This window comes from Clinocottus analis, unplaced genomic scaffold, assembly GCF_023055335.1.
Source record: "Clinocottus analis isolate CAN_PGR_092001 unplaced genomic scaffold, fCliAna1.0.p SCAF_15, whole genome shotgun sequence".
NCBI classification, from domain to species: domain Eukaryota; kingdom Metazoa; phylum Chordata; class Actinopteri; order Perciformes; family Cottidae; genus Clinocottus; species Clinocottus analis.
In genome coordinates, this window is record NW_027175876.1 from 4,818,770 (window position 1) to 4,962,948 (window position 144,179).

At 41.9% G+C, this 144,179-nt stretch overlaps 5 protein-coding genes across 17 annotated transcripts in view; 4 read left to right on the plus strand and 1 right to left on the minus strand.

The window, feature by feature from the left end:
* LOC137786038 (bcl-2-modifying factor-like) overlaps nucleotides 1-7,757 on the plus strand; it is an 11,016-nt gene extending 3,259 nt beyond the window's left edge. For all 6 annotated transcript variants that reach the window (XM_068577645.1, XM_068577647.1, XM_068577644.1 and 3 more), the window contains exons 2-4: nucleotides 1-203; nucleotides 1,590-1,807; nucleotides 4,981-7,757. The exon at nucleotides 1-203 is cut by the window's left edge and continues 49 nt beyond it. In XM_068577645.1, coding sequence (XP_068433746.1) covers nucleotides 1-203; nucleotides 1,590-1,807; nucleotides 4,981-5,097 — 538 coding nt within the window. In that variant the 3' untranslated portion in view covers nucleotides 5,098-7,757. The remainder of the gene's footprint in view (nucleotides 204-1,589; nucleotides 1,808-4,980) is intronic.
* A 35,317-nt stretch (nucleotides 7,758-43,074) lies between these two features.
* On the plus strand, nucleotides 43,075-47,943 carry zc3h14 (zinc finger CCCH-type containing 14). 4 transcript variants are annotated; one of them, XM_068576801.1, is made up of 17 exons: nucleotides 43,075-43,202; nucleotides 43,549-43,591; nucleotides 43,703-43,817; nucleotides 43,995-44,035; nucleotides 44,149-44,323; nucleotides 44,455-44,776; nucleotides 44,868-45,034; nucleotides 45,301-45,401; nucleotides 45,490-45,648; nucleotides 45,817-45,894; nucleotides 46,093-46,249; nucleotides 46,342-46,547; nucleotides 46,644-46,782; nucleotides 46,887-47,026; nucleotides 47,178-47,260; nucleotides 47,432-47,538; nucleotides 47,746-47,943. In XM_068576801.1, exons 1-17 carry the CDS (start codon nucleotides 43,167-43,169, stop codon nucleotides 47,750-47,752), a joined length of 2,076 nt encoding a protein of 691 aa, XP_068432902.1. In that variant the 5' UTR covers nucleotides 43,075-43,166; the 3' UTR covers nucleotides 47,753-47,943. The 4 variants fall into 4 exon arrangements, with proteins under 4 accessions (XP_068432902.1, XP_068432904.1, XP_068432905.1 ...); XM_068576803.1 differs by having other exon boundaries at nucleotides 47,181-47,260; XM_068576804.1 differs by having other exon boundaries at nucleotides 46,150-46,249.
* Nucleotides 47,944-52,618: 4,675 nt separating this feature from the next.
* Nucleotides 52,619-57,461, plus strand: batf (basic leucine zipper transcription factor, ATF-like). Its single transcript, XM_068577421.1, has 3 exons — nucleotides 52,619-52,976; nucleotides 53,976-54,080; nucleotides 56,634-57,461. The coding sequence occupies exons 1-3, from the start codon at nucleotides 52,914-52,916 to the stop codon at nucleotides 56,838-56,840; spliced, it is 375 nt and encodes a 124-aa protein (XP_068433522.1). The 5' UTR covers nucleotides 52,619-52,913; the 3' UTR covers nucleotides 56,841-57,461.
* Nucleotides 57,462-58,088: 627 nt separating this feature from the next.
* On the plus strand, nucleotides 58,089-75,832 carry flvcr2b (FLVCR choline and putative heme transporter 2b). 4 transcript variants are annotated; one of them, XR_011077510.1, is made up of 11 exons: nucleotides 58,089-59,124; nucleotides 63,244-63,385; nucleotides 66,078-66,218; nucleotides 67,908-67,975; nucleotides 68,105-68,208; nucleotides 68,695-68,805; nucleotides 70,635-70,740; nucleotides 71,301-71,412; nucleotides 72,618-72,673; nucleotides 74,100-74,259; nucleotides 75,219-75,832. XR_011077510.1 is itself a non-coding variant. In XM_068576751.1 (10 exons), exons 1-10 carry the CDS (start codon nucleotides 58,531-58,533, stop codon nucleotides 74,187-74,189), a joined length of 1,524 nt encoding a protein of 507 aa, XP_068432852.1. In that variant the 5' UTR covers nucleotides 58,089-58,530; the 3' UTR covers nucleotides 74,190-75,832. The 4 variants fall into 4 exon arrangements, 3 of the variants coding, with proteins under 3 accessions (XP_068432852.1, XP_068432854.1, XP_068432855.1); XM_068576751.1 differs by having other exon boundaries at nucleotides 74,100-75,832; XM_068576753.1 differs by lacking the exon at nucleotides 74,100-74,259.
* Nucleotides 70,671-118,773, minus strand: LOC137785481 (transforming growth factor beta-3 proprotein-like). Of its 2 annotated transcripts, XM_068576756.1 has the most exons (8): nucleotides 118,428-118,773; nucleotides 114,127-114,290; nucleotides 111,657-111,786; nucleotides 111,400-111,507; nucleotides 110,858-111,023; nucleotides 110,467-110,620; nucleotides 109,603-109,779; nucleotides 70,671-70,766 (listed from the first exon to the last, which is right to left on the minus strand). In XM_068576756.1, exons 1-7 carry the CDS (start codon nucleotides 118,771-118,773, stop codon nucleotides 109,621-109,623), a joined length of 1,227 nt encoding a protein of 408 aa, XP_068432857.1. In that variant the 3' UTR covers nucleotides 70,671-70,766; nucleotides 109,603-109,620. The 2 variants fall into 2 exon arrangements, with proteins under 2 accessions (XP_068432857.1, XP_068432856.1); XM_068576755.1 differs by lacking the exon at nucleotides 70,671-70,766 and having other exon boundaries at nucleotides 108,414-109,779.
* Between the last annotated feature and the right edge of the window lie 25,406 nt (nucleotides 118,774-144,179).

Genomic DNA, 144,179 nt, shown 5'->3' on the forward strand with positions numbered 1-144,179 from the left:
ACGGCCCATCTCGCAGCTCTGGGGAACGCCCTTCAGGGACGTCAAATACGAAGAACGCGCCACACAGATCGCGGCCGGACCGGCCCTCGCCGCTGTCACTGCTGCCGTGCCCACGTCGCAGAGCCACAACAACAACAACAACAGCATGGGTATCAACACGCTGCCCTGCAGCTTGCACCGGCAGCCTCGCATACCCTTTCACGGTAAGGAGGGGTGGGGGGATGATGTGATGATGGGCTCACGGATTTAGACACAGCGTGTTCTAGTGCAACCGTACGTTATTAGTCGTTCCTTTTATCTGGCAGATTACTCATTGGGAACCTTCCTCTAAGACCCGAGTGATAAAAAAACTGTCGGAGAGCGGGAGGCGGGTGTTTTCTTTTGTCTGGGGATGTTAGATAAATTGAATTCCGTTTTGAATTATCACTACAAAACAGACAAGCTTGGAAAATAATTGTCCTTGTAACCCGGAGATCCCCGTGCCCTTTTATATGCATGCTGAGAACTTAAGAAACATTCCATTCTAAGAAACGTTTTGTTTGCTGTGTAGATTCTAATTTATCTTTTCCAATAACAGAAAATATACTGTTAACTTAAATCTGATAAATGATCTGCATTCCAGCAAGTTTCTTTGATGGATTTTAAATGAACATTTCTTGAAAAAAATTAAAACGGACAACACTAACGTCATACATACATACATAAAGGAACATACCAGCACTAATATGACCATCACTTTTAATCCAATATGGTTTTCGTATCTCTAATCAAATCAGTGTGACGTCACCCTAATTTAATTGAACAAATGTTGAAGTAGAATGTTGCTTGTTGACTCAGTGTCAGTGTAGTGTGTAAGACGTACATATTGCTCTGGGTTCAAAGTTATCAGTACATAGACGTCACTGACTGTTATTACCTTGTCGTATATTGTAATCTACCCACTAATAGATGGTGTGCACTTGGCCCAGGGCCATTTGTTTTTCAAAATAAAGTCCAGGGCGCTCAGCTTCTCAAAAGTATTATGGTCGACTGTGAGGCAGAATAGCAAGGTCATTCTGCACACATGATAACATAAAAAAAAATGCGTTGCATGACTGCAGAAGCGCATGCTCCAGGCTCTGAGTAAACTCAGTGACATAAGAGAGAGGCAGCAGTTCACTGAGGTCGTTGTTGATTTAATAAGGTGTTTGAATTTCTCCCCTAACAACACTCTCCCTCTTCCTTGTTTGTGGACTCTTCTTCAGTTGTACTTTGAGAGCCAACCTTGTTATTTGTCCATCTGAGAATATCTGATAAGATCTGTTTATTTCATAAAAGCAATACAAAATAGATTATTTGTGTTAATTTGTGATAGTAATCAAGATGCAGTTATGGGATTATTTTTAAGACTGTCTGCAGAGTGTTTTCTGAGGTTTTACACTGTGTCATCTGAAAACCAAAAATGAAAACACAACTGGTTTCACTGAACTGCTATCAGTAATGTCTCTTAGCCCTACATTTAACTCGGCTCTGACACTCACAATTTATATTGGTATTTTAGAGATCCAACAGCGACACAAGTTTTAAGAAGCTTGATGTTTTCCTTTTAGGCAACGCTGGATTACGCTCACATTTCCCCGCTCAGTTTGAGCCCATGGAGGACCGGGGAGAGAGGCAGATTGAAGAGGAGGAGGAAGAGGGCGCAGGGGAGGAAGATGACAGGATGGCAGAGAGGCCCGAGGAGCAGGCAGGGGTGAGCGTCGAGGCTCAAATCGGTCGTAAACTTCGAGAGATTGGAGACAAGTTCCAACAGGATCACGTTGAACTGGTAAGCCTCACTCCCAAGCAGCGAAGTGGATCGTTAAATGACTCCCCACCTCAAACAGCAGGCTGCGGCGCCTGTATGCACTTTGTTAGTGTCAAAGTGTAAACAATATGAACACGAGTGGACTAACATTACCTCAAAGAAGAAATGGATATTACACACACGTCTGCTTGTGCTTGATCACGATATACGTCAGCAGCAGCAGGCCAGGACTTAATCTATATCTAAAAAGATTGTGTTTGAATCTTATGTGAACTATGTATGCGCGTCAGCTTTTACTTGATTAGAGGCGCAAGTCCAAACTACGTTCCGCCAATTTGTGGCTCACTTTTGGATGGAAGGGGGCAGAACATTTTGCCGGCTGAATTGGCCACAACCCACTGCGAATAAAAATAACTTGTGCTTGGTGATTCAACCACTTTCTTGGAAACACCAAAGGAAAAGTCCTCAATCGCTGATACAAGATGATATAGTTACTTAGTAATGAATTCTAAAACAATAAAAACTCATATGTATTCAGTCAGTATCCTGGCTGCCAGAAATACGTTGTGACAGGAGGCGGTCATGCAAACATATGTCATCCCTGTCAAGATCTAAATTCTTATTTTCGGCCCTTTAGTCAAGGTCATGTTTGTTTTCTATTCTAGGAAAACTTCAGTCGGAGCAGAGGGTTATAAACTTTGTTGATACCATATCATTACGGCCGATAGGAATATCATTATGGTTCATGAGTTACAAAGGCAGAAGAAGAAAAAAAAAAAAACGACAACAAATGGGTGAAATTCATTCCCTCATCTGTTTGTATGCTCCAGATGTTTTTCTTAGAAGCACCACATTAATTGACACCCTCCCACTTTGGACCAATTTTCCTTGTCGCCGCTTTGTAATTGAACAGATAACACCAAGTATGTGTTAGTCACGTGTGTCCTTCGTTATACTGAACGTACCTCATGAAACAATTTGGGACTTTGGAGATGATGAAGGCAATTGAGCGTGGAGGCTCACTGTTTGCAAAGCTCCTGAGGGAATAGTTCAGCACACACACACACACACACACACACACACACACACACACACACACACATGTCTAGTTCCTAATATGTGATTAATTGTGTGTATCGAGAAATAAAATCCGCGTGGAAACATTGCAGGAATTGTGTCACAATCGTACAGATGACGACACACTCCGCTCACGCGTTTCTGTTCTGCTTTTGGCGAGTGTCAATTGTGTGTTTGATAACAGGTCCTGGGGGTTACTTGTATAAGTGTTTGCGAAGCAGCCACTGCCCTGACGTAGAGTCCACACAAGTCACATGAACGGGAACGTAGTTAATAAGTACAAATATGCTGGGAGTGGTGTCGCGCTTCTCTTCTGCTCCTGTGACCGTTTTGCCAACGGGGGTCTGTCTGTGTGTCGACAGCGAGGCGTGGCCGATAAGTTTTGGAAAGCACTTAACTGGGGCGGATGAAGAAAAAGAAAGAGACAAACAAAAGGAAATAGAGAGTGAAGGAAAGAAAGTCCAGAAAGTCGGCGAGAGGTTTTGAGGAAGAGCAGGTGAGATCGACGTGACTGTCACGAACAGGAGTGAGCAGTGTGTCTGTGTCTGGGTAGACTTGGCCGGCTGTTTATATGGTGTCTAAAAATAGACTCTGACTCACGGCTACCCACAATACCTCAGTTGTCCCGCTAACTGCCTGGGTGCGTGCGTCTTTGTGTGTGTTTTGGTTTGTGTGTGCAACTCTGTGACAGAGAGATAAGAGAGAAACTTGTTCTTTTTTGTTTTGCTGTCTGCACTCAAGTTAGTTTTTTATCCTGCAGGATCTGATGCTGCTGCTGTAGGAATATTCCAAAGGGAGAATAATCACAAATGATATCCAATCACTTCTTCTCCATTGTGTCTGCAGCTATTGTTAGACTTCTTCACTCGCCTCTCCAAGCAGAAGTAGCCGTTGTGTGCTAATGTGAAGTAGATTGCGCTTGTGGTTTTGCGTCCTAAACATTAGTTTTGACTACTTTCTTTGTCCAATAAAATGCTCATACTGGCAGGGACATGTTTATAAAAAAAAGTGAATCCATTCTAGTATCAAGTAGACATGGATGTTTTGAGTTTTCTTTATGGTTTGGAGGGCATTAGCTGAAAAAAGGAAACAAAATGTACAATATTCGCTGCTACCCACGCGGATGACAGCAGAAAGAGGAGCCTCGCGTGGAACAAACCAGGGTACTGTTTAAATAAGCTCAGCAGTGTAGAATTAAGGCAATTAAGGACAATTAGGGTTACATTTAGCCGTGCTGGTTCAATTCAGTTCAGTCTGCCAGTTTTGCATCAAATAGCCTGTGGCGGGCTCTGATTGCTAGGCTTGTAGAGACCTCGATGGAGATCGTAACGGGGATGCTTATGCAACAGGCTGCAATAACGGAGCGCGGCTGTTCAGAAAGCCACTGGGAGCTGTGCAGGATCAGAGATGGGGGGGAGGGGGAGAGATTGCAGGCTGCAGCAGGAACCCCTTCATCTGTCTGTAGGCCATGCGGGCTGCACAGCCCCAAAAGAATAGAAAAAAAAATGACAGAGCTGGGAGAAGGCAGCTCAAAAAGGAGGGAGCAGTTTCATTTTCCTTTGCCTTTGTTTTGATAATTATTCGTCTGACTCCTCTATTACAAGAGAGCTGTGATGAAATAGGCAGCGCGTTCTCTGAAAGCATTTCACTTTGAGGTTCTTGTTTGGAAGTCAACAGTGCGACATTTAATCAGAGGGACTGTCTCAAACCCGAGGGAGGACGATCGGGGGACATTATGATGATAAGCGGCAGCTCCCGGGGGCTTGTTTTGCAGTTTTTTTAAAGCCTGGTCATTTTCAATCCTTTCATCCAAACGACTAAATCAACTATTACAATTAACTCGCGTCTGGGGAACTAGAGGCCCGAAGAAATCCTGATGCTGCAGGATGTGCATGTGACGGACATGTTTGCTAGACACAAGCCGATGTTGTGGAAACATCCGACCTACTTGGTCATATGGTTGGAGCTCACAGGGTTTACCACAGTTCACGAGGCTTCACCATAAAGGCCTGTTGTGACGACTTGCGAGACTGATGGGCGTAGTAGTTGTGATTTAACATGCCCCTCCCCCGATGCCAACAAGCTAACGTGTGTTTTTCTTTTCTGTATCCTTGCAGTTCATGAGGCATCAGAGACAAAACCTGCCCGCCTGGATGCGCCTTACGGTGGCCCTGTTTGGCTTTCTGTTTCCGAGAGAGGCTCTCTTGCCCCGCCTGAGAGGGGAGCAGAGATGAAGGGGCTTCCTGCCGGCCCTCCGCCTCAGCCCTTGTTTTCACCCAAACAGGGACAAGGGACCAGACTTTTAAGAGATGGCACTGTAAGATGGAACACGGGTTTGGATTTTGTTTTCTAATTGAACACGAAGATGAGATGAAGAAAACACTGGTCACCGCTGGACGGAGACCGATTACAATTTTTCTTTTTCGCTTTTTGTTTTGTAGTTTTGTTTTTTCGCCTCTCCAAGAAGAAGCCATTGCGTTTTGAAGAGATATTTTCGAAATATTTGTAAGATTACCTATTTTGTACAGTAAACTGCTCTTTTTATTTGGTATTTCACATCTTGAAGGACCTCCATCAGTCCAGGGAATGCCTTATTCTCTCCTGCCACAGTACTTTTGCATCAAGGACATCATAAAATACAGAGATTCATTTTAAGATTAGGCCACTTTTCTCTTTTTTGGCTACGAACTGTGGACGTGGACATTTCTGTGCTGAAAGTTACTGACTTTAAACCTTGAGGACTCGAGGCACATTTCTAATTTATTCTCAGACAAACAATAAGCCCTGTACTTATCCTTTAGTGTTCCACACTGGCTAATTTCATGACGTTGTGGCGGTGCTACACACCGTCGGTCAGTTTAGATGTTTTACCAGCTCCTACTGTAGACGTAAGGGTCTTTACATCAAACCTGTGTCATCCATCAGCCTCTCCATCTTCAGCACCGCTCACAACGCTGTGAGAAGTGGCCTAAAGACCCACTGTGTAGATTCAGATCCTGTCGATTTTAAAGGAGAATCACATGTATACTTGAATGTAAGTGTACTGAAGATATTCTAATCGAGTGACTTCAATGCCTGACGTGGTCGTGATTGCTCTTTGAATTTGTGATTATGTGTATGTAGGAGTGCGTGCTTACTGTTTCCAAAATCTGCAGTCATTTTGAAACCAAATAAGCACAAACAAATCTCCTTTGTGGGATCACGATCAGGGAACTGGAAAACAATCACACGGCTGAAAATCTTCGGATAAATGTCACCGTATTCGAAAGCTTTTCAGTATTTCTTTCTCTGGCTGGTTTGACAATCGCAATTTTGCCCTTTGCTGTATTGTGTGGGCCGCCTGCGGGAGCGGTGACATTCATCCGCGTCTTTAGGGGCGAGCAATATTCAAGCCAGTGGAGGGAAGTCAAAATCTTAGGGATCTGTTGCATTTGCAATCAAAATGATATCCACAGAAGGACGTTTCCCAAAATATGGCTGTGTTCTCAATGAAATACACTTCTTAAATATCTTTGTTGCAGAAAACCTTTGGGTTAAAGTCACTGGGATGCATTTTTATTTTATTTCACTCCAGGTGTAAATGTCTCCAGCACTGATTCAATCCCGATGTGCTGATGATACATGTATGAGTCAACCTTTCATTCAAGTGCTTTCTTTCACCAAACTGCCAGTGGTGTATCCAGCTTCACTGATATCTCAGTAAGAAGAGCTCCTGTACAGTTCAAAAACACATTTTTACCAACACACGGACACATTTTGGGTATCGGAGAGAGTTCATTAACCCCTTTGTGACAACTGCTACGTCAGCATTTTGCAACGACACAGCCACAGTTTCTCAATATAAGGTTTATAAAGTAAAAAGTCTTGAAAGGACTTTAAATATGATGTTAAAAAAAAATCCTAATTTGATTTTTTTCAGTCTGTTGTAGATTCATAATATGAACATTTGAAGACACTGATGGTTTTTTTCCGCTTTTATGTTTTCTTCAGGGAGTAGTTAAGAACTATGGTAATTACCAGATGCTTTTTATGTGCAAATTATCTGCCTTTGAACGATGACGTCATGTTTGTAGACGATGCTACAGAAGCAAAAAGATGTTCCGTTCAACTTGTTATGTTTTCCAAAGCGCATTCACTCAACATGGAGGTTTTCCTTTTCCTGTAACGACAAATGCTGAACCAAAAGTTTGTTTCCTGCAAACACTGAACGCTGAGCCAATTCACATCGACAAACTCTGGTCCAAAGCTTCGCCATCGAAACGTCGCGTTTAACTACTCCCTGTCTTTATTGAGAACAAGATTCATTTAGTTTTGTTCCTTTTTTTTGGTAATTTATTCTAATTTATTTTCTGTATATTTGCTCAGTGCTACTGTATAGATGCGATCTCAGTGTGTACAGTCCCTTTCTTCTCATTGTTGATGCGCATTCAGTTGTGTGTTTGGTGCCTGTGTGTGGGGAGGTTGGACTAAAGCCATGTGCCTCGTGCGCTCTCACAGGAATGGTGTGAGTCTTTACAAATCACGTGAACAACAGACAATCAAATGTACAAAACGTGCCTTGTGAGTAAGAGTCCTGCCACATCATCATCGACACTTGGCATCATTACCCAAAGTCACTGGTCACAGCTCTTGTTTCACTCGGGCTCTGTGAGAGAACAGCGTGCTCTGCCGCAGTAGAGTTGGCATGAGCAGTACGGCGTGTTCGTTGTGCCTTGATACAAAAAAAACAAAAAAAACACAAAAAAAATCTGTTTTTCACGAGGCACAGGCTCAACCTTTGACATCTCTCAGCACGAACGGCGAGTTTCACCAAGCGAAACCTTCTTAATATCAGAAACGACTGTTTGCAATCAATGTGCACTGTAAAAAATACAACGTTTTTTTTTTACCTGTATACTGTATTTTGCGCCTCTCTTTCTACTCCTGTGCTGAACTTCCCTTCTAGAATCTCTTTAAGATCTGTACTATGCTGGATCGGCCTAGCTCGTCTGGGTATTTATGCTTTATTATCTACGACCTAGGAGGGCTGCGGGTTTACGTTTGAAGGAGGAATGAGCCACCATTGGTGCCCAGTATTATCTGTATGTGAGGCGGGTTGAACAGCGACCCAGTCAGTCTGGTGCTGATCGGAGCCTGTCGTTACCAACCACTGTTGCAACCCCGACTCAAGTGAAACATTTGTTATTCATTCAACCTTCAGTGTCTTTAATATCAAATTTCTTCGATCAGTTTTTTTTTAAATATCCAAGAAAGAGTGCATCTTTACTGTCAAGTGCTGTGATTTGGTGTTTTTTTTATACATTTGACATGAATTTGACACAGCTATTGTTGCTATCTTTATAAAACATTTTTGGGCTACGATTTTTCCACATCTTTTTGTAAGAAGACGAAGAACGAACTACAACAACTCAACTTTTGTTTTGCTATGATTGCTATATTTTTTAACGTTGTGGCATTTTTTTAATTTGGGATTTTGCCAAGTCTGCTGTGTCACTCTCAGTTCAAGGGCTTTTTTCGATATATGTAAATGGAGTAAAAATGCATGTCCAACATTCCTGGAAAAAAAAACGGTATCTTAAAGGTTTGAATGTAATTTAATGGAGTGAAAACCACGATATCTCTTTTAATACACGAACTGAACAGTGGAACTTAATTCAGACTCCTGCGCTGTGCGCGTGGGGAGTTTGCATTGTCTTCACATTTCTTTCTTTACGTTCAGAGTGGTCTCAAGGATTTCACATTCATGTGTCCTAATGAAGTGAGACCCAGTCCAAATGTAGCAGTTTTTGTTCAAGCATTGTCTGTGTTATCTTTGGGACTGCTCTGTGTCGACTGCACAGTTTTCAAACAGCGCAGGAAATGAAGCGATGGAGGGAACGAAGGAGGACGGGGATGTTTGTTCTTTTTCTAGTGCAATATGCTGTACATAAGAGCTTGACTCTCGAAATCTTACAATTTCTCTTAATTTCTTCTGTTGTTGAATGGGTACATTGCTGTTTTTTTTTTCATTAAAACTTTACGGACAATTGAAATGGCTTGTGCTTTGTTTCTTTTACTAAACAAAACCTGAAGGCATGTACACAGTTGACTTTACATAACAGCAAGAACATCCCATTGGTCATTCAGAGAGCACTCTGATACAGACCGGGAGGCATAGAAATATATGCATTCACTGTGAGGTCAGCCATTGGTTTTGCATGTCGCCATCTTGGGTTTTTGGAACCGAAAGTGACAAGAGAGGGTAGCGCTAAAAACAAACTAACACTGAATAAGATATTTTTAGGTGACCAACATGTTACAATAAACATGAAAACACAAAGTGAAAGGGTTAAAGATTTAAAACTAAAATGTAGACAACTCTCAGAGCGGACAATGTCAGTGTGTTTCCCATGTCTCAAAGACTTCTACACAAGAAATGAGTCAGCATTTTTTTCACTTAACGCTCCCTGGTCTCAAAGTCAATTTTTTTTTATTGCGTTTTTGGTTTGATGCCGGAAGTGAGGTCTGTGGCTGACACAAAGTGAAGAGATTTTAACATTTTGTTCCATGATATAAAATAAGTCAGTGGGTGACACTCTTTATAATTTTGAAGCTTTTGCATGTTCAAGTTGGCGGTTGCTAACAAGTGAAAAGACTATGAAATCATCACAGCAACTATCTGCCTCCTGGCCCTGGTTGTGTAAACTCACACTCATGTGACAGTGGTGTAATTTGTTTATGGGCTAATGTTAGCTATTTAATTCTGGTGGCTGCAGTCCCGGTTATAAAAGTGGAGTTCATTTTTGAAGATTATCTTGCCAAACAAATAATGTATAAACTTGTGTTTCCCACCGAGTTTATTTTCTGATATAATCCAAAGGAAAAATCCCATCGGCCTTCTGTCACTTGTGCTACAATAACTAGTGCTATGCTAACTGCAAAAAAGGTCGCCGCCTGGTCTGACAGTGGTGCTCCAGAGATCATAACTTATTAAAATTCCTCCTGAGGTGAGTAGGAAGATTTTATGGCAACCCGTCTTTTAGTGGGACGTAAATCCAAACGACAGCTGCCAACTCCATCGTAGCACTAAAGGAAAAGTCAAGTGTTCACCAAAGCCATTAGGGTTCGCTCTCTGGGGACCATGCATGTCTGTGTAAGCTTTTTTTCTCAATGCGTTTAGCAGTTGTTTGGATATCTCGTGGTGGACTAAAGTGGTAAACATGGCCATTCATAGAGCCATGCTGCTTCATGCCGCTGGTAGAGCTCAAATGGGATGGTTTTAATGAGTCATCATCACCTCACATGCTTCTGGTGCCACACAAACAGCAACAATCACAAAAAGTCTCACTGAATAAAAACATCTTCTATGACTAAACACCAGTGATTTAAACCCACTGAAACCCCAGAAAAGGTTAATTTAGCATGAACAATAGAAGCATTTCCTGAGCCCTGGAAGAAATGATGGAGCTCAGCACATCTTCTTTTTTCACACACTCTATACCCTCTGGGGGAAAGGTGCAACCTGAGTTAAACTGTGATTCACTTTTCTGTCACTACAGCAATCTGCTCCAGGCAGCTGCTTAGGGGCAGCAAGGAAGGTTAAAGGAGTGTATACATATGTGTGTGTCATGTGGGATAGTGCCGAAACAAATGGCCTCAGGGAAGAAAAATAAAAGGCCACGTTTTAAAGGTCTGACCTGAACCTCATTAAGATTAACACAACACATTGTGTTGTGCTTCAGGACAAACTGAGGCATTTAAATGTTTTTGAGAATTTGCTTCTGCAAACGGCGTGTTAAGGTAAGTGAGAGTCACTGTAAACAGTCACGCGACATTTGCACAAAGACTGCTTGCTCTTTATTTGCACAAAGCAAGTTGTTTCAAGCACACTGTGAGAAAAAGGATGAATTTCGGAATGTCTTTGTTACTTCAAAGAATGATACCATTCTGTTTGTATTTCCAGACGTCCTCAGATTACACCACATTATGGACCTAATGAGATGCTGACATGTTTCCATTTCCATTTCTGGTTTAAAAATGAGTCCTGAATTATGTGAAACATCTTCATTTTGCCCGAACAAAAATACATATATATCTACTTTTGTTGCGCTCTTGGCAAAATATTATTGAAAATTGCTCGCAGACCAGTAAACACAGAGTTTGTTGTGCACAAAACAAAAGTTATTTTGATCTTCATCATAGTTTAGAGATGAAGACCAGACATTGTCAGGCAGGGTGACATTTCTCTCAAAGTAGTTTTGAGTGCAAACACAGACTGTTAGAAACTCTTTGCTGCAGATTATATTAAAGCTTAACGATGCATCCCAGAATGCATTGCTAACATATACAGGCTTTAACCACAAAACAGGCTCTGTATTCCCCTCCTTAACCTCCCACCAGCTGAAGTGAAAGCCTCATCCCCTGGGACTGCTGGTAAATACAGACAAGTGTGTGTATGAGCATTTGTGTGTGTCTTCAGGGATAAAGGGAGAGAAAAAAACGTGGGGGAGGAGGGGTTAGGGGGTGAGGGCCTGCTTGGCTCAGCACTTTTTCGCACACAGCCCTGACAAAGGCCTCTCTGTTCTCCTGGCCAGTCACTCGGGGAGACGCCCTCATGATAGCCCGGTGCCTATCTCAAGGGTCACGCCTCAACTTCAGCAGCCAGAGAAGCTCCAGTCCCCGGCTCTTTTTGTTTACTTCTGCCTCTCTGCCTGGGAGCGCCACCAATTAACCCTTCGGTGTCTGACCTTCTGATTATAGCATGAGTGGTGCCGTGTTGCCAACTTGAACAGATTAAAATGTGTTAGGGGGATTTTCTGTGCAATAATGTAATATTTTTCTATTTTTGGCATCCAGCTGTCGCTAAGCTTCTCTTGTGTCTCTGTGTCAGTTTGATCTGTTTGCTATATAGTGTGGCGTTAACATTATCTTGCTCTTTGTTGAGTTGTTTCACTTTTCCCCATTTGTTTTGTCCTCCACCTGTGAACTAAGGCTAAGTGAGTTTACCATATTTGTCTGGTTTGTGAGTACACACATCAATCTCACGGGATCACAGAAAGTGATGACATTTCAATTATCACCTTCTAAAAGCTTTGTGTCTTGCAGTGGGTGTTGGGGAACGAGGTCAAGGGAGGTAAACCTTCCAGCACCGTGAGTGTCGGAAACATCCATTTACACTGTGAGAAATAATCAATCTCCAATCTCTGTCTACTCATACAAAGCTGTATTGCTCACAGAAAAAACATTTCTAAAGTTCTGGAAGCGTAAAATATTATTATTTTTTGGATTAGAGGGGCATTATTTGATCATACATTTTTAAATTCTATAGGTGTGGCTCCATCCTCTGAGGAAATGAACTTCCTGTCCATGGAGAATAGGTCCTGCCGCTCTGAAAGGGCACACATGTCAGGTGTAGCGCTCGAGCAGGGTGTTGGGTCAAAAACACGTCGGTGCAGCTGCAGCTGAGAAGCGTCTCTGGAGAATAGCAGGACTTCCTCCGTAGAGGAATCTCTGCTCTGTGGACCATGTTTTGATAACTGACTTGTGCTACCTGTGTTTTGGAGGTGAGGACTGCTTTGCAAACATTCAACATAATAGTGTTGCATGTGGATAAAAATTAGTTTTAAAAAAATGGGATTAAATGTGAGTAAGGTAAAAAAAAAAAATCCAATTACTATGACAACATATTAAGTCAAATTGACTTTTTGGCATATGTTTTACTATATTCAACATCACCCCCATAGAATGTTAATGTTTTTTGTTAAAATAGCATGTCAGATTTGCACATCTCCAGGCTCTGGGCCTTGGTGAAGCCAAGCGGTCACACTTTCTGCACTGTGTCACAGCAGAACAGTCAGCTATACAGTTAAAAAAGAGAGCTATATCAAGTTAATGTCAGTTGGCGAGATTAAAAAAAAAGTCGCTCGTATAGATTAAACAATCTACTAAAAAAAATCAGCCATGAGTCTTGGCGTCTCGGAGAGCAGCTTTTTCAAATTGATAGCAGGACTCCTCAGTTACCTGGCTCCACTCAGGCTGAGCCACGCTGCCTTCACTTTACAACCACAGCCCCTCGTATACGCACACCCCGCCACCACATAAGGGTGGGGAGCAGCCAATTCACCTCTTTGGGTAATAAAAGATAAATGCAGACCATGAGGAGAGACATGTCTCCAGGGTGACTTGGTGCAATGGGCATCCACTATTGTCTCTGTCATCTCAGGCCTGTATCAGGGGAGGATAAACTAAGGAGATGATAAGTGGGTATTTATATTGTGGTGACTGCTGTCTAATTCAAGACAGACGAGTGGTAAAGGGCTGCAGGCAGCAGATGGCCAAACAGACTCTTGTGACTGAAGAACAACATAACTTGTTATCTCTGTCTCTCTGGGATAAGGGGAAGATATGATAACAAGTCATGAGAGTAAATGTGAATATATTTTGTAGTACACAATGCAATCACATCATGTGCAGTCACATCCACAACTGCAAAGTATCAGTTCCAGACTTTGAGACGTTCTGGCATGGGGTAAGATACCTGAAACGTTAACCTTTTACCGAGTAGAGAAACTGTGTTAGTATGTTCCAATTTATAATAAGCATTTTACCAAAGAACATCAGTGATACAGAGACAGCTAATGTGTTATTGCTCATGAGAGAGCCACGTCAACATGCTAACAATGACCATGCTAACATGTTCACAATAAACATGCTAACATGTTCACAATGAACATGCTAATATGTTCAAAATGGACACACTGACATGTCCACAGTCAACATGCTACTACGCTCACAATGAACACGCTAACGTGTTAACAATAAACATGCTAATATGTTCACAATGTACACGCTAACATGTTAACAATAAACATGCTAATATGTTCACAATGAACATGCTAATATGTTCAAAATGGGCACACTGACATGTCCACAGTCAACATGCTACTATGCTCACAATGAACACGCTAACGTGTTAACAATAAACATGCTAATATGTTCACAATGTACACGCTAACATGTTAACAATAAATATGCTAATATGTTCACAATGTACACGCTAACATGTTAACAATGTTGTTTTTACATGTTCAACAAGCTTGTTTAGCGTATTAGCATGTTAACCAATATTTATTCCCTATAGTCTTTTAATGTACTACATTTATGACAATACTCTAATCTTTTAAAAATATATATACAGAGCTGCCAACTTTAAAAAAAAAAAAAAAAAGCAAAACTCTTGTGCGTTCCTTCCCAGAACAAACTGTTTATGGCAGTCTGGCTGCTGGATGAGGGTCAAACTGTGATGATCCAGTTTGTTGACTATGCAAATAATAATGAATACTTACAGAAACCTTGGTGGCAGTATCAGTTTACACAGTGACATAATGACTTGGTTACATGATGCTGTGCGTGTCAGGTACATGTGTACGGGGTGAGGAGTTGTGCAAGAACAGAGGAGGAACAATATCCAGCTTGCGCTCAGCTTTTGGACGGCACACCTAATGAATTAACTTCGTAAAAGACATAAATCAATTATGTGTTCATTTCATGAAACACCACATAAGTTTTGCGGTGCTTTGAAGCTATTAATAGGAAGTATAAGCCTCAAGGTAATGATGAATGATGAGGAATAAAGGCACTGCGATTAAAGAGGATCAACAACAATCCACTTATTCCTTTGTTCAATAAAATACTATTGTTTCACTCCAAGGATACTGTATGTGCATTAGTTAAAGAATATGTTATTATTTAGGGTATATGAATGTGTGAACATGTAATGTTATGAACAGTAAAAACATCAGGTTTGAGCTTTTGTTTAAAAAATATGTGTTTATTAGTGGGGCACTTTACACATGAAAACCTGTTTACTTGTAATGGTGAGTACTACCCTGCCAGTGAAAACAGTTGTACAAAATATATTCAAAGTCTGGGTTACAAACTGGAAGTGTGAGTTTTGAAGAGTTGGCAAGGAGGTGCTGGCAACTAACAGTTAGGATATTGTGTTCCCTGCTGCTTTGATTTTGGCAGTCCGTCTGCATCTCACAAGACTACACATTTTATAAAAGAAAAATAAATCACTTAACCACTAGTTACCTTTTTAAGGTATATAATATCATAAAAATATGATACAACTGAACCCCTACAACTAAATGAGGTCAAAATAGCATTAGCACGACTTATTAGTTTCACACTGTTCATATTTCCTGCAGAGCAATTGTCCAACATTACAAAATAAAGGTGTGTTTCTCTGCAGGTATTTCGTGAGTATTAGAAGACATTAACCTCAACCCTGGAGCATGACTGGGACATTCACGGTTCAGGCTAAGGTTAGTCATTATCAGGAGAAACCCAGTGTGGAAGATAAACTCCTTCTGATACTCAGTCATACGATATAAATTAAGAGATTAAAGAGATTCCAGAAGCATTTTCCAACGGCTGCATTTACCATCATGAATGTTTTTACTTTTGTCTGTTTTAAAAAAAAGTTGATTGACGACTTGATTGTTATTTCTTACCGTATACTTCTCCACCAACGCCGCCTGGAACAAAAGAGGTCTATTAATACTGTAATATGATGTGAAGGGAAAACAACGCGAGCAGTCATTATGTCTTCCCTTAAAATACAGATTATTTTACTTCCAGTGTTTTTGTTTCAATTACTCAGCCCAAGTATAATTTCCTCTGAGTGCACTGAAAAAATCTCCGGTCTGCACAATAACTGTGGCCATAAGCAGTCTATTGCAAACTTTAAAAACAATTAATTGGGCACTCTCTTTGTTTAGCGCAATAAACGGATATGAAATGTGATTTCAGGTCTCGTGGGATTACGGAGAAAAAGAGAGCCAAATAGTCTGGGAGGAGCAACTAGGGAACTCTCCTCAAGCCAAGTGATTGTCTATTTGTTTTTATACCAATATGCTTTAATGTAGCATTGAAAGTAAAACTATTCCATTCGTGACATATATGTATTTCCAACATCTTGGTGATCTAAAACTCAGTAGACTATCGTGACATAGTGCAGTGACATTATAGAAAACTTCAACATCATACTGACTAAATGAAGCATAACATATATTCTGAAGTTACATTGAAAAAACTTTTCCTTAGACTGAACGAACTAAGTGAAAACCAGAGGGAGTGTCAGAGGTGAAAAGGTCACACATATATAATTGTTATTTCCAGCAGCTTGCCCCCTGAACACAGGCAGCAAGCGTTGGTTGTTTTCTGCGTTTGCACTCTCGAGCAGTTGCTGCCCTGCTCTGCAGCTGGAGGGCCGGGGGATAGAGGCATTGTTTTGTATGTTAACACAGTCTATCCCGCTGAGGTAAAAATAGTTCCCTGCTCTATTCTCTCGCAGCAGAGTCAGCGATGGCTCAGCCAAAAACAATATTTGGACATGGCAGCAGATGTCCCCAAACAAGCCCGGTAGGACAGGCCTGCGAGGGGAACTTTTGGCATTGCACGACTCCAGGGAGAGGGGAGAATAAGTTGGAAACAATGTGGTTTACGAGGACACTTGAGGGAGAGCATAAGTGCCTGCTTGTATCTCAACTCGAGACACTCAATGGGAGGCTCCGATTTATAGATGATGAAGAACCTACCTATTTAAATGAAATGGGGGATAGGTCGTAGGGTTCGGCAAATTATTTCTGGCTGTATGTTTCTGCGCTCAGTCAGGAGACTTTGTTTCGATTTGGGAGCTGAGGAAGAAGTCTCTTTGTTTTCCTTCTGCGATTTCTTTCATGTCTGTTGCGTGTTATCTACGCACAGAAACGGAACATTACAGGAAATGAGCTGTAATGTTTGCCTTTTGGACGCAGATCGTTAGATCACTGCCAGATTTCCCAGGCAATGGAGTCCTTAACTGACACTGTTTGACGCTCATTTGGTCGCCTTCTTAAGAGCTGCATTTACAACGGTGATACTACCAGAAGGTTATAGTGGAGCTTTATTTACAAGTAATGCTCCACAGACTTAATGAAAAATACTATGTTAAGCAAAGACAGACTCCCCAACTGTGAGTCACTTATGATTCATTACACATATTACAGCTGATACAGCAAAGATAAATACTTTCTCATTCCAGTTAATGCAAACAGCTTACCCAACACAAGATTGGCATATTTTCCCAGGATTATTGGGATGTTGCTCTTGGTGGGTTTTACTTTGCCGAGAAAACTGTAGCTGTTGGATGATTTGTGTGGTGGAAAAAATAACTCATACTGTATCTGATCTGGTTATGATGCGTTTCACTTATAGCTTGAAACAAAGTAGTGAAATCAATTAAATAGCCAATGGGGGAAAAAAGTAATAAAGGCCCTGCTTTGTGTCCACAAAACCATCTAATTTAGCATGTAATGCCAACACATGTTCACTGCTTTGGTTGCACATTCAGCTACTGAAGATAAGAGAAAGTGATATCCAGTGAAACTCAAGATGGATTCAAGTTATGCAGCCAGATCCTTTTATTTTTTTATCACTTCATCCACCATTTGTCACGTCTTTTGTCATGTATTCAGGAGACACTTCAACACCCGTAAGAGCTGCAATGCTGATTTTCCATCTCAATCAGCAGTATCAGCAAGAGAGAACTCTACACCACCTCCAGAGACCCCGAGACAATGGCCCTCACATCAGTTTTTACTCCCCCTCCTCAAAAAACTGTGACCTGGACCTGGCACTCTGACATGGCAGCGAATCAAATCGACAGGCTAAGAGACACGAGTGCTATATGATCCTGTTTTATTCCAGTGAGCTCAATGCCTCCAACACCACTGCCAAAATGCAGCGGGGACTCCAGACGTATTTTGTGAGAGCCTTCATATAACGTCTCGTATTCATGCACCGTGTCAGAGCTTCTGTTATTTAAACAATTAACACCTTGACCACACTACTTTGTTTGCACACCATGTTGATCACAAACCACTCAACCACGCTGTAATCAATGATGTAACATCACTTTGCGTGACACTGTTAGAGTGTCACGCTTTTCAGTCCACTCACCTAACCAGCTGAACCAGTATGTATGTGAGGGTACATGTGTGGTTTCATACTTTGGGCAATATGACACAACGCTGCTCAATGATCTTGTTGCGCAAGACGGTGACAACCGGTGCAACAATGCAGGACAGGTTGTCTTCATAGTAGTTACATTTAATTGTACAGCTTAAAGCAGACAACAAAGGTTGAAACAGTGTAGTGTTGTTCCACAGCTGTGTCCTACGCCGCCATGGGGAGAAAGGGCGGTAAGGAAGGTAAGGAAAAAAGGCGACAGAGGCATTTCATTGTCAGCGAGCCTGGTTATTGTTCACACTCCCTCACATGTAACCCACTGCCTCTGGCTTTTTATCATGCTGTGGCACGTGTGCTTCAGCTGAGAGCTCCTTTCTCTATCTGAGGAAAAGGCCACTTGGCTGCCGCTGAGTGAAGGTGAGGAAGGAAACGGTGATAGGATGGTCATGAGTTATACTTCCTTAAAAGTTGCTTGTGTATTAAAACAATTGAAGGGCAGTAAAACTTTTTCTTTCCTTCTAATTTTTTTTTTTTTTTACATAGACAGTACATTATAGTGTCATTTATCATATGTAGCATTTAATGGAGGAAACAAATATTTAAATATAACTTTGCATGAATGTATTACCTCAAGGTGGGAGAATGCAGATCATGTATGGATGGAGGTCAATGGCTCTATACATTTCCCCTTCTTCCACAGGCCCCTTTATTGCCATTTCCCATCCATCCAAAAGATGCCCACAGACTCTTCCTCTTTCCCCATCACCCTTACCCATCGACACACCTGTTCCCACTTCTCGCTCTGCAGTTGCCGCCTTCCCCGTCCACCTCCTCACCTGTATCTCCTGCACTCGCCAGCCTCTCAGTTTACATACAAGCCCAGTTTCATTCATTCTCAGCCAGTTTGTCAACGTTGCCGTGTAATATGTAGTATGCATGTTCATAATACTGGTAGCCGAGAAGTTCATTCTGATATTTAGACAGCCCATTAATTCAGTAGCAGGAGACTGAAACTGAATCATCGTTCCTGGTGTGACTTTTCTGAAAGAGGCCACATTGCAATGAATATCTTTGGATGATCTCCACAAGTTTGAGCCATTTACTGTGAGCTCCCAGATTTATTCAAAATGGTCCAACGGCTGTCCCTGATGTCATGCAGCACATCCCAGGCTCTGGTTTGTTTCAGACGAGACACAGCAGTTTGGCCTGACACCAGGGGAAACAACTTCTGGACTTTTTTTTTCCCCTCTCTCTCTTAATGGGCTTCGCTGAACGGCGATAGCAACGAGTGTGATGGACTGTCTCCCTGGACACCTTCAGTCAAGTGGACATCAGCCGTGATGACGGTGTAATGTTACAGAGATGTTTAGATGTGGTTATAAAACATTTTTGAAATTGATCAATTGCAGTTTGGAAATTTGAAACTCATGTCTTATTATTGAAACTGCTTTGTTCAAGTCTTGGATTACACTAGATTTAATAGCCAAGATGAGCAGAGTCGTACTGCCACACAGACCTAGTCATGTTGTGAAAGGCTAATGGCAACAGTTTTTATGTTAAACACTTGGCACCGATTCATTTGCATTGTCCTTTCTGTGATCTCTGAATAATATTGTTTAGAGTTTTCCCTATATTTAATAATGCCCTGAGCTCTGTATACCTCATTAAAACACAATTTGTGAGAAACAGAGCAGCTGTCGAGGGAAACATTAGTACAGTATTGCATTGAATTTCACTGATAACACTTAATATCAATCATTTGATATCAACAATACATAAAATCTGTGTTTTAATAGCTCATTGTTTTAGTTTCGTGGCCTACAACTTCACTGTTGTATTTCACGCTCACAAATCATCCCACTGTGCAGCTGCCCAGCACCAAACGGCAGACAGACAAAGTCTTTGAGTAGCTGGTGAAGAACTTAGCAGCTAACGAGCCAAAAGAGTCGGTGGAGACCAAAAACAGAGCAAAAGGGACAGGACTTAAATTCATCAAACAAACACGACTGTTGCTGTGCATCTACTGGATTTATTTTGCTTACATGTTGCTAACAAAGGCAATAATGTGTTGACATTGTGTGTTTGCAGCTCGGACTGCCACCATCTGGCGGAAACACTATTGATGAATGCTGGTTTGAAGCCACAGATAGAAAACGAATGTCGCAAACCACCAAGGCTCATATACTTCTATACTAATGCAGGAGAGCTGTCAGCGAGTGAATGACATGTCTTTTTCAAGCTCATAAAAAGTCACCAGCTTGGAGAGCAGTAAGTGACTTTTATTGCACAAGCGTTTGTTTTTTTTTTAATAATAGGTTGTTCGGTTTCAACTGAACCAGGGACATGTACAGATATTTGTGAACAAAATGAGAAACGATTATTAAATAGGCTGAACGCTCTGACCAACACATGGTATACACACCTTAACAACCTTTTGTGTTTAAATTTGAACTTTGACATTGGCTAACCTTGTCTCATGTCTCATTTTGTCATTTTCTTCACCATGACCATACCACCTCCATAGACACGCTGTTTGATTAGATGTCCTACAGTGAGGATGTTGCCATCTGTCATAATTAGAGTGTGTCTAGCTGTTCCCATCAGATAATTTCCCGCAGCTTGACAGACATGTAGACCTCGTGGCAGACACCAACTGCTGTTGATAATGTTGTGGTTTTAGATATTTGAAGGGATATTCAGATATGCTTGAAATAAACACGCAGTGCAGTGTTGTTGCACACAAGAAGATCTGTTTCACACAGTCAGAGATAAAAACCAACTCATACATGCATTGGTTTCACTACTACTTTAGATTCTCTTTTACAGTATGATCTTTGTTTTTGAGCACATTCAAAGAATTGATTTTCCTGTTGAGTGAATGTTCTCCGTTTGGTTCTGTATCGTCACCGTAACCAACGAGAGCCCTGTCGCTTACAACGTAAAATAATGTTAAAAGGGCTGAATTCATAATTCAGACTCTACACATGTGAAGCCGCATCAGAGGGGAAACTGGCACAACCCATTTGACCAAATACCTTGTTTAAAACTCTGAACATACGGTTTGATGCTAATACCAACACTTGTTGACCTCAGCCTGGCTCACTACCGCAATTGTGACGTTGAGAAGCTTTTACAAGCCGTAAAGAGTTTTCCAGGGTCATAAAGAGAGTGGTCAAAAACTGAACATCTTCCTTTTAACTTAAGTTTGTAAAACGCCCAATGTGTCAGCTGACTTACTCAGAGCTCCTCATTGGGAGGATTTCATTTCAAATCTAAATTACGGCAAAGCAAACTTTTCCCAGTGTAACGCAGGCCTTATTTAAAAAAAAAAAAAAAAATATGCACCGACTGTCACGATGTTGAATGATGGGGAGCTTGTCCATCCTGGCACAGACTTAATTTCGTGTGGAGAACATTAAACTTCTGGTTGCTCAGCAGTGCACAGGCAAACAGCCTTTGGCTCCACAGACACTTACAAAAGGCCAAAAGGGGAGCTGAGCAGAGCACACGCAAACATGAGTAATGGCATCCAGCTGCTGGTGTGCACGCACACGCACACACAAACACACACACACACACACACACACACACACACACACACACACAGACACACACACATATGTGCAGTTAGTGAAACAAAGCAATTCAGTAGTTTGGAGATTCAAGAAACATTATGATAGCTTCTGTGATTAAAACCAGGCAATTTCTCCCTCTGTGTGACGATACTGATGTTTGGCCTGTCCTTTGTTTGCTAAAGTCACATTCGTATCTACATCGAAAACACACAGATACAAAAGACATTACGCCTCTGACTCAGGTTTCAGTGGTTCAGAAAGAGGTGGGTCCACTTAAAAGTATAGAAGCAACATGGGCAAATTCCAATACTTATTTTTGTTGTTGTCTGTGTGTTTATACATCTGTTTGCATTAGAAAGCTGATCTCAAACAGGAGCATGGAGACTGTTCTTGATAAGAGACCTCAGTTAACCAGCTTGCTAAATGAGTTCGGACAGTCACGCACAGGGGACTTTCCAGGCTCTTATCTAACACAAAGAGAGGTGACATCACTGTCCATGGAGACTATCATAACACAGACATGATTGCAGCATGGCATGACATTATAAGAGTCGCAGGTCTTGAAGCTTTCCACACAGAATTGTTTAAATAAAAGCTTGATATTAACCAGCTTTAGCATTTTTTTGTTCAGGGACATTCTGGTATTGTTTAATCTGGAGTTTATTCTCATATTTTTGTCCTTTATGACACCATCTCTGAAAAGATTTGGTAAACACTGCGTCTGCCAACAATGGGATTGATTGAGTCACGCAGTGTGAGTCTTCTACAGCTTTAAAAAAAAAAAAAAAAAAAAAAGAAGAAGAAAAAGGAAGTCAAAACAAATCCTGGAACTCCCTGTCGCTGTGGTTGGAAACAGCATAACATGTCAAATCCACTTCCTGTTTGCTGACATACTTGGAGTACTCGTGCGAGCGTGGACGCATCCTTACCTGGCCAGTCGCCGTATGAAGAGGATGTGAGTGGTGGTTTGGTCAACTTACACAAATCAGATGCTTTCAGAGCTGTTCGAGGTAGTCAACGCAGGATTCGGAGCTTATCTATTGCCCCCACACAGCTTCTCAGCATTAACAAGGCTGAGTCGGTAGATATCAGCGAACCTCGCTAACAGCGCAAACAGTGCAAGCACGGCAACAGCGCTAACCTGGGGGAGGAACCAGAGGGTGGGCGCCATATGAGTGCAGTGCGGAGCGCGGCTATGAGCGCAACAAACACTCACACGCTCGGCTGTATCAACAAAGCACAGAGAAGCTCTGATTGCAACACACACAGAGTGAGCGCGGCTTCATTCTTTGCTCCGGTTGACATTACTTCATTGTATCTTTACACTGCAAACAGTGGTTTGCCGCTGTATTATTGCTCTGAATCCCGTATATGCAGGTCCTTTAACATAAATAATCTTGAACCCTGTTCTTTTTCCTTTTCTTTTTTAAAGCTCGAGGAGGCTTGTGCACTTTTCCCTCGATGGACGTTGTTGTTGTGTGAGTCTGCTTTTCTCACATTTCCTCAGAGCGTGAGGAGAAAATGCGATCATTAACGAAATGATAATGGACAAAAATGACACAATGACCGAGCAAGACTGCTTTTAGTGTTGCAGGCAGGAACCTATCAAGAAATGACCTCGCAGAGGCCAGCAGTACATCACAGGAAACTTCATCCTCTCGGGTGTAAATTAGCTTTAAGTGCAATCGACCAAGGTAAAGCCATAATGTATCTTTATTTGATTGTCCTCGTGCTCTGCTTTCTTGACATTAAGCACGTACAGGACTGTGTTTTGTGTATCTAACAAGATCGCTTGTATCTACCAGTGATAAAATATGGGGATCAGGTAGGAGCAGCTGTCAAATTCTGCATAGCTGAAAATAAATAACTTACTTATAAGACCGTAGCCAAAAGCACTTAAACTTTGATTCTGCACCTTGAATTAAAAAAGGTCTGTGACAGGTTATACTTTTAGTGTCAGCCGAGGAGAACAGGGGAATCACTTTGGGGTTTGGGGGCCACCAGCTGTGTCTCTCGGCCCAGGCCAAAGTCTCAGCTGGGAATTTGTATTTTTTACAAAGCTGACAGGAAAACATAGAGTCGCTGTAACCTGAGCTCAGCCATGGAGGGAGCGGGATGAGGGATCGTAGAAAAACAAATCCTTTCAATGCTGCCAGTGTGTGTTAAAGAGAGAGGGATGGATTAGTGCAGGGCGGGTGGTGGAGCAGCCCTCCCCCTCCTTCACAGATAACTCCACGCTCGCACAGAGAGAGACAAAGGAGGAGGGAGGAGGTGCAAAGAGGAGAGAAGATATACGCCAGGACGATAAAAACACACAGTAACACAGTACATAAACCTCAAAATGGGATGAAACTAAGCAATCAAAGTCATTTCTGATATTGTCATGGATCGTTGTGGTGCCACAGTTGTCTGTCTGCACTATGGGAAAAGTTGAGAACTTCAAGCTTGAAAAACAATGTTTAACTTCAGACCATTGACTTTTATGGAACACACAAGTGTTGAAATACAGGTAATAATAACGAGTTAACAACCTCTGGTTTCGAAAAGGGACTATGGTCCCGATTACAGTAAAATAGAGAATAGATTATGGTACGCTTTAAGGCGTTGTTAGCTGGTGATTGACAGGTCACGACAATGGCTTTGTCCAGTCTGAGAGTGTTTTTGTTTGACAACTTTAACCCTTAACCCACTGTGTATTTTCACTTCATGAAAGTTAAGTTAAACATTTTGGTCGCCTGTTATACTTAGCTCCACCCTCTTGTGTGCTTCTGGTTCCAAATAAAACAAGATGGTGACGACCAAGATGCCGTACTCATGGCTTCAAAACCGCAGTGAACCTCCCTGAGTGACAACACAGTGACGATGACCACTTCAACTGGCTCTGACATCGAGCAACTGATAACCAGCAAGCAACCCCACGACACTGGTCTCATGAAACAAAGTATGTCCCTCAGAAGTTCCTCAAGCTCTCGAAATTGTCTAAAAATGTATTTTATTGCCAATAAGACTTTATATAATGTAACTGATCACAAATGCAGATGTTGACCCTCGAGCCAGCAGTTGAAAGGGACATTTTTTTTGGAAACTTGCCAATATACCACAGGTTTCAGAAAGATCATTCCCTTGAAACTAACACCGGCATGGAGGAAACGACAAGTAACAACAGCATTTAAGTCATTAATTTGCCAAAATCTTTAACAGCATCTTGCAATTTGCCTAAAAAAAACAGATTCCCAAAGTTTCATAAGAGCTTTTTTTGCAGTGAATGTATTCAATACAACCTGTTTTGAGCATTTGTGTTAATTCTATGTTAATTATCATGTGTATCTCTTTCTTTGCGTGAGACTTTACTTTTGGTCTCAAAGGTTCTATAGAAAGAAAGATTTACCTATCAACCGATAACTGCGCTTCAATATTAATATGAATATTGTGTGGCTGTCAGTGGAGGCCTTTCCAAGGACCACTGCGTGGACATGGAGAGCACCAGCTGTAACCCCATGCTTGACCCCTTTGACCCTCTGAACCCTCTGACCCACATACCACTCTGCGGACTGGGTAAAAAATGCGCGGTAAGAAATGTGACTGCATGACACAGCCCGTCAGTATCACTGAGAGAGCTTGCACGCACACACACACACACACACACACGCACACACGCACACAACAACAACTAACACCAACCAAAACAAAGGGGGATATCCTGTTTTTCCCCCTCCACCCAGAATAGCAGCATGGCAGGGAGATTGCTATCGCCCTCATCACAGCCGCCATTATCGTGGTCCGTGTGGCAAGGAAGCATCCCTCATTGTTTACTCGCGGGCTTCCTTTCAGTTCAGGAGCTGAAGTCGCCGAGCGGGCCGCACACTGCTTCTGTCCATCTCCTCCCGCCCTGCCCGCCTCATTAGGACATCGTATCTCCATCGGCGATTTGGACTTGTGTTACACCGCCCCCCGGCCCCCCAACCGTATGTTAAGTTGCCGCAGCATGTTGGAGAAGGGTGTATTGCACAAACATGTACCGACACACACTTCTAACACAATCACACGTTTACTGGTACCGTGGCATGTGTACGATAATATCTGCTACGGTTTTCACGAGCTCTAAGCACTTCGCAAACGCTGTACTTGAGTTGTGTCAGCAGTGTCCCAGAAGCTAAAAGTAGATAGCGCAGTGATACACGAACTAACATGCCCCTTGTGCGCATGCAGTGCATATCTGGCGAAGAATCCCATGCATCTAAGTGCACTGCACATTGCTATGGTTTTTGTATTATAAACACACACTCTTGCGCACACACGAGACACATTCACACATCAGTTACACCCATATCGGTGTCACTCCCCTGAGCGTGCCACATCTCATATCCACACTCACTGATGGTCCGGTATGTGAAAGTATCACAGGCTCATAACAAGAAGCTTTACACGGCAGCTGCTGCTCTCCTTATGTGCGCGCTGCTGGCACGCCTCGCTCCATAAGTAAACCCACGCTCCAGGTATTCACGGCACGCAATCGGGCCCAAGCCAGGGGCATTGTGCACTTGTGCGGGGGTCAAGGCGAGCTTGGGCAGAGGTCGAGAAGTCAGCCATTTGAACAGCAAGGTCAAAACTTTCAGTTGGTCGGGCAGGTTGGGGCAGAGGGGGTGGGATGGTGCGGCAGCTTGATTCCTTCTCGGTGGAGGAGCTTCTTTCCTCAGCAGCGTGTGTGCTGCCAAAGTAAAGATGCGTTTGAGAGTTTGTTGAGCTGTAAAGTTTGTTCTGGAGAGACAATGGAGGCGCTGGTGCTGCACTTGGCTCACGGAGCAACTTTTATCTGTGGTGATACAATATATGCCCTGGTCTAGTACACCTGCTGATGCCAAGTTGGACTCTTTCCAATGTGCGTACGCACATTGGAAAGAGTCCAATGTCCTCTAACCTTACGTATGATCATTTCAAAGTGTCTAACTATCATTTGAATTTGTGTTATTACCGGTTGGCCCCCAACGACAGGATTCTTGTTTACAACCAGAAGCAACAAGTCAAAGTGGCTGAGTCACCAGGTGTAGCTGGACGCTAGGCATGTTCAGTGTTTTATTTTAAATAACAGTCAATGGCGGGTGACGCGGCTTCATTCATCCTCAGAGATAAATACAGAACAACTTAATCTTATTCTTTTATGCCCTTGTATGTCCGCATATGAGGTTATTTTGTTTCATTGTTTTCATTTGATTTATTTGTTAGTTTTCTATTCTATTTGCTCTTCTTAGTTATTTGTTGGGTTTTGTTGTATCCATTGCCTTTTCTTGGTTTAGCGGTATTGACATTATGAATGACAATGCTTTGCCTTTCTGTAGAGCACTGTGTAAACTTTGCTTTTAAAGGTGCTAGATGAATAAAATTATTATCAATAATCCTTTGTCATTTTCATCTCTCAGACCAAAATTAAAGATCGAGACAAAACATACAGAGACAGTGAGTGAACGCCTCCACATGACGACTCTGTACAAACAGTCTAGATGTAGCTAAAGGCTTGCATTAATTCCTGTAATTTTACAATGTACACAGGCCAACGAATGCCAACGCCTGAAAATGCAAACAGAGAGCTCCTCCCCGCTCATTCAAGAGTCAAGGTCACGGAAGTATAGACGCGTCCACAACGAACGCACCGCAAATAGTGAAAGATGTGCACCTGCCTCCCGAAGCGTCAGGGCCAACTGTCGAGGACAGGCGGTCGTGGGAAAACCTCGGAGAGCGCTGCGCTGCGAGGTTTTCTTAGTCCGTCTCAGCTGAGTGACACGAGTTCAATTTGCAGACCAGTGGAGCTCTTGACTTGCCAAATGTGCCGCAGCCCTGCGTGTCGAAGATCAGCAAGAATTACATACTAATCTGCAGAGAGTATTTTTGGAAGCACTAAATCAACATTTGATTATGTTTATAGGGACATATAGAGATTTTATAGAACATGTATGAATGGAGTCAATGCTTGTCAGCATATGTAAGACACCAAAAGGCCAAAAATAACGTAGTTGTATTGTATAAACATGCCTCGCATTAGAGAAACATCTTAATTAGTTTGTTCTATCAGCTATATTTGATGTTGAGTATTGCTTCTGCTGCGGTTCAGTGGAGAGCAGCTGACACGGTTTTCACTCAGCCAGCCTGTATCTCGACCGGGCAGGAGAGACGTCGTTCTCCTTTCTATCTCTTTTCAAGTGAATTGTGTACGCCTCAGCAGCGACGTGTGATGTGAACTCAAGAACTATGAAGGGCCTTCGTAAGCGAGACGTGTCACCACGGCGGTGTGCGACAGTGCTGCGTGTGGAGGGCCGTGCATGGTCATTTTATTTAACATGTGTGCAACATTAGTGAGAAACCATTACAAAAAAAGCGACATATTCCTTCGCCGAAAGCAGATTATGTTACTATAGCAAAACGGATTGTTTGCGAGTTCGTCACCTCTTAACTGTTGCTCATCCCTCTCGCGTGAATGTTGAATTAACAGCTGCAGTTTCTCATTTCTAGTTGCTGCTCACGAAGCTCACTTAGCTTCATAAAGTGGATGAAGACGCAGTTTCTGGCCCAGTGCTTTATGTTTTTAAGCTGAGAGTCATTTAAAAATATTCCTACACATGCACTTTGTACATTTTAAGTTATGACAATGAAGCTGCATGTCAGTCAGCCTCACCAGTTGATGATATATGTAGAAGTTACCAATGCTGGAAGAAATGCTGCAAATTCCAGCATTGTTCTTGCTAGTATGGGACTATGACTCCGAAAAGAAACAAAAAAAAAAGATTACTGTCTGGCGGACTGTTTGGTAGCTTACTTATACTGACTTTTAATGTTACAAAACAAAGGAATAATCTTGTAGTTGCTGGAGCGTTAACTTCCCTAAATCCATTAAATGGCATCTTCAAAGAAAGGAAATAATACATAAATGTGCCCTCGGCATGTTTTATTTTTCTTACTGTTTGTAACGCCACAAACTAATGCAGTTGAAATCATTCCGTTACCATTGTAGGAACTAAGTGATCTAAATGTGTATTGCTTAGATAAACACAACCTGTGATGTATTACTCACGATAGATGCCTCCATAACACCTCACTTACTGCAGCTCCACGCACACACACTCCAGCACGTGGAGAAATACAAAGCTTGGCCGGCCTGCCTTGCCTTACGGCTGCTAAGCTGTGATTGCTAAGGGGACGGGTTCAGTGAACATCTCATTCATTAGTTTGTGAAATGAGAAAGTGAGCTAACGGCTCCGGCAACATACATCCTAGACGAATGTTACGGCAGGTCGCGCAGCCTTTGATGCACTCGTCTCCCCCGTGACTTCAGTGTCACACTCCTGCTTGTTGTCGACCCTCACGCCTTTCTTAATGAATGAATCGGGGGCAAAATGTATTCTCTCATGTTCTCTGATGTCAGGTGTGAGTGTGCATCGGCACACTGGCGCACAATGAGTCAACAAGTTATGTTAGTTTTGGCAGGAGGAAGGCGCGAATTTGAGTCATTTTTGTAAACTTTATTTTTGACAACCGAACGGCGCCGTTAACACCGGGCCTCTCCGTGAATTCGGCTGAACCAAACCAGGGAATCATTAAAAAAAAGAATTTAAAAAAAAAAGGTTTAATTGACAGAACCAAAGGTTATCATCCTGAAGGGGCTTCATACTTATTTTTTGACAGTCTCTCTTAATTGGTGGGAGTGCAGCGCCAAGACTCCTCGTGAGAGAGTGAAGTAGTCAAGCGATGCCAGCAGAATAGGCAGGCCACAGGAGGAAGGAGTATTGTTCTTGGCATGCATCGAAGAGACCAAATCCAAAGCACCCAGATGGACTCCAGCAACAGGCTCCAGCAAAAACACACACAGCGAGAGAGAGAGAGAGAGAGAGAGAGAGAGAGAGAGAGAGAGAGAGAATAGAGGTCACCTGAGGACACACACACACTAAATCCATTGTGACTGGCTGTCTCTTTTCAAATATATTTCAGGTCGTATCCTCTGCACATCGAGGACAACCTGGTCAACAGTCGGCCTCAAACGTAAACAAAGCCCCGGCCCTCAAAAACAGCTTCAAGTGGTTTTAAGATGAATGCAACAATGTGCCGAGCTTCGGCTGGTCCGATTTCTTTTATATGTACGCCGCAAACACAGAATAACCTCGGCTGCCTTCTTTTACTGTGTAAGCATTATTGAGATTCAGTCATTGTTCGGCTCTTGTCCAAGATCTACTTCAGTGCTGAAATTCATTATGTAAGTGCACCAGCACTGCACTGTTAGAATGGGAAACATGCCTCCGCAGTCTGCACTATTAAACTGGTGCATTAGAGAGTCTGTTAAAAAAAAGAAAAAAGAAAAAGGACTCAAAATGCAGTTTCTCACAGTTGTTTGAGTTCATTTTAAATGTATGCTGAGTAGACAATGGAGGACGGGAGCCAGTTCAACGTGCAGGTTGGACGTTCTCCAATGTAAACTGATAAATTAGAAGGCCTAATAATTGCTTTGCAATTGCTGCGGGCGAAAAATTAAAGACGGTTGGCAACTCTGGAAAGTTTGCAGCCTCTAATCTGTGTGCAAGTAGGACGGCGTGCAAACACAAAACCGGTTGCTCTTTGACGTGAGATGACGTGTTTGTCAACACTTTGGCAGACTAATGTGTTCATGATGAGGGATTATCATATCACACAGTATCTACTGACGTGAAACGCAGACATGTAGGCAACAAAAAAGATGTTTAAACCACAAAATAGGAAAACTGTAAACTCAAAGGAAATACATTTATCCATGCGGCATCCTAAAATTAAACTTTCTTATTCATGCAAGCCAACACGGAACCTGCTCGAATTCAGATTTCACTGTACATGTGCAAGCTGTATCTAAAGCGTGAAAGTATTGTAGTGAATACTTATAGGCTTTGCAAGCTTTACTGGACTTTGAATGAGAAACGTGCTCTCTCTCTCTCTCTCTCTCTCTCTCTCTCTCTCTCTCTCTCTCTCTCTCTCTCTCTCTCTCTCTCTCTCTCTCCATCTCTCTGTCACTCTCCTCTCCCTCCATCTCCAGGTTTTTTCTCTCAGGAAAACAAAAAAAAACCCGCAGCAGCCATAGCGACAGAGAGGAAAGGAAGACCTGGCCAGGGCCTGTCACCTTTGAAGCATCCTGATTGGTCGAAGCCCGCTGCGTGAGCTTTGTTGCCGTGTGGACGGCGAGGCAGGCAGTTCTCTGAGCGTTGCCGTGGACGCAGAGCTATCTCAGCAGTCCTGTCAGGGCGGATTTACACTGCAGCCTCAAAGCTGATTCATTTCACTCCTGTGACACATTTTGCGACCGAATGAAAGGAAACCTCAGTATGACACTTTATGTTGGCTTCGGAGGCAGGGAAAACAGATCTGCTGACTGGTTATTGACACAGGAAATTATCGGGGGAAATCATTTATTGTGACACAAGTGAAATGGACTTTCATGGTCTTGGGCATGCAGTTCATGCATGTTGATGAAGAGAGAGAGAAGGACCTGAGAACACCGCAAATCATCACACGTTTCTTTCAACAATCACATTATTGTGAGAGATATTAGCAAGTAAAGCTGCAGTGCCTCTGCAGAAATACCTTGTGTTTCAGCTGATTCGGTGGTCAAGGGGCCTCTTGTAAGACCTCTTGAATTGTTGCATTATCGGAAGTTTTCTTTCAGCAATTCATTGGACAAACAATTGTCCTTATTAGTGCTTTTCAGGCAGGACTAAGACTGGAGTCATCCGTTGTCTTTGTCACATCCAGAAGAAAAGACATTAGCTAGAAAATGGCTAATGCCTGTGCACACAGAGGATTTTCAAATCCTAACAGATTGTAGATAGCAAAGAAAAAACGACCGATTCAACATGTTTTCAGTATTTATTTAGTATAAGAACGCAAACACGCATGTCAGACGTTTCAGTCAAGACAGGAGCATGCATTTAAGTTGTTTTGTGTTGTTTTTTCTCCTCCAGGATAATAATTCATTTGGAATATTTGGTTGAGTTCCTATCCATCTTTTTTTTATCCACCTGATTATCCCATCCAGGGTCACCGAGGGTGTTGGTGCCAATCCCCACATGCACTTTGTCACCAGCTCATCACAGTGCTGTCTTTTTATTCTTCCACTGAAGTTCAGGTAGGAAACGGTGCAGCTGTGAATCTGCTCTCTGTGCCATTGTTCGTCATCCCACCCTCATTTGTTATTGCCCTGTGGCACGTGTTGATAGATGAGGTGAGCGTACAGTGAATAACTACTGACAGTTGTTTCCTCCATGAGACGCAGACGCACAATGAGTTCTCTGATTCTGTTGTTGCCAGACTGGGTCCAGATTGAGATGATGACTTCCTATGACTCCACTGACTCACAAAGTCTGCATCGTGGATCCAGACCCCATATGTCTGCCAACAGTGTGGATAAAGTGAGAAGAAAAAATGTTCACGGAAAGTACGGCTGTTAAACTATCTTAAATTAAACAAATGAGAGTGATCCTTTTAGAAATGAAATAGGTGTGAAATAGGTTGTAGACATAGCACTGGAAGCCGAACACGAGAAGAACTGAGCGTGCAACTTGAGGACAAAATGAAACCACACTTCTCCTCTTATCTCTTTAATAAAATACAAAAAGTTCCATGTACAGCACTTGATAATGTCGCTCATGTAAACATGATTTTTGACTTACACAAGTGCATCTTTTTGTGTTTGTGGATCTGAATGTACACGAGCCAATGAATATGACTTCTCCAGTCACCGTCACTATTCATGGCTCGTACAGGACGCACACAGCATTGTCTCTTTGTGTCTACATGCACAGGCATGTTTCATACAGCTGCAGAGCACGGGGACTGTAATTACCTGCGAATGCGTAATTCACATTAGACAGAGCTGTGACCCCTGATGGCTGTAAAATTCCCCAGAGAACATCCCGGGGCGTTCTCACACTGCAGTCAAGCTGACCTTTCAACTCTCATCAGTGACTGGGAATAATGGCCACATGCATGACCATAAAGAGACACACACACATGTACATGAGAGTCTTATGTAGAGTATGCACATACACAATAAACATGCTGGCCACTTGATGGCCGTACCCTTCACATAAAAACAACTTGCTGACTCGTAATCAGAAGTCTTGAAGTCGTTTTTCACGCTTCATGGCAACACTACGAAATTGTTCAAAGGGACTAAACCAAACTAGGTTGTGTCACAACAGCACACAGTGACACGGGCCATGCTTTGGGATGTTGCTTTCTGCACGCGTCTTTCACTGAAATCCTGCATCGGTCAGTCACCGTATACATAAACTATACAAAAGAGCGTTGCAGGGAGGCTACGGCCGAGGCGACCCCTCCCCGAAGGTTCCCCCTCATCCCCAAACATGTCCAGATATTTAGCACGTTGGGTATTTGCAATCTGTGAGGCACCAGCTGGACTCTCGGCTTGCGTCTCAGGACAGTCCACACATTGCGACTCAAGTGGCTATGTGTGAGCGCCGCGCCAACGCTAACTAGCGTCTGAGCGAGCAGAAAATAAGGGCTGAAGTTGTGTCATCTGAACGAGTCGTTAGCTGCTAAATGCTCCACTTGGTTCACTATCCACTTACTGTGTCGGTCTGTGTCTTGGTAGCGTGCGGCGGGTTTATTTTTCTGAAAACAGCCGCCTGCTGCCCTGAATGCGATGCTATGAGAGCGGTGAGAGTGAACCGAAGCGGTCGCGCTGTGGACCGGACAGCTCAACAATGAGCTGAAACTCTGTAAAGCGCTGTAAACCAGCAGGGTGCTTCAGATTTACTTGACGATTCTCTGTAAGTTCATCACTTCGAATGACTTCTGTTAACATTGTTATTATAAAAACATTGATCATAGCTGCTTTAAAGAGCTTTTTCAGCATTAAGTGACATTTACAACCAAGTCGCTCCTCTGTAATTGCAGTTAAAAAATAACTTATATATTTTTGTTTGGATCCCCGATGCTGGGCCCGGCAGGGGGTCAACTTTGGGCTGGCGGGCTGCAGGTCTGCTGCCATTCACTGGTGGAAACCTTGCCTTATAAAATGTTCGTGCTTTGACACCTATTAAACCTGGGAATAGCATCGCTTAATAAACACAAATAAATAAATGATGACTTTAATATCGTAATGGGCTTTTAATGGGCATGTTATTTTCCTTCAGCAGAGCAGGGATTTAGCCTTGATTTATTTACGGATCAGCCGATGAAGGAATTCCCCACTGAAGTCCCTTCAAATTGATTAAGCTGAAGCAGATTCCCGGGACCGTGTGGGGGAATTTCTTTCAGAACACTTGACCTTCAAGCGAGGAAATAGGCGGACGTTCGGCTCGCCTCCTGTTGTTTCGAAGTGACCTTTGCAAGAAGTTAGAGGAAATATGAAAGAATTATTATTAAAAATGATCATATTTATTAAATAAAATGTGTTACCAAAAATAGACAAGACCAAGAGCAAAGAGCTGGATTATTTAAAGACAAACGCTGACAGATGTAAAGTTCATTTTGCTGCAAAAAAAAAGAAGAGAAATACCACTTTCATTTAAAAGAGAAAATTCTTTAATCACAACAGCAAGTTATTAAATCATCTTTCCCAATGTTCTTCTCCGTGACAATGATGTGGGAAAAAGAAAACGACTTTGTCTTCGGACTCTGTTCCTCATCATTTAGCACCCATAATCTCCCACGGCTTGTCTAACCCTCCGAGATAAGTCCGGCTCCTCAGTGTTTGCCTTCGCTCTCCCAGCCGTCAGGTGTAGTGTGTCCGACAGCTTTATTCAAGCAGCAACGCCAGCAGTGAAGTTCACGCGAAGGTAATTAATCTGGAAACCTAAGGCTGCTACCCATTCACAGCGCAGTCAGATAATTATAGCTACAGGCCGTTGGGGGTACGGAGGGCAATGAAAAGTGCTGAAAGACAGACTTAAATGAGAGCCTGAAAAGTTATATCTAAAGTTTTTTTTTTTTTTGGTTTTACCCTCCAGAGTTTCATTTGCACTTTTAACCAGCTGCCCGTTGTGGAATGGAGAATTGTACCGTGAGGACAGAATGTAATGAAGCGAATAAAGGTTTTGAATTGCACTTTATTCAAAACCAAATGAAACCTATTTAAAAATCATTACGGAGAAGTTAATCTCCGTTGATATACCCTTTGCGAACGAGACGATGTGAGTGGTGGTGAAAGTGTGGCGTTGTGTAAATGGCGGTACTGAGAGATGAGTTTCGAGAACAAGGTCGCAGTTCAAACCCGGAGGCTACGACCGCACAATTACCATTTTGAGAAACTTGTTGTTCGGACAGTTCACAACATCTGAGGGATTCCAGACCAGCTTAGAGCCATCTGCCAGGCATCAGACAGAGAAAAATCCAGACCTCTTCAAATTGCTAATTGCTAAACTGACCTGTCTTGTCATCACAACCATTTCTCCAACAACACTTTTTGTGTGTTCGCCTTCATGTTATTGACACACAGCCATCGCAGCCCAAAGGCACTTCCTGTACTTCAGCTATCGATTCGCCTACACCTGTTGGACGCTGCATTTTTGGATCTATCACTAGTCAGCTTTATTTAGTTCCCTTTTTTAAATAAAACAGAAGAAAAATAGAAACAAAGGACTATGAAAACAATAAGACGGTCACAGTGTATAAGCAGCCTGACTTTGTGAAAACATAGGATTCTTTGTTCAAAGGCCTGGATCAATAGAAAAGCATATTGTTAAGAATAAATATGCTTAATTGGTAGAATTTTGACATGGAGCTTCTTTTTTTTTTTTAACATAAAACACATAGAAAAGGTGGTTATCAGATAGGACTTTGATTTTTTTAATGGTTATAAGAAGAGAAAGATGGCGCAATAGTTGTTTGATCACTTTTTCTGTTCAGTGTGGTACTGGTAACCGTGTCAGTGGTTTTGGAAGTTTGAGGAAATGCCTCAGTGTATTCACACTGAGTCACATACAGTGGAAAACTTTACGCCCACGACCTGTCGACATGAATATATCCGGATGCAGGGAGAAGTCCTTCATGTGGGTGTTTCAACTGCACGGTACGGCAAGGCTCTACTAACATGTCTCTTTTTTGGTTTTCCATCAGCAAAAGTTGTGCATATGGCACCTGGTACCTTTTTGTTGTCCCAAGTGGAGTTAAAACACTGCAATCCACTGATTGGTCACCAGAATCGTCACCAGAATCGTCACCTGCGTGACACACGTCATCCTGCGCAAGCGTGCCATTGATAAAGCTACCGTCAAGACCGAAATGTAGTTATTCGCTTAATGTAGGGCTGTGTTGGGCTTTGGGGGATCTATCAGCCGAAATGGAATATGATATTCATAACTATATTTTCACAAGTTCATCCTAACCTGCTATAAAGAAATGTTAGGTTTTTGCTAGCTTAGAATGCGAGGTGTGACTTACAGAGTCCAAACATACTAGTGTGAGCCTTTTGTGTTTGTATGTTCCCTGAAGGCCACCGTAGTTCTCCAACATGCTTGGAAAAAGGGGTTCTTTTAAGCCATTAGGCAAAGCTGCGATGTACACTATAGCGTACAATTGACAAAGTTTAGACGTTCCTGTTTGGTTGCTGATTGAAGAATTCAATGAGTGGCGTGTTATAAAGATGATGTCACAGCCGTTTCACGTGTCGTCGCGTAAGGCGATGTGAGGCGGCACGATATCTGCTGCGGAAAAAGGAAATAGAGAAAAGGGCCTGGTCTCGAAAAGCTGAGTTGAGTTGCAAATTAAGCATAAGTGCATCTCCAAGTGATTTAGTATTCAGAGTGTTGCAGTGTTTACAGGAAGTGATAAACATGTCACAGGTTGCTCAACCTATTGATTGAAAAGCCGTTGTAATCATAATGAATCATCTGCCAAAGTAGAAACAAGGGTTATGTTGAACTACGATGACAGCCAAGAATCCTCAGACCGCACGAGTCTGGAAAATTATCATCCATCTCGCAGCTTAATAGTGTCTCCTAATGTATTCGAAAGCAACATGTTAATTATTATTAGATTTTATTTGAATATCATATCTCAACATTCACAGAGGAGATTAGTCTTATCAACATCAGTGATAAACTCGCTCTGCAGGGGATCTCATTGTGAAACTTCTCCCTCCTTTGGTGCTCTGATGAAAAGCCCGGCTCGGCACCCTGCTAATACTCTAATTAAAGCCAAACAGCTGCACAGCTTGCTCCACCACACAATCACACCACATCCACCTCAATGGCTCTCCCGTATTTATAATAAGATTATTAGTGAAAATAGACTGAACGTGATGTGCTTCATAAAGTAGAAAAGGGAGTGGGGGGGGGGGGGGTATTGTTCAAGAAGGTCAAAGAAAACCTGTGGCTCAATGTTCAGTGGAAAGAATACAACAGTTCTTGAAAAGCAATCTTGATAGCGACACTTGTTTACGATGTTATTGTAATACATTTTTGGGATCTGGCGAGGACCGGGTTTGGTTATTTGCGAGGATGAAAATAAAATGATTGATATTGATCAAATCATTAACGTATATTAATAATAACGGGGCGCCACCCTGGCATCAAGGACAAATAAAAAAAACTGATAAAGATTTAAAATTGGTGTTCATTTCAAATTGCAACAGTCAAACGAGCGAACAGAAAACTTCCTTTGAAAACAACAAGAAAACACCCAAAACAAGGTAGATCTTCACCGCAGCATTAAAGTAACACAGAAGCCCGACAGGCAAACTCAGATTTTGAACACTGAACCTTTGAATAATAAAGTAGAGTTTACCGACTCGACTCGTCGTGGCGGGTTCAAACACAACAAAGCTCAGTCTAGTGGAACAACACTCTTACAGCGGCAACAAGAACAACAGTTCTGTTACGCAGTACTGCGCGGGGCCCGGTAAATAATACAGTTACGTTGAACAAAACAATACGAGGTGACAAACACGCTGTGGCCAATCTCGGCCCAGACAAAAACCTCTTTGTGGTTTGTGTGTTTCTTTTGCACTTGTTTGGCGGAATTTAACTTTAAGGCATCAGCGTGGTTTCCCCCCCCCCCCCCCTTTTTGCAACGTGAGTCTCATGGACATGCAGGGATGTGCCGGTCTTGGTGAAGTCCTGGCCGTGTCACGGGGACTCCCTGGGGTTCCTGTGGCTCTTCTACACTACTGAGGCACCATTGTTGTGGTCTGAACCAAATCTCACACTCAGGTGAGAGTTTGATGCTTGTTGAGGGGGTTGTTGCATTTTCACAATAGGCATTCAAAATGACATGCAGCCCTCTCTCCTGGTCCTCTTCTTGTTTCAGCCACATGGATAAGTCCCAACAACATATAAGTGAAGTGTTATTTGAGACTTGCTTTGTTTGATTTCATGAAAATAGGAACCTCAAAAACCAAATGTCAGGCCCTGAGACTAATAAACATGTTATAAAAAGCTGCAGTACAAGGAAACATCCAGAGTTAAACCAAACAAAGACACTCCACATATGTTCTCTATTCAAATGAGGAAATGCACTTGTTGAGGCCAAGCAGCTGCAAATGCAATCAGCGCACGCTGTTGCATGACTTGATGAGCCGTGCCAAGCTGTTGAGGTTTTTAGCAGGCCTCATCTGAGAAGTGTCTTGAGTAGCTGCAAACTAAACCTGTCATGGCCATCGGATTCAGACCAACATGTCCTCCCCGAATGCACCCGGTAGCTGTGCACAACAAGTCAGGCTTGTAGTGTCGAGGGCAGGGTCAAAGAATGTCCCAGAAGAAAAAGCATGTGGAAAGTGAATATACTTTTGATATTTTAACACATCAGAAGTGAACGATCAGCCTGTGTATATTGTGTTAAATGTGTGATATTTGACACATTTGCTACGTATGTACTTCGGGGTCACAAAGTTCTTTGAATTCACACCATGCACCGTTCACAATATTATATAGTAGGAAAGGGGATTTTTCCACACAATAAGGTCAGAAAGAATCTTGGCAATGTCTTTGACCTGATAGTAACCAGCTTTAAGTCATTAACCAACCAACATGGCACTTTCTTATTAAATGATTCATAGTGAACTAAGGCATTATTTTGTATGTACTTTGCATTGAATATATATTTGCTTGCCTCTTCCTCTACAAATAAAAGTTGTTATCCATCATACATAATCTCTCAAAACATGGTGATGTAACACGTTTTTATTTAGCTTGCACCGCCAGCTATAAAAGGAAAATTAGATTTATTTGTTAAGAAGATGGTAAAATCCAATGACTAGATTTGTAATTTGATAACAAAGAACCTGTTCTGTGAGCTCAAATGTTAAAGACATTGTTTTTGGGGAAAGTAATCTAGAAGCTTACTATCTACCTTTGGACAGAGCTCACAGTTTTCCCCGTTTCAAGTCTTTACGCTAAGCTAACCGGTTGCAGATTGCAGCTTCATACAAAGCCTCCAAACGCAAGAGTGGTATCAATATTCTCATGAAACAACAAAGTAAATGCATATTTCCTTTTCCCTTGAATAAGTCTTCTCAATAATCAGTCACATAATAGGTTACCACACTCGATTTATGTCCTCATATGATCTAGAAAATCCCTCATAATCCACTCAGCTCATAATGATAGCAATAAAAACCAACAAGAGTGTGGATTTGTTGTGTACAACCAGCTCATATCTCTTGAAGAAGCTACCAAAACATACCCAGTCTGTGTGGGTGGTTGGTGAGTGTAAGAAAACATTGAAAGAAGGTTAAAACAGAAACAAAACAATGCTGTAATTGACCAGTTAATAATACAAGTAGATGCATTGTGGCAATGGTTAAACCTCTCTGCTTAAGAGACGGCTGTTACAGAAATGCACACGTTACAGACTGCAGGGCAGAGTTTGTCAAGTTCCTTGAGAGTGGAGTTATGTCGACCACTTTCCAGGTTGTGTAATTTTCTGAATTTGCTGTTTGACCCTTGACCTGCACTCCTACACAACACAAAGACGAACATTTGAAAACGTTGCCAGTTGCGTAACCCTGACTCATGCAGACTCGGTGCAGCAGTGACCCACCAGTCTCTCCACCGAAGCTCCTGCAGGTTTGGCAACAGCAATTGGACCAGCTGTAAATCTTAATAGGCCTTCACTGTCTTGTCATACTAATGAGTAAAAGCGTCATCACTCAAAGGTTTTGAATCAGAACTGTGTTCACCCTTTTGGCACGTGGGTGTCATCAAAACATGTCTGGACACAATGTACGAATCAAGAAATGAATTGAATTGTTGCACGCTTGCTTGAGAAAAGCCCTTTTAACTGATTGCACAAGGTTTTTGTCTTTTCTCAGCTAACCAACAATTGCAATGGAACTTTTCTGACATCACCTCTGTTTCACTATCTTAGTGTTAAATCTGAGCAGCTGTTCCACCGTGTGACTCTATATGCAGTCTTCCTCTCTCTGTGTGTATCTGTGCAAAATGTAAATGTGACACCCAGCTGCAGCAGCTTCATTCATACAGGTGTCATCTCGTCCAGGAAAGCCCGTCTCAGGTTACTGGACATTGTCAGAGCAGGTGCAATGAATTATCTTCCTGTGCACGTCTTTGTTAAAGGCTTTTTTTCCTGTAATCTACCTTTACATCCTTTCTTTCCCCTCTCTCCGGCCTCAAGGCAGGATCTTGACTTGTACAAACTGCAACATGACACTAAAAGAGTATTACCTTCCTGAATGGTGAAGAGGTTTCAGAGGGATGAGTGTGTCTCTGAGTCAAGGGGAGGTGAGAACAGAACCATGGTAAGTCAAGAGCATGCAGTTGAGGAATTCGCAGAAGTTTATCAGCTGATTCACAACTGAAGTCACTTAGTTTTTATGACAACATTTCACAGAAAAGGGAAGTAATTACCACAGTCCCAGGAGTGGAGGCCAGCCGATAACAGATTTGCGGTCAGGCCTACAGATGGGGACTGAATGCGGTTGTATTAACATAAAACATTGTGTTTTTCACACTGCATTCTTATCTTGAGATACTGGTATGTTGGAATTTCCATGCAAATGCGATATGTGTTACCTGGAACCCCAAAAATAATTGTATTTAAAGAAAAATACAGGAAAAACTCCCTCATGTAGCTTTTGCATTATAATATCTTCCAGTCAGCGGTGACAAATCATATAAAATAACAAATAGTCTTTGAAAAGGTCACATCAGGGTCTCCAGATTGAGTTAACAGTAGGATGTGGGGGGCTGTACCACTATCCTGTCTTTCTTTTGTTGTTACATGTTCAGTCTGCCTATTGTCACTGCTAAAGCAAACGATCATTCAATTTACAAAGTCCAAAAATATACCAACAAAACCTCTTGAGCTCACTTGTTAACATGCCATGTCTTGTTCATTTAAATGTGTACTCAAACAGCAATGTTAAAATTACAATACATGGTTTTACTGGGATTTATCCAGATTACCCAGCAGCCCACTACTTCTGTACAGCGTGGGTTGAAAAATATCATCAGTGAGCTGCAGGCTTAAGTCGAGGTTCCTGCAGGCACGTCGAAGCAAATATGGCAATGTCACAGTGACGACAAGGTTAAACCCAGGAATCTGCCAACACTCACTGCACCTAAATAGGTTTTGGTTTATGTTTCACTATTGTAGTGATTAATACAGCATGCACCTGGTGAGTGCTGCACTTACACAGCAATATCGCACAAGAGAGAAAACACATTGGATGATAAAAATACACCATGCCTTCAGAACATGCAGCCGCTCAGACTCGCTGCTGGTGGTGATACAGTACGAGGGCTGTTTGGGTTTTGCTAATGGGTGTTGTTGCAATACTATTGTTCCACGGGTCACTGCAGAGGTCCGACCTCTGCCTTGATCCAATTAAGCGCTCGAGAAATGAGCAACGATGAGATTAAGCTTCTCTCTGCCGTGAGTGGATTTTTTTTCTTCTTCTGTCATACTCCTGGGTTTCTATTGGAGCCATTCAAAGCATCTGTTTCATTCACGTTGAAAAAAAGATAGAAAAGGAAACTGCTCCCGCTTCCCCTTGACATTAATGGAAACCGGAGCAAATTGTAGCGACAAATTATGACGAATTATTTAGTTGATGACTTCCTTGTGATTTATGGGAATGACCTGAAAGTTTTAGACCAATAAACACTTTTGTTTCCACTAATGACTCTGTCATTCTCAAGGGAATCAAAGCTGAATGCATTACCACAGTTGGACTTGTGAAAACGTGAGACCAAACAGCCACACTGTGCCACACTCATAATGGTTCTATCCAAACTGTAAATTATTATGTTCTCGAACTCTGTTGTAGCACAAATGTACTGCACCACCCACATAAAAAAAAACATCATGTTAATGCTAATGAGAATTTGTCAATCAATATGTATAAACAGGAATATTATGAGAGGTCAAAGTCAGTTTCTTACGTAACGTAATTGTGAAAACAGAGCAAAGTTGATCTTTCTACACATTAAACAATGTGTGCAACAGACAGTGTGAACAAAGCGGCAGAGACGGAGCAGACGGCCGTGGCTGAGAGTGTGTTAGACTCTTGTCTAGACGCCGAGCAAGATCCTTCCCGTCATTGTTGGTAGGCATTGAGTGGCTGCAAAACAGGAAATAATATCTGAGGAAAACATACAGCTATGAACATTAGAAAGTCAAAGACACGTGCTACAAAATGCAGCATTTTAGCATCATTTTAAATTAAAGTGAACCTAAATTCTAACACTAACATTAGTTTCACAAACTTTTTCTTTTCTTCACTATAATTGCTGCAACATACATTTCTTGAACTTGCACGCAATATGTTTTTAGGTTGTCCGAAATGAGATACAATGTCTATGATATAATCTGTCAGTTTACAGATAGAAATCTAACGGTAAAACCATAATCTTTTTAATCTGTATTTTTTTCTTCAAACAATGATTACATTTACATTTGAATGGTCCAACTGGGATTTCAGGTTTAGATTTATGAATTGATTTTGATGATTGTTTATTGGAGTAAGTCATCTATTTTTAGAATATGACTTGTTCATGGGGGAAAATCACAGTTTTTTCTTCATGGTCTCTTCCGCCATCTTGTGGTTACAGCTCTGAGGTAGGAAAACGTAATTTCGTTTTCTTTCTTTTCTGCCCATGAAGAAATTCCATTTAATTTAGTATCACTACACAGTACAACTACCAATACAACAAAATGAGTTAGCATCTGATCTCCATATCTTTGTTTAACTAAAATTATCACAGATTGTAATCCTATTGGAATTGTGAGAACTCTGAGAACTTGAAAAACACGGTTAGAAGCTGTTGGTCATTCACATAGAAATCAAACACACAACTTTATACACACATACAACCTTGCTATCACCTGCTATAAAAGAATAAAAACAGCATCACACATTTGCAATATTGTGCACTAGTTGTTATCTGATGTTAATCACGCCCCACCTTCCCTTTACATATACGTATTCATAAATGTGCAGGCGCTTGACATTTTCTTTTTCAATACCTTACTGTAATGTGCTATTCATTTACCCCTCAAGACGATAGCCATGAAAAATATAACTGCCGGAAAAAGAAAACAAGTATCATAGATAGATCATAGACCGTCTTTAATTTTTATTTTTTTAAATAATTGTGTCCTTGTTATGTCCCGAGTCGGCTCCCTTCGTCGGCCACCTGACGTCACAGTTGTCTCCTCTAGTAAGCTAGTTATTGGTTAGCGGTGAAGCTAGAGCAGCAGTCGCTTCTTTTTTTATATAACGTATTTACTTGAGTTAAACAACAACCATGGAGATCGGAGCAGAGATAAGCAAGAAAATAAGAGTGAGTAGCATTATGCGCTGAAAGTGACGTATTTAAACGGACCTACGGCCTGGTTATAGTTTGACTACCGCATATGCTAGCTGGTGTATGCTAGCTAGTTACGCATGTGAGCTTTAACGGACCGGTTTTGTTTCTCAAGGCCGGTGGAGGGGATACTCCGAAATGTAGTAACGTTTCTGGCAGGCTGGTTGGTTGTACAGATATGTTGACTTATTTGTGTTTCAGTGAAAATGCCCTTCTATCTTAAATGATCCGCAGCGCTTCTTTATCGTTTGCTAGCTTTTGTCTATGAATGTATTCAGCTCGCGCTATAATAACACCTCACTTTACTTTTGGTCTGTTTCAGGCGGCTATCAAGGGCAAGCTTCAAGAGCTCGGTGCATATGTTGGTAAGTGAACAGGATTCACGCCGAGTCGTCCCAGACGTGAGCTACGTAACACTCGGATCGCATGCATTTACATGCAGTAATTTACGTGTTTCCTCTCTTTGTTGACTTCAGATGAAGAGCTTCCTGACTATATTATGGTGATGGTTGCAAACAAGAAAACCTCTCAACAGATGTCTGACGATCTCTCCCTTTTCCTTGGACACAACACTTTTAAATTCACAGTGTGGTACGATGAAAACTGTCAAATGTGTATTTGTCCTGTCTTGTTAAATTCCATATGTCTTTGTCTGATAACATGCGAAAAAAACGTGTACCCTCCACCCCGTGACACTTGTTAATTATTCATCTCAACATTACTATCAGTTCTAGCCATAACATGTTTTTTTTTATTATTGATTTCTAGGCTACAGGGTGTCCTTGAGAAGTTAAGATCTGTTGCAGTTGGTAAGTCAGGGAGAGCTGTTTTTATACCGTTTAAATGCACATAGCTTGTAGTTTGAGCTTCATTACACAAAGCTCATCCTTTCTTCCTCCGCTTGCCAACATGATTGTTGCAGAGCCCGCATCCCTAAGTGGAAATCCGATCCAGTCTGACGATGATATTTTGTCTGGGAAGAACCGCTCCTCTTTAAGCGAGGACAGCCGAGCAGAGGAGTTGAAGGTGCTGACGGTGTCCAGTTCCCGCTCTGATAGGACTGAAGCGCGCGTGTCCAGTTCCGCTCATGAAAGCAGGTGCTTAAAACGCTGGAATTCTCTTTTTGTCCTCATGTGCTGACATTCAATGTTTGCCATTATCTTTCTTTGACAGCACACAGGACAGACCTTGCAAATGTACAAACTTGTATACCTCTGTCTGTTATCAGGAGAGGTAGCTTGGAGAAGAGTTCCTCTCGACTTACCTCAACGGTTAAGCCCCTCATGGAGCTGATCCCCTTAGATGCGGTTCTTGACATCAAGCCAGAGATGGATGATGACCTCATCGCCGAGGATCATGTAGAGATGGGCAACCATAGTCGATCCCGAGGCGCATCTGGTAGACCCACAGCGGAAATCTACAGACCGGGTCAGAGCAAGTTTACAACATTAAGCTCTGCAGAAACGTGTCGGTCATCAGAAGGATCCTCTCACTCCAGGCAGCAGGACAGCAGCAGAAGCAGCAGAACCTCCAGAACCGGATCCAGCCGGGTACTGTGACTCGATGAATGTGTTCAGCAACTTTCTGTGAACATGGTGCCAGACAGGATCCATAATGTCAATGATCTTGGTCTTTGTTCAGCAGCAGGAGGAGTTTTCGCGGAAGCGCAAAGCGCCGGTAGCGAGTTCAGTGGTGCGAGTGAACCGAGCGGCAGATGAGGACAGCGACGACATGGAAGAGGAGGATACAGGCTATGGAGGCAGAGGCCTTTCCAGTAGAGTGTCCTTACCCTCGAAACCTGAACGCAAGTCAGTGTCAACACCTCATGGGATATTATATAACATTATGTGTCATACATTATTGAATTGGAGGGCCTGCAAGAACTGTAAATCACTGTTCATAACCACAATTACGTGATTTGTCCATGGTATTGGACAAATCAGTTAGAATCCATATTTTACACTGCAGTAGTTATTATATACGGCCTCCATGACAATCCAGGACTGACTGATCTTTTCAATGACAGCTGAAACTCTTTGCTGAACTTTAATATGACTGGTGTCTATGTTTTCAGGCCTACTCTCCCTCCAGCCAAGCAAGCCAACAGGAATCTGATACTGAAGGCCATCTCTGAGGCTCAAGACTCCATTACCAAAACTACAACCTACCCTTCAAGTATGTTTGAGTTGCCGTGAAAATTGTTTAATTACTGCAGTCATCTTAAGCAGTTGCTGTTATCCCTGACATTGCCCTCTAACCCCAGTACCACAGAGGAAGACAGTTCCTGTTGCCCCTCGTACTCGCATGGCCAACAGTGAGGAGATGACTGCAGCCATCCAGCTGGTCCAGGAGCACCTCCACAGCCTGGCCCCTAGGGTTCAGACCTACACCCCTGCAGACCTGCCTCCTTCCAGAACCCATGGTTGGTGAAGAGTAGAGTTGGTGCAGCACATGGTGTGCCTTTTCCTGAGCACTAATTTAAACAATCTGCCGCCTGAAAGTCAGAATCCCAGGAAGCTTAACTAATAAACAAATGTAAAATAATCAATATGTACTCAAATGATGACTCTACTGACATTTTTCCTGCCAGCTCCGGTGAGATCTTTAGCTTCTCGTCTTCAGTTGGACTTGGTGGAGCGCAATGAAAGAGAAGAGCAGGGTGACTATGGTGAGTCTTTTTTGCTTTTATGGGGCATCTTTAGAAATGTGCAACAATTTTTAAAAGATTCTTCTCGCACATGGCGTTTTTTTTTTTCTTTTACTGCAAACGTGTAGAAGTAGTAACTAATTATAAATATCCCAGAAGATGCCGACTAGATCTTTAGTTATGCATTAGACTGCGATGTTTGCGTTTGGGGTTTTCTAGGTCCCGAGGTCGCTGAAGGCAGTGATACAAAGCCATTTGATACCCGCTCCTTTATAGTGAGCCGACCGCAGCTGGGAGAGTCTTCAACCAAAAGCCAGCATCCTCCTCAGGTCAAAGGGGACGTCCAGTCTGCTGTACCACGCACTGTCCAGGCCAGGTATGCACGCACGCACACACACAAACCCAAATGTTATAAGTATATTCGCCCCTATTTTCATTTATACATGAGACATTTTATTTTCACACCAGTAAGGAGAGGGGCGACTCTGCAAGCCCCAAGTTCATAGTGACACTGGATGGGGTACCGAGCCCGCTGGGGAATCTCGCAGAGTGCGAGATGGAGCTGGATTACGTGAGACCGCCCTCAAAGGTCACCGAGGCGACCGTCCCCGTCAACAGGGAGTCCAAAGTCAGCATCCATCACAGACTGCAGGGGAGACTCGCATCATCGGAAGGTGTGGGGTCTTGTCACAGTAATCCTTTACTGCTTTAATGATTGTATCTCTTACATTTCAAACACAGTTACATGACATCCTGTCATCTTTTGACAGATGATATGATGGAAGTTGAGGAGGCGGAAGAGGGTGCCGTCTCTTTAAAGAAACGGAAGGTGACGGAGCGCTGCAGGTTCTGGCCGGTCTGTAAAAGTGGAGACGAGTGTTTGTACCATCATCCTACCACACAGTGCAAGTGAGTATCTCTGTTCATATACTGATGATGAAGATAATAATGGAGTTTTTACGGCTCGCCAATCACTAAATAATTTTTCATGATTCCCATTTGTTTCTCTTAAGGACTTTTCCCACTTGCAAGTTTGGGGATAAATGCCTTTTTGTGCATCCCAATTGTAAATACGACGCCAGGTGCACCAAGCCAGACTGTCCCTTCACTCACGTCAGCCGAAGAAGCCCAGCTGCTGCTCCGGCCCGGCCAGGTACACTCATGAAATCTTTGACTGTGCATAAACTGTTCCGACGACTATGACACATACTACAACTTGTAAGCGTGTATTTAGATTCCACGACTAAAGCAGCAACATAAAGAAAGGGTGAAGATTTTCTAACTTGAAGTCTTTGCGTTGACAGCAGTGCAGCAGATGCAAACCACCAGTGTGTGCCGCTTCTTCCCAGAGTGCAAGAAGATGGACTGTCCATTTTACCATCCCAAGGTAAATCATTTGAAAGTGTGGATGTGGTGCTCTGGTCTGTAATGGCCATTTTTAATAAATGTAGTTCATGGATAAGTGCTTGTGTGTAAAAGCTGCAGTTCGGTCGAGACATTTTGCACAAATCTGAAGTTGCAGTTAGAGTTTCTAAATTGCGGTTCCTCTCATCCACAGTCTTGTCGCTTCGCGGCTCAGTGTAAGCGAGCTGGATGTACTTTCTACCACCCGACCACAACTGTGCCTCCGAGACACGCCCTGAAGTGGACAAAAACACAAAGCAGGTGAGCAGATGGGGTCATTTTAAATTCCATATGGTTGGAATGTTTAGCTTGTTGATAACAGTATTCCTTGAATATACTAATGACCCAACCAAACATTTTATAAAATATACATTAGTAAAAACATGATTTATGTAATATTAATATCATCTATATAATCCTTTTTTCTTTTTTTTCATGCACTAATTGCTGTTTGTCTCTTGCTCACAGCCAATAAAGTCCAGAGAGTCTGATGGAAGTCTGATCCATTTGAAGCTACGGAGGATGTTCTCCATCTGCGTCTATTGATTTTCATTCTTCAACTGTTGTTTCATTTCATTTTAATGTTTTGTCTGGATTCATTTTTAAATGAATTGTTTTGTAAGATGAAAAGGTTTTTGCTCTCTCGGAATATTAAAATACTCAACAGTGAACTTTAAACTTATGTCATCTTGTCATTTTTCTCATGTTCCTTATATTTGTTTGTCCAGATGTTCACCACTGATTGTTTTCTTTATATGTCTGCGTTGTCCATTGTTAAGACGTTAAAGAGCTGCAGACACTCCTTGACTTCCTTTTCGTATGTGAATAACAGATCATTTAACTCTTTAGCATATATCTTTATTTTATGAAGTAAAGCGTTAACAAAATTAACAAATAATAATTTGTCACCTGATAGAAAAACTATATGCCCTAATGCCTAATGCAGGTCTTTGTTTTGCACCTACTGCCATCATGATGTCATCAACAGAAAGAGGGAAGGTCAATCATTAACATAAATGCCTTTCCATATATTTTACATATCTTAGTTCCTGCCCAATGAGCAGAACTTAAATTATTAATATTCCCAAAATTCCAATTTACAAATATATAAACTTGTAGCTCTTACAAGTCAGGGTAGTTGTTGGATGTTTTGCTCACTGAAGGAATAAGATCTGGTACAAGTCCCTTGCAGTGGCAGACGGTAAATCAGATAACAAAACCAAACTACAATTATTAGTTAAAAGAAAATATTGTACATAGAACTTATTTTCCTCTAAGCTTAAATATGTGATGTTAACATTAACCCTTTTTTAAATTTTGTATCAAATAAAAAATGGTACGATTAATTTGTCAAACTCCGACTCATTGGCCTCGGCTCATTTTATGTAAAGAACATAAATCGGAAGAAATTTTCAATAAACACACACTGTACTTTCATATTCTCACAGACATTTAGTCCTTTGTCTTTACGGGAACCAATCTTTATTTGTTCATATTCTATGCAAGCTGCAAATTGGGGGCGGGACACAACAAATATAGCTTTGCCCGTGTGATTCTTTATCACAACTAATGAAGGTGGTCAATGGATTCTCTGCTCAGAGGGCCTTACAGTTGATTCTGGAACAGAGAGAAGCTTTTGATGATGATAATGATGATGACGATGATGATGATGATGATGATGATGGAGAGGAAGAGGTTTCAGAATGAGAGGATCACATTCATGAAAGTTCAGAGTCTGACAGCGACTTTGAAGAAGAGGATGAGATTGAGCATCAGCTAGTTCCAAAATGAAGACGAGAACCAGGACCAGCCCGTCAACAGCTAGCAAGTGAAGAAATATAGATGATCTCAGGGTTCTATTCTCTTACTTCTGGGTTCTATGTTCTGACCTCAGAGTTCTATGTTCTAACCTCAGGGTTCTGTTCTCTGACCTCAGAGTTCTATGTTCTAACCTCCCTCAGAGTTCTGTTCTCTGACCTCAGAGTTCTATGTTCTGACCTCAGGGTTCTGTATTCTGACCTCAGAGTTCTATGTTCTAACCTCAGAGTTCTATGCTCTGGTCCAAGTGCTGACTACACAGAACAGGGACGTCAACTCTTACAGGTTTGTGCGTCCTATGAGCCAAAGTATAAGAAAACCATCGTATTATAATTCATCTCTGCACCTGTAGTTATATTGTAGTTATATTTTTCCACCACCAGAAGCCGCTGCAGCGTGCTCCGTGATGACGTCACTGTCGTCCAAGTCAAAAGCCCGATGAGCATTTCGTCTCCTCGCCGGGTGCGGTGGCGCGCGCCTGTAATCCAAGTTACTGGGAGGCTAAGTCTGGCGGAGCGTTTGAGCTCAGGAGTTCTGAGCTGCAGCGGACTATGCCGATCGGGTGTCCGCACTAAGTTCGGTATCGATATGGTGCTCCTGGGGGAGCCCGGGACCACCAGGTCGTCTAAGGAGGGGTGCATCGGCCCAGGCCGGAAACGGAGCAGGTTAAAGCCCCCGTGCCGCTCAGTAGTGGGATCGCGCCTGTGAATAGACGCTGTAGTGCAGCCTGAGTAATATAGCGGGACCCAGATTCTTTTACTCCTTTTACAAACTACTGTTTATCTTTTAGAACAAATATTATATGTTCACACCGCACAGCAGCTTTATATGTGTTTCTTTATCTCCTTATTCACACGAACAAGCCTCACAGACCAGCTGTTCTGAGTGTCGTACACTGCCTCCTCCTGGAGGACACCTGCAACTACATCAATACTTTTCATCAGGTAGGTGACGCTAACAAACTACTGAAGGAGGATCTTAATCAAACAGCCAGTTCAATTACACTGTAGTCAGGCGTTCACAATGCTTTAATCTCCTACTAATGCTCTGTAACAGCAATGTGTTCATATTGGCTCTGTATGTTTTTAAAAAGACTGTTTTTTTAATAAGTTTATTAAAATTATCAACAGATAGTGATACAAATGTACCAGTACCCTTGTATTGTGTATACCTGAACAGTGTGCTTGTCCCCGCTGCCTTCCCTCAAACACAGATGTGGACATTCACAATCAGACTGGAATATCAGGTGTTAGTTTTCAGCAGCGTGTCCTATCAAAGTCTTCTTCCTAATCCACAGTTTGTCTTTATTTGTGACAGAGTTACAGATTATAAAATGGATCATGCGTGGACCAAACATGCAGTTGGAGAGGAAGTGTTGCCTCAAACTGATACAACAACATTCTTCCACATCAGAAATGTTCCTGTCGTAAATCATTTTCAAAAACAAAGAGCAACAACCTAAAGTAACCCAAACCCCCAAGGGTGGAAAAGTCCTGCTATACAGAGCCAGGTGACATTTTGGCCACAAACCTTGCCAGTGGCAATATATTCAGAATTAATACAGCATTAGTTTGCAAAGTAACCAAACTATCTGTCTGCAATTGGATAAAAGTTACTTTATGTCAGCATCCTACGTTAGACTGCACGTATATCTCCTGAGTAGAGCATGCAGAAATGCAGATTTAGAAGATAAAAACCGACAACTTTTTTACTGGACTTTTTTGACTCATAAATGACCTTTGCTTTGAAGTGAATACTGTGTTCAGCGTATTTAAACTCACAACATGTGTCGGCTATGACGCTGTTATTTTTACGGTCATCAGTCTCGACACGATTCTTCACTCTCCCTCAATAATTCGGTGCTCATTAGAAACCTCCCACAGTCATTTCCAAAGAAGCGCCACTACAAAGGAGGGCATCTCAGTTTGCTATCTCAATAAATGGCCCTTCAGGGGTTTTTCCAAGTAAGCGGGGGCCTGAAGAAGAAGAGAGACTACTGTTGACAGCAGTGTTGAGCTGTACCCTCTCCTAAATTTTACTCAGGATGGATGTGAGCGGGATGTTTGATAAGCTGCTATCAGCTATGTTGTAAGGTCTCGCTGCCTCTAAGGGCTCGATTGAGCTCTCGATATAAAAAAGAACAAAATCATCCCTTTGTTTGAGTAATCTCCAGATGGTGTAGCTCCCGATAGGTCACTGGAAACCTTCCTCATTCTGATAACACACATGCAATTCATTCTTCTTTCCACTTTTTTTTTTTAATGATCAAAATCCTTTGAACATTTATGAGATTATACGCTTTATTACTTGTAGTTTCTGATGAGCTCAAGACTGTATGGTCCTTTAAGGTTCAGAAATAAACTCCTCCAAAGACATAGATGTGTTTTTGTTTTTCTATATTTGCGCCGTATTGCGTTTGTGCACATGGTTTAAGCAGAATTTGACTAATCAGCTCTTCTCGTCTTTCTTTTTTTCTTTTTACAGCCTCAACTCTTTTGGACAGTGTTAAATGCCAAGTATTAGAAATGTCTGGCCGTGCCCAAGCTCTTCAAAATTCCTGTGATGGTAGAACATGTTTTTGTGTGGGAGGGCTGTTCTGCCAAGCAAAGCTGTTTTGGTCCTGATTCTTTTCTATTTTTTTTTTGTATTGCTCACAAGAAAATCTTGTTCTTGCATGCATCACCAAATGCTACCTCGTGATGGGGGTAAACAAGAAAGTAATACAAGAAATCACATATGCAGCTTTACATGGCTTTTTCACGGCGATGCCGCACCGCCGTGTACACATTCGGTAAATATTTAACCTCCTCAAACTGAACACTTTCTGGAAGATTCCCCACATTTCTTCACTACGTCACGGAGACATTTAGAGTGAAAGGTAAGGTGGATTTTGGGACTCCCCGATCCCTCGACACGGCCTCACCTTATTGCAGCTGGCGAGCAAAATTATGTGATGCACTTCTGGAAACTACCATGAAGTGTAAAGTGTAAATACTCAGTCATCCATGTGGAGTTTTAGGATTTGCTGTCTCTTGAGGATTTGGTCGAAACATAGGTGGCTGCGAGAAAAAAAAAAGAGGAAGAGGGAATGCCCGTGATGTCTAATACACAAATGAAAAACAAGTTTCAGCAAGGTTAATATCAGGTCTTTTAGGTGAAAGTCAATTTTGATTCTCGCTGCTACCAAACATACAATTATTTGTTTTACATTTAGTTGGCTAGGTAGTTGAAGCCTTTTTCTAAACCTGGTAATATACACATTCATATTTAAATTATTACATAAACCCCAAGTAAGTTATTTTTCTGGAGTTTACAAGATTACATTGTGCTCTATAACTTTCCATCAGACATGTGACTTCCAGTCTAATGCAACTTACCCAGATTCTTACCAGAAGCCACATCAGATACAGATAATTAGGCAGACGGCTAGACTCACAGTGTGTGTGCGTGTGTGTGTGTGTGTGTGTGTGTGTGTGTGTGTGTGTCTGTGTGTGCGCGTGTGTCAGAGAACGAGAGAGAGAGCGAAAGGGGGAGAGAGAGCGATAAAGTGAGAGAGCGCGAGCGAGAGAGTGAAAGAGAAGGAGGAGTGACAGAAAGGGAAAGAAAAGAGGGAAGAAAGAGACTCATTAAGCCAAGTTCTTCTTAGCACTCGTTCTGCTACACAGAGTCTCTCTCTCTCTTTCTCTCTCTACCTCACACACACACACACACACACACACACACACACACACACACACACAAAACACACGCACACACATACTAAAGAATACAAAGAAGAAGTGGACTAAGACACACGGTTTCAGTCGCCGCGGTTGGCTATGGCTCAGGGCTCTGACAGCAATGACACAAGTTACAAGTCCCCATCACCTGGAAGCAGGCCGGTAAGTGTGCTCTTCCACCTACTCTCTCAGTCATGTACCCCGTTTACCTGTTTACATCCTATTTTCACTGGAGATCTAAAGGTGGAATACAAATCCTGTGAATTGAACGCTACGTACTTCTTCTAAATGTGTGATTGGATGCAGCGTGTGATGCACGGCTAGTGGGCAGCCACGCAGCCTCTCAAAGAGGCACTAGTTCTTCGGTGTTGGTTGGCTTTTTTTTTCACAGTTCCTCAGAAGTGTTTCACATGCACACATGGGCTGCAGCCATGACTCGCCTCGAGTGTAGGCTTTCGTGAATTGCAAAATGTATCACTTGTCCGAGTTGTGGGACTCTCTTTGTTTCAGCGAGTTACTCAAACTGTGAATGATTGCAGAGCTGTCAGGAACAGGCAGCGTGTTAAACACTGTATTGTTACTGTACGTCTCTGCACGTGAGACCTGCTTCACACCTGCCAGTCTCATGTGCACTGCTGCTCATTCTCTTGCTCTGGCTTTGTGGAAATAAAACATTTAAAAAGGGTTTTATGCAAGTTTCAAGCTGCGAGCCTCACTGGTGAAAATCTCCAGCTGCATCTATTGCGTTCAGGCTTTTTCAGCCAGGCTTTAACGGTCCATTCGGAAGACGTTAGAGAATGAATTTGCAACCTCTTTGATGTACAACTGACTCCGCACATTGGATTTGGATTAGTTATTACGATACCAAGACAATCGAGCGTTCAGGACATGAAACAGGGTGTGCGCTGTACCTCGCCGATGACTCAGCCTCTCCCCGGCCCTGCCCTTCACATTGGGTGTAAAGTTTAGCCATCTTCTGTCAAACTGTCATTGAAACAGACGACGCCTCCGTTTCACACATGAACCCAACACCGAGCAACAGCCAGTGACGCGATCACTCTGCTCTTCACTTTCTCAGGTTCAGGAACATCTCCCTCAGTTTGCCACTCGATGTTTATGTCACCGCACGCGAGTTAACTGTCGACATTTGTGTGTTATCAGAGCTCCTCGGATGATGCAAAGAAGGTGATGAGGAGAGAGAAGAACCGGATCGCTGCTCAGAAGAGCAGGATGAGGCAAACTCAGAAAGCTGACAACCTGCACTTGGTGAGGAGGCTTCTCTTTGTAATATACACCACACTCTTAAACTCTGTCTTACTCAAAAGCAATGCAATGTCAAATGACTGTTCCTCGGCAAAGTGTTGTACATATTTAGCGTAGATGGAAAACAATGCTGGTTGAGCAGCATTAAGAAGGATGTTTCTGCAGCCGTGAGGCTTTTGCCAACTGATCAATTGATCGACAGCCTCTGGGAATGGCTTCGCACTATATTTACGAAACGCTACCTGACCATGTGGCGATGTGTCATGGCTCCTGTCGGGCTGCCCACTTGGACGCCGCTCTGTGTGTTTGCAGGAGCTTAAGGAATAAATTAGCACGTGTGGGCAATCACTCCCTTTTGCAGCAGAATCCAGCACCAGAGACTGCGGCGCTGAATGTGACAACAAAAGGCCACTTTGTCCCCCATTATTCTTTTCATGCTGCTAATTCTGCGTGACGGTTGGTCGTCGGTGTCACTTCAGCTTTCGCTTGTTTGACTCGACACGAGATGAGTCTCTTGCTGAGCTAAAACATCGAAATAGACCACAGGCCTTTCTCAGGTCTTCTTTTGCAACAGGTCCAAGCACACAATGACCCCTCAGCTGATGATGCAATCATCTGACGGATCCGTCACGACCTATAACAACGTAACGTGCACATGAGCACACATTTCAACACGCTGAGGACTTATCCACATAAGTGGGACTTTATTTGTGTTGTATTGCAGTGTTTCTGTGAACTAAATCCGATAATCTTAAGAGAGTTTGACCTTCAGAAAACCCACGCTAGTCGATAAGGCGTTTTTGAATACATGTGAACCCCCACGTGAAGTGTAAAACATCATCTCTTTCAAGTCTGTCAGTCACAGAGAGCACCAGGGCACCACAGTTCTGCGGTTGTTCCGTCATCGTCTCGCTAGATAAACAGGAAGGCAAATTTTCCCTCTCGATGACACCGCGGCTTATTTCCTGTTTCTTCAGTAGTAGTTTTTCTTCTTCTGTGTAAATTGTATGCCGTGGGCAGGAGGGGAGAAAAAGGCAGTCACTTCTTGTAAAGAGCTGATAGCAGTGGGCTGTATTTAGCTAAGTGACGCAAGTACATGGGGTTTGCCCAAAGGTGCTGTGACAGTAAGGACCCACAGCTCAGTGTTAGAATCTGTTGGCCGTGGCGTGATGACCTTTTCATTAACCAAGTGGAAGGTCCCCCCCTCCCTCCCTGCCCTGCTATTCCCACACCAAAAGGTGTTTTTTTTTCTCACAGGCAGTTTGCTCTACTTTTTAAAAAAAAATGTACTTTCGTCATCTAACTTGTAAGATTGTGGTTCTTTGTGCGCAGCAGGCACTTTCTATTTCATTCAGTATTCATAGAGTTGATGTTGGATGACAATGCACTTAAAAAACCTTTTTAAATACTTTTACATTATTGCAATAAAGTAGCTCAGGAACAGTTATACATGATCTGGATGTTTATTGCGTTTGTATTAAGTCACAAAAAAATGTTCTTACTTCATTTAAGTATGGAAAGGCAAACTATTTTAATAGAAAGTTAATAACATATTTCAATAAGGTTCAAAAGGTCCGGGTTGTGTGCGTTCTGTTCTGGCTTACTGGAATGACTGTGATACACTCAGTGGAATAAAACAATAATTACTTAATTTAATCAGTTACTGTGTTTACCCTGCTCTGTAAAAGTGTCTGCTGTGTTAAAGGCTTCAACCTGCTGGTTGTAAGGTAACTGGACATAAATACAATGTTTTAGCCTTTTAACCAATTGAAAAATCCATTTTGACCATTTTTTTGTCCAATATTTCCCAAAGACTACAAAACGCATATTTGCTCTTCAGTCTTCAAGTAGCATGAGCATAACATATTAAAATGTACTTGCAGAATTTGCATGTGATAGACTCATATTGAACATTATAAGTATAGCAGTGAGTCAAGGACTGAAAACAGCACGCAAGCATGCTTACAACGGCAATGCTAATAATGCTTAGCATTCATAGTTTACAAAGTTCACCAGCATGATCGTGTTTGCTAGTGAGCACAAAGTGCTGAAGCTGGTTGGAAAGACATTAGTTTTGCACGTGTTCATCTCATCATGAAGCAACATGTTGCACAGATTCAAACTTTGGCCAGAAGATGGAACCAGACGAAAAGTTAGTGGCGCACCAAAGTAATACGTGTTATGCTAAAGGAAACATGTGTGGACCAAATGTACTGGCACGCCATCCAGAACGTATTGTGGAGAAAAGGAACTCAAAACAACAAATGTCAGCCTCATTATGGTGGTAGATTAAAAGTCAGGGGATCATTCAAGTCTAAAATTCAACCTCTGTTAATCTATGTCAGTGTTTGATCCAACAGACAGACAGATGGAGCCATCCACATAGATAAGGGGGATAAATGTACTTTAATTTGTGGTTAAAGCATTAAAATATGAGCGAATACCTGTATGGAAACAGGATATAATACTGCGTCCATGTCATTAGCCCACCTAACCTCACAGTAACCCTCCCTTACATCACTCCTAAACAAACATGGTGTCCCTGTGTGTTGACAGGAGAGTGAGAACCTGGAGAAGGAGAACGCTGCCCTGAGGAAGGAGGTGAAGCAGCTGACTGAGGAGGCCAAGTATCTGTCCTCCGTGCTGAGCAGCCACGAACCCCAGTGCACCGGCCTGGCTCCGCAGACCCCCGACCTCCTCTACCCTCCTCACCACAGCAGCTACCACCACCAGCACATCACCGTGCCACACTACCAGCACTGACCGGAGCGAGCACCGAGGCGGGCCGAGGGCGTGCTGCGAACTGACGACTGACCTCAATGGAGAGAAAGACTGCTTGGAAATGTGTCTTTTAATGTTAATCCATGTTCTAAAACATTAACATTAACACGACCAGCCAGTGCGTCTGCCAAACGATGACAGCGCGGACCCCGCGCTGTCACAAGCAGTGTTCAAAACTATTTATTTTTGCTTGTGTTCATCTCTTTGCTTTCATCTGTGAACTTAAACGGCTCGATGAGTGGAGTTATCAACCAGTCCATGTTTACATTGGGAGGAAAAGAACAACCTACTGTTTGTTCGGGTGACTCAGGTGGGACAGTATTTTTGTAAATTCTTTTCGTGTCACGGAGAGCCTCTTTTGTCACCGTGTCATGTTTTACTTTCTCGTGTTTATGGATGTGTTTCAGTGTGTAAATGTAGATCGATAATGCTCAGGAGATTTTGACAGATTTGATTGTGGACAAAGAGAATGTAAAGTCGAGATCCTAAAAGAAAAAAGAGGCGTTGATGTGAACCATGAAAGATGCGTCTGTCCTGTGAGGGATGGGCATTCAACGGGTCTCGACTGGTGTACTGCTGACAATGCTGATGTGGGACAAGACCCAAAATATATTTATTAAATGTGAAGCCTTTTAGGTGGTACTTTCTGACCTCCACATGGTTGTTATTCATGCCTTCATGCAGTGTGTGTCTCTGTCTGGCTTGCAGAGTGTGTGAAGTCTGCACTGTTGTTGAAAACAAGGGACACGTGACAACACGTCTTCGTGTGTTATTTCTCTAATTAGGGAATCCCTAGATGGCGCTGTTCACCAGCAGATGAAGTTAAAGTACCCCACGTTAAGCACACAATTAAGCAGGAATTAAGTTCAGTCTTTGAACACAACTGAGACATGTATTTGCATTCACCTTGTTGTAATCATTCCATAATAATTAGGCGAGTATGCAAAATGAATAACCTGAAATGTCTAATGGTTTTCAAACATGGAAAGTAGTTGAATTCATACTCATAATAATAATAAAGGGGGGTGTTTCACATATTCCACGACATAGATTATATCTGAGAAGAATTGTCTGGCGTTTAAGACCGTTACGAGGTGCAAATGAGAGATATCTCAGTGTTGCGGTCGGTTAAGATATCGCCACAAAAACAAAAACAAAAAAACTTATTTTTTTTAAAACTCCGCCCTTATTTGACCGATTTGTTTCAATCCCAAAGCGGTTTCAGTTCGGGGTGGACCGGGCAGGGTCGCAGCAGGCGCTTTGACACGTGTGGACACACGAAAGCCTCGTCGTCAAAGGAGCGTGTATGTAATTTCTCTGTCGCTGGAACGTATTGAACTCTCACAGGAGCCTCAGTCGCCAAAACCCGACTCCGAAACCAACTTGAAACTGTGGAGGAAATGCCGCTCAAACTGGAAGTCGTAAAACGTTTCCTACTTGACTACACACGTATTCTGGAGATTTCAAACAGGCGCTAAGATTTAGTTTCAACTTCTTCTTTTGAATGAAAACATGTCTGTCGTTAGCAAATCGTAACGTGCTGGAAAGTTAACTATTGACACATGAAAACACGGCGAACTTTCAGCCCCTTTCTTTTTGTTGCGAAGTTTCTTTTTGGTTTAACACACTCCCGGTGTATGCTCCATGAGTATATTTAGCACACTGCTTTAATATGAGTGAGAAACTGACGTTGCCGTTCGGAAACACTGCGCCGGACGAGGATCAAACCAAGACAGACCCGGAGGACCGCGTCAATCTGGAGGCGGGAGTCCCGGAGCAGCGCACCGAAGAACCGAGTCCGCAGAGCGGCCACGACGCGCCGCAAACCACCCGCCTGTACAAACGGCGCTGGATGATCGTGCTGCTTTTCAGCTCGTACTCCCTGTGCAACTCCTTCCAATGGATACAGTACGGCATCATCAACAACATTTTCATGAAGTTCTACAACGTGGACGCGTTCACCATAGACTGGATGTCTATGATCTACATGCTGACATACATTCCCTTCATCTTCCCGGTGACCTGGCTGTTGGACAAAAAGGGGCTGCGGGTCATCGCGTTGGTGGCCACGGCGCTCAACTGCGCGGGCACGTGGGTCAAAGTGGCCAGCGTCAAACCCAACCTGTTCGCCGTCACCTTTCTGGGCCAGTTCTGCTGCTCCTTGGCTCAGGTGTTCATCCTCGGGATGCCGTCCAGGATCGCGTCCGTGTGGTTCGGTTCGAAGGAGGTGTCCACCGCCTGCTCCATCGGAGTCTTCGGGAATCAGGTAGGATGAGCCAGTAAATAGGTCACAGGATCGCTGACTGCACTTTAATGATTAGCCCCATTAACCAACCATGCGGACGTTTCCAAATCAATTTGGAACATCCGCGTAATTACGCACGTTGAGGCGCAAGCCACAATGTTGCTTGCTGTGAGAGTGAATGGCAGCAATATACAGTGAAGTAGCATGCAAGAAGTGACCTTTTTTTAATGAATATATCGTACATTTAACACAGAGATGTAGACAACAGTGTCGCTCATGTTATATCCACATTAAACGGTCAATTCACAACCATTTATAATTTACCAGCGACTCAGATCAACCTAAGGCTTGTCCTCAGGTGGTCAAACCTTTGTCTACTTACCCTCAGCCATGGCCATAATAGAAACCACAAATAAATGCAGCTGTAAACAAGATGTCTGAAATAACACATTTGTGTAAATCACCAATATCATAATGGGAGTTAGAAGGCAGCAAAGTAATAATATCTAATGAAACCACATTGGAATGGTCTTTTATTAAAACCATTGGGTCCTCTGGCAAGGCTACTCCACACGTGTTTGATCCTTGCCCAGGGAACGCCTCAACTAGATTTGGAAAAAGGGCAGAATATTGGAGGGTTATCAAATAAGCATTTTTTAATCTCCAAACATGTTTTGTTAGAACAAACTAGGGCTGAATCTTGTGGTTTGTCCAGAAATCAATGTGGCTGAACTTGGAGCAGAGCAGCATTGTGCCGCTGTTAATGTAAGCTCTCGGGCATCAGATGTAACACCAAACAAACAACACTTGAGTCAACTTTCAGTTCATCCATTCACAGTAAAATGTCACTGAGAAGTCACGGCTTAGTGCTGGATAATTAGCGTTGTGAAGAAGTTGGAACAATTTGTGGCCTTTCCAAACTAATGAGCAGGTTGTCAACAACAAATCCTCTGGTTTCTCCTTGTGACTTGTGTTCAACGCTTTGACCTCCACGCAAGTTGAACACCACACGCTCAAAACTGCCTCACAAGACCTTCCTTCATACGAACTCTTGACACTTCCAGACAGCCAGATTACTTGGAGGTATCAGATCTTATTTTCTTCACATCAGAAGCTTTTTCAAGAAGTATTCAAGAATACACTTCAAGACCTGCTTTGCATAAAGTGTCTTGAGACAACAAGACTTGATAAGGACTAGATATCATGCATGTGTTTGAAGGAGTGTCATAGGTTATGACACACATCCTAACTGCCTTTTTTTATCAGCACATCTCATCATGTTATTCCCATGAATGGTCTTCATAAAACAATGAAGTATCAGTGCCTCTTTAACGACATAAAACTCATAGGTATAAATTGATAAACACTGTAAAACTAGTGAATTTGGAAGATTTTCTACATAAACATTACATGGCAGGACTGATAATTATGTGGACATGTGGTATAGAGGGAGATATGTAAAAGCAAAAATGTTGACATATTCCTATCCAAAATTATTATTTTCAATGAAATCAGATAATTAATTTAAAATAAAGATATATATATATATATATATATCATTCACATTTGTAACCCTCTAATATAGTTTTATAAATAATCCTTTTGAAAACCAAGAATTAGTTTACCGTTCTTACATCCATTTTAGCGTTGTTCCACAATTGCACTCCTACATTTTTATCGTTTTCCTGAACAAAAAAAGTTAGTATCATCAACAAAAATAACACATTTTAATAATTTCGTAACATCACAAATATTGCAATGTCAAGTATAAAAAGCATTGGACCAATCACTGATCTCTGTGGTTCTCCACCAGTGACCTTCCTAAATCCTGACACCATGTCATTAACTTGCACACATTGCTGTGGATTTTTCAACTAGCTTTTAAACCAAGAGTGAGCTATCCTTTTTATCCTAAATCCATACTGATGTTCACTCAATAACTTATATTTACTTAAGAGATCTCATTTTAGTACAAATAATCTCACCATTTTACAAACAACTCAGTGATCAATGTAGACACCCTTCTTTTCAATAACAGAAATACGCCTTCCATTCATGGATTCTGTCAGCTTCCTGATATGTTGTCGATCAACTTCTTGTGCAGCAGCAGCGACCACTGCCTCTCTGAGGTGCACTGTTATTCTTCACCGTAAATCTCTCGTTTAAGAAGAGCCCACAAGTTCTGGGCCCGTTCCTGATCCAGCCACGAGGCCATCCAGCCACGGGGCCATCCAGCCACGGGGCCATCCAGCCACGGGGCCATCCATCGAGTCCGGCGTCAAGAGTTGCTCTCCTTGCATCGGTCCAGAAAACCCCTTGAGAAATCTGTCTTCAGATATTTCTCGTCTTGACGTTCCAACTTGCGTGTCTTGTTCCCGTGGGGGTCGGGTTTCAGGCTTTCTGACCATGACTCTGAGCACTGAACACATTGTACTTCTGGAATGTGACAGCTCTGGAAGATAACATGTTCCTGGTAGCTTCACTTTTTCTTCTCAACACGTTTCTTGCGACTCTGCTGACTATTTGCAACAAGACATTTTAGACTTTTTACAATTTCTGAATGTTTTAATCAGTTATGTCTCTTTTTTTTTGCCTAACTGCCAAACAATTATGCATACCTTGACATAGAGTGTTGATCTCCTGAGGCCACACCCTCCCTCATTACATAAATACACATCACCTGATGCTTAAATCAAACAGCGTGTAGACAGTTTGCTTGCACGATAGCAAGCTGTTAGGACACCAGCTCTCACCTCTCACGCTCCCAGGGCCCACTTTTGGACAGCTAAAATGCCACAAGACAATACTTTGAAGGACAACCATGAAAATGCTCTGCTCTGTGGCAAAGAATGGCCGCGGTTCAAGGCTGCAAAGAATGCCGCTCTGGGCCTTGGGTCAATGCAGTGGACTCCAGGACATTTGTACAAAGCCATCTCTATTTGCTCTCAGTTAGATGACAAGACTTTCCAGACAGACCTGACACAGCTGGTCCCCGAGCCTGAGACCAAACTTTACCACCGTCGCTGGCTCATGCTGTTTGTCTTCAGCGTCGTCTCAGGCAGCAACGGCTTCATGTGGCTTCAGTACGGCATCATTAGCAACATATTCATCCACTTCTACAACATTAACTCACTGGCTATCGACTGGCTGTCCATGATCTACCTGCTCACGTACATTCCTCTCATTGGGCCTGTCCTGTGGCTGCTGGAGAACACGGGACTCCGGAAGGTTATCCTCATCGGGTCAGCCTTTAACTGCATTGGTGCTTGGATTAAAGTCGGTAGTGCCAGTCCAATCATGTTCCCAGTCACCATGTTGGGCCAGTTTGTGTGCTCGGTAGCGACCGTGTTTTTCATTGGTATTCCTTCTTATCTTGCCTCAGTGTGGTTTGGAGAGAAAGAGGTTTCCACGGCTTGTTCCATCGGAGTTATGGGAAACCAGGTTTGTCTGACTGTCTCCTCTAAAAGCAGGGTTCACACAGGGAGGCAGCTGTCTGGAGAATGCAGATGCCAGAAGCACATAGGACTGCTAGTGTCTTGGTGTGAGAGTCCAGAGAAAATTGTGTTAACTGTTTGCTGAAACCTCCTCTTTGTGCTTTGTCTCTTTAGCAGTTTAAACATAAAAACAAGTTCCCAATTGAGAAGTTGTGCATTGGATTATTCAGAAAAGAAATATGCTTGTAAAACATAAAGACATATGATTTGGTTGTTATGAGACAACACATATTGAAAGTTGTTTGTTGTTGGTAAAACGTTGCATGCACTATGTTTCATTAACTTGCATAGGACTGACAATTTTAAAAAGATACCAGTTGATAGTAATGAAAAATATAACCACCAATATGTACTGAAGATAATACTGCTCTAAGCTACCTTTCGAGACTAATTGGATCATAGTTATTAAATGTACATTTAAACCAATCAATAATATGACATTACTGAAATATTCACTTCAAGTGTTGTTAAAACAAGCAACAATTGCTCTTGAATATATATTGTGGTACCACTCAGTCAGTATGTAGGGTCTATAGAAAATATTCGATATTAAAATATCTTTGATTTAATTATTACAGAAGAATAATGTGTGGTCACTTCCGAACTGTGTCTTTAATTCATATTGTATGTGTTGGTTGTCTTCTAGCTGGGTATTGCCATCGGGTTCCTTGTGCCTCCCATCCTCGTGCCTAACGTGGACGACCTAGATGAGCTGGCTCACCACATCAGTATTATGTTCTACATCACAGCAGGAGTGGCGACTGTACTCTTACTCCTTGTTATCTTCGGTAAGGTGTGTCATGTTTAACATTATGGCTTAGTCCACTTTACAGACTAGTGTTTTCTTATTTCCATTTTGAATTTACATACAATCTAGAATAACTGGATTTATATGCTGTTTTAAAACTGATTTATCTGGATCCTGTAACCAAGGCGAGATGGTCAGTGATGCAGTTAAGTGAATGAAAGTTGACATCACCTCAGTCCACTTCCCCACATATTATCGTGTCTCTGAAACATACTCTTACACTTCTTCTTCTTCTTGTCCATTGTCTTGGCCTTTTTCACAAAGTCCAGTGGGATTTTCTGATTCAGTGGATCCTCCTGATGATGGCTCTGACAAGAAGCACCATTCAATGAACAAGAAAAGTGCTGACTTGCACAATTAAACCCTCCCTGAAGGGGAAAGTCAGAAAAAGATAATATTGTGGGACAAGTAAGTGCAGGAGAAATGTCACAAACGGGTACAAGAGTGTTATTTTGTCAAGGACATGTTTGTTAGAAATGCATTAGAAATATCGAGAGCAGTGTCGATCGTTTTACACTGCATTTTTTGGACCGTTTGCGGCGCGCCATTTGTGTACTTTCAGTGCACTGAATCCTGCTGGTTTTGTCAGTGTGGCGCCCTAAGCACTAAAAGTTAGTGCTCAAGTGTCCGGTAGTAGACACACCATATATGTTCACAAAAGGACATTTTCTGGTAAACTGGTGTGACTTTACATAAGTGACAAACAGGATGTGAGTTGCTAGTAAATATGCTTAGTTCTCGTCTTCTTTATATTGGCTGACTATGACTTTTGACCCTCTTTGTCTTTTTCCAACGAGTTTATATTTTTAGCAACTCGCATGTAGAACATGTTCCTGTGTGTTATTGAGGGAAAAATGATATATTTCATTTTTATTTAGATACAACCATTATTTAGCCAGATAGCACAGATAACAGAATTTTTTTTTAAAAACTTAAAAATTTAAACCCCATTAAAAACGGACAAATTGCATTAAATAATTTGCATTCAATGTTAGAACAAGTACATCCAGTGCTCAAATGATGCTTGATCCTGTTTTTACAATCTGGCATGCATTGTGACATAGTGAAATGTCTCTGCAGAAAGAAGTTACAAAGGAGGTTGTTAGCATGTAGTAGTCTTCTATAGAGAACAGTGGGCTGCGGAGTTGTAGGAGGAGGAACAAGTTTCATGAAAAAGCTGTTGTCCTGTCAGGACAGGGGGAGGGCAGCTGAGCTTGTAAGCGTTCTGCATTCAGAAACACAAAAGCATGCTTGTGAAGGCATTCCATAGTGGCACCATGTACAGCATTCAGACAAACTGTCAGTGTTTGTTTCAGGAGAAGGAAGGATGAATATTTTTGAATTCACCCATGTTGGAGTCATGTGATGGGATCCTATTGGGCAATGGATGTGACTTCTGCTTCTCTTAGGTAATTCTTACCAGCCAGCCACAGTGGTTTCATGATATGACGCATACACTCGCACACCCTCACTCATGCATGCGAGATGCCATGTGTGAGGGTTGTCCTGCTGGCAGGGCCATCTGTAGCCCTGCAACAAGCCTGTGAGTCAGCAGGGCAGACAAAGTCCCAGGATTCAGTGATTTGCATAAAGTGTGTGCGAAGCGAGGAGAGAGGAGAAGTTTGGCCGCTGCCTTCCTCTAAACAAATTGTCAGCCAAAGTTCACAACAAAGAGTCTGCATTTAGAGACTATATGAGTGGATCTGGTTCATTGAATTAGGGGAATCCCCCGCAGGGTGACAAGGAAAAAAATTGCATGCACAAGTATTTGAATATAATTACATTTCCATGGACTTCCTTTGAATTACAACGACACGCAGTAAAATGTAGCTGATATTATTAATAGCTCAAAGAGCCAGTTTGTCTCACGGGATTAGTGAGACCTGGTTACTGAACACACACCCTCAAGTCTTATTTGGAAACCGCTGGGTCAGCGCCAAGACGCCACAAAGACAGACGTCTACATTTCCCCCTGTTTCCCAGAGGGCAGCTTAAATAGAAAGTGGTCACGCCACAGTTGTCACCAGAAAGGCTGTTGTGCTGAGCGTGTACATGTGTGGACCTGTTCAGCTGCGTCTGAATGTGTCCTGTTCCAAGGCTCACCTTTATGAAGTGTTTTTCATTCCTTGTGTCCAGTTGAGAAACAGGATGTCCAACTGTAACCTTAATGCACCCTTAATATTACCCTTAGAATTTGCTCTTTTAGTGTCTTGAAAGTAAAAAGAAATTGAGTGAGTGAAATATACAGTGTGTATTGTATAGCTCTTTATGCACATTTTCCTTTAATTCCATGAGGCTTCATTTTCATATTTGTAAATGCCACAATGTTGACTTATAACTGGAATTTCAGTTGTTTAGGTTTGAGTTCATCAGGACAACATCAGCCATGACGAAGGTACCAAAGAGGCATTAATAAAACAACAAATTGCTGACACAATATGAAACGTTAAATATGAAGCACATTAGCCAATATATCAGGACATATATAGCTGCCTATATTAATATATATCTTGACATGTATAAATAACACATTATTCTGAACATCAGTTTGTTCATGGCTGATCTCCATGTTCACCTGTGGCCTGCGTTGTATTTTTTGTGTGCAAGTATTGAGTTTGCAGCTGCTGTTCAGTGAGTTCCCTGCATTAAACTTTGATTTCTCCGCATGTCAGTCTTCCAGGAGCGTCCTAATATTCCTCCGACTCAGGCCCAGGCCACAGCTCGTAGCATCCCACCAGAGCAATACTCCTACATGGCCTCCATTCGGCGGCTGCTCCGAAACCGGCCCTTCAACCTCCTGATCATCACTTACGGTCAGTCATCACCCTGCTCCAGTAAAAGCAGAGTACTTTGTTTATGTCGTGGTTTTTATTTTTAGAAAATATTTAGTATATAGTTTCTATAAGTGCATTATCTCTCACTGTAACCACTAAAGTTGCAATAACCAATTTTTTATATATGACATATAACTTTTTTAAGTAGTTATGGCAAACTTGTTCGCAAACAGTTGCGGATTTTCACATCCAGAAGTTACAGATGATCAATATAATTCATTGGTAGTCAATGTTCACTCTCTTTTAGCTCTGCTTTAGGTCTCCACCATCTTCTGAGGGATTTTTTTTCTTCAATTTTTATCCAAAGAAATTAAACTTGTTTATATACCGTAAAAGTCAGGTTACAAGCCACTCCTTACCTTTGGTGGGTGTCCCCGCTGTAGAAAGCTAGCGCTGCTGCTAGCTCCCCGCTGTCCGAGTCAGGTTTCAGGCCATGGCTGGTCCCGCTAGCTCCTTGCTAGCTCCCGCTGTCCGAGTCGGGTTTCGAGCCACGGCTGGTCCGCTAGCTCCTTGCTAGCTCCCTGACAACCATCGAAGGTAGCGGGACCAGCCGTGGCTCGAAACCTGACTCGGACAGCGGGGAGCTAGCAGCAGTGCTAGCTGGCTACAGCGGGGAGCTAGCAGGGACACCCACCGAAGGTAGTAGTGGCTTGTAACCCGACTTTTACAGTACTTATTTACTTTTATATAGTCATTGCCTTATTTATTCATTTCAGGATTTATTTTATTCAATTAATCTTGAATGAAATGATATTCCATAGTTACACCCTTAGCTGATTATCAGGAAAAGCCCCAACACGTCATTTTTCCCGACAAGTTTATCGAATCATTAAATGTCATAGATAGTGAGGGAGTGTGTCCTGGGGAGGTACAAAGTTTGCTTATAGTCTGACAATGTTTAACAAAAGGTCGATGTGACCTGAAGATGAAACATGTTATGAAGGTAAAGATCTTAGATATGAAATGAGTTCGTCTCGTGTATTAAGTCACATCGATTAGTCAAACAGCTTTGAGCAGTTTAAGGAAACACTTTTTGACTTCTCTTAAACTTACCGAGGTCATTTCACGTGACACAACTCATGTGACTATTATTAGTGTGTTATTATTGTGTGTGTGTGTGTGTGTGTGTGTGTGTCTCTGTCCTACTGTCTTTTCACGTCATAGAGAGTGTTCAGTGTTTTCTTTACTATTTATCTGTCAATTATCAGTAACCTGTTGGTTTGGTCATATTGTTTGTACCTTTTGAGTGTCACTCCATCCTTTTGGCTGTAGCTCCACCTGGCCATGTGTGTTGGAGCTGCTTCCTGAGGTGGATCCTGAATATATTACTGTAGTCAAGTAACAGACTAATTCATATTTGCACATGCTTGTTCTAAGCAGGGGTACAGTATGTTCTTTCTGTGCCGGGTATGTCTGAGTTGCAGACGTTATCTAAAACTTTTCTTCAAGGATTAAAACACTCAGTGCTGTCATGTCCTTTTATAGAAATCCTTGGTTTGAGACAGCTCTCTGTTTTGGAAACCAGCCTGATGAGAACCCAAGCCCTCCGACTAATCACTTTAGAGTATTTTGCTCACTGATTCCTTAACCTAAATGTTTTAAAAGATGTTTTTGTCCTCTGGGTCACGGTGTGCAGACTTTTGTTTGACATTATTTCTCAACTCGCAGGTTTGAACGTGGGTTGTTTCTATGCTGTTGGCACGCTGCTGAACCGTATGATCATCGAGCATTACCCAGTAAGTTCCTGCCTACTGCTTCTGTATGTGGGTACACATAAGTATAGTGCCTCCTCTGTATTACCATGTGCTTTTCCTTGTAAATCCATTAGGCCACTAATCTATATCTTATTGTCCTTGACCCTTTAGGGAGAAGAGGTGAATGCCGGGAGGATTGGCCTCACCATTGTCATTGCGGGGATGGTCGGCTCCCTCATCTGTGGCCTTTGGTTGGACAAAACAAAAACCTACAAGTAAGTCAAATGTCAGCATTTTTCTTTTCCTCCTGAAGGAGATTTTAAGTTTCCTGGGTTGGGTCTCTGTCTGCTCGCTGTTCAAACAGTGTTCTTACTGACCTCGTAGGATCACTGTGAATGAATGTTTTTGTGACAATCTGACGTGTATTCTCGCCAAACATGTCTCGTCTATTCGTGAGTAGCTGTGATTATGTTGAAAGTTTTAAAGAAGCCCTGTGGGTCCTGTGTGCATGCACAAAAACAAACGAAAGAAATGGCTCCACGGCACCACCAATGGTCAAAAACTCCACAATGCACGAAGAAGGAGAGAATCTGGCTGTAATGTTAAGTCAGACTGCTTTTAATCTGAATACATCTTTTAAATCACCTAAAAAGCTCCAGTAGTCTACTGCAGCGCCGAGGTACAATGCAGCAGTACTCCGAATTTACCGTAATGATGAATTATAATGCTCATTGTTGTATATCTTTCTCGTGTTTTTCCAGGCAGACGACTCTCGCAGTCTACGGCATGTCTCTGGTGGGGATGATCGTCTACGCCGCAACGCTCAATCTGGGACACCTCTGGGTGGTCTTCATCACCGCTGGAGCTCTTGGGTATTTTCATTAATTTATTGCTTTGATCTCAGGATGTTTTTACTACACACTTAATTTGTTCAATCGAGGAACAGAAAAACTGATAATAAATTTGTGAAGAAATATTTACAACCAAAAATGTATTTCAAGATGGATTATATCGTAATTAAGACCGCTGAAGAGTGACCTTAATAACATCATATTTTAAATTCTAACTCCTTGCACATGTCTTATAAGGAGGTTGTTAGAAAAAATTCACTCGACCCCTCGGAGTAAAATCATTAAAACAGAAACATTTATTCGTTGCAAGGAAGGAGCAAAGTCAGAAGTACAACGTGATAGACAAATTGCATATCCAAGACTGCTCAAAGATCTCTCAAAGAACCACCACTATAAATGATTAAAAACTGCAGGAAATCTGCAACCCTGTTTAATAATAATAATTCTCCAAGTGTGATATTTCTGCTGTCATTTGTAACAATTATTTACAGACATGTTTATTTAGAGATCTGTGGCTTAATAAGTATTAAGCATACACACAGTAGGCTCTAATAGGAGGATGTGACTACCCACCTACTTCACCAGTACATATACTCAGTATATAGAGCAGAGGTGAGGAGCCTCTCGCTCATGGGATAAGAAAAAGGGGTGGATGCAAACCACAGCTGTGTGGAATCATCTTTAACAGCGAATTAAAATGACTTCACCACATCTGATGCATTCACTTTAATCATAACTGCTTTCCAGTGAGGGCTTGGTCCATGCTTTATATTAAAAACAAACAAATAGTGGGATGATTCCAATTTAAAGATTTACAAGCATCACAGTACTGTGGGTGTGATGCATTAATATTAAGGTTGTAGAGCTACGATGAATTAAATAAAAGTTAAAAATTAGCAGGGAAAAAAAGCAGATCTTGTTGCCAGCAGGAGCTTTACATGCAGTCGTATGTGGCTGTTGTGAAATCGTTCCACCGCTTCAGAGGTAGTGATTGGTCGTCCACACTTTTGTGAGGGCACGCCTGCAATGATACACATGTCAGGCACGCATACCGACCATGGCACATTGTTCATGTGACTCAGGCTGAACTGTCAAACTCAAACGGAAGGAAAAACTGAATTGTTAATGGAGACTAAATTAACTCCAGCAATTCCAGCTATTGCATTCATAAAGTTAACATTTCTTTTCCAGTGTCTGTGTACAAGCATTGTCCTGGGTCTGGGTTTTTATTCCTCTCTGCATCATTAGCTTACTCCCTTACTTAATCCCTTACTCTGGATGGACAGGAACCCTCACGTACCATTGATCTATGACTTTGTTCGCAAATAATATATACATAGACAAATAATACCTTGTGTACTGACACAGGCTGATGTGTTTTGCTGCTGCTGCCATGTTAGAACATTGTTATTTAGTTTAACGTTTCAACACTTCAGTGGAAGAACCTGTTGTTCCTGTACGGCAATGTCATTATATTTATATTTAGCATTGTGTAAAACCATATAAGTTGCTTAGTCTTAGTAAATTAACATTTGTTAGATTAAAAAGTTAAGGATAAAGTCTGTCTTTTTTTCTTTCTTTTTACGCATTCACCCAACGCAGTCATGCAAAAATACTGGCTCTATTATTTAAATGTAGAGAAAATTAGTAACATAAAGGTCGTGGTTTATCAGAAGAAAGAGGTTAAATGAGCTGTTCTTCTTTTTGATTCATCATGAGGTTTACTGTGTGTGTGTGTGTGTGTGTGTGTGTGTGTGTGTGTGTGTGTGTGTGTGTGTGTGTGTGTGTGTGTGTGTGTGTGTGTGTGTGTGTGTGTGTGTGTGTGTGTGTGTGTGTGTGTGTGTGTCCAGGTTCTTCATGACGGGCTACCTGCCGTTGGGCTTTGAGTTTGCAGTGGAGCTGACGTACCCGGAGTCAGAGGGAACCTCATCTGGACTCCTCAACTGTTCCGCACAGGTGCAGCTCAATGACACACAAGGTCACTGAAAACATAACGGAGCAGAAATGCCCACAGAGATGGCGTGAGAACAAATGCTTCTACTGGTTGTACAGAAAAAAGTGAGTCATTTGACTTCTTTCACCTGAATAGTCACTAGGTATTTTAGAAGGTGACTAAAGAGACCCGGGTACATATATGAACATGGTAGCTCAAAACAGAATCCATGCGGTCAAATGTGCTAAAGTCTGCAGAGGAGTTTGTTCCTCACACGCAAACAAACATTATTCTTGTTTATGAATTATGACACTAGCACCATTCACGATACTGGGGAAAAGAGCGCTAAATAGCTGATTGCAGGAAGTGGCTCCATAATACTCAAGCTTCCCCTGAATGCAGCAGTTATGCCCGAAGATTTGGCCTCCACTTCTCAAAAGGCCTTCACTGTGGATAAAGTGGAGAGCTTGAAGGGCTTCGGCGACCGTTTGTTTTGCTGCGTTCTTTCATTGGGGTCGTGTGAGTGCTTACATTTGCGCACCAGCTGTAAGCATCACTGTTGCTTTGTGTTGTGCACGCACAGGTGTTTGGAATTATATTCACCATCTGCCAGGGCAAGATCATCGACAGCTTTGGCACACTGGCAGGAAACATCTTCCTCTGTGTTTTTCTTCTAATCGGAGCAATAATGACCGGTAAGACCTTTTCTGACTGTGGAACATGCTGTGTGGCATTAAAACATACGGCAACGCCCACAAATTCTTTATGTATGTATATATGTGTGTGTGTGTGTGTGTGTTTCTGTAATAAGTTTACTACGGTCCTGTGGGAAAAACATGTTGAATTCCAGGAATGCAGAAGTCGATTACTGTGTAACTGTAAACTTGTTTCAAGGTTGAATGCTGTGACGCAGAGGGTATGTTACATAATGAGAAATGTGTTTTAGTGTTGCATTTACTTGCATTTACAATGTTATATATTGCCAAGAATGTGGGTTTAATTTAGGGGAATGTCTTTTTTTTTCTTCTTTTTAAAGTTAAAGTTTGGGAAACGGGTATTTAGCTGTTCCCTCTGTCCCCCTCACTCAAAGTCACTGCTTTAGTAACGTTCAGGAGGTGAAACCTTAAACATTTGGTTGTCGATTGACAGAGTATTGAAAATCTTTGCATCACTCAGAAAAGTGATTAACATACAGTCAGAAGACAAAGAAACAGCAGTTCGTCTCCACGTTAAATTAAATGTAGACGTTATGTCTCAGTTGCCACCTCTGTCAATAAAAAGCCACACAACTTTTTGCACAGCCCATTTAGCAGTTAATGAGCAATATATAACTTTTAAAAGATTCAGTCGCCACTGAAGCGTGAAACATTGTGCACACTAGAAAAAACACTGCAAGACATTTTGGTGATTTTTTTTTTTTTTTTTTTCTGCTCACAAAAGTCAGCAGACTTACTCAGCATTCAGACATATGAGTGGGCTTCTTGATGTGGTCGTCATGCCAGTTGTGGTCTCACAAAGCTGCTCTTTACCCGATACAACTGAACTCCCACTTCTATGATTTGGTGAAATACCGCAGACAGGCCCGTATTCTGGCTCTGTAATATATTTCACAAAGGTTATTCATTCTCCTTTTGTGGACATTAAGGTTAATGATTATGCTGTTTTCAGAATTTTGCAAAGCTTAAGAGTAAGTTAGGATGCATGTTTTGTGTTAAACATACTGTATTTTCTTTAGATTTGCATTTGGCACAGTCTTCTCAACAATATAGTATATCACTGTATACTGCGAACAGTCCGTGCACAAAAGCCCCCTACTGGACACCTTTATTTAACATTTTATTTATAAAGTTTCATTATCTCATGCAGCCTTTTCCTGTTCTATTTCTTCATTCCTCTGTAGGCTTTATTAAGTCTGATCTGCGGAGACAAAAAGCAAACCGGATGGCCAAAGCAGCAGTAAGTGTGCAAGCGAGATGTGTGGCGTTGTGCTGTGTCTGCGTGTTTGTCTGTTGTGGATACTAAAGTGGAATGATGGTGGCGGTGGTATAATTTCACGACACGGTTGATCTTTTGACAGCACGAGGCCGGAATAGCACAGGTGTAAATAATATAATTAATGACGGCTGAATTCCATTTCGCTGCTTCAGTTTCATTGTCGGGTTCTCCCATAATAACCGACACGCGAATGGACAGAGCCTTCGTTAATGTTATTAGTAAAACGTGTGCTTTTCCTACTCTGGCGGGTCAAAATCCCTGCTGGGGGGGAAAAAAGGCCCACGTGTGGTGTACGTGTTTGCATGTCATTGTTTTTCGTGCGCTCAAGGTCAAAGTGTGTCTTGTGCTGCTCCAGAAATAACTCTCTTCTCCCTATTGTGTCTATTTTTATTGATTTAAGTCGGCCTGCATGCCAGCCCCAATTTAACATACAAATATTGGTGACCATGAGCTGATACTGCCACACTGCCTCTGCTGCCTTCATCTTTTCTCAGTTGTGTTGTTTAACAACCGAGCATGCATCTGCTTGCATGTTAAAAACATGTGTGAACTAACAAACGTCTTTGTGGATTATTTAATGTATCTGGATAGTACCAGCAAGTAGTGTTGTAATCCATGTTCTTAACCCATGCTGGATAGTTATTTCCTTGTGCATGTCTTTCTTTTTCACCATCACCAAATAACTTGCCTGCCTTTGGTAGCAGATTGTTGGATAAAGAACAAGCAATGCTGCCCTCAGGAGGTGACATGGTCATGCACAACATTGTCATTATTTATGCCTGTGTGAGTCTCCAAGGTCCGTGATGAAGTTACTCATGAGGAGAGCAGCACGTTATTATTCTAATGTACAGACGCAGTGAGGAATATAGAGAGGAAATACTCATAAAGAGAGAAGTTAGATGAGATGACTGATACCACTCGCATCTGTCTGGTAAACACTAAGCTGGTGCAGAGCCAGCAGACTATTAGCTTAGCATTAAAGATAGAAGCAGGGGGAACCGGTTAGCCTGCCTCCTTTTTTTTTTGTCTTGTGTTTAATCTGTACACACAGGTGTAAAAACACTAATTCACAATGTATGGGTGTTTTTACAGGTGCATATGGAGGAAACTCACCTTTTTTAGTGGTATCAATTTTCTCAACTTGCACTCCGAAATATGAAAATGTACAACTATTCCTTTAAGAAATACATCCAAGCTGGATTTGACTTGAAATTCAATAATCTCAGTTTATATATTAAAACATAGAGACGAGATTAATTAAAGCATGATTCAGGGGGCTATTTGAAAAACTGGTAGATCAGATTCCGTGGCAGCAACTTCATCCTGGACCGGAGACTCGCGCCTCTATGAGCACTGAATGAGAAGTGATGGGCAGCTGTTGTTTTAGGCGGCGGGGCAGACGTCGGGACAAGACTACGGAAGCGGGGCGCTAATCTCCTGGCCGGAGACTCCTCCTTCTTCAAAGCCTGATCAATAAACCTTTCTGCTTCCACAAAACAAAACACAAAATCTCCTCAAATCTTAGCTTGACATGCTAATGCACAAAGGTAGGCGCACCGATCAACAGCACACACTGTCTGTAACCAACAGCACCCACTGCACGGCCTTCCACCTGCCACTGTTCAACCGGCCTTAGCGGTCTCCCACGCTGTTTCTGACGCTCACGCTGTAGTCAATTCTCACAATTATGTAAATATGAAGGGGGAAAAAAAAAATCACGTCACTTGTTTTCAAGTTTGGGATTTCAGATTTTTAGAGGCATGAATGGTCTTGTACACATTTGGACACTTGGATTTGAAACTACATCTTGAAACTACAGTCCTATTTATTCATGTGCTGTTTCATACTGTATACATATGGCCTTTTGATGAGGAGACATTTGTAAAGGTGTAAATGATTAAATGAATGATGGCTGACTTTGATTTAGCGGCCTTGGTTTTAGCGTGGAGAGAGAGAGAGAGAAGGAGAGAGGGAGAGAGGGAGAGAGAGAGAGAGGAGCAGAGCAACATGCGAAGCTGCTTTTTATGCCTTAAACCGCTTGATAATTGTAGGACTAGCTATGAGCCTCAGCCAGCAATACAATTGATCATCTTGGTTCTATATTTTTTCCTTTTGCGAAGATCGATGTATTTTGTGCACCTTGTGTCTGTCAGTCATCTGAAGCAACAGTTGTAAGATAATGTGAAAAAGATCATCAGGGCTTTTTTTTAGACACATTATGTTGATTTTCATTTTCTGTGTGTGTGTGTGTGTGTGTGTGTGTGTGTGTGTGTGTGTGTGTGTGTGTGTGTGTGTGTGTGTGTGTGTGTGTGTGTGTGTGTGTGTGTGTGTGTGTGTGTGTGTGTGTGTGTGTGTGTGAAGACTGAGCACGTTGGAAGGAAAGATGGACGTTACTGTTTTTGATGAATTCTCAAAATCGGCCACCAATCAACTTCAAATCTACAGAGACAACTTCTGTGTCGACTCCCTCAAACGGTTGAATTAATGAGCCCGTTTTGATTGACAGGGACCTCCTGACTGCCACAATGGGAGCCTGGCTGCACCGGTTATCATCAACGAAGCCAAGTTTTAAACACACACACACACACACACACACACACACACACACACACACACACACACACACACACACACACACACACACACACACACACACACACACACACACACACACACACACACACACACACACAAATGCCTTGAATGGCCGTCTCCATCCTGTTGCAGTGTGCCACCACCAGGATGTCTTTAGACCCACTTTCCTTCTAAGCAGAGTTACATTTACAATGTTGTGTTAACGATTTCAAAATGAAATGCTAAATTTGAATCTTAGAATGCACAATGTACAAATTCACTGTTCAAAAAGATATATTATAATTATGTATAAATGTGAATGCTCCATTAAATGTCATATCTATGATATTTTATAAATTATTTAAATACAAATAAATCTCCAATTTTACCAGTCTTTTACGTTTACAGTTGATCATGTACAGTATACAGTTGTTTTTTGTTGTGATTTTCGAAGTGATTAAAATATTTTAGTCCACAGCAGCAGATTAACAGGTTTATAATCTATGGCAGTTCACAGTAATGGATTAAATATGTATTATACATTGTGCCATATATGTAATTCATAAAAAATCATAACTCTATTCATGTTTATGTGTTTAATATTAAACTAAACTGTTTTATAAAGTGTCTCTCATCATTTGGTGACGATGTTTATCTTATGGTGCAGATATCTAACTGAAAGCCCTCAGATCATTGTCAACAAACGCACACAGTCTCTCTCTCTTTCTCTCTCTCTCTCTCTCTCTCTCTCTCTCTCTCTCTCTCTCTCTCTCTCTCTCTCTCTCGTCACAAGATTTATACTTGCAGACTTTATGTGCTATTAAGACAGTACAATTAAACTAAGTTAATGTCCTTGTTTGTAAAGAAGGACATTCACTTTATTCGAGGCTGGGTTACAGACTGGGTATCTGTCAACCGCCCTGGGCCCCTAAAGCCTCTGAGGGCACAAAGACTCTCTGTTGAGACTTTCTGCAGTAAGTTTCTGTGTTAGGCCCCTAGTTCAAACCGGTTTGAAGGTACATTGTTCTTAAATATGTTACAGAAGTCAAGAAATGTATTAACTTACATACTCACTACAGGACTGTCACTGTTAGAAATATGAACCTTCGAGAAAGAGTTCAAGTTTGAGAGAGAGTTACAGTTTTAGACCGATATAGTTTGAGAGTTTTCAAGACTTAGAGTTTGACAGAGTTATAGTTTTAGAGAGTAACAGCGTGTGTGTGGTTGTGTTCCACTCTGTTAAGACCTGAAACAGGTTTCCATCTGATGTGATTACCTCTTCTAAAGGTCAAATGTATGTTATAGATCTAGGTTAAATGCTGATCAAGACAATATGTGTGACGTGAGTGGTTGTTTTCACAATCACTGATGTGGACTCTGAAGTGGAAGATTAGTGATAATAATGAGAACTTTAGTCACCCTTTAGTTCTCCTTCCCAGTAGGTTGAAAGGGACAGTTCAAACACATGAAGATACAATAAGGAGCAGAATAAATATATATTTCCTCTTGACTCTAGAGGTGCTCTGTATTTCCTCGTCCATTACTTACTGGACAAGGAAAAGTCAAAGAGGGCCCCTGTGGACAATGGCTATCGGATTTGTTTAATTTAATTTTATAATGGTGTGGACAATCTCTGAATATCTGGAACATCACAATTTGGCAAATACAATATTTTTTAGATATCTCAAGCAACGTCTTATTTCTTAAAGTAAATGTCCAAATATTATGATTCAGGCCAAAAAAAATGCAGTTAATGCCCAACTTACCTTATGGACTTAAATGGTATTATTTGACACATCAAGGACAAGATACAATTCACCAAATTCAAACCAATGAGGACATCTAGTGGCCAACAGGAGTCACTGCATACAGTGTATCCTACAGTGTTAGAGAAAAAGTGGTTTCAGTCAGGTTTTAGAGCACTACACAGGACATAAACTCCCTCCTCAAGGAAACTAAACAACCTCATTTTAACAGCAGACAGGGGGAGAGCGCAGTTTTAATTCTCTTAGTCCTAAGTGCAGCTTTGGACACCGTACATCATGGCATTTTAATTGATCGCCTTAAAACCTGGGTCGGCATCAAGGACGCTGAAGAGTTGAAAAATTGTTTCTTTCCCGTTCAACATATAAAGTGATTACAGAAAATAATAATACAGTTCAAATAGATTTTTTTTTAAAACAACATTGAGGGGACATATATATTCAGAAAAACTATCAGTCTGTACTATAGCAGCAGTCAGACAGGAGTCTAAAAGAGGAGGCAGTAGGAGAGAGTTCAGCTTCCTCACAGCCACCGTTATGTTTTTGGTGTGAGTTTTATTCTGATCCAATTCAAGGGTCTACAGATTGACCTTAACCGAGAAGGCTTAGGATTCTAACTTATAACTCTCATCATGTACATCTTTCAGTAATAAATAAATGCTGGATTGTATGTAGGTACCCCTCTCGGCCACATGGTGGCAGCAGTGTTACATACAACCTCCTCTCCGGGACAAGAAAGCTCAGAAAGCTCCAGGTGAGAGAGAGAGAGAGAAAACAATCATCAGTCTGTTGTAGATATGATTTGTGTTCTCAGTGCCATATTGTGATTTGTTCTTTTGCCATTTCACCAGCTTTGAAAATGAGCACAGCAAAGTCCTGGTTTGAATAAATGACTACATTAAACTTTTCATTGGCATAAATAGAGATGAAGTTGCCTCTGAGCAGCTCTGTTATGAGCTCATCCTGACTCCAGGCCAGTACTCCCATTTGACTGATTCTCGCATGATCTCATTGTTCTCCAGTTAGCTAATGACTGATCCTTGGCACATATTGGTTGTTTCTGTCATGACTTGTCATACAGGTTAATTTGCATGTAGATCAACAATTCATGCAAACATCCAGCTGCTAGGATGGGATGAAAAAAAACCCAACCTCTTTACTCTTTTTCAACTCACTTAGTTCTTACAAATGAGTTTCACAACAGCTGCCAGTCATCCACCATGACTCAGATGCTACTATTGCTATTCTCACACTTTATTCTGGAGAAAAAGTAAGATGAGGGAAAGTGCAAAGAAGAGATTTATGTTCAATTGTATCGAGGATGCACACACTGACATCATTCCCGTTTTAGTCATTTGTTGTGTCAACACTATTTATACGGTATGTTGCACTGCAGAGTTTCTTTTTTTTATGACCTTTATTAATGTGGAATATATGAACTGTAGACAGGAAGGTCACAGAAGGACGAGGACGAGCAGGGTGTGACCTCAGGCTCACTGGGAAAACTCCTGAACGCCTGCCCACCCACATGCAGAGATGGATGTTTGAATAAGGCCCCTTGTATGCATATGGCATAGCTCTGCTTGGAATAACTTACTGTGCATGCAAACAGTTAGGTCACTTGGTTCTGTTTTACGAAAGCGCTTTCGCTTGTTTGTTGTCGTTCCTTTTGGTTGCTTGATTTTTCGGCATTGAAACTGAAAGCGTGACTCTTAATGCAAATAAAAGCTGGTTGTGAATGAGGTTCAGAAAGAGGATTAAACCATTCCCTCCTCCCCCTTTCCTACCATTTGTTAAATCGATTTTAAACAGGTTTTAATACACTAAATGCTTATCGATTCAGACAAAAACACATCGCCATCGTTTCACATTATATGCAATTTTTAGATGTGTGCATTTCTGTTTGTGTATAGATTAAACAAATGTGTTAATTAGGGAGGTTTAGAAGGGCTGGATGGCTTTTACATTAAATGTTTTACTGCAAACAAATCCTGGCTTGTTGTTCCCCTGTCCAGTTTCTATGTTAAGATAAGATAGGGACGCACCGATCAAACCTTTTCACTCCCAATACCGACACCTGAGCTTTGAGTATTGGCTGATAAGGACTATGAGTGTTTCATTGATGAGCTGTGATAATTCTTTATGTGTAAAGATACTTGACTCAAACATTTCCTGACTGACTCCTAAAGTGTAAACCTTTTTAATACAGCAACAAATTGGTCAAAGCTTTAACAGGAATTTACATTCTGATATATAATATATGAGAATTTAATCAAACCGATCCACCCGATCCAGCTTGAGTTGGTATTGAGTCAATATCGGTATCCATATTGCCTCCTGGCTCACGTTCCGTACTTTAATGCACAGACATGTGACTGGCATCAATCTTCTCATCTAAACTCAAGGCAAGAAATCAACTCGGGTTGTTTTCCCAAAATGTGAAGCGATTCTCAAAAGGATAACTAACTCCGTATCCTGCACTCCACAAGCTCACATGGCAGTATGTATCATCACATCACCGGCTATGTGGAGCCTGCACCGCCTTGAAGGAATAGTAATGTGACAGATTACCAGCATTACCACAGGATGGGTGAGGGTGAACCTCACTCGCATGGCGCGCTGCCCTTGAGTACTGAATACTGTCTCTTGTGAGGATCCATGGCGCGATGGTTAACGTTGCAATGTTGTTGCATGATGATGTACGTCATTGGCCTGAGAGCGGCTGATCCTATCTGCCTGCTGGCGCTCCTCAGATGTTATCAACTATCCACACCATGATGCATCCTGCACCCGCAAACCCAACACCCTAAAATACGCTGCACAAATCACAAACACTATATTTATTCTGTTTAGAGTGGGGCATTGTGCAGTCATTTCATGCTTTTTATGTCAAGTTGGATTTAGGGACTATTATGGACTAGATTGAAGGCCTCACAACTAGTTAGAAACTAGAATTAAACCATCACATTGCCACAAAAAACAAAAAGCAAAACGCTAGTTAGCATTGGAAGCACAGATAGCCATCGTCATGAAGCATGAAGTGGAGAAGGGGGAGCGCGGGAGAGGGGGGGGGGGGGGGGCTGAGCACACAGCATGACACAGTGCCTCCCAAACAGCAGAGATTGATGGTACCGGCCACGTATAAGAGAGTTAAGAGGGAGCTGTGTGCACCCAAGCACAGCAACAAAAAAAAAAAGAGAAATGGATCCAGCCTTGAATAATTTTATAGAGACCAAATACAGAAACCGGCGGTCTAGCTGCACGACAAGCAGGAGGCCGAAACAACTGTAAAGAAAGTAGTTGAAAGGGAGGGAGATGAAAGTGAAACACAAGTAAGTGCGCTAAAGACTGTGTCACACACAGATGGCCACTCGGTGTATTTTGGAGAGGCTGCCGAACAAGCACCTCATCCATGCACATTCTGGAGAAATAAAACTTACTCACAGATGGACTGCAGGGAAGGGAGGTGCTGCTACAAAGTCAAACTGTAAACTGATTTAGATTTTTTTTTGTTTTTTTGGCAGTGGCTCGGTGCCAGAGGAACTGTGCTTGGTACCAGTGTTTTCTTCTCCCTCTCTCTCCACCGGGAAAATAAAGACTTCTCTCCTTTTCTTCGTTCAGTCACTCTTTTTTGTGTGTGTTTGTGTTTGTCTGGCCTCCTCCAGTTGTTATATTAAATGTTTTGAAATATTAAACCTTAAAAATGCGCTATTCTGAACACGCCAGAGCTTTGTCTGTTGGCTGTTTTTGGGGCTATTCGTTGATGATTGGAGCGTGCAGAATATTCCAGGTAGGGCAGAAAATGGAAAACAAGAATCCTCCAGTGAACACAAAGAGGCCACAACTCCTCCGGTTGTTATATTACATCTCAGACTCATGAAATTTAAATTACATTTCAAATAACACCATGTCATGGTGAGTTTTTGTGTGGTTTGCCATGATTACAGCGCAACATATTTGGGTGCCACACTAGCATTCGCCTTCAATTCTGTCACACAAAGGAAGGCGTTGCGATGTGTGTTGTGGCCGTGTTGATTAGCTGCAGTTGGGGACTAATTTCTTCCAGTGTTCCCCCCCTGCCTTATGTCTTGTTCATTTTATTGTTCATGGGGAAAATGTCTCAGCTAGTTTAAAATGGAAAAATTGCTTAATTTTTCCAGCGATGCCAGGCTACTGTTTTGGCTTTTAGAGCGTGCTCCTCTGCCTACGCGGCTGCTCGGAGACCGTCTCATTAAATGGTTCACGTTTATGGCCGCGTGGAGGTGAAAGTGCCACCAAATCCAGTCAGGGACACGTTGTAATGAACGACGGTATCGTAGGAAACTGTTTCTACTGTACGGACACTTAATGACAAGCGAGGTATTCATGCAGCAATTTGCAGAAAACATACCTTGATTTACCTTGAAAAGTTTGTTTCTGAGGGCCAAAGGGACCTGGGCTGTAGCTTTTGGAGGAGGTTTCGTTTCACTGCCTCAGATTTCAAAGCTGGCAGGCTGATCAGAGCGCAGAAAGTTTGTGAGCCTTGGCACTGACACACTGCACCAGGCTTTGAGGGCCCAGATTAACCTGCACAGTAGTTAAATAAACACGCGTCCATGCGTGGCCCGCATGAATGGACGTTTCATCACCGCTTGCTACGTTTCCGTGATCGTACTCGTCTCACACCCTGCTGCACTCCATGATGCAATTAAGAATAACAGTCAAAACACTAAAACATGTGTAATATTGACTGACAAGGAAATATATGTATGGGTATAGTGGGCTCTATAGTGAAAACTCCCTAAATCACCTCCTTCGCTCGGGGCTTTTTCCACGGCTTTTTCTCTCAAGATTTGGTTTAGATTTTTGTCAGTTGTTAGCCGCTTCCTGTGCTCCCAGATCAAGTATTGCATTGTGCACTCTAGTCCCAGTAAAATTACCTCAAGACCAAATTGGCTTGACCCCAGTGTGAGTCCGTGGCGGAGTGGGGGCGGACTTCGAGACAACTGCAGGACGAGAGCTTAGCGGGGTGTAAGGTAAACCCCCATGGCGGCGGGGTCGTGTTAAAACAGCAGAGGCGGGAGGGGGGGCAGGGCTCGTGCTTGTACACAGGGAACCCCGGGCTGCTCAGTAAAAAGAGCTTTATTATTTAGGCCTCTGCCAAGCAGAGATCAGGGTGGAAAATACACAGGATCCCCGGCGCCAAGTCCCTTGCTCTCGGAAAATCCGCCCCAGAAGCGTCCAAGCGAAGGGCCTGGATTTAATCACCCACTGCGTCATTTGTCCCCAGTCTGAAGAAAGAAAGACCATCAATCTACATCAATGTGACTCCCCATCCCACCACTATAGCAGTCTTATTAAAAAGACTCCCAAGATCATTTCAGAAAACACCCTTCTGTGAATAGAAACCAACACATTGTTACACGTTTTGGCCAAAAAAAAACATTGTAGCTCTTCACACTATCGATAATAATCACATTCATGCACTGTGTACTGTACTGTTAATGGAGAATTGTTTTGCAAAAGATAAAATATGCCATGCACTATGAAGTTTAACTAAATTATAGCAAATAACCTACATATTGTAAATGTTTATGCCTCTACGCAGCGAGCGCCGTGGCCTGAGGCAATGTGTTGCAGGGTTGTCTGGTCTTATCTCCGGAACGTCTAGACAGGATTTCCTCAAATTTGGACGGCAATCCATCAAGAATGAACTGACTAGACCTTTTTGGTCAAAGGTCAAAGGTGAAGGTCATTGTGACCTCACGTCCATTGCATTCTCGTGAGATCTCAGCAACACCTTGAGCGAGAGGAACCGATTTGATTTTGCTGGTCAAAGGTCACTGCGACCTCACAAAACGTGTTCATATGCTAATTATGACAATTTCACGCAAATAGCTCATAGGATGAAAATTCTGAAGTTGGGAGATTTTGAAAAAAACAGGGATGTAAACCCAAAGGCAGTGATTCTAGTTTTTGTTTCCTTCAAATTGGAAATGCAGCAGCAGTTTTTCACATTGTTTGAAAGTGAGGTCTGAATCCAGTGAACCAGCTCGTATGGATCTCAGCTCTCAGTCACTGTTCCCATTTGCTTTTCCACAAATCCAATAGGAGAGCCAAAGTACTCATCAGTGCTTAGAAAGACTGGATATTCATTTTATAATGTTCAATAACACTCCAGTGCAGTACTATATTGGTCAATAGATGAATAATGGCATGATGGCATCAAGCCAAACCACATCAACAGACAGTGCTCTCAGTTTTCCATCTGACATGGGCTTTGACCGATTTTACCACTCGTCTCATCCATAAACACCTCATAAGTTAAACAATAAACATGAAATGATGAGAAAAGTGACGTCTGACACAAGTTGATCAACACATGCTCACTCTCAACCAGTGTTGTTCAACCTTCTTTGAGCCGTGGCACATTTTCTACAATGAAAAAATCCCGCGGCACACCAAGAACCCAAAAAAGTCACCGCTCCAAACCATGACGCTCAACATAACCCTCCAGTTGTCTGGGACGACGTGTCACTTTCCACTCATCACGTAGAAAGTGACTTTTCTGAATACATTTCCGTCACAACAACTATTCAGCGAGATCAAATGAGAAATGAACGTGGTTCACGTTAACTTGACTGAGTGATGACTCGCGTGAATACGCTTGAAGTGATAAAATGAGTCATGTGACGAGCGATTCCCGTCAGTCACATGACTAATGGATGTGACGTTTGTGAAACGACCGACACGACAGCTTTAGTTGTTCAGAAATCTACTTGCCAAAAGTCAATTTGTACTTGCCCCTATGCAGTTAATACATAACAACAACGAATTAAATCTAGACCTCCGCCTACATCCTCTAACGCCACCCAACTAAACTGCTATTCAAGGATTATTACGCTCATACACTTTGTCTTTACCCACTGCCGGGAGCGCCTGATCAGCACTGCACATCTCTCTCTCAACAGAAGTGAAAAGGAAGTGAGGGCTCACTCCTTGGCTACTTCCATCATCAGTTCTGGGGAAAAAACAATGTGCTTTTTTATCAGAAAAGTGCCTCTAACACTACTCATCTACCTGTTCCACAGCCGATGTGTTGAGCCGGGGTCTGTTACCTTTATATTGCTTTGTTGTGTCCATGCAGAGATCATTATGGGCATCTAAACCGCCTCTAGTCTCAGAAAACATGTCCACAAGTCGGGATAGTCTGATCCCATTGTTCTTTTTATACCCTGCATGACTGCATCGCGCTCCACTGTGCCAAAGCAACGCCCACCAACATGTGTTCAAAGAGAATCTCTTCTTCAATAAATACCCCGAAGATCAATCACCAGCCATAAAAAAACGGAACATCTAGCCACATCACCTCCACGAGCACTTTGATCCGCCAAACAGGTGCTGAGGTCACGTACAAATGTAACTGGCGATCATCTGGATGAAGACGTTGGAAAGTGAAGGCGGAGAGACTTGTATCCAAAACTCACCCTGTTTGTGATTCACCAAACAAACACAGCTGTTGTGGGCCGATAGCGTCCAGGCACCGATCCAGCCTTAACACTGTCGTTAAGTTCAGTCAGTTCCCCACACACACTAAGGGATGTTCTCCCCACCTTAACTTTCACATAAGTCATTTTATTGATTACCATAATGATTACAGGTTTACTCTTGAGTATGTGTTGCTCTATCAGACTTGAAATCAGCCTGTTTTTCTCCTGTTAACGTGTATATTTGGAGGCTTAAAAAGCAGAACTTAAGAAGAGTAAACGGTGGATTTATAGCCTGAAACTAAAAAATGAGCACCTATTTTGCTCTGTGTAATTGTGTAAATAGGCAACACAACTTTGCAACGTTGATGCGACACCAGTCTCAAACAGGAATACGATGAGATAAATATATAATAAGGCAGCTGCTCTCTATATGACTGCAGTGGCATTATTTTTGCTGTTTGAACTAGTTTATTAGGAGGCGCTCATCTGAATAAAATGGTATCTGAGTAAACAGTAACTGTACAGCATAGAGTATACGTAACTATTAAACTGTCAGACTTACTTACTTAGTTTTTAGGTAGCAAATATGTAAATCAAGAAGAACAAAGAAGATTTACTGAAATACATTTGAAGGCATACGGTCCATGGTGCAGAATCTTTGTCCTCTTTGATTTACTCATTGAGTCAAGAACCTGCTCTTGAGTCATTGTCTGGCCGCCTCGCACTCAACTCCATCCAGGATCCTCTGGCCGGCTCTTGTTTGTTGGTCTCACTATTTGACAAAGCAGGTGTGTGATTCACCTCTCAGATCTCTTATTTGCTGCATCAGCTGTCCGTCCATCTGTTTGCCTTTTTGCCCTTCGGCTTGAATATCATGTGAATTCTTTGGATTTTAAGAAGGTAAAAAAACATAAAAAAGACATATTCCACACACACACACACATGCATACACATGGGATCTATGTTTAGCTTGGCAGCATTGTACTTTGTTCATACCTTCTTGCGGGTAAGAATACATGTGTGTCTGCTTCCATGTGTTAAGTCGACCAGCGACTACAGAAGAGGAGCTCGCGGGGTCAAACTGGCTCCTGGCAGCTAAAAGGCTGATGAACCCAGTTCACCCTTCAGTGTATGTGAAGTTACTGAAGTTATTATCAAAATCCCACGCAGCAATTAGCCCCAGCTTTTGTCTTGGCCTTTTTTTGTATTGCTTTCAAAACATTAGTCATTACACAAAAATGCAAAGTGATGCAACAGATATCCTTCTCAGAGAAATACGGGCTGACGATGCATCACATTTTGGTTGTGTGTGTGTGTGTGTGTGTGTGTGTGTGTGTGTGTGTGTGAGGGGGGGGGGGGCTTTCCCCTCGCTCTGTGCTGGAAGCTAAACTGAAGTTAATCACAAGCTAAAATGAAGCTTTAATGATCCATGAGGGGAACTTTGGTTGCTCTATCAGCAAATAACGCAAAAGGAAATGATGGAGAGAAAACTGAATGTGAAAGGCCTGCACTTATTTCTACCAGGACAAAAGAAGCAGTCCCTATGAAATCGCATGTGACACAATAAGTTTCAATAAACAGATACCAGAGCAGGTATGCCATTTTTTGTAAGTAAATATTGAAACCTGTCCAGAATGTGCTTATTTGAATACACTATTAGTGTTATTATTGAAGTTATACAGAGTTCATGCCATTTATTTAACACGCCAACATTAAATATCACAATCAAACAGCAATATCATTTAATCAATATTGTTTTTCAACCATAGCATAGTATATTCAGAGGTGAAAAATATTGTCATAGCACAATTTAAATCTCCCTTAGAGGTTTTCTGAGCCTGCAATATGAACAAATTCACACAGTTCTCTTAGTCTTCTGGCAGCAGTGTTAAATCCTTCCTGTGACTATATTTTCTAGAGTTTTGGCCACCATCGCTCTCTTGAGATGACGTAAAGTTCTTTCCTGGTTTAAAACTAATATTGTTGTATGGGATTTGCAAGGAAATTAGGGTTTTGCTTGAAGCCTAGAGGGCCCTTCGGCAAGCTGTTTCCAGTGAAAAGTGATCTGATGGAGCCTCCAATCATCTTTCTAACGAACTCGAGTTTGTTTTCCATAAAAAAAAAGAGATCGCCAGTTCCTAAACATACATAAACGATTGTTTCTCTGAAGGGAAATGGCACCGCAATCAATGATTTTCAAACAAGATTCATTTGCTGAATATATCCACAAAATAGATGTGAATCACACAGTTGCAGATTGTTGTGGTTCAATGCAGATACATGGTGTCAGAGGTAAGAGTCACTGCTGGTTATATTGCTTATTTGCTTCTAAAACCATGCATTATGGCGTGGCTGCTACTGCTGCTACAAATCCTGCTGTCTGTTTTTGCAACGGCACAAAAAAAAAACACACTGCTGCCATGAACCTCTCGCTCTTCTCTTCATCAATCCACAGTGAGGACTGCTGGTGCCTTTCTCCACATATGATTCTTATTAGTTTGATATAAAAACCCGGCTTCATCTTTATTCTCGTGGTCCAGAGCCATTCTCACTCTGACTTTCAGCTTCCCATCTGTATGCTTTGCTGCCCTCAAATCAGTCTCTCATCAGCAGGCCACGAACAGATTGTTTTTCTTTTGTTTTGGATGAGAGGCTTTGCACAACCATGGAGCTCCATCAGCACCTGTTTCGTAGTTACTCCTGATTTAGAGATGTGTCTATCAATGCAAATGTATCCTCAGGCAACAGTTTGTATGACATCTTAAGAAAAAGTGACTCCTCATTTTCCGAAAGTTTTTTTTGTGTCAAGTTGCGTGCATACAGTATTTTCCAAAAAAACTTCCATTTACACAAGAAACAGTTATTTTTCGTTGAAACTAAGTATTTTACAATCATTTCCAAAAGCTAACTAAGTAATTTTAGGCAAAACAAAACTACTTAATAAGGTGAAAAGATCATGGTTTGGGTTAAACTAACTATGGAAATATAAACGTATTAAGTACAGCAGTTACACAACAAACAAATCAACTTCTTGTTACAAGCGCGGCACGAACAGCGGTCTCCGAGCTGAGCTTCATTGAAAGTTATATACATTAAAACATTTGCCTTTTCTTCTAGGTCGGTATTACAGTTTCATTACATCGTACTGCCAATGAAGATATTACGTCATATACATTTGTTTTTCATAATATCCACCTTTATACTTCAGTCCTTTCAAGTCTTTGTCATATTGGGAGCTGCTCAAGGAGCCATTAACAAGAGGTTTCTGTATTAGGCCTTGCACTGTCAACGCTTTAGGAAATCAAAGCCTCCTCTTCCCTTCCTGTGTGAAAACGCCCTCATGCTTTCAATTTCCGAGCGAGCGGTGGACTTTTGACTCTTCTTCACGATACTTTTCACACAAAAAAAAGTCCCATGCAGTATGTTAAAGCCTACAGAGCTGCTTACATGTGCACCAGCTTAAGTTCTTACAGCTTACGTCATCCCACCATTGCTGGTCATTTTCTAGCAGCAGGAGTGAAAGACCACTGCGGTGAGCATCTCTGCGTTATGGTTTCTGCCGGTAATTAAAGGCTTATCTTTCGTCGTCAAACTATCAAAATATTGAGGACTGAAAAAAATGAAATTCTCATGGTTGTGTAGTATCTAAAACAAAATTGTTGCTCGTGAAAGGAGTAATGTTTCCTGTGTTGGTGATCAGTTTGTGTGAACAAATGCTTTCTTTTGTTAGGAAGTGTATTCACTTTGGTTACATCCTTTATTTTTGTTTGATTTCTGAGCTGAGTGGACAGACAGCAATGCCACAATGTGCTGTTTTAAACAGAAACAAACAGGATTAATTTGCAACAGTTTGTGTCTAAATTCCTCCCTAAATCTTCAGTAACTAATAGCTGGTTTCAAACCAGCGATTTACGACACTGAACAGTGAATTTCAGTTTCTACAAAACGTCTGTTGTGCCACCCAATCAAAAGCAATCACTGTACTAACGTGCATGGATGTGCATCAATCTCAATTTAATAAACTAAGATAAGTCCCAGCTTTCGACCAGCTGGAGCGACTGGCTACTGATCCACAAAGATGCTCAGAGAGGAAATCACATTGAAATGACTCTGGAAATGTCTCGACATGACATCCTGTCATCTGTAGTCCAGTAATCTATACAAACACCACTAAACTGCGAATAGGAAGTGTGTTTCGAATAACTGTTGTCATGAACACGTTTATTCTCTAATTCCTCAGGGAATAACCAAACAGACAGATTTAGTGAGGGCAGTGTGTTGGGGGTATGTGAATCGCAAATCCCCACGATTTGATGTTATCGCGATACTTAAGTCACAATACAATGTTATTTCAGTTTTGGATATTTTTTAAGAAGCTAAATATTAAGATATATTGTGATTTACCCTTTTTAACTCCAAATAATACAGTTTGTCAACATCAGTTTTATCGAATAAGATGACGTTTTCAGTACATTTCTTATAGGCATACAGTCAATATATCATCATCTACTATTTCCTTTTACTTTGCATGATACCCAACCACCAAGTATCAATCTTTTATATAACCAATCTTTTATATATAAACAATATTCGCATGCACAATATCGCGAAACTATGCTGTATTGTTTTTTTGCCCGCACCCCTAGTGGTGTGTTTCATTTTGTGTGGTCTTCTCTTGCACAAACCTGCACATGAAGAGCACATTAAAGTCTTAATCTTGCAATTTTGGTTGAAGGGGGCCGTTTGAAGTTGCCTGTATATCTCGACCAGACGGAGGCCAAGCCAGGCAACGCAGCATGAGACGTGCAGGTGAGACGTTTCACAATGAAGATGATGGATGTGTTTTTCCCCTGCTGATGCTCTTGTGACACAACTGTTAAAAAAAAACCCGACTGAATCTCTCCGGTGGATATAACACTACACTACACTACACAAGAATGTAGTTCATCCTTCCGTTTCCGGGCTGATGTTGTCGCCTCTCACCTTGATTAACGTCCAATAAAACTCTTGATTAAGTTTCGCATGGAGCATGCAAATGAGGAAAAGCCAGTGTGGGGGAAAAGGTGATGCTGAAAGGTGACTCTGTGTGTGTGGTCTCCTCATATCAGATGCCCTATGGGGAGACATGCACGCACCATGTTGATATTCAAAAGCCTTAGATGTTTGTTTAAAGTGAGTAATTGATACTTGCCACTGGAAGAATTTCCCCCAATTTGGCACCGAGTGTGAGAACAAGGAGAGTCCAGTTTGCCATGTCTGCCTGCTGTCGGCGTGTGTTATGCTACGGGAAATACGCTGGCCCTGGTCCTCCTGCTTCTTTGGAGTTCACTGCAATGGCAGCACCAGACCACACATACTGCCACTTTTATGTTTTTCGGCTGAGGATTCCTACTGTCGCTGCCAAATTGCCTATTATTGAAACTTTCAATAAACAAGCAAAGTAATGCAATGCCTCTGTTTGGTTTGGAACTGCAGCTGAAACACTTTAAGACCATTTCTTAGGACACTAAAGAATGAACTATTTGAGTAGAGTGCAGACATCTCAAATTGAAAATATGAGCTCTTACTGGAAGGCCTTGGAAGATCCCATGAACAACCCCCTAACTGAATTACTTTCTGAATCCATCTTCTGACTTTCTTGCTGCTGCCGCTGCTGCTCTCCAGCGACAACGTGTCTTCTCAGGCTGCTGAGGATTTGTTGATCACTGCCCCATTTATGAAACACTAAAGTGGCCGCGGCCGCTTTGATCGCCGCCTCTTTGACACCTTAAAACACAACATTCGAACGTGCACCAAAGAGGCTTCGCCGCGGCAGGATTCCACCTCTGCTGTTATCTTTGCCAGCATGCCGCTGCCTCAGAAGAGGGAGGATCTTTGCACTTTGTTTTGATTCCCGCTACTTACACCAGCAGCATCTCCTGTCATGCGCAAAATGGTGCTTGAATATCATTTGGATCATTTCATTCTTCTCCTTTCAGCTGCCCTCATGCTTGTGTCAGTACAAAGTGTGGGGCCTAATCCTTTAATGAATGTCTTCTTCTGAGGCTTCACATGGCAGCACATTCCAACCCCGGGACGGTGAACAGCTGGCTGACCGCAGCGCCGCATGTTTTATTTCATCCCGCATTGTCAGATGTTCATGTTTGCAAAGCGCGATTTATCTTCGTACATATCAAGGATGACGGCCTAAACTGTGATGAAGGGAGACGGAGACCGAAGACTCACAAACTCAACTCAGTTACTGGACTGACATCCGCTGAGCGATGTGCTAGTTTCTGATGATAAAGGCGACGCTGGAAACTTCAGTTTATTTGATATAGCCCCGAAACTTCCTCTGAGTGCGCTTCTGGATGACTTACAAGATGTTTGACAGTTTCATTTGAGGGTGGACCGGCCTTCATGTGAAGATTTGGTTCAATTAATGCCGGCAGAGACAGAGAAAAATAATGCCATCATATTTCATTCAAGTTGAATAATTGCTTCCCAAGTTTTATAGACACAATTCGGGGTATAAAAGTAACTGCCTAGAACAGTGCTGCAGTAAATGGAAGTCATTTGTGTAAAATGTATTTATGGGGAACCCCACAAGCTCACACGTCAGCGGCCACAAATCATTTTGGGGTCAACCTGTCTATTTTATTTCACATTTCAACATAATTTTGATATTCTAATGAATAATTTGATGCATCGTTATTAGCTCGGAATCTGAGAATGTTTCATTTTAATTCCTATCAATAAAAGCCTCAGTATCAATATCAAAATGAGCGGGCCAGAGCGAATGCTTTACTTCAAATGTCAGATCTCACTTCCTGAAGATACAAGAATATTGAATATTCTGTTCAAGAAAAGATGAATAAAAGTACATTAATTGAAACCAGTACGGTGCACTAATTCATGCTGCGAGTTCTTCCATGAATACTTTCAGGTATTTCCTCTCAAAACACAAAGCAGTGACTTACTGAGAGCAACTATGCCGAGTCCCAATGCTCCACCATGGCATCCAACCAAGAGCTTTATGTTCTTTCCCAAAACTCAGGTGCAAAAACAAACATCGGTTGCCATAATCCTCAGAGAGGATATATTTTTCCACATTCTTCTCATTCTTCTGAACACTGCAACCCTGAAATTAGTGGTCCTTCAGGTCATTTAATTGGTGAAACCCAGCTATTACCTTTTTATTACCAAATTCTCTTTCCAACTGTATTCAGTCTTTATCAACAAAATGTGTCTGTGACCTAGAGAAGCTGCTGCTGCTTGACTCCGCAGAGTCGGACTCAAGGATAAAACTGTAATTAATTATCATCCTCACAGACTAAAGAGGCCAGATAATTGTAAATCCCCTCACTTGACTTTTTTTGGGGGGGCAATAACAGCTCCCGGGGTAGTAATGGTGATGCCAAAGAGCAACATCCTTGACTCTCACAGTCCAGAGACGCACACATTTGTGTTTCTCCAGTTTCACTTGTAGATAAGACGGTGGGAAATTCATTGTGTGCATGAGGTTAGAAATAGAGCAGATTGCTTCTGGCAGTCACCCCCAGTGTTTAGTAGCACCTCATCAGAAAGACAAGAGCCTCAGTACATCAACACACCGAAGACAGGAGGCTCAGAAAATCCCTGAACAGACATGTCTGCAACAGATAATGTAACAACTTAAAACATAAAAAAAACATCTGTAATGAAAGACTTAAGGGTTTAGTGTGTTTGAAATGAACCATTTATACGAGGTGTCATCTGACATCTAAAGAGGTGTTGCTCCGCATGGCAACCCTCTTTGTGGTCTTTGTAGTCTCGATACAGTTAATCCTACAAATGGGGGTAATTGACGATACTTTTGGGCCATTTCTTCTTGAAGGTATTGCGGCCAGAAATCCACATGAAAAGTGGGAGCTATTGTCAGATTGTCCTTTTGGAAAATTACAAAGTAGAGTCTGATGTCAGAAAAGTGTTGCAGGAAGGCTTTCAGAAGCTGTTTGACAATCTGATCTCTGTTTGTCGCATTCTGACCCTTAAAAAAAAAGAAAAATGCTATTTTGCATTCATAAGGTGTCAGACATTTAACTTCTAAACCTACTGAGGCCTTGATTTAAGCAGCTCAAGACTGATGTGCTGTGTTTTTATTTATGTACTGTAAGATTTGGGAAGTCTGTGGTGTACGTTGATTGACTCATTGGATCTTTAAATGTATATATTGCGTAATAAATAATTAGTTGGATACTACATTTTGCTGAAATCAATGAGTTAAAACTTGGAACAATCCCAGTAGTGAAATTGAGCTTTACAGCAGCCCCAAAATGATGATGATAAAGATAAAGATGTGCATGACATGAGGACTATTCTGTCAAAAAATCTCTATTTGTATCTTATTAAACAGTTACCCATCGAGTGTACATAGAGTGTATGAAGTGTTTATTGTCTAAGAGGTAGTGAATGATTGACTGAGGGGTTAGAAGTTCAGCAGATGAAATCAAATGTTACTGAGATAATTCAGGATATAATGGATTAAGGTTTCCCATTCTTAGTTGATGAGTCGATTTATCTGTATCAGTTCACTTTTAAATGTGATTTCTTGATGCTTTTTCCATGCTGAATTGAACACATCTCTAGCAAAGAAAAGATTGAAAGTGTTGCTTTTGCACGATGCATCGCGGAGAAACTCTGATCTGTCGATTTAATAAATAAGTCTATGCAATTGTATTAGTAGACTAACAATTTCATAAATTGAGGACCAAGCTCATCTGGATATTAAACAGCTCGGTCTAAATTAGAGAGGAGCAGACAGGAACACTAACATCTATTCAACATTATCCCGACCTCTTGACATCAGAAAGCCGTGTTGGCTTCCTCCGACATTCCCTTTCTCTGATACCTCCCTGATGCCTGCTTGTACCTGTGAGACACCCACCAAATCACCAATAAAGAAGGCCAGGGAGTAATACTCATGCTCCCAGTGTTTTTATAATACCTACTGACAGATGTGGTGAATACCACAGCGATATTACTGTGCCGGCCTTGTTTAAGTGCAGCCCGAGCTTACTGATTCTTGGAGGAGCTATAATCAAAGTCTTGGCTTTGTAACCAAGTTGGAGTGAGATTTCTTTCCTGTTTTAAATGCCGTAGCACATGTCATGATGTTGAAATACAATTATTTGCCATTTCCACAATACTACCTGCACAGATTATCCCTTTACAATATGTTAAACCTGCTCTATAAAAATATAGATATTGTCCGTGGGAGCAGTGAAGAGACTTTAATTTGAGTCGTTTCGTCCTCAGACGCACAATGAATTCAAACCGGCCAGACACTAAACTCAGCTTCTGTAAAAGTCGGCGGCATGAATGTGCTCTATCAAATATTGTACGGCTTCGGCCGTAGCCCAATGTGCATTTGCAGTAAAACCATAATGGAGGGAACAGAGGTACATGCTCTGTCTCTTCCGTTATCAATCTGTCATCCGCCTCTCATTGTCCTCCAGACCAACCGTGTCTTTACCAGTTAGCCATGCAGTCATTTTTTCCCCCCGGTGAATTATCGCTTTACATTTACTGTGTGGTATCTTAGAGGCTCTTGGGAGCGAGGAAGGCCTTTGCGATCTCATGGAAACTCGCTGCTGAAGCCAACAGAGAAGAGAGGGTTAGGGAGAGAGAGACAATTTAACGGCTGGTCAGGAAGGTTTTCTCCTAGTAAGACGTATCAAGAACCGTCTCTCCTCATCTTATACCCCCAGTTTGTACTGGCCAGCCCTTCCCAGAGCCATGTATTTCCACATCGGATTTATCTCATGAGCTGTGAAGATATTTCCTTAAATCTAAAAGCCAGTTTCGTGAAATGCAGACGAGTAGCAGAATTGCGAGGCCAAAGTATTGTAATCTATTTTTTGGTCCGGTGCTGATGGTATCAGCAAGGGTGGTAAAGAGAAACACTGCTCTTCTCTGATGCCGTGAAATGAAAAAGTGCTTTGGGCTGACATCCACGATAAGATATGATTCAACACACGGGCACACTGCTCTTATTGATGTCATGTTACTGAAAATAAATCTTCTCGGCTCCCTCAGCCAAGCCCGGATCATCACTTTGGCCAATGTTTTCTTCGCGTTTCAGGCTCGCGGCCAACATAATGTAGTCACTGCCAGCGAGTTGCTAGGCAGGCATCCTAATGACCAGCTATAATGGTATTCATTCTCGAGAAAAGACAGACGGAGCATCAAAGCAAAAAGTCCCTTGTATCTCCTCCATGTGGAATAAAGTTGAACTTGTGTGTTTTTTGGTGTGTTTGTGGTTCTGGCCATAGCTCCGTAGCTTCCTGGACTGAAATTGTATCTTTACAGAGCTCGCCACAATAATGACCTCTCCCAGTGAGCCTTTTTCTGAGATCTCTATACTCCCAGAGGGACGCCAACATTTAACTGGCAAATTAACAATGGGAAGATCAACTTTCCTTGTAATTAGTTTCTGTGGCATTTTTATGGGCACTTACTGTAGGGCATTGGGTCACAGTAAGTGGAACTTAAAGGTAAGTGTAATGGCCTAAGAGGGGTCTTTAGTTTGGGCGGGAGGAACAGATATAATTGTTGGAAATGGAAAGTTTTTTAAAATGTTGCACAACTTTTTGGTTGTTTTTGTTTTTTAATGAGCTTTCCTTCAAAAATTCTTCTCTTAATTTGGAGTCCGAACACATAAACACTTTTTGTTTTTAGGTATTTATCTGATCATTCTATCTAACACAACTTGTAATGACAAGGACAGACTGAAAATGTCATATTGTAAAGAATTATAGGCGGTAAATGGCTTTCAGTGCAATGTCACACAAAGTCACAGCGCCCATAATAGATGAAATACATATTAAGAGGTTCTAAGAATGAATATGAGATGGTGCAAGAGAAACTAAATACAAAGTCAGTAGAACAGAATATGTCAGATGACCAAGAAGGGGAGTCTTGAAGGAACATTGTGGCTTTTGTGATTTACATGTATTAACTTTATTCAAAAAAGTGATGCAACTTTAGTGTTTTACCAGTTTAGAATATACATTTTAGTGGAAACTGTTGCCATTGCTTCAAACTCCTGACTAAACTAATTAAAATAAATAAATTATAATGTGTTATTTAGTAAGATTTAGTAAACCTTTTTTTATGCGGTTTACTCCTGTTTCCATTCTTTATGCTAAGCTAAGCTAACCCACTCTCAGATCTAATGCACAAACATGAGCAAAAAAGCATTTCCCAAAACATAAACTATTCCTTTTAGGAGGGACATCTTTATGGTACCGTCTGTGTGTATTAAGCATGTGCATATATCGCTTTGCACAAACTCAGCCCTCCCATATTTTCAGACTTTGATACATACCCTCCCTCCCCCTTTTTTATTTTAAAAATGATATATATTTTTAAAAGCACCATATACATTTGACGGTAATGGCTACGAGTTAAAGATTAACATCTAATCAGATTTCAGCCAAAGAATTCAAACACAAGTCTGTTATAAATCTGTTCTCCGACCACATCTGTAGATATACTTGATCATTATAGAGAGGCTTCAATGGATCTACCATATGAAGCTAACCAACAACATACCTGAACAACCTCCAAATTTCCCATGTGTCTATTTTTAACTCTAGGTCTTGCTGGATTTGCTTTTGCAAAAAGTAATTTTTGGAACATATGGCGCAATTTAGAATTGGGATCATAAGACCGGGAGTGCTAACAGGAAACCGTGTCTGTAGTTAGCATGAAATACTTTTAGTTTCTGTTTACTCGCTGAGCAAAACTCTTTTTTTTTTACTCTCTATCAGATTCAGATGGGGGGAAAAAAACACCCAATAAGAATTTACATTATGAGCGAAGGGCTCAAATTGTGATAAAAATGAGAAGAAAAGGGGCAATTTCTCTCAAGGTTATTCTTAGTTCCTCAAAGCAATACATTACTCATGTGTCCCATAATGTGTCACATAATCCTGCACAGTTGACTTTTACATACAGCAATAGATCTTTTCTGAAGATGAAAGCTGGACATGAAATTGAATTCCTTTTCCTTTTCCTTTTCTTTTTTTTGGCATTAAACAGTGATTAAATTGGCAATTTCTTGGTTGAGTTCATGTCACCTCCTTTAAGTGAAAGCATCCAAAATAGTCCAAAAAAGCTAATTGAAAAGCTGAAATGAGAGTGTCGAAATGAGAGGGTTTTTTTTTTTTGCTTTCCTTAGATTGAAGGGAAGGGAAAAAAAAAAAAAAACTTAACTCCACCTTCATTGTTTTAAACCAGATCCAGATGAGGGGCTCTGCACCCCTGATCCCCCGAGGTAAGGAACGCTGCTCACGGTGAGCACTTACATGCTAATGGGATCCCAGTGACACCGCTGGACCGCCTGCAGGGACCATTTTTCTGGGCAGATCAACCTGCACATTCACTGTCTCTAACAACTCCACCAGATTATGTTCTCGACCAATTTTTCTTCCCAGCGGCTCTGGCGCTGCGCTCTGTAATTGTCAATGCTTCAGTCTGAAATTGCAATCTTGATGCGGGATCTACTCCCAGTAACATTTGAATAGCTGTGATTGATCAATGCAGAGGGGCTGTGATTATGTAAGACTATGGTTTTTATTTTCTTTGATACTTTAGCTTGTATTGGGGAGATGACACATTTTTGACTCAACACATATCAGCATGAAACCCCAACGTGTTTGCGTTTGATTGCCTCCAAGCACAGGACTCGCCGTGTGGGGCCGAACATTTGGAAGAGAAGTTGTGCCTCTGGATTAATTTATCAAATCCATCTGATAGATGTTGTCTGATAGCAACAGTAAGCAAAGCAGCAGACGCCTGAACGTCAGTGCCACCCAGCATGTGTGGGACGACTACCACTGCTGGGAAATTCTTCACAAGATATTGTTTACTCTGTGACTCATGCTTTACAATGTGTGGGGTGAGGCCTGCATTTGCTCGTTCAAAGACTTGGAAGACTTCGAATGAACTGCTTTTCTGGGTTTATCGATCATGCAACACCAGAAGATCAGACTGCAGAATCAATGTGAAAAGAAGGCGGTGGTTTCTTTGACTGCACAGTGAGTTTGTTGGTGTTTGACCTGCTTCATTTGTTCGTTTAAAAAAAAAAAAAAAAGCTGGTGAATCAGTGTGTGTTGGGAGGTACGGGTGAGGGCTGAACGCCGTATTAAAACATTATGTCATTAAAAGTAAAAAATGATAACAGATGTGTGTGCAACCCCCCTGAGAGAGCGGGCACTGAATGTAGATCCGCTCGTGAAAAAGTTCAAACACAGACCTCAATTTTAGGTATAAAGTCACAACACTTATTCTAAGGAATAGCAGACTTCTTAAAGCACTTTTTGGCAGAGGACAAATGATTTTAAGATAAGCTAAACGGGTAGAAGGGGATTCTTCTCTGGAAATTCCCTGATACATTTCCCCATAAACTCAATTGTCTCTGGACAGTTTTATTTCCTGAAAAGAGGGGAGGATTGCTCTTAGATCTCCATCTTTTGTTTAGTAGCCTTGATTTCTTATCAAATCGTAATGGATGGAGTGAAAACGAAGCCAGGAGCAGAGCTCGCGGCCGTAGTGGGACTGTAAAATTTGTACAACCCTGTGGTTTCTGTCTACATTTCCAGGACCGATGAAAGATGAATGACCGATCTGACGCACGGTAATCAAGGCGGACTGGATGTAAAAGAAAACCAAATCTTGCACAAGCATAAGTGATGTTGCAAGCGCATGCGTGGAATCATGTCCTGGTGGCAGTTATGAGTATAAAATGTAGCTTTGGGCAAAGGTAATTGCAAGTGTACAGTGAACCATATATAAAGGTGGATTAACAACAACAGAGGCCATGTGAAACTGTGCTTACTAATGGCAGGTTAAAGGATTTGTTCTGAAGATTACAGAAGAGTAAATCTCACCCGACCATAAACATCTGTCATTACTGACTCATTAAAAGTCCCAGTTAGATTTCCAAATGTTGCTCCGGAAGGTTTAAAAACAACTATTCTCAGAATTCACAATCTAATTTAATCTCTAATTGACACAAAATCACAACTAAGGTTTGTGTGTTTCGCTTGAATGATTGTGAAATGTACACGCAAGCGTTCAGTACTCAAAGCTGCTGTTTTTTTTCACATGCCCACGCTGACAAGCCTGTGGTTACAATAGTGTCTTTGCAACTTCAATTCATTGTAGACAAACTCCCTCTGCCGGTGTTCTCACTGTGACAAAGTGTTGCTTATCTTTCGCGGTATACGGGACGGCATGTATTTTCTTTTCGACGCCTCACGTACAAACTCAAATTAGCAGTGCTGACACCTTAAATATACCGTAGAAGAGTGGACAGAGACAGCGGAGAGCCTGCTGACACGCAAACTGAATGCACTCTGGAAACTTGTGAGCCGGTATGGCAAATGATTCTGGAAATTAGAAGAAAACAACAACAAAATGCAAACAAAACGACAGCCCGCTAATGCTACCCTAGCATGGTTTGGATCTATATACTGCTGAGGATATGAGTTACACATTTTGAATATTGTTTTATATTTTTAATTCATTCCAAGTAAGCTAGTTTTTCTTGTCTTTAAGTCACAAATCAAAAAAATACACCCTTGTGTGTGGATTTTTAACAATAAAGAAACATATGGAATAACTTTCCACTATTAAATAACCTACTACAAGTTAACATGAAGACCAATCATAAAAGTCTAATTTGTCTGTCTCTCACAGCTCTGACCCAGTTACTCGTCTGCTCTGCCGTCTGCATACCTGAAAGGAGCTCAATATTTAAATAGTGGATTAAATACAGTGGTCACGTGGGTGAAGCAGTTTGAAATCAAATAAGACAAGAAAAGAAAACCTGGAAAACATGAAACCAGTATCCATCACTGACACACAGATTCAAGGCCTGTAATTGTGAATCCTGCACAACCAAGTGTGTTCAAACAGGGTCTTTGTTGTATCCCAGGGTGTCACATCTCTGCTGGGTGCACAGGCCCCACAGCTGTCTTTACATGAAGGGACAGAGAGGAGGAGAAAGGGGGTTTGGGTCATCATAGGTTACCTCACGGAGATTTGCAACAAAGCTTTCATGTAGTCGTCCAGAATGTCAACTAAACTTGTGTGAACCTATTTCCAGTCCTGTGTACCAACCCACCATTGACTAGTTGTTCCAAAACGTCATCTGACAACATGAAACAACTCTGAAGCATCTATCCAGCTGACAATGCTCGCAAACGAGCTTCATCTGGCAAGATACAAACAAAAGGGAACCGCTCCTTTATGGTTAATATGATAGCTCACTTTGAGCAATGTGTCACCGGGAGAAAAAGTAGCGACTCATCAATATGCTTAGCAGGTTTGCAGTGTTTATTCGGCAAATCTGTGCTTTTGAGCTTCATGGATCCTTTTGAAATATGCCAAAGATTAAGTGGAAACATAATGCCGTAAAAATAAAATTACTGACTTGAGAAATTAATTAAAATAGCTGAATTAGTCAATAAAGCTCTTCAAGTGGAAACGTTATTTGTTATTCCGTCTTTGGAAATATTAACGTTGAAACAAGGTTTTTTTTTTAAAAAACGCAGGGTGGTTTTTCTGTTTCCTATTACACTGATTATGTTTGTGGTGCTGAAAAGATAAAACTGTATTTAGATGGTAATCCGGGTAATATAAGAAACATGTTCCTCACTGGGCTGGAGAAGTGGACCGTTGAACGGTCCGCAGCTTGACTACGAGGATGTTTGTTACTTGCGTTTTTTGCAAACATAACAAAACACAGCTGATCAGCTCCATTTACAGCCACAGTGAAAACCACTATTTCATTTGGAAGAGAACACAAAGGGAAATCGCATCGGGGTCTGCAGATGGAAGGGTGAACAGCGGTGGCGGAGGAAGAAGACGTCCTATTCTGTATGTTTACACATCCGATTTAGCCATCTGGACACTTTAGATTATCTGAGAACGGAGAAACTGAACCAGCAACAGTTTGTTTATGGGCATTCGATTTCACTGGATACACCATCGGAAGACCAAAAAAAAAGCACTCCTTGTGAGGCCATTTCCATCAGGACATCAGTGACTGCTTTTAAGAGAGGAGCCCGCCAAGCCCAAATCGTACGTGGTGCGTTGGAGCGTGTCGTGGGAATGCGAGAAGGGGCTGCGTATTAGTTTTTGTTTACAGTGACGACAGGATGTGACTTGAAAACTATGCAGTGTTTGTTTGAATATCATAAAGAGTTACAGATTATAAATCCTACATGCGTGAGTCAAAAGAACACCCGTGATTAAAAACAAAAGGTCATAATATTTTTTTTTTTAAATTAAAAAAAAAGAAAAATAGATGTCCCATCAAAAGACACTATACTCGCCGGGCTGCTATCGCTGTTATCAGCAACTCCAGCAATTGTGAGGCTTTTTTTTTAAAGGAATCACACATTTTTGATGACCGGCAAAAAAATCCCGTGACAGCAAGTATATCCTGCTACTGTGGGTCTGCCGAGCTATTCCACATCAGACTGTGGCGGCTGGACAGAAGCGGCGTCATAATTAGTTTCAGACTGGCGTTTGGAGACATGTAAGTCACCAACACAACGAGCTTCAGACGCGTTATAGAATAGTGTTATTGTAGCAAAGTGGTCGGCTTTAGTTTGGGATTTGGAACCTATAAATGAAAGTACACCTTTATTTATGACGGCCCAACCCCCGAATACAGCCTCTACACACATGTACGCACATAAAAGTACAAACTTCCATAGAGTATTTTAGGCCTGCTGTACATTACAGCACACACACACACACACACCAACACATTGTGTGAGACAGCCTGTCGCCTATGGAGCGCTGCCAGCCAAAAGAGTCATGAGGTCTTGTGCAGATTAATGGGGAGGCACAAACCAAACATGTTTCTCATTGACTTTGTGGACGAACAGCATGTCTTTGCTTCTGCTGGTTACTCAGCAACACCGAGGCTGAAATATCTTGTTACTAATAGAAGAGTAATTGCGGCGCTATTAGAGATGTACAAATTTGACTTTTTCCACTTTTGTTGAGTAATGTTGGCATCAGGTCGTGGATGTTAACGGACAAAAAAGTCCAACAGTGCAGTTTTCTGTATCCACACGCTGAACAGTTAAGTTATTGTTAGAACTGAAAAGAACTTTTCTGCACTTGGAAAACGTCAGTGCACATTTAAGTTAGTTGCTCTTATCTGACTGTACCAGACCACAAGGTACTTTCTGATGGCTCATTATCACTGGAAGCCTATTGTTCCACTTCGTATTTAAAGGCTAAATACTCAATTGGTGTAACAGCTTCTGCTGGAGCCAAACTGTGGCATCTGTAGTCCAACCACAGCCCAGTTAAATGCACATGGTCCAAATTTAAATGGAGACTTTGACAATTGAGCTGGAAAACGGCTTTTTACACCAACTTCAACTGCACCTGGAGAACGCTGGGCCATGCATATTATATGAGGTTTTATTACAATGTCACAGAACATAAAGCGGTGAAACCTCTTCTGAAACACCTGTTTAAAGATTATTTTAGGAAATACCTGGTTTTCATTTATTTAGTTATAGTCCAAACTCTACAATATATGAAACACCTGGAGACTTTCTCTTCGACCAACATTAAAGCCGGGGGAGGCTGTTTATTTTTAGCATTATTGGGCAAAAATCCCATAATTACATTTCAGCACATTGTAATTCAAGTGCTACCTCAGGGTAGGAAGGGTTTTGGAAAAGGCAAAGAAAACACCAGAATTTGAACGTGCAGCACGTCTCCTGCAGATCTCCTCTGTCCTCGGCCAGTCCCAGCAGACGTTGTCTGTGCAAATGCGAGTCGTTAATTTCACACACCATCCCGATTGTGATCCTGACGCTATTATATAGGGGCAAGGAGATGGAGAGAGCATATTGCCTAATATTGGCTTCTGCTAACCGTCGCCTTGAGCTCACGCAGAATGTGGATGGGAGAGAGATGGAGAGAAAGTTATACCTTGCCCCGAGCGACTGCTTTGAGCAGAAGGCTAAACTATTAGCAAAAATATTCTGTCCTTCTCTTGAAATGCTCTGCCGATATTGCCAGACTCTTTTTTGGGGTTGCTATGCAGAGTAGGCAGATGTTGCCAATGCTGGCATGGCATTTTTTTTTCCTGCAGGACATTCAGCCATTGGATGAAGCTTTCACCGTCTGAAGGGACGAGCATCCATATCTGTGTTCAGCAATCCTTTCTTTTGTACTTTTCATTTGTTTAATCCATGCATGTACTTTGCTCTCCGAATTTCTTCTTACAATATGAAGCATAAGTCACTTATGCTGTGTAAATCCAAAGGTAAGGCTTATTGGTACTTCCAGTATTTGAGTTCCAGAGGGTGCATGTGAGGTCATGAAGCTGTGAGGTTGCAGATTGCAACCTGTTGAAACGTCTCCCGTGTGCCAAGCTTGGAGGAAAACTACGATGGCCGACAAGAAAAGCTGAAAAGCTGAGAACCTGAACGGCCTTGTCAAGAGTCAGGTCATTTGAAGTGTCAGCGATGAAGCAAGACAGAGAGAGCGGTGCAAAAAGAAGTTAGTCCAGCGGTAAGGATTTCAAGTAAAAAGTACAGTGGAAGTTTCAATTTGTGCAGAAATGAATTCTCCTCAAGAGCAACAGAGGTTTCCCGTGTTTTATTTTCCAGCCCTGGAGACCAAAACAACAGTTCCCCCTCTCTCCCTTGTATATTCTGACCAAGGTCCCTAAAGAGGACTCACTGGGTTGATATAAACAGCTCGTTGTAAGGTAACAAAAACATAACGATTCATATTTTCAGGTGATTAAACACTAAAGAAGACCGAGAATTATATTTCTGCCAATAGCTCCTCCTCCTACGCACTGTTCCTTTAAGGCAAGGTCGCACATGATGCAAGTGTGGTCAAGAAAGCCTTTATATTCAGCATTTCTTACATCTGCTGGGGCCTCTTGCAGCTTATTGACTTGGTGACTTTTGCGCTTGGCGTTCCTTAGCCTTTATCCAAGGGGCATAAATCTCTTGTTCTTTGTGAAGAGGCAGCTGCATAGCTGTTTTCACCAGTTTGATCCCCAGTCACTGTGAGAACATACAGTATGCCCAGACAGGCAGAAAGATAATAAACTTAGCAAAACCACTTAAGTCCTCATTTTGGAGCTTGTGCAGGAGAAAGCGCCCTGCTGACACGGTCTCCATTACCTGTTTGAGTGGAGGCAGCTGCATCAGAGGCTGTTAAGGATATGACTTCCCTCATCAATCTGGTTTGCACTTCTGGGATGCGGATGGAGAAGAAAGCCGGTGTAACCATTGCCTAGAGGGTAATCTGACGAGAATTACCACTCAGGTGTCCACATGATTTAAGATTGTATTTTTCCTCACAAGCCATATATGTGCATGTGTGAGCTGAGAATCCCTCCAGTGCAGCTGAGCACACATACAGGATGCTTTAAATGCCACACAGCCATGCTGCTTTATACTTAGGCCTCATGTTTCTCTGAGGGTTTATATAGCAGTGGGTAAAGCATCAGGGCCTATAACTTGATGTAAACGGAGAAGGTGTTTACGGCTACAGAGACAAAATAAATGAGCTTGAGGAAACCTAAACCCCGCTGTTGGCAGTGTTACACAGATTCCTCAAACAAAGGAGTCCTTTTTATTGTTTTATTGTCACGATGGTGTGCAGTTAGACTGTTTGTATATGTGACCATCTCTTCCTGGTGGTCACATGATGAGTATCAGCATTTTTATTCATCTTTGTCTTATTGCCAATGGGCGAAGAGATTGTAACGTAAAACTAAGACCTTTCCGGACTTGGTTGCCTATAACAGCCTGTAGATAGATTTCTGTGTAAAGGACAACCTGAAAAATCTTAAAATCTGTGACCTAAATTAGTAATCTAGTGTTTGTAATACAACAAAATGTCTGTCTTAAGTTTGCTAACATTAGCCACCACAAGCTGCCGGCCAGGTAAGAGGCAAGTAAAATTGTTTTAAGGGAACAGACGCACACATCGTTCATAATACACAGTGAATCCACCAGAAATGTGTGCTTGCGTGTGTTTGATTAGCCAACACGGCACCTCATCAGACAAGGTCACGTTGCTGTGCAGCAAAAGCTGGACTGGATCCAGCATTTTGGTTGGATGACCTTGGTGGAGCCCCCTGCATTGGCAACCCTACTGTGTCATTGGCCTGGCTCTGTTAAGACAGTTAAGTCTGAAGCTGGGCTTAAGTCGTTCCTAAGATTGTACATACTTTTTTCATGCTGAATGACTTAATTCCATGAAGCTATTTGAAGTCTTGCTTTTGCATACTTTTCTTGTGGAGAACAGATTAGTTGATAAAAATCAACTAATGAGTGTCAGTCGTCTACAATATCTTAAGTTGAGGACATATTGAACTGAGGAAGGCCGCGTTGAATACCTTTTGATTAGAATCAAGATTGAAGAATGTTTTTCCGCTATTTCAAAAGTCACAGTCTGTCACGTCATTTTCTGGCCTCGCTATGTCTTAACATTCGTTCTTTACCTTGCATTATTTAAACTTGGTGACTTTGTTTGTTGACTTGGTTTCATATCCTGGGTAGTGCAAATGATAATCTCCCACTGTCTCTGTCTCCCTCCCTTTCTCACTCAGTGTCTATTTTTCCTCCCTCCGGCCACGTGCGCGCTCCATCCCTCTGTCACGGAAACACACACTCTTCTGTAATATAACGCTGTAGTTTGATCCAGACCTCCCATTCATTTGTTTAGCTATAAAGGTCTATGAAGTTGATATGTGTTTACATATTTGTTCACCCCTCCACTCTTTTCCAGTAACTATTTCTGCCGGCTTGACTGTGCGTGCGTGTGTGCGCGTGTGTGTGTGTGTGTGTGTGTGTGTGTGTGTGTGTGTGTGTGCGTGTGTGCGTGTGTGTGTGTGTGTGTGTGGGTGTGTGTGTACGTGCGCTATCCCAATTGCTGAATAACACAACTCTTTCCACCCTAGGGCCTGAGAACTGGTCTGATGTGACCTGATGATTTTATTGCAGCAACAGTCCTTTTTTTTAAGACTCGCTCTCCCCCTCTCTCTCTCTCTCTCTCTCTCTCTCTCGCTCTCTCTTTCTCTCTCTCTCTTTCTCTCTCTCTCTCTCTCCTACACACACACGCACATGCACACTAACTTTCCCTCTCTGTGTCTGTCTCTCACCTCCCCCTCTCAATTTCTTTTTCTCCCTCTACATCTGTTAATCTGCTCAGGGAATAGCAGCAGACACAGTTTTCCAAACCTCTGTGCATTTACGTGTCATGCAATTCATCATTGGTAAGTTTTGGAAGAGCACAAGTTCTGAGAAAGTCCGACTACAACCCAGAAACGGACCCTGAACTCCAATCAGATTATTGCTCGCTCATCCATTAGCTGTGAGCTGGAAATAGGTTTGTTGCAGGTTTGGGATTGGGGTTGCCAGCATGCTCCCAGAACAAAAAAAAAAAGGTCCTTATCTTCGTCTTCAAAATCATCCTCCGGTGCTATAAATAAAAGCACAGACTCAGCCGAAAGAGGTATGCAATCAAAGAAGAGGAGATGAGATTGCTTGCTGTGGTTTTTGGGTGGTGCGACTTGTGCAACCGTGATCCCTCTAAAAGCTGAACTAAGACAGCCTCTCTGTCTCACGTTTGACAAATACGTCTCATCGCTGCAACACATACGCTTCACTGTACGTCTCTCCCTGTGTGGTGTTTTGCTGAAAAAAATGTGGCTAGCTACTACATGAGCCAATATGACTCCTTGCATGAACTGAAAGAGCCGAGCCAAGCTCCTGCCTTTGTTAAGAAAGGCCCTGCCATCGCTAACCCCTCAGCCTGCTTCCATTACACCGACATGGGAAAAGATACTCTGGAAGAATCCGCTATATTATTTTACTCTTGCTGGGAGTCCACCTAGTGAACAACCGCACCATTTTGGTTGCATTTGCTGACTTGAAGAAGTAAACAGTGAAATGAAGTTGCGGAGCAGTTATGCGTCGTTAAACTTACGAGAACATTGCTGTTTTTAAAAAAAAATAAAAAAAAAACATTTTCAACCGGGACAAATGGTGGACGTAAATGGCATAACTTCTGCTGACTTCTGCTGAAGGTTAAAAGTCAATCATGCATGGGGCACGACTGCTCTTTACCAGTAATGTGTGTTTGTTAGTACAAGGCTGTCTGCAAAGCCATTAAAGCCCCGACCCCTGTTTTCAGACCTCGTCATGCCCTCCAGTCTTTGTGTTTCCATCATGGTTCATCTCTGATTGATTGTGACAGGAAACAATAACGGGCACACAGAGAAAGGGAATTCTCTCTGGCTACTTGTCAGTCCATATTAGCTCAAAGGATCCCCAACCCTCCCTCCAAAATCTGTGCGACTGATTGCCAGTTCAGTAGAGAAAATTGAATAAATAAGCATGCTGCCAGCACCCTTAATAAGGGCTTTATATGGCTATATTAGTGGTTAATAAAATATTTAGTAATGATATATAGAGTTAGGGTTAGGCTGGAACAAGCAGTTGTTCCTTTTTATTAATAAGGGTCAATGCATTTAACATAAGCTAGCAATTCTGCAGCTACAAATAATAAAATCGTAAGGTTCATGAGTTTATCGCTTTCAAAATAGATCAACAGGTGTACAGTTTTTATGTTAGTAATTTGATAATAAATGTGCAATGGATTTAAGTTTCATTGATTAAGTTTCAAATATGATAAGGAATAATACATTTATCTTGGTCCCTGATATTCTGCAGCTCTTTTCCAAAGGTCAAAGGATCTGTTGCAGTGGTCTTCCTGATGAATTAAAGGGTGTTGTGAAAGCGGTGCCAAATGTAAAATACGCTTCTCAATTAAATGCGTGATTTAGCATTCATGAACAATAAGACCGTAACGTGATGTCGGCACATTAATATGTACTGAAAATAAAAGTAATTGCTTTTTGCCTGGGAAAGCTCTCAAGCAACAATTCCAGAGAAAGGGAAGTTGAATTTATTACTCTGGTAAAAAAGAGAGAGAGAGAGAGAGAGAGAGAGAGAGAGAGAGAGAGAGAGAGAGAGAGAGAGAGAGAGAGAGAGAGAGAGAAGAAAAAGCCCGCAGGAAACAGGTGGGACTGGTGAGATTCAAGTAAGAAAAATTATGTTCGTATGGAACCAAAGCATTATGAAAAAAAATAGCATTTTAAATGGCATTTCAACATGGCAGACTAACCCAATGGGTAATTCATCATTCGTCGTTAAATGTTTTTACAGATCTATTACATTTGATTATCTACTAAATGCGACGCAAAGCTGATTCTTAGTGAGTCTGAAGACTTAAAAAGGGCTCATACAGATTTAGCATGTTGTATTTTTAATAACAATCACGATCAACAAGTCAATCAAGCAATATTACTGCAACAAAAAAAAAAACATCATCTAAATGTCATCTCAAGGCGACTGGGCGAAAGTCAAAAAGTACTGGGATTCAGAACCGTTCTCCTGAAATGAGGTCTAACTGTACATCCAGCCACTGTCATGTAATGACTTTTTCCCTCCCTTTTCATTTCTTTTTTTGTTCCATTAGGGCTTCACGCTGTAAAAGAGCACCAAAACAAACAGAGACGGAGCAGAGGGAATGAAAGGCTGCAGTGTTTTTGGGAACTTCACACGCGATTCCTTGTCAGCTGGCTGGAGTGGCGGATGACGGGTGAGTTGATAGGAGAGCAAAGGAGTAGACTGCATTTCAAATGGCGTGCCATTTGCTATTATTGCTGGAGAAAAGTGCTCTGATTAAACTTTCTGGGGATAGTCCCCTTACAATACAATACGACTTAAGTCAAACATATAACTGGATCACATACAACAGGTCAAACTAATTAGTACACGGACAAAAAAATCACACGAAATGTAACAGTACCCTTAGTTTAATATATAAGTGTTTCCACCGATGAAGATAATAAAGATTTTTGTCCCAGTTAATGACACAATGACACAATCACGAAGTGACAAGTTGCATAACAGACCAAATCTGCCATTCATGTAAAATAAATCCCATAAAAAAAAACTGTTGCGTAACACATGTTCTTTTCCAGTATATTCTTTGATGTCCATAAATAATTTGAACCTGTTAGAGATGAGAACTTCCAGTGAATGGCAGTGTGCTCATGGCTTGTATCCACCACAGTTCTTCGCTTCCATACAGGTCCCCTCTTCTTTTCTTCTTCTTCTTCTTCTTCTTCTTCTTCTTCTTCTTCTTCTTCTTCTTCTTCTTCCATCCATTCTAATTGATGCACCGCAAATAAAAAAAAAAGAAGGCCATTACTACTGGCTGGCCAAAAAAAGAAAAGCTTGGCTCAACTTCTTTGTTCATTCACTTTCCATTGCAAATCCGGCAGGCATTCTCTCAGCTCTCCTTTTCTCTGACCACAGCTATGGCTTTGGATACAGCAGCAAGTCTGTCCTTTCTCCTTTTGTGTTAGAAGATAGTGTCCACTTTTTGAAGGGATGGGAACCTCAGGCAAAGAGAAGGTATAAAATCCAGCCTGACCCTTCGATTGTTCAGTAGCGCACAATCTATATTTGTGACTATCGACAATATCGCCCCTCGGCTGGAGACAGAAAGCTGCTCTACTGACAGTTTGGAGATTAGAACTTTGTGGCATATTTGCTCAAACTATGAAGCAGAGAATAAACCACAGAATAAGTATTTTTCATTTGTTGTGTTTGAAGCGCCTCCCGATTTGTTTGGACAGTTTAAATATGTACAGGGCTCTCTGCAATCTAGCTTTAGGAATGTGTTGTCCACCTTCACAAATCTAGAGGGACATACTTCAAGAACATGCTTTGATTGCAAGATGACGTTTAGTTTGGACTTTTTAAGGTTAAAATTATTACTTGTCACCCAGACTGGGAGGAGAGGGACCTCAAGTTTTTAGAAAAAAATTCTGCATCCTTAACAAAATGCGTGACCTCCAGAGTGATGTTCAGATCTAGGCCACAAGGCCACAGGGTCAGGTAAAGTATTTGTCACAGCTAAGAGTCCAAAAGTCATCAAGCATGGGTTTTCGTCAGTACCTAGTAAAATCCTGCCGTGCTACCTCGCAGTTCACGTCTTCTCAGCTGCACTTGCAAGACTTGACGATCATGTTGGAGAGCTGCTCCACTACGGGGGTCCGTCCAGAGTAGTAGAGTATAGTGAGGGGCTCCAGGTCTTTAGGGACACAGCAGGGGGAGGCCGACGCCTCCGGATTCAGAGTGTTGTACAGGCTCAGCAGCTATTGGAAAGCAAACAGGAGAGATTCAATTATATTCTTAATCTCGTGAGTGATTTACTCTTGCTAATTAGCTTGCTAGCTTAAATCAGTGCGATGCGCAACTTTGAGCATCTGTAAATAATGCGAGACATTCAAACTCAACCAGGTAGTGTGTGTGTGTGTGTGTGTGTGTGTGTGTGTGTGTGTGTGTGTGTGTGTGTGTGTGCGTGCGTGCGTGCGTGCGTGTGTGTGTGTGTGTGTGTACAGGAACCAAAGCAAACCAAACTTAGTTCTTTACAACAGAGATTTGACCTCTGCATTAAAACCATCCCAGGCATCAGGATGATGTGAAGTCCCCAGGACGCACCTTAGGGTTCAGTGTTACGCTTGAGGACACTTTGACACGCGCACGGAAGCCAGGAATCAAACAGCAACAGACAACCCGCTTTGTCCACTGAGCCACAGCCGGCCCAGGTCAATTGTTTTTTCATAGAGACTCCTTAAGTTTCAAAAGTCTTGCAAAGTGTTCTGTCCTATGAAGACCCCTGTGTAGCAGAGGTCCCACATTCAGTTGGGATATCCAGGAACTATCAGCATGGCAATTTACCTCTTGGAGTAAATGAGAAGCTATGCATTGTGTTTTCACTGCGGGAAAAGTCTTGCTCTCACAAACTCTCCTGTTTTCTCTGCCTGCGGGGTGGCTCTTACCGAGCTGTGCGTCGTGTCCGAGCTCCTCAGGTAGGGGCAGGGCCCGGAGCAGTAGTTGGCGTCGTAACCACTGGGCTCATGGATCCACTTCCAGTCCAAGTCACGACGGAAATCGATGTGGAGCCGGCGGACACAGCAGCTCTCCTCCGTGTTTCTGAAATAGCCATAGCACAGCAATAGTTCAATTTGGCGCCCAAATAAAGTTTTGTAATGGTGCTCCGGATATTAAATATCTTCATGGCCACATGTTGGCAATACCAGACACAGTGAGAATGACAATAATAAGAACATGCTTTTATGTTTGGGATTAAGAAATGTAAAGAATTTGACCCAGAGACTGAATGTTCTAAAATTAAACACTATTGCTAAAGATCATTCATGTGTCCCTTACGAGAAACAGTAGTTTGTGTCCAGCGCTCTCTTGCGTCGGCGTGTGGACTGAGTGTCCAGACGGTGAGGTGGGATCATCATGAGGATGAGGTGAGGCATGTACTGGTCCTTTCTCTTCTTCAGGTGATCCAGATCCAAGCGGCTCTGCTCGTCATCTCCATCCACACCTGAATTATTGACGCGATGCACTTAGACCAACTATTTAGCAACCTTCTTTTTTTTGTAATTTCTGTTAATCTGAGAATACAATTGGCAAAGTTATCACAGATGAAGCTGTCATCTCTGTCATTCTTTCACGTAATGTAGAAATGAAAACACATCAGTATTTTAATGGCGAGTTGATTCTTTGTCTTCAGAGGCAAAAATTGCATCAGGCAACAGTATAAAATCCATTTGTCGCCCAATTAAACCATATTTTAACAGCTAAACAATGATTAATTAAACAAATGAGTTGCTGAATTGTTGAATATGTCACACAATTCATTGCAGCTAAACTGACACTTGGCATAAATAACTATATGACAAAATATGGTAGAAGCTCACCTTTAAACTTCACTTCCAGCACCTCATTCTCATTGTCAATGATATCACCGTTTGAGTTGAATGTGTGGCAGGGACAGTGCACACTGATTTCCAAACCCAGATTAGTTCCTGGGAGCAAACAGTGGAAGATTAAGCCAAAGTTAACAGTCTCCCTCTTTAAAAAACAACATTTACTTGCGCAAATTTGTGAGGTCAAACATGGGATGATCATTAGGATGAATCATGGCTTTGAGAGATAACAAAGGACACGGTCTCACCTCTGTTCATCAGCCATTCCCGCACTGTTTCAGTCACATCGAAGGAGACCCACTCTGAAGTACCTTTGGTCAGCACATTCTTGGCTGCAAGGTAGCGTTGTTTCCTAATGTGTTCGTTTGGCCTCACAATCTGCAAAGTGAGAATATTAATGGTCACCCGAAAATGTTTTCACTCTGAAACATACTGAAACAGCTTCAACTAACAAAACAACACGTAGACTAGAACAGACGCGGGGGAGGACGTCCGTACAAGAAGAAGCAGTAATTTATCAAACTCATGATTGTTGTTTCAATTATCCACTTGCAATGATCACTTGTAATGAATCATTACATTAGCGCAGATGTGATTACTGGAGTATGAAAACAGATGGAACAGAAAAAAAGAAAACGTTCGTGAAATTGCAGCATATATGTGACATTAGACTCAATTAAGTGAATAAACGCAAATTAAGCTACACGATCAGCTGTAATTTCGCTCTGCATTAGCTGTGCCATTGCTTGTTGATGTTAGTTTAGCATGTTAGCAGACATACTTAGCCATCATTTGAGGTACAAATGTGACCCAACGACGTTAAGGAGGCAATTATTGATGCTTCTCTTGTAAATGATTTATATTCGCACGTAGTGCCTGCTGCCTTACATAATGAGGGTTAGTTGATCAACTTTGGAATTGTTTCAGACCACAGCGATGTGATTTTGCATATTTTGGCTAATAAGACCTTATTGTCAGGACTGTGAACATGATCGGACACGCTTGATGGACGTCTCCCTAACTTAGCACTGTTGCACCTGATGCAGCGGGACAGGTTGCACCTTAATCCTTCTGATTGGATCGTGGAGTCAGGTGACTTCACATACTCCACCCACCTTAAACAGACAAAATAATCCAAAACACCTGGGAGGTGTGCAGGCCCTTTGAATCTGCAGGATCTTTTTTTTTTTTGGAGATGAACACCGCCGCAAGCCGACAGACTTCCTTCCTGTCTGTTAGGAAACTACTGCCTATGCCCACATCCAGCAGACATGGAGCAACATTAGCATTATCCTGGGGTCATGTTCGTATCCATCTGGAAGATGCATTTGAGGGAAATATCTGTCTCATTAGCTTGCTAGCTTGTTTTACTTTCCAAACCAGCTAGCTAACCCGTTGATAGCGTTGTCTGTACTGTATGTTGTTTCTTTTCCGTGTCGGGTATAGTTAGTTTATCAACGCTTGTTTGCTGCAAATAGCTGCCTGGCAACATGGTTGTAGAAGCCAATGATATTCAATATTCAAAAGCCAGTCATATTCAATAATACACTCCATGAGTGTGCCTTGAGACCAAAACAATAAGCTAAAAGCTGAAACAAATTTGGATAGAGCTGCAACGTTGGCAATACTTTTCTGTGAGTTTGTCACTGAAATCAACCTCTTTTTCGTACTTCTATTATTCTTCTACAATATGAAAATATTGATATATTGACATCATGATGTGTCCAGTCTCAGCTTGTGGATATAAAGGTGGTTGTTCCGTGTGCACAGTGGGAGCATCAAATGTATAAAAGTAGCATTAATACAATGTGAAATTACAAGTCCAGCAGCGCGTTATACTTCCAATGTCTTTATAAAGAAAGTGTGGACAAGTAACATATTTCAGGAAATCTCACTTGCACATGACCCTTGTCGACTCTCTTCAGCAATCCTCTCTGCTGTGTAGCGCTGACTCCCAGATTAAACTCTGCAATTAAAGACATGGTAGCCACCAACCGACCTTCTATGAAATGTGGTTTAGTCGTTTATTTGGCACAAGTGTTGGTGTTGAGTTGGAATTAATTGTTGGTAGTTGCCTAAAGTAGTACCATGTGATTGTTAATATTGCACGTTTGGGTTTGTCATGACATCACTCCTGACCAGAGCATCTGAATGTGGTGGTATGTTTTTCATTTTATTTCAATAAGTTGCTTTATATTGAGTCGTTAATAGCGAGGACATTACAACCGAAGAACAGGGACCTGATGACGTTGACTTACTGCAGAAGTGAGTTGCATCATTTCATCAATCAGCAGACTAGAGCCTCTTTTTAACCGCTTAATAAACTTTGCTTACTGTTTTAAGACTAAATAAAAAAACCCTCTACATGACCAAAATGAGGGCTGTATTAGATCTGGACTGCCAGCGCTGCACTCAAACAGTACACCACTGTCACGGTTCTCCTAACGTTCTGCAGGCCTGTGGCGCTTTCAGCTTTTGTTCTGGCTGTTACCCATGCATGCCTGCAACCATAATCTCGTTTTTGTTGACTCTTTGTCAATTAAGGCCTAAAATTAAGTTGTGGAGAACGACTAACCGGCTTATGTAATATGTTCTCGACAATTTTTCCAATGTTATAACAAAGATTACAATTCATAAAAAAGTCTTTGAAGCTCCTTGTTGCTGTGAGTTTTGCCTCTCGTCTTGGTAGAAGGACATGGAAACGGTACCTTTACACACCTGGTAGAGCTCAATCCGCTGTTCATTCCTCTTGGAGCTTGAGTTTGGCACCCTCAGAGCTCGAAACTCTGCTCTGAAGAGGTTGGTTGAGTTCCTCTCCATGGCGGCGACGTTGAAGCGGAACACCTTGGAAGTGATGCCTTTCGGGCAGTAGAGCAGATCGTCTGGAGGAGAGAATGAACATAAAAAGGTTTTGTGAGAGAACAGACTTGGAAATTCGTATCAAGGTCTGATGCAATAGAAGCAGCTTAAGTCTGAACACAGTCCTTGAATGCTGTGATTGGTTGATGGTATGATGGTATTAAAGTGTCCAGTAAACCATTAGTGTGACAGTGAGCTAGTGTGCACAAGATCATGACCCTGAAACGGAAGCGGCTGAATGCATTCAGCCTTTATTTCCTTTATTATTTAAATCTGTGTATTTTTTTCTTTTGGTAAGATGATGTACAAAAGCAAAATGTTTTTTGAATAAGGTCTTGACACCATAAAAAAATATATCTCTAAACATTCTCTGCAGCCGACATCAAGGTTGTGAAGGTACAACATTTAAAAAGTTAACAAGGGCTGCAACTATTGGTTGATCTGCCAATTTCTTTCTGCTATTATTCGACTAATAACTTTTAATCATAAAATACTGACAAAAATGCAATCAAAATGTCATAAAGCCCAAGAGCGTTTTATCTGACAAACACAAAAAATACAAATTGTACTAAATAAGAAAACAAGGTAAAGCAGCAAATCCTCACAATTGAGGAGCTGAAACTTGAACGATTAGTTATCAAAAAGGTTTTCACTCGATTGCCTAATTGATTATTGACCGCTTCTTTGAGTTCTAACACTTTCTGTTTCGGTCTCCGTCCACAACACAATCGAGGACGTTTCGAGCTGAGGGAGGGCGGACTCGGTCGGGTGAGGGGTTCTTTGGATCAAACTTGTATCCGCTCGATGCCAGAGTAATTTCAGTGGTGTTTCAAAGAAGTGCTGCACTCTGTTAACTGAGTTGGCAGTAAATGTAATCATTTCAAACTCTCGATGGCAATGAAAACGGGAACTTTTTTTGTATATCATATTGCTTCAGAAATAAAGCTATACTTTTATATGAAAATAATAGCATGGATTTACAGTAAATGTTTTTTTTTAATATGCTAGAAGACTCGTAAACCTATTCACACCTCAAATATGATCTCGGGTTTACTGACTCTGTCGTGGCTGGCACTAAGTTTATCAGCCCGCAGTGAATGATTGGTGTGGTTGCTTGCCTTATCAAAATTCCTCAGCATTTCTCGGACACGTTTTGTCTATATTTGGTGGAAATGAAAATGTTGTAATTGAAATGGCAACATTATTGAGCTTAGTATGACTTCACCACCCTGGTATCTGCGTATCAAAAACCCCGCTACCCTCGGCCACACTGACAACTTTTTGGACCCAAACCCCTTTCTGACCATGATGACTTCTCCACAACTCAACCTCAGTCATTGACATATGCCAGATTCTGCATGCGTACCATGCTATAAAAGGAAATCTTTCCGATGATTGCAGTCCAGCCTCTCAATGTAGTAATTTGCCAGTCCTCCGGCAGCTTTCTGCTTCATTTGCACCTGTCACGGATTTGTGTTGGTTCACAGAGCTGCCTCAGATCCACCAAAGGTCAACAGTTTACCTTGAAAAACCATCAAAAAGTGAGTGTTTGCCTACGTTAACTGAGGGAAGGAGCGTGATGTGACTGGCCAGGAGTCAAAACCTGTTTTACCACAAGGAGCAACACACTTAGGGGGCTGTGTCTTCATAACACTGTCTTCAGTCACTCTCTTCTGTTTCTACCTGATTTTAAAGGAATACTTCACCGTTTTTGGGGAAGGCCCTCATTTGCTTTCTGGCTGAGAGTTGGACGAGAACATTGATACCCGTCTCGTGTGGGTCACATACAGATGATCAGCTCAGCCAGTTAACTTAATGTATAGATGGAAGCAGAATAGAGTAGAATGAGAGTTAAGCACACTAATCTATAAAACTGTTCATCTTGCTCCAGCATATGAAAATCACATTAACCAGCTCAGAGAGTGGGCTCACTGTACGGATGTGGATATACAGGGTATTGACAAAAATGCATATTTCCAAGTATGACATCACATTGGACACATTAAAAAACACTCTGCCATGCCAATACCACATTTTTAGGAATATTATTAGCGTGTTGACATTTTAAGTATCTGAGAAGGAGAGATGTTGACTATGCACACACATAAATATACTTCTGCCTGGTCAGCACTTATGCTTCAATATAGACTTTCTGCCTTTTTCCATTTGTTTTCAGCTCATCACATCAAACTACAGGATGGAGAAGAAATATGTCCAAAAGAAACGGTGATCTACACCCAACTGTGCGCGTATGTTATTGTGTCTTGCATCATGAAGCTCATCCGCGGCCCCGAATCCAGAAAGGAAACCACCACAGGAACACAAGGCACCTACTGCTTGCCGTTTTTTGTCAAAAACATTTTGCGAGATTCGAAACAGAACATTTGCTGAAAGAAAATAGGTCTTTTGAGAAACACCTGTTGATTTCAAAGGGACTGTGATGCAATGGTCTTGGCTGTGCTCTAGACAATGAGGCCCTCTTTGGCTCCTACACACGCACAGCATTTATCCTATTCTACTTTCTCAGTAATCCAAACTCAGTCGGACCACATGCTGTATGAATCTCCCTCAAGTGCTGACACATGTCCCTCTCAGCACAAGTTTTCCACTCATAGCTTTTGTTTCTATAAAGGAAATGGCTGCGCCGAATACGGAGTTATAGCACAAATCACTTGAAGTAAAAAAAATAAAAAAAGTCAGGCTAACAAGACTTTACTGATAATCCTAACAAATATTTCACCAACAAAATAGAGCTCATTATTAACCACGCAGTGAAATGTTACCTATACAGTCGAGGCAATAAAATGACGGCACAGTGGAATCATTCAGGTTTTAGGGGAACGGACGCCGGCTCAGTTTCACACTCAATTTAGCAAAGTTAAACCTGAGTAGCGCAGTAAGTGATCTCATTCTCATGGGCCACCCGTGTGGGTAATTCACTGGCCAAGACAGGAAGTGGGGTCACTTTAAGCTCCATCTAAATGATGTGTCAGTGAATGCGAGGGCTTCATGGGACCCCGTGGTACAGACAGAGTCCGGGGGAGAGAGGGATGCCTCCATGCAGACTAACGGGGAGGTCCCTCCATCAGCTAACCTTTCCTGTCCACCTCAGTTCACTTTCTGCTACTTCTTCTCCGAAAAGCAAAAGGCATCCCTATCCGCCTGGGCAGACGTGCCTGACGGGAAAGAAGTGGGAACATCTGGGGAGAGAAGGGCAGAATCCACGCAGGAAAAAAAAGAAGCGAGAGGAGGAAGAGTGCCGTCAGGAGCAGGAGAGTGACTAACACTGGAGTTAAAACAGGTTGGTGAGCACTGCAGTAACAAAGCACGTCGTCCCAGTGCACATCGTTCAGTTTCACAAAACATAAAAGAGCTTTGAAACATTTGTTTTTTTTTACAAAGCTATTGGGTCACAAATATGTCATATTAAAGTCCCTGTCCCACTCCAAAAAGTATTGTGCATATTGTTTGTTCACTTGGATGTTTGCGCTTCACTGTGCAGAATGAAATGTGTGCATTTTGACAAAAAAAACAAACTGTTTTCACATTCATCCAGTCTGAATATTACACGTGTACGTAGAAGATGAGTCTGTGACATCACAAAGAGTCTAGAAGTGCATCTGCGGTCCAGTGTGCCACTCACAACTGTGATGTGGCAACTTGATGCCTCCAGCACACACACACACACACACACACACACACACACACACACACACACACACACACACACACACACACACACACACACACACACACGCACTGAGAATGAACTTTACATTGAAGGAGGAAACATCTTGTGCCCAGCTTTTGAAAGCTGGGCACAACCTTTGAAAGACTACTTTCATGTCTATAGATTGTACAATGTATTGTAATTGTGATAATCTAAAGAGATAGTGGAAAAAGCCATATCTGACACAAATACTTATTAAAATCAGTGTTTTTATTCATCTTTATTATGCAGCAGGCTCATGAAGAGGGCTGAATAACGCGCTTTTAATACTGCAGATATTTATGAATGGATAAGGAACTTTATCGGGCTTTGAGCTCGGGCTTTAGGCGTGCACTCTTCATTCGGTGCGTAATTACGCACAGCTGACTCGTGGAACTGGCATTTTAAACAAATCGGCAATAAAAACGTCCTAAATAATTGTAATACTTACTGCTCTCTGGCGGTCCGTAGACCATGTTGAATTTGTAAATCTCTTTGGCATAGTACTCGGTCTCTGTGTTGTCCTGACCGCAACTTTGCTGCCGGTCCCTCCTGAGCTCCTCCAGTAGCTCCTTGGTGCTGTTATACAACGCTTGGATTTGATACGGGATCTTACTCGGTCCGAGGGAGTGTGGAGGACTTGTCAGTCGGAGTTTGCTCAAAATCTGACCTCGTATCGCCTCGACCCTCTTCCTTTTCACATGGTCGATGTCCACGGTGGCACAAGTTGACAGAGATGAGCTCAAAGTTGCGCAGTTGAGGAGGAGGACAAACAGTAAAGCCTTTCCCAAATGCATCTTTCTCTCCGCATTTGATGCGCTCTGGAGTTGAAATGTGCAGATTCACAGGCGAGGACTGCCCAGGTCAGTGTCAACTAAAGTGATAAACCTGCTGTTGGTTCTTTTAACTCCCTTATGAACTAATGATGGAAGCACTCCTCACTCAATCAATTGTCTTGTGGCAGTTCCTTTTGTTACCAGCAAAAAAAAATCCAAGTGTATGTCCGCCCATTAGACATTACTCAATGCAAAGTCCGGATCAACAGAAACTGCCCCGCAAATATGAACTTCATCCGGCACAAACACATCTGTAGGAAACAAACTTTTCCTTCGCATTCTTGTGCTCAATCCCGTGAAGGTTCGAGTCGTCCCGCAGCTTGGCACGTCTCTCTGCTCTTTCTGTCTCATTAAGATCTCGTGCCTCTGTATTGTCTGTGCGGAGGCAGACCGCAGTCTGTCAGGTTAACAAGGTAGACGCGACTTTGAGCGGTCGGGACGGCCTCGCGTGTTTTATACCACTACTTTCTGACGTTTGATGGAGGAGGGACCGCAGGCTCCCGGTAGAGCCCAGATCATAACAGCGCTCACTGCGATGCATCACGCATCATCTAACAAACATGTAAAATAGTCCAGTGTGTTATTTTCTGACCACGACAATCTTATGAGCGGTTATATGAAGTTGGACGGTTTTTGGCCGTCCTACTCTCGCCAGTTTTCTCCCCATTAAGGCATCAGAAGTGGAGTAAATAGCTTGTCTTGGTCTACTTTAGTCGTCTCTTAGTGGGTTTTAATGTGTTTTGATATCAATGGGGATCTCACGGGCTTTATCGGCTCAGCTGATGTACTTATACTGGTTGTGCCTCTCACTGTCGCCTGGGCCGAGCTCCCTCTAGCGGTAGATTGTGGCACTAGCAGTTGTCTACTTTCGAAATATTAAGTCTAAAGTTCACGCATGAAAGTTTATATCACTTATGTGTCATGAACTTTTCTAGGACAAAATATCATTTCGTAATTGTCTGATTATGTGATATATCAGCCACAAGAATGACAATAACTAATAGATTCGACACATTATACCATCCCATAAAGATCATTTCTGATATTCTACCGTTGTCCTTGTCTGCTCTTTCTTTTATTAGAGCCCTCTTACAAACATCCACACAATTTACGGCATGCTCTCAAATGACAGATATCTATTCGGGCACATTCAAAAAGACCAAAAGTTTCTTCTGTCATTGCAGATTTTCCCATGCCCTCTGCACACCACCATCAACACAGAATTAATTTATATGCACTGATGTCTGAAGGTTTATTTGCAGGCCCTTAAGTTATTTGATCCTTTAGATTCCTCCCTCCAAGGTCTGTTTTATCTCTATTCATAGAGCATATCCACATTCTCAGACCTATTTTAGGTCACAGCTCACTCAACCACCAGAGGCCCCTTACCCAAACATGGGGTGTGGTATTTCACTATGTTTCTTTAGCCCACCAGTTTGCATAGCGAGAATGATTTCATAAAATGTCCAAACTTGGTAAATATTTGCTTTTGAATCATATTCCCAGGTGCCTGTTTGTAGCGTATAGACCAACTTTTCTCATTTGCGACGGAAATATTGAGTTTTATCTCGTGAGAACAATTCATTTCTTCCTCAACTCAACATGATTCTTGAATAAAAATGTATTCATACATGCTCCTGACAATATCTGACAACATCTCACTTGCTCTCTGTTATTTCCCACAGGTAAAGCCAAAAGCGACTTATTTTTGTTATCTGTGAACAGTGCACAGTGCACGGTGTTGAGAGTCATTTTGACTTATTGCATTGAAGTGGGCTTCAAACAGCAATTTGTTTCCCAATTATCAGTTGCGATGAAGTTCCATTGTGCTATTCAAGCAGTCAAACTGTAAAAGCTCTGCTGTTTAATGCTAAAGCCGCTAAGTATCTGTTGTCTTTTCGGCTTTGGTCATAGGAACAGTGTTGTTTTTTTAGTTTGTTGTTTGGAAATTGGTTTCCCATAACGTCGGTCTAAGCTCTGCCTAAAATATCTTCATTCATAACTTTGACTCGGTGACGTTTGAGCGATCCAAACCCAAAATGGGTGTTTGGGCTTTTCGCATGATCCGAGAATGAGCAGGCGAGGAGATGTCTTCATAGCCATTGTGAGACTATTTTAGGGACAAGCGCCCTGGTATTCATCAGCCACTTTCCCACAGTCCTCCATGCCTATGAGTTGCATTGCGATATAGCTTATCTCAAAAGAAAAAGAAAGAAAAAAAAAACAAAACTGTGACACAATCATTTGTGATTGAATTATCTTCTCAAATGTTGTGTGGTCTTTGTTCTTGAGGATGCTCTTCTTTGAGTAAACCATCTCCTGGTTTGTGTGATACACTTAACACTTAATACGCTTAAAATTAAAATGTTCACGCCACAATGAAGAGAACTTTGCTTCTTCTGATGTCATGAAAGAGGTTCCTTGTTCGTATCGATGCTTCGGTCTCATCCTTTGGCAGTTACTGGCATGTTGGCAGTTCTCCATTAAGCCAGCAGGTGATGCTGCATAACAAACAATCTCTGCCACCTGCGTCTGTATAGCAACGTAACAGCAGAAAAACTTTACATTTTGTACATTTTCAGAGGATCCTTATATGTATAAATATACCTTCAGTGGACATTTTAGCTCAGCCATAAATTGTACGTTTAAAAACCTAATTGTGTTCACTTTCGATCAACAATGTTAGAAAGGTATGAATTGAACTTATTGAGGACGTACTTTGCAGTAGCATTGAATATATGCAGCTAATAAAGTGACTAAAGAGTCTATATGTCATGCTTTAGGAAAGCAACCGGCATTCAAGAGTCCAGAATATAAATCCAACTATCACTTTTAGTTTGAGTATTATTTCTGCAAAATGAAAGAACGCAGAGTGAATAAATTAGAAAATCTAAATTCATTCTCATTATCAAAACTACTGTTTTACAGCTCTCATCCTTTCATGCTTCCTCTCTGCTTGTGTCATGATCTTAAATAAGAATAAGGCTGAATTATAAATTGTCTACCAGCTGTAGTTACGAGTTGAGCTTCTATTTCCATTTGTTTTATCAAGTTTGTGTGGAGAGATTCTGTAATGGGGTCGTTGGCCTTCATCAGGAGGCCGTACACACACACACACACACCATTACATGAACTGGACTGATGCAAAGGATTACATCATCCCACACACACACACACACACATACACACACACACACACACACACACACACACACACACACACACACACACACGTACTATTCCAACCTGGCTGGGGATTCCTAGACATGATCCGAGCCATCACCATCAAAGTTCATTTTTACTCCAAGCATCCTCCAGTGATTACCTCACTGCTGGGTCAGGTTTTAGTGAGTCATTCTCCGGCAATCTCTCCGTCTCGTGCAACACACAGGAAAGGAATGCAGCGACAGACCGAAGGATGAAAACAAAAAACACATGCTGGGAGCAATACGGAGGAAGAAGTGCTCTTTTTTCCCTCTCCTGTATTGCAGGTTACATCCCTGCTGAGTGTACTCGTCATAGAGGTAACAGCAACTGCTGTGCGTAACCTCTTCTAGCAGCGCAGTGATAGGCCACTGTGTTAAAAAAACATTTTTTTTAGAAGATTTGAACGTGGTTCTGTTCACCATCTGACCACTTACACACAGTCAGACGGCTTAATACTGGCTAGACAAAGTCAGGCACATACCAAGCAGCCAGATTTCCCAGCTAGAGCACACTGACAAGCCGGCACAGTAACGTCTGCTCCGTCTGGGGGTAACAAGCCGATGAGTCATACTTGGGGAGTCAGTCGGATGGGAATGCCAACAGGAGACCCCTTAAACCCACACCAGCGGAGACAATGATGCGTATATGTCGCAGCCATACAACTCGAATGACTCATTTGATTCGTCCACCATCTGTGTTAGTCATTGGTTTTCTTAATACATGTACATAGGAAAGGAATACCACGCCGGCTAGACGATGACTTCAGGCGAGATCACGTGGAGTCAGCAAAAGCTTGTCTCTCGATATGTCGTTGTTGTGCCCGGAGATTTATGTCATTGTGAATGTAATGTATATAGGAATAAGTACAGTGCTTTAATTGAGCCCACGGTCATTGAAAGGAGGAATAAAGTTTGAGGCAGCGGGCCACGTCTTGAATAGTTGGCAACTCACAGGTGTTGCAGGATTGGTTAAGACTGAGACTTGGCGCTAACAAACACCGGGGGAAGCGGACCGCTCTCTCCGAGCTCCAAGCCATGGACAAACTCTACTCTTTAGCGTTACTATCGCGCTCCTCTGCCTCTGGACATTTGATTGTCCCTCCAGTTTGTGGAGTAATCTCAGTGGCTGCTAGTCTCAGTCCGGCATATTCTTCCTTTGATCAATTAAACGTTTTTTTTCATATGCAATAAAACACATCACTGTTCAATTATTTACTGGCTTCAAACTGTCTTATATTACCAATAGCTAATGCTAGCTAAACTTAAGCTGGATATTGTTGCTCTGTCACATGTATAATGACAGTTGGATGCAGCATTGGAGCTGCGTCCCATTCATTCCTATTAAAGTTGCTCAGTGGTGCATAAAGCCAAAAAAAACTTTGACTTCTGAGTATAACATTACCTGGATCTTCCACACTGGTGAGGCCTACTACTTTTGGACAATTAATATCACACATTTGCTCACGAGGTGGCAGACCTTCAAACCAGCTGACAGAGCACATTCCTGCCACGGCTAACATGTTAGCAAACAGGTGCTCGCTTGTACGAGACATGGACGGACGTCATCGACATCCCATCGGAGTCGTGTTCCTGTATACCTGAGGAATGAAAGTCCAATATACACAATTTTTTCCACCAACTCTGAAGCATGCTAGTTGTTTACCAGCTGGTTGCTAACTGTGTTTGCCAAAAACAGGGTTGATGCTAGGAAAAAGACAAAACGATACACATCATGTGTCCGCAAACCAACGATGAAATTGATACAACATATGTATCATCACGTTATCTTTAGTTAATTGATTATATACAAATATCAATTCATAGAGTTTGTAAGAAAAGTTTTGAAACATATCCTTTCCGTCCCAAATTTAGTGAATTTAGGTTTTCACCCAAAAAAAAAACACTGTCACTTGCTCTTCGCCTTTTGGCTGCTGTAGTCATTGTCGTGGTCTTTGGCACCTGCCTGTGACGGCTTGCTCCCATAAGACGGCATATTGCGGCGGCCTGATGTCACAAAGGTGAAGACTGTTCACTTTGCATCTGGGTCTACAGGGGTGGCGATCTGCTGAGTTAAGGCCTTTTGGAAGGCAGAGCAGAGGACGTGGTGTCATTGGGCCTCTGCATGAATATGAAATAGCGACGCTCATGATGTTGATTCACACTCCAGACAAATACTGTCAAAGCTAAGGCTAAACACACTTAGCATTTTGTGATCAGCACTCAGTGCGAGTAAGATGCCGGAAAGTTGCTGTGCTCAGTGGTGTTTGTTGTGATTACTAATGGCAGGGTTTGTGCAAATGATTGATGGCAAGAGGCTGACAGCAATTCAGTTATGATTCAGTTAGATATTGGGACCATACTGTGAGGGATTATTTTTCAGTCACTTTTTGCGGTTTGGGCTAAAGTATACAGCTTTCACTACCATACTGTATGCACTCTTGTTCGCTGATCAGCTGTAGTGAGGAAGAACAGAGAATAAGAAAGAAAAAACAAGAACCTTTCAGTCCTTCAGCTCATCCTCGCTCTTTGTATGGAATTTCAAAGAAACCCTTTTTTTCCATTTTCCTTCCAACTTTAACCCTCCACACCCCCACTTCTCTATTCCCGTAAGTGCTGCAAGTTGGATAATGAGGAAATTGGCTTTTGGAATCGCCGCAGCATTGGCACATGTGGTAAAGACAGTGTCAAAATAACAGAAAACAAAAGGGAGCTTTCCCGGAAACTGTCACAATTTAAACACAAGCATTGGACAGTAGTTATGAAAGGCTGGGGGTTAATGTCTGTTTTCTGGTTTGGACGAGTACAATGATAATGTGCAACTACTCTCTCTCTCTCTCTCTCTCTCTCTTTCTCTTCTCTCTCTCTCTCTCTCTCTCTCTCTCTCTCTCTCTCTCTCTCTCTCTCTCTCTCTCTCTCTCTCTCTCTCTCTCTCTCTCTCTCTCACTCTCTCTCTCTCTCTCTTTCTCTCTCATTCACAGCCATAATGTAGGTTTGTGCTCACACATAAATTAGTATCATGCACACAAACACAATGGTAGTGTGCATGTATGCACTCACACATCTACACACTCACAGCACTGGCCAGGTTAGTGCTGGCCTCCTCATGCAGAGTCTAGACAGGAAGCTGGTCCATGCCAGATTAGGGATTTTCTCCCTCACACTATTACACACACACACACACACACACACACACACACACACACACACACACACACACACAGTCATCTTCTTTCAATATGTCTGTGCACTTGGATGTGTGTCAGAGGGAAAAAGAGAAAGAAAGGGAGGTAAAAACAGAGACTTGGTGACAGAGCACAGTGTGTATGGAGATGTGTGTGTGTTTATGTGCTTGTCTGTCTTTGTTTGAACAAGTCTCACACAAAATAAAAAACAACTCTGCCACAAAGAAACAGATTTTGTGTCAAAAGCGTTCTCTCTTTTTTTAGACTCTATTACTCATTTTTCCTCGACTTTCCACCCGTTGCAATGATGAGTCTGAGGCGCAGTGTGAAAAGTTCAACTTGTCCTTCCCAGGTACAGGGGCGCACTGCATCCTGTAGTGCTTAGCTAAATTAAACCGAGCCCCTACTGTTCTCATCTGCTCACCTGTAGCCCCTGCCAGGCCCGGTCACGACCTTTGACCCCACGCAGATGGGTCTGCATAATAAGACACGGGCACACACAGCTAAGTGCCATCTTGGACATGTTTGATGGGTAGCTATATCGGACCAGGGAAGTCTGAAAACTCTATGTATTGGAATTATAATGTGTTGACCTTTATGAGCAGATGAGGGTGATTGTGAATGTGTGTGTGTGTGTTTCTATATTTCTGTGAGTTTGACTGAGCCTTTATGTGTAAATGCAGATACTAATAGAAGGTGTGTGCTTACAACACACAATCTTTGTGTCTCTGTGCGTTGTTGGCCTGAGGCCAATGGCCCCTGTGCCCTGTGCATGGCAGGCTGGGCTGTACTTTTCACTCCAACTGTATGAATATGCATGGCCTCCTGGCTTGTGAGACATAGCACTACAGACATAAATGATAAAGAGCTTTCTTTAAAATGTTACGTATAGCTGAAACTGTTTAGTTCTTCGGCTCTTATTTTGGAGAAAAATCCATTGGGCCTCCAAAAATGTGTTTACATTTGCCATTTTCATAAGAAGAAAACCTTACAATATCTTTAAGGAATTTTTCAGTTGTATTTTATTGTTTTTCTGACATATCTTTTTATGACCTTGTGCTCAATTTTAATGCATGTTGAACTACTGTGTTAAGACTTTTATGAATTCAAATGAGCAAATTTACAAAGATATGGAAAAGATCTCTGAGTTCTTCTGATGCCGAGTAAGTAAGCACAAAACAACAAAAAAAGACGAGAAAAAAACTGTAAATTTTCCGCAAAACTGAACCCTTTCAGTCTGACAATTCAGAGGATCCCTGCTGTGAAAAATGAATAATATATACTATATAATCCACCTTCATTCCACCTCAGGACATGAAATATTTAATGTTGACACAAAGCAATCCAAATACTTTTTTTCATAATATAAGGTTCAAATCTCCGCCCAAGTCCTTCTGTTCGACACCGCCTGAATATATGAGCATATTTACACCTTGTCTGAGAGAATATATGACATATGTGCACTGGCCACTGCTGCATTAACAGTATATTTCATCCCCTTCTTGTTCCATCGGTGAAATGATCCTCTTCATTTCCCACATGAGTGGTTTTCTGATGATCCAGGACCCCTCTCGCCTGCCCCGGGGGCTGAGTTAAAGTCGATAAAACACCCAAATATTCTGTTAAACATGGGCGGCCTCTGCCATGCGGCCGTTCCCTGCAATGCCTCCTGGGTAATTATGGTAATAACTCAGCCGTCAGAGGCGAGGCCAGAGGCCTCGGGGACGACGAGGTCAGACCGGAGAGCCTGAGACGAGAGGGGTGGTGGCCGCGGTGGGGGCGGGGTCAAGGTGAAGCGGGCCGGGCTCCAGCGCCGCCATCCCATAAACCCTTGCTGTCACGTCAGAGGCCGCTGGATGTATGTGGACGTTCCCTCTAATCGGTCCTCCTCAACAATCAAGATGCTGATGAGGGATGATGACAAGTGTTTGAGTAGCTTGGTTATTTGTGGGGCCTTAACTTACAGACAGAGACGCCCTGTCGCATGGAAGGTCAAAATGTGCCTCTGTTTAGGCTAATTGTTGTTTTATATATAAATATATTGATGTGGTTTTGAAAAGCAGACTGGGCAGTCTACCTTATTGTTGTGTATTTATTTTGTCTTCATTGAAACAGTCGAGAAAGGCGCAGGACAAAATGTTCTGGCGGAATCTGATCCATTACGGGGACATGCGGTCCCAGAGACGGAGGTGTACGCCATCACTTTCAGAAATTAAAGTCGACTTCTTTGTATTCTCTGTATTGTCTGACTGCACTCTGACAACAGTCTCTCGAATGATGAATAACTGAGAGGAAAAAGAAGAACTTTTTTTTTTGCAGAAGATTGATTTGTGTCAATTTCTTTCATATGTTATATTTCCATTAATTTAGAGTCATTTACACTAAATGTACCTGATAGTACTAATGTACTGAGCTGTTATTGAATTGAAGTGTGCTACTTCTGAGTTGGTATTTCTAATATAATATATCTTTTATATGATTTATGTAGACATTGAATAACCAATATATTAATACAATTGTCATGTCACTCTACTGAGTATCTATTTTAAATCAATGTATCTTAAATATCTGAGGTATTTTGAAAGGTGGAAGGATTAGAAATAGATCACTACAAAGTAAAAGCACCCAGTGACTCACTTAGTGTGTTTTTGTGCGTGTATAAGCTTGCGTGCGTGGCCCGATCCTCTCTTGCATGACCTATATTTAGACTCAAAGTTATGCTAGACGAACAATGAGAGAAACACAATATTCCCCCGTATTCTATCCAAATTCTGGTCGGGGGAGAGGCCACAGGAAAAAGTTACCGTTCAATCATCATTTTGGCTTCTTTAGCATTCCTTCGTTTCCTTGAACCTTAAATTTCCCCTGCTTGTGCTCCTCCTTTCGCCGCCCCAGCCAAGGCTTTGTCTAGGTCATTACAGTCTCTTTGCATAGAAATATCCTCTCTGAAGTATAAATTTGATCGGAAGTGGAGTGAAGTGACAAGTGTAATAATTTCCGGTGACACACATCTCCATTCAGACTGAAGTTTAATGTAAAAGTGATCAGCGCCAGAGCTATTACCTCAGGCATCCAGATGTCAGGGAAAATGAGAAAGCTGCATTCAGGGAAAGTGTGAGTAAAAATCTAACACCACATTGCAATGAATAACCCAATAACACTCCAGGAAGCGCTCCACTTAAGTTACTTTGAAGCTTAGCCAATATTAGTATTGATAGATGTGACCTCAGCCTTAATTTTGCTCCATAGATTATAATTCTCATGTTTTTTTATTCTGTTTTACAAGTATGAACAAGTGCCAGTCTTTAAATATCTCCCACCAGTTTATTTCTGCCCTGCTGTATTGAACCCGTATTCCTGCTTACATAGTTACATATTGCAGTTTATTCACTGCCATCCACCCTGCGCGGTTCATTGAGACCCCTGACCTGCAAACAACTATAAATATTTATTTGCGTCGGCTTGTCTAAAAATAACTGTATTACAATAGAGTGTCCTGGATGAGGTCCAGGAGAGTTGTGCAGCGAGCAGTATAGTCAGCATTCAGAGTCCGGCCTCCGTGTCCAGAGAGAGATGGGGCAGTGTCAAGAGGCAGACATATTGATAGCTTTGTGGTCAACAGGAAAAAAAGTCACTTAGCGAGGGATCCTTTGGGTCCAGGGATGTATTTCTGGAACTCGCAGACGGAAACAAGGAGCAGTTTGGAGCGATGCGCCGTGGTTCTCCAGTGACATCTATAAACACTATCCCCGTCCTTTTTACAACATCAGAGCGCTGAATTTTAAATGGCAGCAGTGATTCCAAGGTTAGAAATATTATAAACCGTGTAACAGTCCAAATGTGGAAGAAATAGACTCAAGATGTCCTCATATTAATAATACAGGTAGCTCATCAATAGTGGCTTAAAGGAAGAGCAGTCCATCTCTATATTGAAATGCAGCAGTCATCAAATAAAGATTCATTTTAAGAAATAGAAGCGGGAGAAAGGCTGATGGGAATGTACGGTATTGTGAGACTGTGTTGACGCAAACATACACTTTTTGGCTACTTGTCGTCACTTTCTGCGCCGGCATTGTGGCCACCAACACAATATCAAACTTGATAAATACACAGTGACGAAATCCTGATCCAAAGTCCCTTGTTACAAATGATTAAAAATGTATATATTCCAATAGAAAAGTAGGCCTTTTAACTATATATTCCATAAATCATAAGTCTTTCCACAACTGGATCATAAAACTATTCGGCCCACAATGCATCTGCAAACAACTAAAAGTGCTTGTTAAATGTTGTAAAATGCCTCAAAGGGAACTGCATGTATTTCATTACCAGTTACATACACAAGTAACATATCATTTTACTTCCTGAGACTGGGCCTGTTTTAATATTACACATAAAGAATAGAAACAAACATGATGAACATATTATATTCAAGTGTAAAATATATATTTGGCCCGTCCATAGTGCGGTACAGGTCAGCACTGACACCTGACATGTGATGTGAACGCTGCACACAGCGACACGTCGACAGTCGTGTGATCCAGAGCAGCAGCTCAGACTGAAGCACGGTCCGCTCAGAGAGCAGCTCATGTCCGTGACGAGTAATTTCACTTTCTTTCTTTGTGTTGTCTAGTCTTTGTGCTGGTCAATATCAAACCGTCTGGCCGTCTGGCTCAGTATGAGACACAAGTCTCACTCCGCAACTTTTGCCTCTCCTCCCCAATCCCTCCTTCACCCCCAGAATGCAATAAATGTCCGGCCATCATTTATTTTAATTCACTCCCCTCTTGCACAGATGAAATGGATTCGTAACCTTGTAGGACAAGGACGTGCATGCCGTCTGCCGTCAGTTGCTGAGTTATTCTCAATTCTTCTAGCATACCGAGAGAGGGAGAGAGAGCGAGAGAGAGAGAGGGGAAAGAGAGAGAGAGGAAAGAGAGAGAGGCCCAATGATGAAGAGAAATAGTCTGGCATGCAAATTGCCGGCTGCCATGTCCAATGAGGAGGCCTGGCGGAGACTGTCACCGTAGAAACTCTGGACAGGGTTAACGAGGCTGAGGGAGAGACGAGGCTTAAAAAGACAGCGGCGGCGGCGGCGGCGGCGGTGGAGTGAGGGAGGGAAAATAGTCTGAAAAAACTCAGCGTGTGATTTATTTGCCAAATCAAGGCACGATGAGTGGATTATGGCTGGCCCGATGAGAGAGTGTTTAGGGGACGGCTAATTGGACGTGACCAAGGAGGAGAATGCTAAGAGCAGGCCGCGGGGACTGGGTGGCGTGTGTCATTCAGCTGGCAGTTGTTTAACTCACAGTGTGGAAGTAAAAGAGTGAAGTAGAGCGCAGGTGTGTAGGGCTGCAGCTAATGATTCATTTGTGTTATTAAATCATCTGAGGGGTAATTGTTTTGTCTATGAAATGTTAAAAAGTTTAGAAAATGACCAGAGGCCACAGTAAAGTTTGAATTTGTCTGATGATTAAATTGTTTTTCTTTAAAAATTACAAAATGAACTAATAAAATATTAGTTGTGTGTCGGTCGACTAATCGTCACAAAGCTCTAGTAGTGTGTTGACACAATGTCCAGAAGGCCCGTATTTAAAGCATTCCCGCAAAATGTCCTTTGTCTTGTTTATGAATTATATAAAACACAGCTGAGCATCATTTTATTTTGTGTGCATTGAGATTAGAGAGTGAGTCGCAAACGAGGGTCATTTTTCTGATTTCTGTTTATTCTTAATTATCTTATCTGGCATTGAGAATAAAAATAAGTCAACAATTTGTCCTCTCAGGTAATAAAATGCAGCCTCTGTTTCCTCATCCAGCAACACTGTAACGCCCACTAGAGGGTAGTATTCAACTACAGGCAGCGTTTAATATGTAATCATGTTTTCTGCGATGCATCCAAAGCTTGCATGACGATCTTTATGGTTTTGTAAAGTAAATTGTTTTGTTACACCACAAGTCACATTCAACCCTGGATTAAAAGATGTGATTTGTTAAGGACTAATAATGTGATAAAAAGGTAAACTTTCTTCTTTTCACTGATATTTAATGTTTTTGTGCATAGTGCCTCGTGAGCTTATAGCATCTCAGAGGAAAATGAAGTCCAGAACACAAAGCTCAGAGCAGAAAGTCTTTATTTGCTGCAGGATGTGATTGCGAGGATTCACATAAAGTCGTGTTTCTCTTCTCTTTTTTTACTCTATAATAAACTTAACAAAATGAAAATGTTGTGGTACTGGATGTCAGTATATTGCTGCCATTTCAAATTAACTGCATGGATTTGGAAATATATATTTAATTAGGTGGAGTCATTTATTTGAGGTATTTTAAGAAGCGTGATACAACAATTAGTGTCACCACCTGCTGCTGTTCGGTCTTTAGACATGATGCCGTTCCACTTTTGGAAAGATATGATATCCTCAATGCTTTATGTTTCTCTATACTAGTATTTTGAACCAAAAATATATATACTTTGATATAATAAATACCTTATTTCTGTCTTCTTACACCTAAATTACAAAAGAGCCCTTTTGAATTTTATACAAAATTTGATTTCCTACTTTAAAAGCACCCGCTTCTGTTCAGTCGTTGGATGCAGATCCTCTTAGTGATGACATTTCCTTTGTGTGTCCACTGAAGTCCTTGGAAATGTTTAGTTTGCATCCATTTGATCGCCGCGGCATCTCTCTCATTTCATGAGTGCAGCCGCATGCACATCTGAAATGGGTTAGGACACAAATGGGATTAATGCTTGCAAGACATCTCCTAAAGCGTTTCCACCTGTAATGCTGTTTGCAGATGCACTAAATGAGACGTCTCAGCGGGAGCGAAACGTCCCCGTATGCAGAGCGAACGGAGGGGAGGCCTGCACCGGGCTGCACTGTGACCCTCCTGCATTCTGGCTCCAATTTTGACAGGACGCAGCATATAGGGAGAGAGACAACACGGGAAATGTGATTACACGGTTGCCTAATGTAAGGGAATCTCATTTGTTTCCTCGGCCGTTTGATTGTTCCTTTCTGCGCTGGCAAATTCAGGAAAATACAATGCAGATGCGGATGAGGGCGAGCACTCGCTGTTACCACCCGAGCCGAGGACGTGTGTTTTGACTTTGAAAAACCTCAAACTTACGGTGCTGTCAGACACAAGGAGGACAATGATTTTAAATTAGGCGCCGGTAGATTTACACAGGGTCTTTCTTGACACACAAACATATGAACACAAACATTCATCTTAAACTGCGGCAAGAGGATCCTTCTCTTTTTGTGCAGTGCAACAACAAAAAAAACACACAACCCGATGCTCTAAACATAAATGTATAAATGAAATCTGAAACGGTCACAAAGCCGGGTTATGACGCAATTGTCTATTAAAGGAAAAGACTTTCCTAACCAAGATGAATGAGTGGTATCGAGCTCTGGCATGACAAACGAGGGCCGAAGTGTCGCAAGTGTTTTATGACGGTCCCGAGGGTCCCTATCTCCCATAACCCCTGACCCCTCGACCTCTTAAACCACAAGGGTGATTACAAGTGGACGGCCAATGGAATAACTACTATTCTTCTGTGTTACACATGGAGCCAGTAAGGACTTCATGCAGTATTAAAGTATTTCTTTCAACCCGGAAAAGACACACTCGTTCATCCTGTTGAAATGCATAAAACAAATCCACGGTTGCAGATAACGTAAAGACAAACTTGGTCACAATCCGTAGACCTCCTCCTCGGATTGTCCAAGCTAACAGTACATGACTTCTACTGCCAGTGGGCCTGAGGCGCTTACGCGCTCATCGGTAGCGAAGCGTGCATCGCCTATACTGTCTGCTGCCATCTCAACTGGTCAGCGGAGTGATGAGCAGAGGTCTCACTCACTGCTCAGTCGCCACACCCGTCATGTAACCCGCTATGATATCTGTTCCCCGTGGGACGCATAACTGTGTGACGCTGGCATTTTTTTCACCGCAGGCTCTGACAGCATCAGCGGCGCTGACCGTTAAAAAAAAAAAAAAAAAAACCCGGGGGGCTGGTAGCGGTTTATCGAGCCGCCGTTGGGGCGAAAGAGCAGTTGAGTAAAGTAGAGCAGTTGAGTAGGTTTTTTTTCCAGCCGTGGCATCATTTTAGGATGAATCTGAGGGCTCTGTACAGGTGATGAAAGTGCAACCATGTGTGACCTCATTGCCACGGCAGTAAAGGAGATGAATACGTTGAGTTGACTTTTGCTCTGCTCCCGGCATTTGATTAGTTGTTTGTTTACTGACGGGATGAATTTCGGGGGCGAGGCTAGGTAATGGATGTACTCATGTGGTCTCGCCGTGTGACTGGTTACTGGAGATGTACATCATTTTCCGTAACATTGCAGTCTGAGATTAGTGCGGGGTCCCGGGGGTCTCGCTCGTCACTCCATTTCCTAAATTGACAGCTGGAGAAACTCTATTCCACCGGACGTGATAAACGACACGGGGCGTCGGAGGACTGCGTCGCAGAGGAGAGAAAGGAGTGATAAATGGGGGAGGTTGGGAGGAATCAGGGCAGATGAAAGTTGTTGGGCACTGAGAAATGAATGACAGCTCATTATGAAAATCCGAGAAGGGAGTCTAACTTTTTTTCCGCCGAGTCGTTTTCTCTATTTTCTTTTCTCAAATACACTGAATACAGACACAAATGTCCACAATTTCGAGGCCTTTACTTGTCCTTGACTGTGTTGTTTTTTAGCTGTTGAGAGTAAGAGAATTTTTAATGCAAGAATAACAAAAATGCAAGAAGATTCAAGACAATCATAACAAATGAAATGCAAATCAATGTAAATGGGAAAAAAGCAAACTGCGAATACTCAATGTGGCGGAGCTCTTTTTCTCCATGTGTGTGTGTGTTTTCTTTTCTGTATAATTTGCTATTTAAAAAGCAACAGCATGTTTTTTTACATTCATCATGGGGACACATGGGACGTCAAAGTTCCTGTTCTAATTTACGCCTGATTTTAATAGAAGTAGATTGAAGTTTAATAATTATTGTCCAGGGCACCGTTTAGTTGTTTAATCTGCAATAGCTGTGGTTTGGTTTGTTGTTTTAATGCCAGGAGGAACTTCGATTCATCATGCAGGAGGTTGCCACCTTTTGTCAAATGCTTTTCAATATTTGTTCATATTTTTTTTTTAACAGGCACTTTTGCACTGGAGATACTATTTTGGCATGAACGCCACTATTTGTGTACATTTGTTGTCATTCTCCGCAGCGTAACCTTTGTCATTTACATTTATAGCGTAGTCGAAGCTATAAGTCACCCATCAAGACATTAGAAAGCTCAAGGAAACCCTTGAGATTGCCAGTTGGCTTTGCTTTATTGGGTATTTTCCCTCAGTAGTCTTACTAGCTTCTTGCAACCTCACTCAATTTAGTTGTTTTAGCCCCCTATGGCCGTGTTGCTGATTTTGAATAAGTGCTCAGGGCACGAGGGGTCAGCTGCAATTTCAGCCGTAGCTAAACTGGTCTATTCTAATGTGAGATCTGAGGTGACTTTGACTTTTGATTAATGACAGTTCTCCAAAGGACATATCACCAGGAAAACTTTCCACAGCATGAAAATCACTTCCAGTAAAAGCTGAAAACATCTCTGTCTTTATGCATACCGAATTCAGCACTGGCTGACTGTATTCAATGTGAAATAATACCCAAGTGCCGTTACAGGAGGCAAACACTGAAAGTGTTTGTTATTAAAATATTTGTACTTCTTGGGCCCCAAAGGCCCACTATGCCTTTTCTCACTTATGCATATTTCCATTATAGTGACATCAAGCAAACAGAGAAATGCTGCTGCCGCCTCTCTCCTGTTCTCTCTCCTTCTCTCTCTCTCTCTCTGTCTCTCTCCCTCCCTCTCGAGTGCTTCTCTCACAGGCTGTGAAAACAGCAGCCCCAGGGAGTATTCGTATCCCATGAGCCCTTGGGGCAGAAGGCCCGAGGACACGCTATGGGGATCTATTGAGGGGTGTTGTGGAGAGGAGAGCTGCACATCTCAATATGAATACTATAGATAAATGCAAAGCAGATGGCAGTTGAATAGAAGTGGCCTGTTTGGGATTTTAGCAAAGAGATTCAGAGATAATGACAAAAAGCAGCTATAACGGGAACACAAACGGATGAGCTACTGCTAGTTTAAGAATGCTTTTTACATGTCAAATGGCTGTTAATGGCTGACACTTGCTGTCCTCATTGAAAACAGTGCAGACACAATAGACACGGGTCCTTTTGATTGTAATGATGTTTGGCAAAGCACACTACTGCGACGATTATTTGTGAATGAGCATGTTGAATAGGCAATTTTACACAGGTAATTGCTGGTATGTGTCATATGTTGTCAGCAGTGTTCAACATGTTATTAATACCAAAACTTCCTGTGACGAAGCTTTATTAGTCACAGAAAATCAAAAGATCAATTTAAAGGTAAAATTCAGTTCTGCACTAATATTGTTTAATCTACTATGTGTGTTAACTGTAATCAAATCAATGGATTGCTTTAAGGATGATTTATAAATCAAAGTTATCATCTCTTGAAGCTCAAATGGTGTTTGCTGTTAAAAGGTCATGAATGAAAATGAAGAAAAGGCATCTGAGGGCATAAAACACACCTCGCTAATTGTTATTACAATTAAATATATGTCTAATACACTGTAACTGTCTGCTTTTGTTTTGACCTGAGTGAATTCATGTGCTCGTACAAAAGAAAACCACTTCATCTCAGTGAGGTTTCATCCAAAATTTGATGCCGCTTGAGCAGAAGTAAGACTGTCGTATTGTGGGACAAAGGTCTCTGTGTCTGTACTCTCCTGTATGATCTTATTATCTGTCAGCCAATTTAACAGAGAGGCCTTTGGGGAGTGACAATGAGGATGTAGGGGAGGAGGAGGGGACGCCCTCACACACACACACACACCACACAAACACACACACACACCTGCTCTAATTCACACTGACCTCTGCGGCCTCTCCACAATGCCTGTTTTCGTATTTGATAGGAAAATCGATAGCCTTGCTGGCAGAGAACAACCTCCATGAAGAATTAAAACACGGAAAGTGTTGGTAGCGGTCAATCATTTCTCTGTCCACTAACACTACACCTACTGATGCAGCCGTGAATAAATGCTGTGACTCTTCCAGAGACACGCTGCCATCGCGAAGCGTGACGAGAGAGGAAGCTCAACTGTACAGGTGATGATGCAGGAAGTATTTGGTTCATTCTAGAGATTCACTGCAAAATCAATAACGGCATACATTGTTCAAAAATAACCTTTGGCAGCAGAATTTAAACATCTTGGTCGCGGAATAAGGTGGACTATGTTTAAAATGTTGAGCCTTTAATAAAGAAAAACACACTAGATTTGATATAATGATTTATAAAGCCTCTTAATTTCTATTCAATGCTACAACTGAAAGAGCGACACGTTGTGTGCCATCAAACTTTAATATTCTTACAGCATACAATAACAATATGTATCTCTTGTTATGAAGATGACACTCACCTTGTCTCTGACAATAATAATGGATGTTACAGATGTTTTAAATTTCACTTATTTCAAACTGACTCATCTTAACTCTACACCCACTGATGCAGTCATGAATAAATGTGTGTTTCAGAGACACGCTGCCACGAGAGATACAACTCAAATGTACAAGTGATGATGCAGCTAATATTGTGGTTTATTCAACAGATTGACTGCAAAATACACACCATTATATGTTATTCAAAAGTTTTTTTAAAATATTTTTAAATTCACAAATATAAATTAGCTGATGCCCTGTACACGGAAAAAAAAAATCCCCCTTTCCACCAGCACTACACCTCCTGATGTAGCCATGAATACGTGCTGTTTAATTTACCTCAAACTTTGTTTGGCATTTCTGTACTGCAGTTTACTTATCAGCCAACATATTCACTGATACAAACATATATAAAATGAGTTATTATCAACCTGGCAGTTTTATGGCACTGGCTCTGCTATGAAACTGTGGTGAAATTCCCCGACTCAGTCATGTTAAATCAACAAAATTAGGCCTCAGTTACGGTCAATAATTTAATAATTATCAATCTTTTCCTTTTCTTAAAAAAAAAAAAAAAAAAGAAAATCATGTTTGCATGTATATATGTCATTCAGCAATAACTGCAAAAACATAAATTTTTCGGATAGTGGCCGTTGATCCAAGGTCAAGCAGCGTCGACCGGCCTCTCTCATGCCAGTCTTGAGGCCATTCTGAACAGATGTTGGCACAGCCAGCTGGACATGGCGACCTTGAGTAAATCTCAAAGGGGTCTTCTTTGGCATCATGGGCACCCAGCTCTCCCCCCTGGCAAAGCAGACCCAGTGCAGCAGTGTATATGTGTGTGTGAGTGTATGTATGTGTGTGTGCGTGCGTGTGTGCACAAGCGCCTACAAACCAGCATTGTGTGTCATTCAAGCTTCAGTGAAAAGGTACCAGTGAATCAATCACATGCCCTGTGTAACACCGCACTAAATGAAATTCAATGGACTGATTGAGTGAGTGATGGATGATTCACATACATACAGCCAGAATTAAGTGATGGAGAAACACTCAGAAGGAGGGTGGAGGAGGTGAGGGTTGGTTAGACCTCTGAGAACTGCATGTGGGGTATGTATGTGTGTGTCTGCGTGTGTGTGTGTGTGTGTGCGTGCGTGTGCGCACGAACATGTTGCTCTGTGAGTCTGTGGGTGGGAAAAAAAACTCTAGACGTAGAGTGTATAGACTCTGAAGGCTGAGCGCCCTGAGGAGCGGCTGTGTTCGTACCCCACATCTGCCATCCCAGGATGCAGCAGAATGTGTGTGTGTGTGTACGTATTTACTTGTGTGTGTTAAAGAGAGTGTGTGGTTACCATCTGGGCAGAACATCAGGGGCACGCCTGGACTGCACGGTGAGCCAGTCCACTTTTAATCTGCCCGGCGCCCTCTCCCCACCAAGGAAGGTCAACGCTTCGGCAAGGACAGCACTGTCACCCCTGTAACACCAACAGTGGGGGTCGGCACTGGCTATCCATAATAGATGGCAGCTGGCTTTAGTGTACGTCTTCACTTTGCCTGGGGCAGCGGTGTTCGCCCATCTTTCATTCCCCGTACTCCGCAGAGCTAATGTGCTGTGTTAATGCTTCTGTGAATCAGGAGGAGTGCTCAGTCGTGTGTCTCCCCTGTAGCTACCGAGCGCTCGTGTCATTGCCAAAATAGGACAGAAGGTGCTTCAACAAAGGAAACATTCATCTGGAAATGTATCACAGCACGACAACAAAATCAACCTTCATACGTTAAGAGTTCACAACACGAGTTGGTAAGAGAAATGGGGAGGTGACAAACTTTTATGGGACGGCGCGTTTTTGGTGGACTCGGCCCTCGGGGTCCCGTTTACAGAACTTCAAGACCTTGTGTCTTTGTGTTATTGTGGCGCGGTAATCATCTGAAAGTTCTGTTTTGAACTACAACATTTCTCTCACAAAACGCATCAACCCCAATTTCACAGGCTTTTATGTTAAGTGGCTCCTCAGTCCGACTCGCCCATGAAGCATGATTTCCAAGAGCGTCTTTTTTTTCTCTAACTTGCCAGAGAGACCAAAACCATTTTAAATGCAAATGACCTAAATAAGATTAGCGAGGTAGGCAGTCCGCTCCCTGTTAATTATCACACGCAGTAGTCAATTAACAACGCTAACGATGGGACACTTAGTGAGCGTTAACCCAATTTACCACAGCTAAGAGCCGGGTGGACAGAGTTGCAAGGGGGTAACTTGAGGTTGGATCCGGAAGAGGAGGGGGTCGCATCTTTATTAAGCCCCATCCTCGTCACAGAAACATTCCCTGGAGCTCAGTTTAGCACTTTAATATAAAAATGACAAGGGATAGAAACTGTTCCGTGATAGCGTGTGGTCCTGCACGCTCTCTAATGGCCTGTTTTTCCACCACGATGTCGAGCTGGGCACCATGTGGGCAGAAGCAGGAGCGGGACTCATTCGGGGGTAATTAGAGTTACCCAGAATGCGTTAGCCGAGATGCTGCTCTACAGTTAACAGCATTAGCCATGGCAGGGACGAAGGCGTGCTCCGATTTAACAGTTGTCACTAGACCTTGGCTGTGAGAGGCATGGGTGACTGACAGGTCGAGACGGAGCCCTCATTTGTGTGACCGTGTGTGTCTGTGTGTGTGAAAGGTGTTCACCTTATGCGCACATACGTGTGTGTTGGTTTTTTACTGATGTGAGAAATGTCTGAGCGGTGTTGGGAGTTTTGTCACCGCTGTGTCTGTCGTTCTGTTACTGTAACCTTGTGAAGCAGAAACCAAAGTGTTTTGTTGTCGGAGACATTGGGTGACATAAGCCACCTGGATGTCTGTATTGGTGTCATGCACTTGCTGTAGTGATACACCTTCTTTTCTTTTTTTCGCATTTAAATAAATTCACTGTTGCAAAACACAGAAAAACTTTTTTTTTGGGTTACATTCCAGAGCAGAAAAGTCACATATCAGCTTTCTGGATTTCAGTGTTGTAATGTCATGACAAAAAAATGAGTAAATTACATTATCCACTGATGACTCTGTGAAAGGCCTATTACGCCTATGGCGTAATAGGTGTTGGATTTAAGGGGAATAATTGACAGAAATGAAAGACAGCATTCATATCTATGTTTGCATTATATTCACCTGAAACTTCACTGCCATATTTCTACAGAAGCCCAGAACGGACAAACCAAACTCTGGTTGAGAGCCTTTCATGTTTTTATTTTGCATGAAGGCCACCGTAGTTCTACGACACTATTGGATCGGGGAAAGCAGAGTTGTGTTCAGTTGGCGAGATGCCGCTGAATCCTACACACTGGTCCTTTATCTTGTTGAACCCCGCTTGAGCCCCGGCCATTTTTCTCAAAATTTCAGGATGGTTTACATACCCATACTAAATTTCCCTTAACCACAAGGGTCATCTGAATAATTTCAAACGGTATAATATACAGAAAACACTTGTCAAACTAGTTAAGAGGTCCATACAGCAGTATATGTGTTCCTGGTTTATTGGTCTATGAGAGAACACAAGAAAGAAAATAAAAAATTACAGGATGTATTTCCTCTTTTTAATTATGCATATCATTGCTATAAAATAGCAGGATGTGTTAACAGTATCTCTGCAAAGTTTGACTTTGATTAAGTTAAGTTAAATATTTTTAGTAATTAATTTAGTGCACATTTCGTGTACCGTAGGTTTAGGTCCGCTGAAAGACAAAATGCCCTTGCTTTCTTCCTGGACCTTGAACGCCTCTGGCTCCAACACATACTGCCTCTACTCAAACAGATGCAGCAAAACATACCAAGCAAGACCGTGTGGAATATTGTTTCATCCATAAGTAAGTAATATTTCAGTGTTTTACCTGGATTCTTGCTGGTATCTTGCTAAGGCTTTGTCTGACAGTGGCCCAATTGGCGGAAGGTTGTAAGCTTCCAGAAAAGTGGGCTAATCATTGTGTGGCATCAAGCTAGGGATATGAACATTTATTTTTCCATAACTTGGGGAGCTCTCTCCAGTCACTTTTGAGTCATATTTATGATTTATGTTAATATTAATGGTTGAATTGTGTGAAAACTTATATGATCTTGTAAGGCCAGGCTTTGCAGTTTTTTTTTGCTATGGCACATCACTTGAGAGTGAGGAAGAGCTCCTGATAAAGAATTCATCTCCTACTTTTTGGGGGCGGCTGAGTGCTGAGGTTCATAAGGTGTAGTTCTGTAAAATGTCAGACTCCAATTAAGTTCAGTGTCATCTAGTAAAGTTTTAAAATGTTCCCTTTGTTTGAGTTTGACATATTTTTTAAAATAAAACTCTCTATAAGCCACATTTTCACTTCTTTCAAGATAAAAGCCTCTACAGTGGAGAAATCTGACGATACTACAGTATATTTGTAATCTATAATGATACAATATCATCCACGGTACTGCAGGGAAATGATCTATTGCCTTTTTCTCGGTTGTCCGGCGAGTATGATATTGATTTTTATCTTTTTTTTGCCATCTTCCCCTTCAGTTACAGCATCCTCTTCAGTTTGTTGAAAAGAGATGTTGCCCTGAAAAAATAAAACGCTTTGGCTTGCATATAAAACATTAAGTGTCATTACCTGTGAGGTAGTAATGAGGAGTCTTCTTTCTCCTTTTTCTCTGGTGCTCAATTCTCCAACAAAATGATGAATTGTGTTTTTTGTTGGCAAATTAACTTTCTATATTTCATTTGGGCATCCGGTTTAAAGTAAACAGTGGTTTTACTTGTACAGCTGTCTTGGAGTCCTCCTCGTTAAAGTGGTTTGTTCCACTTCCTGTAAGTCGGGATTTGAACAAGAGGTCTTATCATCACCTAAAGACCAGCAGCGGTCCATTGGTATAAACGTTAAAATACTCACTCACTGTCCAGGCGGTGACATTCAGGCGTCTCTATCAGACAGTCTCTCTCCAAAATGAAACATCTGCTCCGCTTACATAAATCATCATCACACTGTGGCCCTGCCCACCTATTTTCATCTGTGTAACAAGAGCTGTGAGCGTCAGCAGGAAGTGTATTGGTGAGAGCGGCCTATTGATCATTGATCTGGCGCCATCGATCCGAGCCGTGCCTCTTTCCCTCCCACCCTAACTCCATCTCTTGGAGTGTAATCTGTTCGGACTGGCGGGGACACTCCTGGTCATTTTTTTTTTACTTCAATCTCCCTATGGAATATACGCATAAGCTCAGATAATGAGAATAAATGGTAGTTTTGACTGATATTTCTCGTTGTGTGTTTTGATTTATTACCTTTAATCAATATGTTTGACTTCAGAAGCAGGAATCACCTTGTGGTGCTGCAGAAAGCACCTTTTTTATATAGAGAACCAATTTTCAAAATGTCACCTGCATTTTCATTATTACGTCCACTTTACTTTTTTTTTCCCTCAAAACAATTTGATCTCAAAAGAAGCATTTTATGAAACTAATAATACTGGCAGTTGTCATTCAAAGTTTGTATGAAAAGTAATGCACTTTAATTTGTTTATGACCCTCGTAACTGTGAGCCAAGATGTGCAGGCCTGCCTCCAGGAAGTCGGATGTCTTATAAAGAGCAACAAAATCTGCATTGGGAGGAGGTCGGGGGCAATGGTTGGGTGGGACTTTCACCCAGGAGACAGCTGTTTGTGTCTGATGTGAAACCAAAAGTCAATGTTGACTTAATTGACCTTACTTTGTTACGTAATTAAATAATCCTAAAATAATACTAAAAATGTATACCATAAATTTTAAAAAAAGTACTTATTTGAACCCAAACCAAGACGTTTTCCTAAACCTAATGAAGAAGTTCTGGTGTCGAAACATGTTTCTGCTCTTCAGTTGCTGGACATTGATAAGAGAATGCTTGAAACATAACTTTTAGAATAATAATGCTGTTAATACTAATCTATTCTAATGTAGACACTAAACTACTACTTTATAAATAGTGCATAAATAACTTATTTCACCTGATAATACGTTGTGATATTGACAGAAAATGGTTTAGGAGTTATACTACAGAGTTCAATCCTGATCTCTTTATCAGTGGCACAAATGGCCGACAGTAAAAGCCAAAACTGTATGATGAGCAGATCAATATACACGTAATTTACAAACTACACGGCAGGTAATCAATGAGTATAAAAGTGTATGAAATATACATTACAGGACTCCTGCTGTAGCGCTGACCACAGACTTTGATAAATAGTCTAGCCATTTATTTTTGTCAGTATTGATTATTCAATCCGGAGAGTTCACCGGAATCGTCCGTCTTTTCTTCTCCTTTTCGCCAGATCTTCTCCTGAAAGCTGATTTATGATCCGTTGGGTCAGATGAGCAGCTGTTGGTTAAAACACCTCGGAGATGAGTAAAAGTGATTTGAAGTAGAGAGCTTCTAATGTGATTTTAAAAAGTCGCTCCCATTGATTAAAATGTGGCGTTAGCTTGGTTATGTTTTTAATTTTAGCACTCAAAGAGATTGCTTTTGTGCAAAATTTGTGTAGATTAGTGTAACTCAACTCCAGCATGGAATATAGGCGCCTATCTGTCATGCTTTTCATTTTTAAATGACAATATAGAAAGCTTCTCTTAAACACCTCAAACACCACACAGTAATGACTAAAAATCAGTCTCCAAAGTCAATCCTCTTTAAGACCTTTCCTAGTTCTTACTTTGAGTCTTTTTCTAGTTCAGTCCTCAAACAGTTTAGGATCTCCCGACTCACCACAGACCGAATGTGGCTATTGCTTGTCATTAGAATAACAAATGCGCTGGGGCTCCTGATTTACTGTGGCGCTCTGGCCCCTGATGTATGTTAATACCACAACACTGCACCTCTTACCTCGGGTTCATCATTCATCCGGGTAAAAGAGGTGGAATTGAAAAGCAGTCCTTGTTTTTGCTGGAACCTGGATCACAGTCATTTATTGTGTCAGGAGACAGGGCGGCCCCTCTGCACGTCCTTCACCTCCACGTGCAGAGCCAGCTACTATTAGACACGAAAGTGTGTTTGTGTGTTATTTCGTGGGTGTTAACACGGAATGGAACACTTAGATAATTGAACTATTGGTGGAAAAAGGTAGAATAAGAGTCAAATGTGGTTTATTACCTTGAATATTCCCTGTTCTTTTTTTTTTGTTGGTCAAATTGAATCTGTTGCCCCACATTCAGATTTTTGAGTTCAGTATTAAAGTAAAAGGGTGAAGGATTTGCATTTCATTTCATTTCATGCATATTTTTAATCATGTCTCTTTCTGGCTCTGCCCAGCGTGCCCCATTTGAGTCTGGTGAGGCTCTCATTGAGTGAGTGGTGCAGCTCTGGGCTCAGCTAAGTGATGACTGCTGGTGACAGATTGTCCTCCACCACATTGCTAGCACTTCTCCCAGACATGACCGTCCGTCCCTCTTTCATCTCTTCCTGAGTGGACGTGAGGGCT

Excerpts from the sequence above, each read along its gene's own strand:
- zc3h14 (XM_068576801.1), top strand. The coding sequence starts at position 43,167 with ATGGAGATCGGAGCAGAGATAAGCAAGAAAATAAGA. Across the intron at positions 45,895-46,092 it reads AGAAGAGCAGGGTGACTATG|GTCCCGAGGTCGCTGAAGGC; the intron begins GTGAGTCTTTTT and ends GGGGTTTTCTAG. Across the intron at positions 46,548-46,643 it reads GAGACTCGCATCATCGGAAG|ATGATATGATGGAAGTTGAG; the intron begins GTGTGGGGTCTT and ends ATCTTTTGACAG.
- batf (XM_068577421.1), top strand. The coding sequence starts at position 52,914 with ATGGCTCAGGGCTCTGACAGCAATGACACAAGTTACAAGTCCCCATCA. Across the intron at positions 52,977-53,975 it reads CATCACCTGGAAGCAGGCCG|AGCTCCTCGGATGATGCAAA; the intron begins GTAAGTGTGCTC and ends GTGTGTTATCAG. Across the intron at positions 54,081-56,633 it reads AAGCTGACAACCTGCACTTG|GAGAGTGAGAACCTGGAGAA; the intron begins GTGAGGAGGCTT and ends GTGTGTTGACAG.
- flvcr2b (XM_068576754.1), top strand. The coding sequence starts at position 61,894 with ATGCCACAAGACAATACTTTGAAGGACAACCATGAAAATGCTCTGCTC. Across the intron at positions 68,806-70,634 it reads ATCACCGCTGGAGCTCTTGG|GTTCTTCATGACGGGCTACC; the intron begins GTATTTTCATTA and ends GTGTGTGTCCAG. Across the intron at positions 70,741-71,300 it reads TCCTCAACTGTTCCGCACAG|GTGTTTGGAATTATATTCAC; the intron begins GTGCAGCTCAAT and ends GTGCACGCACAG.
- LOC137785481 (XM_068576756.1), bottom strand. The coding sequence starts at position 118,773 with ATGCATTTGGGAAAGGCTTTACTGTTTGTCCTCCTCCTCAACTGCGCA. Across the intron at positions 114,291-118,427 it reads CTACGGACCGCCAGAGAGCA|ACGATCTGCTCTACTGCCCG; the intron begins GTAAGTATTACA and ends TCTCTCCTCCAG. Across the intron at positions 110,621-110,857 it reads GACACAAACTACTGTTTCTC|AAACACGGAGGAGAGCTGCT; the intron begins GTAAGGGACACA and ends TGGCTATTTCAG.